This window comes from Erinaceus europaeus, chromosome 17, assembly GCF_950295315.1.
Source record: "Erinaceus europaeus chromosome 17, mEriEur2.1, whole genome shotgun sequence".
In the NCBI taxonomy this organism is placed as follows: domain Eukaryota; kingdom Metazoa; phylum Chordata; class Mammalia; order Eulipotyphla; family Erinaceidae; genus Erinaceus; species Erinaceus europaeus.
This window is the reverse complement of record NC_080178.1, coordinates 5,415,166-5,557,226: the sequence shown is the minus strand read 5'-3', so window position 1 is coordinate 5,557,226 and position 142,061 is coordinate 5,415,166. Positions and strand designations below refer to the sequence as shown.

Sequence of the window (142,061 nt, the reverse complement as noted above, 5' to 3'; positions counted from 1 at the left end):
ACCTCCTCTGTGTTTTGGTAAACACCATCCTATATTTTCATGTCAATTCTTCTCTACCTGGTCCTTGCCTCCTAGTTTTGCTTGTTCCACAGCTGACCAGAAGAAGAAAATTTCATCAGTTGGTGCTGACCAGAAGACCAGACGTGCTGTGTTTCTTCCCCTGGACATCACATCCACTGACTGCTTCCCTTAGACTTGCTGGTGGCATGCTAGGACACTCTATATATTTCTCCCATGAATTTTCTGACAAATTACAACAGGTTATAGACTCCACCATAAATAGTCTTGAGTCACTACAGAGCCCCTTATGAGACCCTTATTAGTCTTTTGTTAATGATTACCTTAAGACCCTTTATTTTTAATAAGATTACTGATTTTATAAAACAGCAGATTGACTCCTTGGCATCAAAACCTTTGCAAATACATTATCACAGACTTGATTTGGCTGACAGAGGCATGGCTGAACCTGAGGATGACAGACCCCCTTTTTGGATGGCATAAAACTCAGAATTATGCATCGAGACATCCAACCGTGGCAGGGCAAGGACACCAGTAAGGGGTGCAAGGCAAAGCACTGCAGGGGGAGGGCCCTATCGTCCGCCTCTGAGTCCCCTGTGAAGCAAACCTGATTTGCATGGAGGTTGGTGTAAGCAACAAAAATTGTTTCCCTAGAAACTGTGGCTCTACTGCAGGGGGAGGACCCTATTGTCCACCTCTGAGTCCCCCGTGAAGCAAACCTGATTTGCATGGAGGTTGGTGTCAGCAACAAAAAATCATTTCCCTGGAAACTGTGGCTCTGCCTCCCCTCCCCCAAAAGACACCGAGAGCCCTGTAAGATGCGGGAAGGTTGGTTTCTGCACCCACCCCGCGGGAGGAATCGGGTCAATACTTCCCCTCTCTGGTTATACCTGCTGTTCAGGTCCCTGCTCCTCACCTCAACTAACTGCCTCAAGTTAAATTATAACGAAGGGATGAGATGCCAGGAGCCATTTCTCTGCTTTGATAGATGATTAGATTTGAAACAATGGAAGCCCTCGAGACAAGTTTCATTTCCCCCTGGGCAGGCCATTTCCCCCTCAGGTAGACCATTTATTAGAAACAGTGACACAACACATAGTTGTGGTAGCAAACATGATTTCATCCATTATATGTTGCAAGGAACATTCCCCCTTTGAAGATTGCTCCCCCTCCTCCTCCTCCAGCACTTCCCCCTCCTTCCCCAAAGCCTTATAATGCCTGTGTTCACAATAAAATTTTACAGCTTGATCAGAAAAAAAAAAAAAAAAAGAAACTGTGGCTCTGCCTCCCCTCCCCAAAAAGACACCGAGAGCCTTATAAGATGCGGGAAGGTTGGTTTTGCACCCACCCCGCGGGAGGAATCAGGTCAATACTTCCTTCCTCTGGTTACGCCCACCAAACCTGCTGTTAGGGTCTCTGCTCCTCACCCCCATTGCCTGCCTCAATTTAAAATTATAACAAAGGGAGGATATTCCAGGAGCCATTTCTCTGCTTTATAGATGATAAGCTTTGAGACAACGGAACCCCTCAAGACAAGTGTTAATTCCCCCCTGGGCAGGCCATTTCCCTTAGGTAAACCATTTATCAGTAATCAAGTGAGTCAACACAAGTGAGTCAACACACAGCTTGGTTTCCACCATTTGTTGCAAGGAACATTCCACTTTGAAGTTTGCTCCCCCTCCCCCCTCCTCCAGCATCCCTCTCCTTCCCCAAAGCCTTATAATGCCTGTGTTCACAATAAAATTTTACAGCATGATCAGAAACTTGTCTTGCTGTCATTCTTCGTGTCTCATGTTCCTTAATTTCAGGTCTCATTGGGTTCCTAGCCCCTGTTCATCACCCTGCTGGTTGGGGCACTGTGTCATGCAAATAGATACACTTTTAAAAGCAAATGTTTTTCCTGACCTAAGAGATGTGTCAATGTATTTTTAAACATTTATAAAAGCATTAGAAAAGTCACATATATTTTCAAATTAAAAGCCCAAGTTGTTTATTAGGAATAGGCATTGAGTGGGTAAAAGGCAAAGATGGAGAAGTTGTTTTTTATTTTTAATTAACAGACAGCCCTATTATAGTTTAATATTATAAATCAATTTAAACTAGATAAGAATAAAGAAAGACAGCATAAAAAATGGTAAAATGCCACACGGCTTCATCTAAGAATGAATCAAATCTCTAAGCACATTCAAATATCATTGTACTTAATAATCATTCACATTTGATGTGATCTGGGGCCCATATTCAGGTTAGGAGCATATGTGACCTCTGCATCCCTGTAGATCTGAACTCACATGCTATGGACATAAGTAGGAACATTCCAAGCTGCCCAAATATAGACCCATCTTCCTCAGGTGTAGCATAGAGTATGTTGTCCATCCTCCCTTCAGTGGATGGAACATTCCCTACCATTGTTGATCCAAGTTGAGGGCAAAGTCCTATGAGAGCCCACAAAGGGGTCTATTGTGTTGTTCCTGATAGAAATTACCAGTAACAATGGAGAGAGGGATTTATTTGAGGTCTAGGAACATCAAGTCTCTTTGGAAAACTTATGACTCCCCAATTAGGGCCCCAGCTGATGGAGTGGCCTGATAGTGAATAGAGTAATCATTAAAGTATGCCAGTCTCTTGCCTTTATTCAGCTTTTGCAGTTCTTGCTTTGCTAATGTTAGCTTTGGAGTGAGTGAGAGAACTGTAATAGGAAGTAGGTGAGGAGGGTATCTAAGTCTAAGTAGACACTATTTCATTATGAACTTGATATTGACTCACTATAGACTATTGTGTACTTCTGCTTTCAGGTATGTATTTTGCCCTAATTTATGGATACATGTGAACATATGCTCTATCTCAAGGGGCCTGGTCTATATCTAGGTTTTGGGACTTTGTTAGGAAAGTGAATGGAATTAGAGAATATCATGAAAGGAAAGGTTTCACCCGAATGGAATAATGAGGGTGACGGGTTGACATTCCATGCCTGACATCTCTGGACACAGTCTGAAGTGAAGCCTGCTGAGCTGGTAGTCCTTGCGTTGATTAGGTCAGGAGTGGCAGATGCAGTATCATTTGGTATGAGTTTGGGAGAAGCATGCCGGAGAATGAGCCCCAACCTAGAGGTTCCAGGACTGGGGGAAATATAGGTTCTATAGAAGAAGTGGGAGGTTCCTGATGTCTTAGGATTTAAGAAGACAATAGATAGTTACTGCTATAATCACATTATTTGGCAATTGGGTTAACTTTGAAAAATCCCTTTGTTAGGATTTGCTGTATCATACACAACATCACCATAATTTATGTTCTTTGACATTATTTGTATATAGCTGTGCCACCAGTTGCTTCTGTTCTCCCTGGGGATTACAGTCAACAATATTTATACCCCTTTCCCATATTAGGGAGCTACTCTCTTCTCTGATCCAGCTTTCTGGTCCTTTCTCTAGCCATGACATCATCTCCTCAGACAATAACTTGGATATACCTGCATATCAGATTTCAAGCTCAGGAGAAAAAAAGAAGAAAAAAACTAATACAGCCACAGGCCCTTTGAATATAACTAAAATATGCCTACTAACTATCTACAAAATGGAGGACCCCTGCAACTCTTCATCTGCATTATCCCAGCCTTTAGGTCCAAGATTGGTCAACAATTTGTTTGGCTTTGTATGTTAACTCTCTTGTCAACCACCAGGTTCCAGACATTAGCATGATGCAGAACAGACTTCCCTGGACTGAAAATCCTCCAATATGTCCTGGAGCTCCTATTCCCCAGAGCCCTTCCCCACTAGGGAAAGAGAGAGACAGGCTGGAAGTATGGATCGACCTGACAACACCCATGTTTTCAGGGAAGCAATTACAGAAGCCAGAACTTCAACCTTCTGCATCCCACAATGACCTTAGGTCCATACTCACAAAGGGATAAAGAATAGGAAAGTTATCGGGGAGGGGATGGGATACAGAGTTCTGTTGGTGGGAACTGTGTGAAATTGTATCCCTCTTATCCTATGGTTTAGTCAATGTATCCTTTTTATAAATAAAAAAATTAAAAAGAAACAATTCACATGCACATCAACATGACAAATTGTTCTCTTTTTTTTTTTTTTTTGACAAATTGTTCTACAGCAGCTATATTAGTGAAAACCATAGAACAGAAAGCCGGTGACAAAATGAACATCAATTTAGAACTTCCAAACACTATTTTCATAAAGTGTAGTTTTATACAGTTCCATAGGAACATTGAAAAATATGTCACTAGATAATACTTCTAAGTATAAACTCCATTCCCTAGAGTATTTAATGGTAGCAGGTCCAAAATTGGCAGACTCCCAATGTACATCATAAGAGACTACATTAAAAAAAAAAAAAGCATAGGGCAGAGGAGACAGCATAGTGGTTCTGCAAAAGCCTTTTCATAAATAAAAAATTTTTTAAAAATAAAATAAAAGGCTTTCAAGCCTGAGACTTTGAGGTCTCATGTCCAAACCCAACACCAACATCAGCCAGAAATGAGCAGACTTCTGGTCTCTTTCTCTCTCAGTATCTTTCCCTTTGTATTTACTCTTTATCATTAAAATAAAATATATATAAAGGAAAAAGAGGAGAAGTCTAAAATATGCTGAGATATTAAATTGGATCTGTCAGACTCTTCGGTGGGGAGGCCTCTTTCCAGGCATAGACTTCAGGCTTACCACTCAGTTGCGCATCAGATGTGAGGGCCCAGAAGGAATGTTCTGGGGCAGTAGGAGTGAGCCAACTGGATCTTTCCCTGTGTAGCAAGAGACGCCACCAGAGATTACCAGGGGAATATTTCATTCACAAACCTGTTTATTGAACAGCCAAACAGGGTTTATAAGGGATCACAGGAGGAAGTGACAGGTGTATACCATATATGATAGGGAGGCAAAGGGTCTGGGGAAGGTCATGACTTTCCCAGTAATTGTTCAGCAAGAGGTTTAATCAGTTAAAGGAATGAGAAAGCAAGGTTATCAGTAACCAGCAGCCAGAGGGGGGTGCTGAGGGCAGAGAGAAGATAGATCAGATATGATCAAAGGAATGGAACGGGTGGGGAAGTAGAGAGGGGACTTTCAGGAAAAACAATGATTATGTAGATAATAAGTGAGTGGGCTATTGTGAGGCAGGGAGGCTGATAGGTGGGGCAGATCCTGGAGGCCGTGTCCTTCCTTGCTCGACCTCTTAGTAGACAGAGACTGATAGGATTGGTCGTGGGGGGGGGGGGGTCCCGCCAACTCTACCATATCCTCACAATTCCCTACATGGATCAAAATGTATAAAGCTATATGTATATGTTATACCATGAATCACTCTTATTAATTATGTTTGTTTGTTTGCCAATGTTTTTCTTAGTAGACCCACACCCAGTCCTATTGGTGGTGCCTCAGACGTCACCTGTGACAACTTTAATGCAAGTTCTAAGCACTACCAATGTGCTGTCTCCTCAACCTCTGGCGAGTTTTAGTGCAAAAGAGGAACATTGGTGGAGGGGAGTGACAACTTGGAGAAGGTTCAGATATGCTGACAGATATCTTGGGGTGGAGGGCCGAGTTGGAGGAGGGGGTGATGGGGGAACACACCTTCACGACAGCAACAATGTTTTCTCGATAAAATGCTACTGGTGTTGGAAAAGAAGACAGTGATCATTCATAAAAGGAGATTAAAAGCAGTACATGGTGGACATTTTCCATCACATCAAACTTGCAAAGGAAAAATATAAGTGAAAATATTTATTCGTATTTTGGAGAGGGATGAATATTGAGTCTGTAGAGAGGAACCAGTGTGTGCTTGTTTCTGTACCTGCCAAGGAGAGGAAACACTGGTACTTGACTTCTGAGGTGCTAGGAATGGCCTTTGTATTGATGTGCCTAGAAGCTACATGTCTTTTGCTTAAGAAATTGTTTTTAGAGCTGGGGAGACAGCATAATGGTTCTGCAAAAGGCTCTCATCCCTGAGGCTCCAAAGTCTCAGGTTCAATCCCTAGCCCCACCATCAGCCAGAGCTGAACAGTACTTCTCTCTCTCTCTCTCTCTCTCTCTCTCTATATATATATATATATATATATATATATATATATATATATATATATCTTTCTCTCTCTCCCTCTATCTCTCTCTAACTCTCCCTTATAAAATAATATTTTTAAGAGAAGTTATTTTCAGAATATTCCATTTTAAATCATTGTCAAATCATTAAGCATTAGATACTACTACTTGCAGGGTAAAATTTTCATCACAAGTGTAACAGAAAACCATTGTACAGTTCTAATCTGGGTTGAAATAATTAATGGCATATACACAAGTAGCATAAGCAAACAAAGAACTAAGATGACATCAAATTAAAAAATAAGAAGAATAAATAAATACTTTTTCGTTAAAAGTCACTGATGGTAATAAGGACTCAGGATGTGTATATGCTTCAAATATATTATGTGGACGGACTTATGTTAATTTGATCATGAGTACCCAAAGCTAACTGAATGTCAGCGATGGCTCTGAAAGCAAAGACGGACAGAAACCTCTAGCTGAGAGGCAGAAATAGTGTAGCCTGCTGGCAGCTATTTGATGGAGGACAGATATGGTCTGATCTAGGCTCCTTCCTCTAACCCAAGTTGAAGAACTTCAAAAGAAATAATAAGCAATGTTTTCTTCTTTATTTGTGTAAACTGTTGAGTTGCTATGAATGTCATGTGCTCATAAAAAGAAAACTATGTGAGTCTATATGCATAACAGACAGAAGTAAATGTAGCTTCTCCTTGATAGCCAGTATTATTTCTAATACTTTTTTGTACTAAGGTTTATCACACTGATACTCAAAATTGAGTGATGACTATATAGACCAGAAAATACACTCAACATCACCTTACTAAAGTTGGACGTTTTTATAATACTAATTCCTAGACCTTCATCTTATTTTATTTGTTTATTAATTTATTTTTTAATTTATTTTATTTATTTATTCCCTTTTGTTGCCCTTGTTGTAATTTATTTTTATTTACTGGATAGAGACAGGGAAGTGGAGAGGCAGAGAGCTACTGGAACAACACAAAGTCTAGCGTTGACGAGCTGGGGGGCTGGACTCAAACCTGGGTTGCCCTCCAAGTGAGGGATCTGTGCTTGAGGGCAAAATTGTCATGACTGAATCCCTGCCAGCACTATCTGATTTATTTCCAGCAGGCTTCCTACCTTCCACACTGCTTATTACAAGGATTATCTTATTTGAAATGCCTAATGCAGAGTAATTTTATTTATTTATTTATTTATTTATTATTATTATTAATTCTTTTTTACCCAAGCCTTCATCTTACTTGGAATGGAATAAAGCTTTAAAAGTGTCAAACTTTTGTCTTTTAAAAATTGCTGAAGTCATAAGCCCATTGGAACATACCTAAAATAGACTTCCTAGCTTCTTTCTGCATGAAGACCCCTCGTTTCACCTGCTCTATTCTTATGTTTTGTGTTTCCTGTTTATTAAACAATCTGTTTAATCTGCTTCAGATCTTACCATATTTGTGCCACCAAGTTACAGATGCTACCATGACACCATCTTGACAACCTTACCAATAGGTCCTGGAACCTCACCTCCACAGAGCCCTGCCCCAACTAGGGGAAGATAGAGACAGTCTTGGGACATGCATCGACCTACCAATGCCCATGTGTAATAGAGAAGCAATTACAGAAGCCAGACCTCCACCGTCTGCACCCCATAAAGAATTTTGGTCCCTACTCCCAAGGGATAAAGAAAAGGAAACTTCAGGAGTCGGGCGGTAGCGCAGCAGGTTAAACGCATATGGCAGCAGGTGCAAGGGTCAGCTTAAGGATCCCAGTTCAAGCCCCCGGCTCCCAACCTGCATGGGAGTCACTCCACAAGCGGTGAAGCAAGTCTGCAGGTGTCTATCTTTCTCTCCCCCTCTCTGTCTTCCCCTCCTCTCTAGACTTCTGTCTGTCCTATCCAACAACAACAATAATAACCACAACAAGGGCAACAAAAGGGGAAAATAATGGCCTCCAGGAGCAGTGGATTCATGGTGCAGGCACCGAGCCCCAGCAATAACCCTGGAGGCAAAATAAATAAATAAATAAACCAACAAACAAAATATTTTTAAAAAGAAAAAATCTGATTTAAAAAAATGCATCTTGAGAACAAAAGTAAAGCATCAGCAATTGTTACATGAGACCATTATTGGATGTAATCAGCACATTAATGCCTGTGTCTGGATTGCATTGACTGAGAAAGTAGCTTGGAGTTGATGACATTCCTGACTGTATCTTTGACATCTTTGTTCCTGAGACTGTAGATTAGAGGGTTCAACATGGGGATCATGACAGTGAAAAACACAGTGGCCACTTTGATGAAAAGCCATGAGCTCTTGGAGTTGGGCACACAGTAGAGAAGTAGGATGATCCCATGGAAGATGGTGATGGCAGTGAGGTGGGAGGCACAGGTGGAGAAGGCCTTCCGGAGACCACCGGTAGAGGGCATCTTGACAATTGTGACCACGATGAAGACATAGGAGGTGAGGATAATCAGGAGGCTAGTCGTTTCATTGAACGTAGAAATGACAAAACACACAATCTGACTAAAGGAAGGATCAGAACAGGATAAAGACAGAACAGCAGAATACTCACAGCTAAAGTGATTTATGATATTGGGACCACAGTACGTTAGCGTCAAAAGAGAGTAGGTGATTGTCAAGGAGCATAAGCCTCCCCACGTGTAGGTCCCAGCTACCAGGAGTGCACAGAGCTTACGGGACATAGCAACTGTGTAGAGCAGTGGGTTACAGACAGCTACAAAACGGTCATAGGCCATCACTGCCAACATAAACATCTCTGTGATCACAAAGGCACAGACGAAGTAAAATTGTACCATGCAAGCTTTGAAGGAGATAGATCTGTCTTCCATGACCAAGGTTTCTAGCAGCTTGGGTGTAAAGACGGTGGAATAGCAAATATCCAAAAAGGAGAGGTGTCTGAGAAAAAAGTACATAGGTGTTTGCAGTTTGGGGTTGATCCTCACAACCAGAATTATACCCAGGTTCCCCACCAAGGTGATTGTGTAGACCACCAAGAAGACAAGGAAGAGGGCTGCCTGGAGATGGGGGTAGTCTGAGAAGCCCAGAAGGATGAACCTGGTCACAGAGCTTTGGTTTCTGTCGGTCCGTACCATGACTCTTGATCAAAGCTTTAGATAAAAGAAAATCAGAGAAAACAGAGCAGCAGAGGCGAGACAGGAGGAACTCAGCTCTGTGGGAACTAGTGCAAGCTGTCATGTCACTGTCTTCCACTTGGCAGTTCAAAGACAACCTTCTCCAAATATATACAGATATAGACAGATGGTTGTAGAAATAATAGTTCACCCATATCTGCAACGTCAGAGAACTGCTGTAGCTTACAATGGAGGGAATGGGGATCCTGAACTTGGGCTGTGGAAACTGTGTGAAGTTGTACCCCTGTTATCTTGTAATTTTGTTAATCAATATTAAATTGCTAACAAAAAAATAAAAGATAAAATAGAAAACAAACTTCTGGTTTGTTGGTTTAACCCTCAGAACCTTGGTTTCCTCATCTGGAATACAAGAAATGTATTAACAGTTTATTATTTCATCATCATGATTCCTATGATGTCTATGATTCTTAGGTCATTGAATGTATCACAATAAAATGTAATTATATGAGAAGAAAGAATATAGTGAAATCGGGGAAAGAAATGGAGTCGATCATAGTGGTCAGATAATTACAACAAAAGAGGCCATGGGAAGACGAGGCACTTTGGGGGCGGGGCGGTAGCGCATCAGGTTAAGCGCACATGGTATGAAGCCTTAGGACCCGCGCAAGAATGCCAGTTTGAGCCCCGGATTCCCACCTGCAGGGGAGTCACTTCACAAGCGGTGAAGCAAGTCTGCAAGTCTATCTTTTCCTCCCCCTCTCTGTCTTCCTCTCACTCTCGATTTCTTTCTGTCATATCCAAAAAAAAAAAAAAAAAAAACAGGAGGAAAAAAAAAGGCTGCTAGGAGTAGTGGATGCATACTGCAGACACCAAACCCCAGCAATAAATCTATAGAGACAAAAAAAAAAGGTGCGGCACTTTTAATACAAAACATAAAGGGAATAGTAAGTTTCCTAGGAAAACTTATTAGCAGATACTTACAATTCTTTCCTTATAACAGAAATGTTCATCGGAGGTAGGAATATCCAGGTTCCAAGGATTCAAAAGAGCATCTGCTTAAGAGGATCTTTAAGCAGTCTGGCTAAAAAAAAATATCAAAATCATCAGTAAGTGTATTTTCTCATGACGTGTCTGTCACATGTCTTCGCTAAAACATTCAATGGTGTAAATAGTCTAATGAAGTGTTTTCAAATATTCCAGAAATGTAATCTGTGTCTACTACACTACAGATACGCAAGGACCGGCGTGAGGATTCCCGTTCAAGCCCCTGGCTCCCCACATGCAGGGGAGTCGCTTCACAGGCGGTGAAGCAGGTCTGCAGGTGTCTGTCTTTCTCTCCCGCTCTCTGTCTTCCCCTCCTCTCTCCATTTCTCTCTGTCCTATCCAACAACGAACGAACGACATCAACAACAACAATAATGACCACGACTAGGCTACAACAACAAGGGCAACAAAAGGGGGAAAAAATGGCCTCCAGGAGCAGTGGATTCATGGTGCAGGCAATGAGCGCCAGCAATAACCCTGGAGGCAAAAAAAAAAATCTTTTTTTCCATCACAAGCACTGCATCGTGTCCAAAAAACATTTTCAGAGAGAGTGAAAAAAAAAAAAGATAAACACCACAAAACCTAAGCTTCCCTTGGTACAGTGGAGGCCAGGCTGGAATGTGGACCACATACACAGCAACGCATGAACCCCACAGATGAGCTATCTTACTGACCCTGCAGGTTATATTTGAAAGGAGAAAGTCTTAAATACCACCAATTATAAAACACCATAAATTATATACAAATAAGAACTATCTCTTTTATTCCACAAGGGTTACCGCTGGGGCTCAGTGACTACAAGACTCCACTGTTCTAAGTGGTCTTTTATTTTCTTTGTCTTCCTGTTTTGCTAGAAGATGAAAGGGGAGGGGTAATAGACAGAGACAGACAGAGAAAAGGGGAGACACCTGCAGCACCGTTCCACTGCTAATGAGGCTTCTTCCCTGCAGGTGGATACCAGTGACTTGAACCCCAGTCACTGCACAGGGTAACCTGTGTTCTCTATTGAATGTGACACCCCACCCCCAATAACTATCTATTATGACAATAATATAAACCCTTTTTAGCTGATGGAGTAAAGTTAAATATGATGGTTACTGAAAAATGAAATAATTTGTATGATTGAAAAATAGAAAGATCTTTGCAAACAACAGATGTTCAAATATCAGAAATTTCCTTAAAGAACAAGGGAGATGGCTCATGTGAATGATCTCCTGAATTCAATGATCAATGACCCAAAATAAGATAAAATAAAATCCATACATACACAGACTATTGGTGGTGTGCCAGGTAGTACATACATGTTACCATGAGCAAGAACCCAGGTTCAAGACCCCAGTCCCCACTTGCAGAGAGGCAGCTTCTCAAATGGTGGAGCACTACTGCAGATGTCTCTCTCTCTCTCTCTTTTTCTCTCCCTAGTTCCCCCTTCTTTCTCCATTTCTGGAGTGCTTACACGTGTCAAGGATTTAAGTCAAGTCTAGCTGAGCAGGGGTAGTAAAATAACTGTCTGTTACCTTACCAAACACAGTCCATGATTTACCAATCGTCCCCACACACTGCATTTGAATTTTTCAAAACTTAAGATTTATTATAGATTCCCATGCCTTGTTTGACTTCTTGATCTATACCAGTTTTTCCATTTTAGTTTGACCACAGACCACACTGCTTCTCATCTTTATTCAGGCTGTTCTGTCTGCCTGAATAGCTTCCCTGTGTCTTCAAATTGCATTCATATTATTTATCATCAGTCCCACTTCAGTGTCACTACTGTTGAGAAACTTTGTTAAATTTCTGTCTTTGATGGTCTGGGAGGTGGCGCAGTGGATAAAGTGTTGGACTCTCAAGCATGAGGTCCTGAGTTCAGTCCCCAGCAGCACATATACCAGACTGATATTTGGTTCTCTCTCTCTCTCTCCTGCTATCCTTCCCATTAATAAAAAAATAAAATATTTTTTAAAATTCTGTCTTTGCAGCTATGCAGGTGTGGAAGTTCTGAAACCTTTCTCCTGCCCTTTGTCACAACTGCCTACCTAGAATCCTATAGGACTAACTCTTACACTTATAAACTCTAATGCTAATGTCAGGTATCAGATATATAGCGTCAGAATTAAGGTGAATTGTAAGACATCCAGTCAGTGCCCCAAAATTGAGTTTATGTGGAAAATACCCCCCTACAATGAAATTGCTTTCGGATTCTAAAATAAGTAAGTGAATAATAAAATCTGAATATTTACTTACATATAATCTTCAGTAAGTACTACTACAAAGTTAAATTTGTCAGGGGCCAGGCGGTGCTGCACCTGGTTAAGCTCTCACGTTACCCTGTGCACAAGGACCCAGGTTCAAGCCCCTGGTCCCCACCTGCAGGGGGAAAGCTTCTCGAGAGGTAAAGCAGGGTTGCAGGTGTCTCTCTGTCTCTCTCCCTCTCTCCTCCTTCCCCTCTCAGTTTCCCTCTGTCTCTATTCAATAATAAATAAAGATTTTTCTAAAGTTTTTTTTAAAAAGAGATGTAATAGAAACTTGTAGTTTATATGGTATAAAAAAAATTTAAATGACTTTTTCTCCAATATTTGAAATATATAAGACAGAAATAAAGGGAGATAAGAAAACTGGATTCTGGCATCAAGCTTTAACACACATATATGCCACAAATAGGCAAGGGATGTTTATCTTAGAGAATACTATTAGAGTACTACCCTGGAGACCAGAAACAGCAATTAGCTGAAGCCATGTCCCGTGTGATATTTTTGTTTGTGTGTGCTTCCAGGTACACACTGGGAAATAATTTCCTCATCAAATCTAATCCCTTATGAGGTTGGAGAGGTGGCTCAATGAGTAACCCCTAGGACTTGCAGGTGTGAACTCCCATCGCCTTATCTGCCTGAGTGGTACTTTGGATCTCTCTTATTAATAAATAAATAAATAATGTTCTCTAAGTCTTTCACTTGTTTAATTTTAATAAGAAAGAATGTTGAGAATGCTGCTCAGCTCTGGCTGACGGTGGTGCTGGGGGCTGAATCTGGAACCTCAAAGTTTCAGGCATGAAAATCTTTCGCAGAACCAGTGTGCTGTCTCCTTGGCCCAATAAATAAAATCTTAATGCACTAATCTTTTAAAATATTTACCAGGATAAATACATTGCCTATAAAAATATAGAAATGAGCACAAGAAAAATAAACTACTAGACACCATTCAGAGATAGTTCTCTATCTTTTGTTGTATTTCTGGGTTGTTCTCTCTCTCTCTCTCTCTTTGTCTTTGTCTGCCTTTCTCTCTGTGTGTCTGTCTTTCTCTCTCTCCCTTTTCCTCTCTCTCTCTGTTCCTCTCTCTCTATCTCTCTCTGTCTCTCTCTGTCTCTCTCTCTGTTCCTCTCTGGAAAGAGAGAAGCTAAAAGCAAGTCAGGTCCATTGGGCTGACAATTGGTGCACCCAGTTAAATGTCCACATAACCATGCACTAGGCCCAAGTTCAAGCCCCCAGTCCCCATCTGCAGGGGGCAAGCTTCACAATCCAGGAAGCTGTGGTGTAGGTATCTCTCTGTCATTCTCCCCTTATGAGCACAGTATGATGCCCATTAACACTTAGGGCTGTAGGAAAATATCTTAGAAGTACGAGACATTGTGGGGACCAGGTGGTGGCTCACCTAGTTGAGCACATATGTTACAGTGCGCAAGGACCCAGGTTCGAGCCCCCAGTCCCCACCTGCATGGGGGAAACTTCACAAGTGATGAAGCAGTGCTGCAGATGTCTCTTTCCCTCTCTATCACTCCCTTCTCCCTCAATTTCTGACTGTCTCTAGCTAACAAATAAAGATTAAATTTTTTAAAAAAAAACTTTTATAAAAAAAAGAAATATGACACATTGTGTACATATTGAAAAAAATACATATTCTAACTGCAAGAAAAAAACTGATAAGACATGAAGTAACTGGCGGTCAGGACCCTGATGTTCTAAGTCCATTTATGTGATTCTTATACTTAATTCGTCTAGGGCGCATATCAGGGAAGAGAAAAGAAGAGCTAGCTACTGATGCAGTAAATACCTCCTCTGTCAGTAAAATACCTCCTTTGTCCTTCTGTGCTCTGTGTTATGATATATGACATGTGAAAAATGAAGACTGAACAAATAAATAAGGGACTAAAATTACAGTGCAGGTAGAATTGGAGGATTTAGCTGAATTAGTACCCTAAAACTAAGCAGATGATAAAGATTCATATTTAGCAGTCCCAAATACTTTACTAAGAGATGATGCTGACAAAAAGAAAATAATGTCAACTTTCAGAGGTCAAGCAGTAGCACAGCGGGTTAAGAGCACATGGCATAAAGCACAAGGACCAGGAAAGGATCCCAGTTTGAGCCCCCAGCTCCCCACCTGCAGGAGGGCTGCTTCACACTGAGGCAGGTCTGCAGGTGTCTATCTTTCTCTCTCCCTCTTTCTTTCTCTCCTCTCTCAATTTCTCTCTGTCCTATCCAACAACAACAAATGGAGAAAAATGGCCTCCAGGAGCAGTGGATTTGTAGTGCAACCCTGGAGGCAAAAAAAAAAAAAAAAAAAAAGTGTCCACTTTCCTGGGTAATGATATATCAAGAGATCTGAGTTCACATTTCCATGGTCATAGCTAGGAACATTCTAGACTGCACTCATTGCAACCCGTCTTCCTTGGGTGGCAGAGAATTTTGACCCGGTTCCCCTTCAGAGAGTGGGGCAATATGTGCCATTGGTGTTCTACATGTGGGCAGGGTCCTGTAGAGGCCCACAAGAGACCTACATAGAGGGAGTTGGGTGGTAGCGCAGCGGGTTAAGCACACGTGGCACAAAGCACAAGGACCAGCATAAGGATCGCGGTTTGAGCCCCCGGATCCCCAACTACAAGGGAGTCGCTTCACAGGCAGTGAAGCAGATCTGCAGGTGTCTATCTTTCTCTCCCCATCTCTGCCTTCCCCTCCTCTCTCCATTTCTCTCTGTCCTATCCAACAATGATGACATCAATAACAACAACAATAATAACTACAACAATAAAACAACGAGGGCAACAAAAGGGAATAAATAAATAAAAGAGACCTACATTAAGGAATGCATTTGGCCTGATGTTATAATGGAAGTCCTTTCAAGAATTAAATCATTGAAAATACTTTTTTAAGTGTCAAATAAGCATCACACATCATTAGAAAAAATGAACTTTTATTTGATATTTTTACAAATTTCTCAGTGTGTTTCATGAACCAAAACCTAGAGTATGGAGTGCCAACATTCAGGTGGATCCAGGAATCTGTGTAATAAGTTCTACTTTTCATACTATAGTCTTTATATTATTAGCTAGCCATTACAATTCCCTGATTTGTTTAGAAGTACCTGTAGATAATAGTTAAGGAAAGAACTGTGTGAATAATGCTGGCCTTATCTCATCATAATGTCTCTAAGACATGTCTTTCATAAAATCTGATCATGACAGTAGAATCATAAACCTAGATTGTGTTTGCACCAACAGAGGAATGGGGGTTGAATTTTATAAAAAAAAAAAAAATATGGAAGGGGCAAGGATGTGGTGTACCCCATTGAGAACTCACGTTAGTAAGTGCAAGGACTGAGGTTCCAGCCGCTACTCCCCACCTGCAGGGGAGAAGCTTCTAAAGGGGTAAAGCAGTGGGGCAGTTGTCTCTCATTCTCTCTCCCTTTCTTTCTCCCTGCCCCCACAATTTCTCTCTGTAATAAAAATAAAAAGAAATGGCCAGTAGGAGCAGTGAATCCCTTGTGCAGGCACCAAACCCCAGCAATAACCCTGTTGTTGGCAAAATAATAATAAAATAAAAATGAAACAGGTATGGAGGATTTATGTACAGTATTGTTAAAATATAAATTAATTCAACAAAGTACTAAAAAACAATACATTTGGTGGTAAGTGCAATAGCTTCAATCAAATAATCAGCTAGGAAATGTGTTTATTTCTAGAGTTTGTCTTTTATTAACACAACAGATAGAGTGGGAGAAACAAATGACAAATAAAAAAAGAAATGGTTAAACTATAGGAACATACTTTTCAGGAGAGATATTGAGAAGCAAGAGTCCAAACTAGAGAGATAGTAAGTAAAAGCAAGGACTAAAATAGAGTGAAATGATCATTTCGGTGGTGGGTACGTTGTACTGACTACCTGGCAGAGATTTGAAACTGTACCCCCTGTGAAAGCAAGTCTTGTAAATCATCATTTTCTCAAGAAATTCATATTAGAAAAAATTAGTGTGAACCTCTAGTAGTCAAATGGATAAAACATTAGCCTCCTCAAGAAAAAGTGAACCCAAATTGATGGAGTTAAAAAATATATTTTCATAAGAAAGATTATGCTGGTCTATAGTAGAAAAATTAACCATACCCTAAAGAACTCTGAAAGACAATGAGGAGAAAATGTCAAAGGATTCAAGAAATGTTTAAGCAAAGTCTTCTCCAATTTTAGATAAATCATACATCACAGTAATAATCAGTGAGCAAATAGATAGCCCCAGTCTTCCCAAACACTAGCAGATTTAGAGGAAAGCTATGTAAACTGATAGCTCTTTGCAGAAGTGATTGTAAAATTTAATATTAATACCTAATTAAAAACCCACTAAAATTTGACAAGAGAACACATGCATAGTACCACAGAAACCTTTGCATTTCAACTTCTGATTCAAAAAAAAATGCATTGAATGATCAGAGACTTATTCCTATTTATTATTATGTATACTTTGATGTTATTTTTGTCAAACATTTGAGTAAAGAATCATTGCCGTGTCTGGTGCCAGTTAATCTCCAGAACTGATATGTCATTAAATAATTCTGAAAAGACTTGATTCATATTTTGCTTTATATCTTCTCACGGAACAATTTAGTATTGACTAACTTCCTGACTGTTGCTTTCACATCTTTGTTCCTGAGGCTGTAGATCAGAGGGTTCAACATGGGGATGACAACTGTGTAAAAAACAGAACCCACCTTGACCATGAGCCATGAATTTTTGGAGTCTGGGATACAGTAGAGGAAAAGGATGGTCCCATGGAAGATGGTGATGGCGGTCAGGTGGGAGGCACACGTGGAAAACGCTTTGCTGCGGCCCCCACTTGAGGACTTCTTCATGACCGTGATGAAAATGAACACATAGGAAGCAAGAATGATCGTCAGACTGCTGATTTCATTGAAGGTAGCACAAATGAAAATCAGCTGCTGACTGGTGTAGGGGTCATAATAGGACACAGAGACAATGGCAGCATGCTCACAGACAAAATTATTGATGACATTTGTTCCTCTAAAAGACAGTTCCAATAGAAAGCATGTAAGAAGGAAGGAACAAAACACTCCCCAAGAATACGATGCCCCCACCAACAAAGCACAAAGCTTAGGGGACATGGCGGTGGTGTAGAGCAGAGGGTTACGGACTGCCACAAACCTGTCGTAGGCCATCACTGACAACATGAACGTTTCTGTCACCACAAATACACAAGCAAAGAAAAACTGAGTGATGCATTCTGAGAAGGAGATGGTTTTGTCTTCCACAACCAAGTTTTCCAACAGTTTGGGAGTCACTACTGTAGAGTAACAGAAATCAACAAAGGACAAATGACTCAGGAAGAAATACATAGGTGTGTGCAGTTTGGGGTTGATCTTGATAATCAATATCATGCCCAGGTTCCCCAGCACGGTGACCATGTAGATGGTCAAAAATACCAGGAACAGGGACGCCTGGAGTTCTGGATATTCCGAGAAGCCCAAGAGAATGAAAGTGACTTCAGTACTCTGGTTTTCTTGGTTCCTGTATACAAAATTAAAAATATTCAAAACCCTTCTGAAGAAATATACAGACTAGAAAGGGGGCGGGTGAGGAAGTGTTCACACATTAGTGATTGTTCAACATTGGGGAGCAATTTGGTTCCAGCATTCATATTATCTTAAAAGCTAAAACTTAGTACTTATCATAGTAACATAGTAAATATGGAATCTGTACAAATGAAATGATGAATGAGGGCAGCTGAGAGAGGACAAACAAAAAATAGAACTGTCCACCTTATGTTCCAAAGGAACTGACTTGGGGTATATAGAAACATCTGGCTTTGTGAGAACAACCAGTCAGACATTTTAGGGGACTCAGATAGTGAGGTGCCATAGACAGTTTCCTCTCCTCCTCAAAGATAATCAGCATGGCATTTTCACTGTATATGCAATATGCTTTCAGCAATATTATTTGCATTATCGAGTCTACAAGTACAAAATACAGGACTCATCATATATAATTTTTCAAAATTTTCCTTCCACAGTAATAATGAGGAATGATACACATGATTACAAAGAATGCATTTAACATGCAATGCCTGTTTTAATCAAAAACTACATCATAAAGAAAAAGATTAAACATACTGTAATCGAGAAAATTTGGTCAGTACAAATAATGACACATACAGCAAAAGATTAGGAACCAAATATTTACATTGACTTGAATTAAATATGTGTTCTGTTAGCTAGACATAAAAACATCTGTGGGCTACAAAGATTATTAGTACATACAATTTTCTTTCTAACATGAAATACAGTAATTTTGAATCTACTCACCTAGATGCTAAATAAAATGATTTCTTCATTTAATAAATCTCTATGCTAAGATGAATGAGATCAGGAAAACTGCTGCTGAAAATGGAACAAAACTAAAATATAACAATAGGAAGCTGTATTGTATTTTAGTGCATATTATAGAAATCCTAATATATTCAAAATATACTCAAAGATGGCAGAGAGAAACAGAGATCAAGTAGCTGTGTTCTAACACAAATCTGTGTCATGCATATATCCCACCAAGACCTTAGGGATCTTTACCTTAGAGAGTGTTAATAAAATATTACCCTAGAGATAACAAAGTAATTAGATGAGGCAATAGGATGCTTTGTTTATGTAAATTTCTTCTAAAAATTGAAAAATAATTTCATCATCGAAGACAATCATTAATCTTTAATAAAATAAAAACCTTTTTCCACTGTCATTTGAGCTTGTCATCAAAATAGCAGTACACTGAAAGCAGAAGTACACTAGAGTTTGCAGTGAGTACCTCCCTAACACTTCCTCTCCACTGTTCCAACCTTTGGGTCCATGATTGCTCAACAATTTGTTTGGCTTCATATGTTAACTCTCTTTTCAGTCACCAGGTTCCAGATGCCATCAGGATGCTGGCCAGGCTTCCCTGGATTGAAGACCCCACCAATGTGTCCTGGAGCTCAGCTTCCCCAGAGCCCCACCCTACTAGGGAAAGAGAGAGGCAGACTGGGAGTATGGACCGACCAGTCAACGCCCATGTTCAGCGGGGAAGCAATTACAGAAGCCAAACCTTCTACCTTCTGCAACCCGCAATGACCCTGGGTCCATGCTCCCAGAGGGCTAGAGAATGGGAAAGCTATCAGGGGAGGGGGTGGGATATGGAGATTGGGTGGTGGGAATTGTGTGGAATTGTACCCCTCTTACCCTATGGTTTTGTTAATTAATCCTTTCTTAAATAATAAAAAAAAAAAAACAGCGGTACAATAGTTAAGTTTTTTGTTTTGTGTTTGTTTTATGAAAGAGAGATCTGATGGCAAGTGGAGTGTACTGACACCTGACTTGGGTGATGAACCCTCTTGACAAGAACAATCCAGTAAATCAAATTTACTTCAATAAAGTCAAAGAAGTTGGGAGGGAGGTAGAGAGATTTGATAGATGAGATAGATGGTAGATAGATAGATAGATAGATAGATAGATAGATAGATAGATAGACAGACAGACAGATAGATGATGGATGATGATAGAGATAGATGATAAATAGGTAGATAGATAGGTAATGGATGGATGAATAGATGAATGGATGGATGAATGGATGGATAGGTAGATGATAGAGACAGATGATAGATGGATAGGTAGATAATAGTGATAGATGATGATGATAGATAGATGGATAGTTGATGAATGGATGATGGATAGGTAAATGGCAGAGATAGATGATAGATAAATAGATAGATGGATAGGTAGATGATAGTGATAGATGATAGGTAGATAGATAGATAGATAGATAGATAGATAGATAGATAGATAGATAAATGATGAATGGATGATGGATAGGTAGATGATAGAGATAGATGATAGATAGATAGATAGATAGATAGATAGATAGATAGATGCATAGTTAGATGCATAGATAGATAGATAGGTAGATAGACAGATAGATACCCCAGACACTGAGCTCTCTGCCTGGGGACCAAACCCTGGGCCTTAAGCACACAAGTCCCTGACGTCTCACCTACAAGTGAAATCTCATATTCAACCTTCTCCTTCTGCTTATCTTCCTTAACATGTTTCCTTCAAGTTCCTTTCAAGATGTTTCTTCTTCTAGCGTTTGCCCTTCTTCCGTAGCCAGTCAATAGCGTCAGGTTGAGCCTGATGTAAAGTTTCCAGACCTCCTTTGAATCTGGAGAGGTGGCAGTCGTTGACTATGTGGGTCATAGTCTGTCTGGAGACGCAGGGGCAGTTCGGGTCGTCTCCAGCTCCCCAGCGATGGAACATAGTGGCGCACCGGCCATGGCCTGTTAGCGATTGAGGAGGGCCCAATCATAACGTGCTAGGTCAAAGCCGGGTTGACGCTTGCAGGGGTCTGTGATGAGGTGTTTGTTCTTTACCTCAGCTGACTGCCAACTCTGTTTCCAAGAGTCTGGAACAGAGAAGTTCAGTGTAGGCGTAGGGGACCAGATTGGGTGATGAGACGTCAAGCGTTGGACAGGGTGGGCGAAGATATCCGCATATATTGGCAGGTCCAGTCGAGCGTAGACGTGGGAAATGATCTTAGATGATGCTGCATCCTGATGAATATCTGGCGGGGCGATGTTGCTGAGAACTGGCAGCCATGGAACCGGGGTGGAATGGATGGTTCCAGAAATGATCCTCATGGAGGAATATAATTTGGAATCGGCCAAGTGGACATGGGGGCTACGGAACCATGCTGGGGCACAGTATTCTGCAGTGGAATAGCATAATGCCAGAGATGATGATCACAGTGTGGAAGCGCTCGCGCCCCATGAGGAGCTAGCCAGTCTTGCAATGATGTGATTCCTCGCGCCCACCTTTGCTGCAGTTTTTATGAGATGTTCGTGAAATGACAGGGTGCGATCGAGAGTAACGCCAAGATAGATTGGCTGGGCTTCATGCCGGATTCTCGTACTGCCAAGCTGCACATTAAGCTCATGCGAGGCCGAGGCATGGTGTAGATGGAAAACAGATGATACCGTTTTTGCAGTGCTAGGGATTAGTCGCCATTTTTTACAGTAATCAGATATCAGAGACATGTATTTCATGAGTGTTTCCTCGAGGATGTCGAACTTGGATGCCTGAGTTGCACAGCAGATGTCATCGGCGTAGATGAACTTCCTTGAAGAAGTTTCTGGGAGGTCATTGATGTAAATATTAAATAAAAATTCAAGATGTAATAAAGGAGATTTCATTATTTCTTGTCACTGAGTAGTTTATACCACAGAGAAAGAAATGGAAAATGCAGGGTGAATTTGGATTAGGCATGGTCTGTTGCAGAAAAACCAAGGACTCTTGGGGTGTTTGGGGGGATTGAGAAGGCATTGAGGAAATCCGTCGAGGAGGATTTAAATCTATGCTGGAAGTGCCGTGCAGACACCTATTATGGGGAGCTATGACTTACATGACAGCAACTGTGTTACACATCATCATCTCCCTAATAAAACAATTTAAGAATGCAAGATCCTGTCCAGCAAGGGAGGCTCAGCTGGGTGCCAGGATGTCACCCCTCCCACAGTGGAGTCAAAGAAGAGCACGAGAGCACTGGCCTTGCAGAGTGGACACATCCAGCTGGTCAGTGTGTGCACAGTTGGTGGATTTCACAGCCTTCTGCTGTCAATCTAGTGCCAGCAGTGGCCTGCCAGCTCAACACACTTGTCAGCCGCATAAACTCCCCCAGAGAATGGGGTTGTGACCACGGACTTTCTCACCTAGAGCTGCACAGGCAGCCCTGTATGCAGGTCAGAACAAGGTCCTGGGAGAACAGCTACTCCAGCCCCCGGGGGACATGCTGCCCCTCTGGGGACAGCGGCCTCACTACACTGCTCCTTCATCTCCTCCTCATCTGTCAGCGCACTCTGGAGCACTTCCCCGAGTGGCTTCCGGCCCTGCAGCTGCCTGTGTCTCCCCACAAAGAAGTAGATGATGGGGTTCACCACACTGTTGAGGACCAGGAGGGGGTAGAAGATTTTCCTTAGAATGCCGTAATATGGGGGCGGGGACGGCGAGAGTCTGTGGACCATGGTGGCCACCCCATAGGGCAGCGTGAGCAGCAGGAAGGCCAGCACGCTGAGCAGGATGGTCAGGTAGAGCCTGCTGGGCTGCCTCCTCCTGGAGCTGCACTGGACCCGGATGAGCAGAGTCAGGCTGGACACACAGAGCACCAGGAAGGTGAGGAACGATGTCACACAACAGAACAAAAACATTTTGTGACATCCAGTGTCCACAAAGAAGAAACACAAGCACCAGGCTATGACTGAGCAAGAGCCCAGCCCCCAGATGAGGGCACACAGGATGGAGGAGAGATGGGCAGGGCGGTGGCATCTGTACCAGAGGGGCCAGAGCACAGAGACGCAGCGCTCGGTGCTGACGGCCATCAGCAGGCTCAGACCCACCAGGAAGGAAGAGATTTCCACTGCTTCTGTGAGCTTATAAAGCACAGCCAGTCCTAGATTTAGAAGAGCAATTGTGAGCCAGACACTGTTGGCCAAGAGGAAGGTGAAGTCGGCCGCAGCCAAGTTGAAGATGTAGACAGAGAAGGAGTTCCTCTTCACGCGGAAGCCCAGCAGCCAGATGACAGCCCCGTTCCCCACCAAGCCAAGGAGGCAGATGAGCACTGTCACCAGGTGAACTGGGAAATCCGAATTGTTCATTTTATTGTCTTCCGAAAATGCAGTGTCCTCTGTGATGTTCTCTACTACCAGGAACTCCAGAGGCTGATCATAACTAAGAACCATCAATAGTTGAGATGTAAAATCATGCACCATTTTGTGCATTCCTGAAAACACAGTCTTATTATAAAGCTCAGAAGTGGCCTTCATGCCCATAGAGGAGCTTCCTCCTGAAGATTCTGACTCATTACTGACATCAAGAATGTCTAGGAAAAGGTTCTCACTGTATGGTACTTCCCTTGCATCTAAAGACAGAGGATTGTCCTCAGCATCTGGTGCAGAAAAGCCTGTGGTGTTCATCCTGGGCTAGGAGGCCCCTGCTGGCCCTGCTCAATGTAACCTGTGAAGGTGGAGATGGGGAGGGACCAGGGCCTCTGAGCTCAGGGGCCCATCTCTGTACACACTCAGGCTCAGACCTCCCCAGCCCGGGACAAGGACACAGGCTGGGACTCTGGGGAGCCCCTCCCAGGCAGGACCTGCTCTCACAGCCTCAAGGCTCCAGCAAGCAGACGAGCCCCATCCTGACCCCAAAGTCCAGTCTCTCCTGACACCTTGCAGAATCCTGGACACATGTGTGCCCAGAGCCTGGGACAGAGATGCCTGTGATGCTGATGTCTGAGCCTCCAGGGGTCCAGCTGGGTCCCTGCTGTCCTCTGGCCTCTATATCTTCCTCAGTTGGACTCTCTTCTCAGCAGGGCTGGTTGTTCTGGAGAACTCTGTAAATTACACACGCTGTACAAGTGAGGAAACAGAGTCATTACGTCAAAGTAGTATGTCAATGTGCACTAAATGTGTTTGTTTTCAGGAGTTATGAACACAGGAGAGAGCGCTGGTCTGGTGAGCATTGGTGAAGCTGGTTAAGCACATATAGTACTAAGTGCAAGGGTCCAGGTTCGAGCCCCTGGCTCCCCACCTACAGGGGGGACACTTCACAAATGGTGAAGCAGTTCTACCAGTATCTATCTTTCTGTCTCCCTCTCTATCTCTCCCTCCTCTCTCAATTTCTCTCTGTCCAATCCAATAAAATGGGAAAAAAATGTCTTTCAGGAGCAGGGGATTCATAGTGATAACACCAAGCCCCAGTGATAACCCTGGAGGCAAAAAAAAAAAGTGTGGGAGGAGAGGGAGGGGAAACCAGACATAACTGGCACCATGAGAACCATCTCCCAGGTTCAACTCAGGACTTCCTGCTGAAATCCAGTGACCTAGCCACTTGGCCACTTTCTGTGCTGCTATTTCCCGCTATTATTATATTCAGAATAGACAATGGTAGTGCTGACTCAAACTTAATATTTCCTAATCTTCCATTACTCATACAAGTGCAAATCACAACAATGGCAAGTGCATACTCACAACAATGGCTTCAAAGCTTGAAAAACATTTCTAAATCCATCATAAGGCTGCACATTGTCAGTCATTTTTTCCTTTTTTAAGTTCTTATTATCTTTATTTATCAGATAGAGACAACCAGAAATTGAGAGGGAAGGAGGAGACAGAAAAGGAGGGAGACAGAGAGACACCTGCAGCCCTGCTTCACCACTTGCAAAGCTTTCCTCCTGCAAGTGGGGGCCAGGAACTTGAACCCAGGCCCTTACACATGGTAACACGTGTGCTCAAACAGGTGCACCACCACCTGGCCCCAATTGTTTTTTCCTAATTGCTGCCAGGGTTAGTGCTGGGGCTTAGTGCCTACACAGCAAATCCTCCACTCCCAGGGGCTGCTTTTTCCTTTTTATTTTTCCCCTATCTTGTTGGATAGGACAGAGAGAAATTGACAGGGAAGGAAAAGAAAGAGAGGGAAGGAGAGACAAAGACAGAGAGAGAGAGAGAGAGACCTGTACTTCTGCTTTAACCCTCATGAGGAATCTCCCTTGCAGGCCCGGGAAATAGAGGGCTTACACCCGGGTCTCTATGCACAGCAATACATGTGCTTTCAAGGACCAGCATAAGGATCCCGGTTTGAACCCCCAGCTCCCCACCTGCAGGGGAGTCGCTTCACAGGCGGTGAAGCAGGTCTGCAGGTGTCTGTCTTTCTCTCCCCCTCTCTGTCTTCCCCTCCTCTCTCCATTTCTCTCTGTCCTGTCTAACAACAATGACATCAATAACAACAATAATAACTACAACAATAAAAAAACAAGGGCAACAAAAGGAAAATAAATAAATATTTTTTAAAAATTAAAAATAATAATACAGTGTTTTACTGGGGACCACACCACCCAGCCCCTGCTGTTACCATTTTACAAGCTACTCTGCCACCAGCATGAAGAATGGAACGTCTCGTGATCGAATATGCAGCAATCATTCCATTAGTCAGCATTTTTTGTTTCTTGTCTAGAAAATAAAGCCTTATTTTATTTTATGTTTTTATTTTACAAAAATACATGTGAACAGGGGTTTAAATCCACACCATTCCCACCACCAGAGTTCTGAATCTTTATTCTCCCCACTGCAAGCCACCGCAGTTCCCTTAAGGTTATAGACATGACCCAACCATCATCTCTACATCTATCTGTCCACATTTATACATAATTGCCCCTTTTTCTTCCTGACCCAATCCTCTCTTCCCCTCCAAGGCACTCATGACACCATTACTACCTCCATATGTCCCTCTCTTTTTCCTTCTCTCTCTCTGGGTGCTGATGGAGCTGGAGTTTAGAGCCCTCTTATCTTCTTCCTCCTATCACTTCTCTCCCAATGGGAGTTTGGATCAAAGTTGTTTTGGGGGGTGCAGAAGGTAGGAGTTCTGGTTCACAGAATCAAGCCTTTAAGGTCACCCTGAGATGAGATGCTCTGTCTTATGGGGGTGCGGCTGTGTCTGAACTCTGAGCATGTTCTGGTCTGTCCTCACACATCCTGTCCCCACCCTGGACTGAGTTCAGCTCTCGGGACTGTCCTATCTGAATTCAGAGTGTGTCCATGGGCATTTTCCCATGAAAAGGATCAGACCACCTGTGACACCACATCCTGTCCCCCAGTACTGTGGTCTCCTGTTGTCCCCAAGTCACCCTCCATACCCAGTTCTCCCTTCACAACACAGTCACTTTGTGACACTGTTTCTGTCTTCTCCTCTCTTTCTCTCTCTCTCTGTCACCTCTCTATGTACAATGAGCACACTCACAAATCGACCACGTGGTCACTTGTCTCTGGAGATAGACAGTTCTTCCTTCTCACAGAGACAGCATGTGGAACAAAGCAGAGCTGAGATGCATCTCACTAAGTCTCTGATTCAGTTCTTTGATTATAATTAATTTAAGAATGATCAACAAGACCGTAGGACAACAGGGGTACAATTCCACACAATTCCCACCATCAGAGTTCTGCATCCCATCCCCTCCATTGGAAGCTTTCCTATTCTCTATGTCTCTGGGAGCATGGACCCAGGAATATTAAGGGGTGCAGAGGTGGAAGGTCTGGCTTCTGTAATTGCTTCTCCACTGGACAGGGGTGTTGGCAGCTCAATCCATATTCCCAACCTGTTTCTATCTTTCCCTAGTGGGGCAGGGCTCTGGGAAGTGGGATTCCAGGGTAAAATGATGAGGTCATCTGCCCAATGGAAGTCAGGTTGGTGTCATGGTGTGACGATATTTCTATACTTTTCTAATGTTTAGGAGCTCCTCTCTGCCCAGATCCACCTTCCTAGTCCTATCTGCAACTCTGACACCATCTCCCTAGACAATACCTTTAGCCCACCTGCATGTTAGCTGTCAGGCTCAGACAAAAATGAGTCAAGTCGTGGGTCCCTTGGAATACACCTAAAAATAGACCTCGATTCGGTTCTAAGGTGACTCTCCTGGGTGACACAGGTGACAAGTCCCTGAGAGCAGGGACACAGAGAGTGTGACCACTGCCTTCCAGGCAGAGCTGAGCCCACTCCCTCTGTCCTGCTCGCTCAGTCCTTCTGCTAACTTAGAGGTTTTACTTTCTTTTCTACAAGGACTGTGACACTGTGTGTTAAATCAAGTCCCCGTGGCTTCACAATACTACATAAGTTTCAGGAACAGGCATGGCCCCTCAGTGCAGGTCTCTAACAATCACATTTCCCACCAACCTATTGTCTGACTGCTCCCCACTGCCCACTCCACCCCCCCAAGTCAACCTCACCCACGTCAACCTCACCACGTCCCCCAATGTCCTCCAGCAACGAGAGACTGTGCGTTCCAGGTTTCCTTGGTATCTGATAACAAGTGAGGCATGAGGGCAACCTCTCCTCTTCAAAATAAGCTTTTGGCTTCATTCATACTTAGTCTTTATTTATCTTAGGAGGATAAAGAATGAATGAAGAGGGGGCCAGACAGTGGCATACCTGGCTAAGTGCACACATTACAGAGCGCAAGAACCTAGGTTCAAGACCCTGGTCCCCACCTGCAGGGAGAAATCTTCAGGAATGGTGAATCAGGGCTGCAGCTATTTCTCTGTCTCCCTCCCTCCCTCTCTACCTCTCCCCCTCCCGTCTGAATTTCTCTGTTTCTATCCAATAAGAAATGAATAAATAAAACCATTTTTTAAATAACAAATGAAGAGAAAGTGTTGGTGGAAAGTGTACTCAGGACAGGGAGGGGATGGACGGCAGGCAGTGGCACACCTTGTTTAGTGCACATAGTACCAAAATGCAAGGACCCGTGTGAAGAACCTGGTTCAAGCCCCCGGCTCCCCACCTGCACAGGGGTCACTTCACAAGTGGTGAAGCAGGTTTGCAGGTATTAAGCTTTCTCTCCCTCTGCCTGCCTTCCCCTCCTCTCTCAACTTCTCTCTGTCTTATCCAAAAAAATTTAAAAAAAAAAAATGACCACAGAAGCAGTGGATTTATAGTGAAGGCACCAAACCCTGGCATTAACCCTGGAGGCAAAAGAAAGAAGAGGAGGAGGAGGATAAAAAAAGTGCTCAGAAGGTGGTCGGTCAGAGTCCTGGGCTCCTCGTCTGGCCCATGAGTCCTCTGTCCCCTTTTCCAGGGGACAAGCACATCAACCCAGCCTGCCACCTACACTCCAAAGAAAACAAAGCAGTGACACAACAATGGCCAGAAAGGATGTCCTCGCAGAGCAATCAGCACAAGGGCAAGGATGGAGAGGCTGAGAGCAGAGAAAGTGCCCTGGGTCCAGGGCAGACAAGACACAACACAGACCCTTCTTCTCACCTGCGTCTCCTCCAGAGGCTGGGCCAGCCTGAGCTTGGGGGTCTGCTGCAGCATCTATGTGCTCCTAGGGTCCTGGGATGTGTCCCCAATGTGGGCAGAGGGGACCCACCAGCTCCCTGTGACAGAGGCTGAGCTGAGCTGAGCTGAGCTGAGCTGAGGGGCAGGCTCTGTGCTGTGTCCCAGGGACCCTCCTGCCTTTCCCTCCTCCATCACGTGGGTCTGCTCAGAGACTCTCAGAGCCAGTAAGTGCTGGGCTGGTCATCCTTGATGCTTCCTAGAAGGTCCCTGTGGAGAAAACTCATCTCCGACGCCACTTTGAGTAAGGAAGTAGAGGAACTAAAGTATTAGCAACAATACGCATTTCATAAAATTGAAGAAACTTTATGCTCACCAAGAACTAAGTGCAAAATAAATAAAACTATCTAATAAACATCACTAAAAGAGCACATTAGCAGATGGACAGAGAGAATCAGAGGTAATATCCCACCCCCAGGGGCCCATAGCAGCAGGTGTGAGCACCATTTCTTGTCACTGTCACCACTAGAAGGCGCCATCAGCCCCTGGAAGGAGCCCGTCTCCTGCCCATCTGAGGAACAACAGGGCAGGTGTCCTGATGGTCAGTGAGGAGAGGAGAGGAAGTGGACTTGACTCTGAGCAGAGGGAGGGGCTCCTGTACCCAGTGCTCCCTCCAGCTGTGACAGAGAGGAGAGAAAGTGCCCCTGTCTGTCTGGTGGTCAGTGCTCAGTCCGCACTGCCCACCTCAGGACTCTGCCCTCAGCTGAGCGGGACACTGACAGAATGGAGGGTTTGAGGCTCAGAGGGTCCTGTTTCTGCCCTGAGCCAAGTGGGTCCACCTGTCCTGTGAAAACCTGAGATTTGAGGTCCAGGAAGGAGATGGTCACAGCAAATAAGAAACACATAGTTTGTCCTCCAGAGTCCACTGTGGTAGATCCTTATACTAAAACAAAAATTGAACCTTAGTCTCCCCACTTCTTGCTGTCTTCCCCTTGAGAGCTCAGCTTTAAGTAGCAGAAAGGAACCAATCAGGACCTCGACTTGAAGGGAAAGGCAAAAGGCAGAGACAACTGGTCTACCTGTCTCTCCTGACCAAATAGCCCTAACTCAGCTCTGAGAGGGACAACACGAGACACAGAGAGACCCCACCCCCCACCCCCAGTCCTGAGGATGCTCCCTCTTCCCACACCCTGTGGACTGTTACCTAGTGCAGAGGCTCAGAACTGCTCACAGCAGAGCTTGTCCCTCTCTGGGTCTCAGACTCTAAAGCACTTGGAGATTAAAGACTTTCTTCCACATTGGTTGCATTACATGACCTGGAATGTTTCTCCAAACTGATTTCCTCTCTCTGACTCAAACTCCTAGGCTCACCCCAGTAGATAGGAATGAGTAGTTAAGAGCCCTTCAAACCCAGAACATACACAACAGTCAGGTGGATGGATCCACTGTAGGGTGAGTCTTGACCAAAAGGCTTCCTTCCTTCCTTCCTTCCTTCCTTCCTTCCTTCCTTCCTTCCTTCCTTCGTCTCTTTCACTTCTTCTTTCTACAGGTGGGAACACAGGTGTCTACTATTTGCCTGAGAAACTCCTTTGTGACTGCAGCCCTTCCTTCCTGTAACTAACATTTCAGAAGTACAATTTTAATTAAAATATACCATTTAGTGGTGGTGCACTGGGTTAAATACACAAGGCACAAAACAGAAGGATCCCAGTTGGAGCCCCTGGCTCCCCACCTGCAGGGGAGTCACTTCACAGGTTGTGAAGCAGGTCTGCAGGTGTCTGTCTTTCTCTCCCCCTCTGTCTTCCCCTCCTCTCTCCATTTCTCTCTGTCGTATCCAACACCAACAACAATAATAGCAACAACCACAACAATGGAAGAAAAATGGCCCCCAGGAGCTGTGGATTCATTAGTTCAGGCATGAGCCCCAGCCATAGCCCTGGAAGAAAAAAAAAAAATTAGGCCTAAATTATATAAAACAACAACAACAGGGAACACACACACACACACACAAAACACTCCTGCCACTCCTCAGGCCAATGGCCTGTGTGTTGTCTTCACAGCCGTCTTCTCCCCTAAACAGCAGAACTCTGTGAGTTTGGAGAGTCTGAGATTAATCCAGGGTAAGGAGGGAGCTGAGTGCTCCTGGCCCTGGAGGGTTTGAGCTGTTCCTTCTCTCAAATGAACTCGGTATCAGACTCACAGGAGACTCTCTAGGGAGAGCTGAGTGGATGGACTTGGAAAACAGCTGCTCATCTGAGCAAGGATGCTGATTCTCAGCCAAAGGGAGATCACGTCCTCTGGAAAACTGAACTGAGGACAAAACCTTTTCAATTACCCAAGCCTCCAAAGGGGACAAGTCCCCAGTGATCCCTGGAAATACGGTGGCTTGGGTGTGAGACCACACATTTCAAAGCCATCAAAAGTAAGCACTGTGTTAACATTTTTCTCAGCAACAATAAAATTTCCTCTGAAGTATGTGAATATCCCGCAGAGAATGAGCACAGACCTGGGCGTGTGCAGGGTGGGGCCAGAGAGAGGAGGGAGTGAGGATGTTGGGACACTGGGAGACTCTCTTCCTGGATGCTGACAGGTCCTGGCTAGTCAGCACAGTACAGATGAGAATGGGAGACATCAGACACCCAGCACAGCCCAGGTTCCAGGGCACCATTTCCATGGAAGCGGGCATCCCTTCCCACTCACCTGAGGACCATTCAGTGTATCTGTGTGATGGGCGGTTTCTTCTCATGTCTAAGTCAGGAGGAGCCATTGCTTCTGGAATCATCCTATTGATTAGAACCTGTGATTGATTAGACAGTGATTGAGGGGCTAGGGGATCACTCACTGGGTACAGAACATGAGGCACCAAGCCCCTGGCCCCCACCTTGGGGGGGAGACTTCAAAAGCCATGAAGACATGCTTCAGGTGTCTCTGCCATTCTCTGTCTCTTCCTCCTTCTCTCTCTCCCTGTCTCAACCTCTCACATCTATCCAAAAATAATTAATTGTTTAAATAAATGAAAGGAACTCTATGACCACCCACAAAAGTAGAATCGTTATATAGATACTGAGATCTGCTGATAACAGTAGTGACAAAAAGGAAAGGAAAATAGAGAAGAGAAGAGAAGAGAAGAGAAGAGAAGAGAAGAGAAGAGAAGGGAGAAGAGGAGGGGGGAGGGGAAGGGAGGGGAGGGGAGGGGAGGGGAGGGGAGGGAAGGGAAGGGAAGGGAAGGGAAGGGAAGGGAAGGGAAGGGAAGGGAAGGGAAGGGAGAAGTGAATTTGGAGGTTGTCTGAAATTCACTGATGCACTCTTTTCTGAGGAGAGAGACAGCCTGGGGAATTTACCTCCAAATCAAACCCTCTGCTCTGGGGACGCAACACTGTGCTTACGCTACCTCTAGATTAACACTTCCGTTTTCCAGCTTGAACGTTCAGTTGCTTCATCCCACCAGGAGCTAAGTAAGTGTCTCCTGGCTTTTCTTGGTGATGGCTGTGACTGTTTGATTGAACTTTTTTTGTCACTTCTGTGTTCTGAGTCAGCTGGAGTCCTGGGGCTCTAGAGTGAGCGCTGTTTTTAATACAATAACCCAGCCGACATTTTCCAAAGATTTACTTCCTGAGATGGAGAGAAACCAGAGCACTGCCCAGGTCTGCTTCCAGCTGCTGCCTCTTTCCAGGCTAGAGGCTGGTTCTCTGGGGGATCAGGCTCCCCGGTCCTGAGCTCGGCAGGGGCTGCCCCGGGCAGGGCTGACATTCTCTGGACTGAACGCAGCATGGCTGTGTGAACAGACCTTTGCAACAGCCCCTGAATTTCATGGTGTGTGTTCCTTGGGTCAGGGGGCTCCATTCTAGGTTTTGAGTATAAGGGATCATTTCAGATATGGAACACCACCCCTATGTGAAAGGACATTGTTTTGGGAATGATTCCCAAGTGAAACTAATGGAATCTGCCTGTGAGGAGAGCCTAAGTGAATTCACTGCAGCCCCCAGTGTGTCCTCCTCCCCCAGACTTTACTTACAGCACTAGGTGCTCAGGGAAAAGGCAGATGGCCTGTGAATGCAGAATGCCGACACTTAAAATGCTTATAAAGTTAGAAGGGCCAGTGTAAGCTTCCGGGTTTGAGCCCCCACCTGCAGAGAGTTACTTCACAGGCGGTGAAGCAGGTCTGCAGGTGTCTATCTTTCTCTTCCCCTCTTTGTCTTCCCCTCCTCTCTCAGTTTCTCTCTGTCCTAGCCAACAACATCAGCAATAACAACAATTACAATAACAACAAAAAAATGGAAGAAAAAATGGCCACCAGGAGCAGTGGATTCCTAGTGCAGGCACCGAGCCCCAGCAAAAACCCTGGAGGCAAGAAATAAAATAAAATAAAGTTAGAAGGAAGATATGACAGTGCTTTGGAATTGAAACCCCGTCAGCAGGTGCCCTGTGCTCTGTGCAGACGAGCTGGCTGGCGGGGCTGGAACCTCCTCCCCCAAGCCTTGAGCGAGTGAACCCTGGGGTGCAGCCAGGCTGGGTGCAGGAGGGACCATACTCTTATTCTTCTTCTCTCTCATGTACATTAAAGGACTTAAATAGTATTTATTCCCACTGTCTCAGAAAATGGTGTCAGAGTAGAGAAAAGGGCTAGAAAGTTGGGTTAGAGCAGAGAGTAGCTCCCATTTTTGAAAGAAAATCTATGAATAAAATTGATTATTTACCCCCATACACCCTACCCAGGGCCCATATAGACATATTTACATTTAGAACAGGAGCCTGTAAAAAAAAATAGTATTAATTCCCTTGCTAATACACTGAGGCCTCACACAGGACCCAGTCCAAGTGGACACTGTGCCTGGTGAAGCAATGGCTCATGTTCGCCACCAGAGGGCGGTGTTCTCCTCTGCAGAGACACCTGCCAAGCAGGCGCTGGGTGGTGAGTGAGCTCACAGGGCTGGCAGAGTGAGTGTGTCTGTCTGTCTGACCACTGGGGGAGGACAGCCGTGGGGACAGAGATGCAGACAGAGCCCAGCCCTAAATGCAGCCTGGCTGGGAGCCTGCATGAGGGCAGCAGTGAGGACAGGGCCTGGCAGAGCCAGCTGAGGGCTGCAGCTGCTCTGAAGCAGGAGCTGGGTCCTGGGGACCAGGGGCCTCAGGCGGCTGCAAGTTTCAGAGGCTGAGGCCGAGGCTGAGCCAAGGCTGCCCTGTGGGCTTCATCTCACCCTTTCAGGCCCCAGTTGAGGAGAAAAATGTTGATCTCTATTTTCTGCCTTTTAATCTTCCTAATGCTAGATGCTCTTCAGAACGGACTCAAGAGTAAAGGGGTGTGTGTGTGTGTGTGTGTGTGTGTGTGTGTGTGTGTGTGTGTGTGTGTTTTACACCAGAACTCAGCTCAGCTCTTGCTTATGGTGGTGCTAGAGATTGAACCTGGGACCTCAGAGCCTCAGGCATGAAAGACTTTTTTCATAGCCACTGTGCTGTGTCCTCCACCCATGTAACCTGTTCTGTAACAGAGAGGTCTCTCAGACTTGCTGGCCTGAGCAGGAGCAGCTGATATCCCCAGACATCTGAGGGAAAGAAGTGTGGGTCACAAACAAGCCCTTTTTTTGCCTCCAGGGTTATGCTGGGGACTGGTGGCTGCACTATGACAACTTTTTCAGTTTTTTTTTTCTTGGGTTTTGGGGTGGGGTGAGGAGGGGGATAGGATGAGAGAAATTGAGAAGGGAGGAGAAGTAGAGAGGGGAAGAGAAAGATGGACACCTGCAGACCTGCTTCACTGTGTCTGAAGCATCTCCGCTGCAGGTGGGGAGCCAGGGACTCGAACCAAGATCCTTAGGCAGTCCTTGCACTTTGTACTATGTGCACTTAACCTGGTGCACCACCACCCAGCCTCCAAGAAGCCCTTTCTCTGCCTCACTCTGTGTCTCAACCATGGAAACTCCCACAATAAACAGCAGGACAAAGGCTCCACAGGAGCTGACCTCAGTCACCCACTGCTACCCCAGCCCCCATTATAGCCCCAGCCCTGCTGTGAGCACTGAGAGGACCCTGGGAAGATGAGAGTTCAGAGTGGAAATATGTTGTGACCTCTCAGGTTTCTCACCTGCTCCTGTTCATGTCCTCTTGCCAAAGGAAACTCAGGGTCCACACACAGGCACAGGGAGGGAGCCCTGGGCCAAAGGTGGGACACAGAGGACCTCAGAGTCTCCCACATCCTCACCCTCTGACCCACACATAGGGACAGTGTCAGGGAGCCCCGTGTACACACCTGAAGTCCTGCCCATCTCACCCCTCCTGCCCCCCCCACTCAGTCTCACCAAGTCCTACAGCTTGGGGACAGGGATGGAGAGAGGACCTCCATGGGGAGACAGGGCTGGTGTTAGGTGCAAACTGTGACACAGCAGAGACTTCACCTGCAGGAAAGGATGGGGCACTATTCGGTCAGGAGATGGATGATATTCACTTTCATTTCTATTAAGGTCTGGCATGCGCTGAGTAAGAGAGATGCACATGGTGCTGAGTGGGTGGCGCTCTAAGTTATAGGAGGTTTACCAGGAAGATGAGTTATGTTGCCTTCCGTCACCAGATTCTCGCTTCTTCCCTGTGGGAGGACTGTTAAGATCTTCTCTTAGCTAGTTTGAAGGACAAAGACATTGATGCTAATATCAAAGAGCTATGCATGGCATCCAAGAACTGACTCTGTCTAACTCTAAATTGTACGATAGATATCTATGTTAAGTGACTATTTTAGCGGTCTTCCCATCAAAAGCACTCTTAGAGACTTGTCTCTCTACTTGAGTAGGACTTTATATCCACTCGTGCTTCTCCAGACAGGAATACTTGATGCAGGGGACAGATGGAGAATCCCATCTCACACAATAGGGCTCCTAAATGTTCCTAAGGACAAGTTCTGGACATGTTTGAAGGAAAGAAAAATGTTTTATTTGTCTGTGAATCGCAATAGCTATGTGGAAAGAATCCAAATAATTTTGGTTCTGCCTGCTGAAAGAAGAAAGCCCTGGAGGCTCTCTAGGAAATGACAGTTAATGTAACAGTTTTACCTGGAAGGTTTTCAAAGTATAACTCAAAACACAAATCAAAGCTTAAAAGTGAGAAACTCTAATACATAAATAGCCTCAGCAGAATAACACACACAGGCAAAATCAGGTGACAAGTGACAGTGTTGAGATGCAGCGGCAGCTGTGACCCAGAGATGGTCCCTCATGGGATGAGGAGTGTTGGGCAGTACACGGACTCCCCCCTGCTTAATGCTGTGGTCTATTTACATAAAACTGTTTTACCTGGGAACCACCCTGCCTACAGGGCATTGGTTTAATCCCCACTGGTTCTCACTCTTTTTTGCTCCGCCCCCTCTCTTAGTCACACCCTGTTTTCCACCACTCTCTTTTCGCTCCACCCTTTCTACATCATATCCTGTTTTCACACCCTACTATTTCCTTCTTGGCGAATATAAATACAGCTGCTCTTCTGATTAAAGACACATTAGATTTCCTTCCGGCTCCGAGAGTCCCAGAGTCTCTCTCCTGCGACGCTAGCCCGGCACAAGTTCCTGATCCCTCTCCCACGCAGCAGCCTAGGTTGGCTCCAGTCAACTTCTCTCCAACCCAGCGAGCACTTGCTCAGGAAGAAGCACCCTCAGGCTATCCCGGCATCTGGCACACCAACATGGGACCTGAACCCCTCAGCTTCACACACAAGCAGCAGACTTACGAGAAGACGCCCCAGATAAGTATACGCACTTGGCTATCTGCAACCTCCTGTTAAGGCACTGTGACTCTTTCTTATTTCTCTTTTCTTTCTTATTATTTTCCTGAGACCTCTCCGCCATGGGCGATCTTTTCCAAATCCTGTACTCTTTTTTCTATATACAGTTTTTATATCTCTGGGACATTTTTCTTGGGGCCACACCTTGGATGCTTTTGACCATGGTCGCAGCTTTTAGGAGATATATAGGGCAACCTCCCAAAACGCTAAGGGACCTTGAGGCTGAGGTCCGAGAATTAAAGGAAATGGTCATAGCACTTACCCAGCACCAGAAATGCTTAAAAGAAAAAGCAAAGCCTGTCCCAATCCTGACCCACCCTAAGCCCTCTGCATCTTGCCCCAAGGCTCTCGTTTTGACAGACACATGTCCAGATTCTCCTGCAGCCTCCACAGCCACTTCTTCGGCCACTGCTTATCCAGTGGCTTCCACTTCTGTGACTCCTCCCCACCGCTGCTACACAGCTATCAGAGCAAGTCCACACATTCCTGGTCAATGTTGCCCCCAATAGACAAAAACCTCAGGCCCGGTATCTCTATTCCGTCACACATCTTAAAGATTTTCTCCAGGATATTAAGGAGGATGGAATTCATGCTCCATGGAACAGGTCCACTTTACAAGGCCTGCTCCAGAACCTTAATAACCCCCAAGATTGGAGGGACATAACTCACGCTATGCTCCCAGGCCCCCTTTTCCTGCAATGGGAGGCATTCTTTCATGATGAATGTTTAAAATCACGGGAAAATAGTCAAAATCAGCCAGAGGGGAATTTTGATGCATTGTTTGGAATGGGTCATTTGGAAACAGGAATTCAACAGGGAGAGGCCAAGTTTCCACCTGGTTATTTTGATCAGGTACACCTCTGCGCATTAAGAGGATGGAAGCGGCTAACACCATCCACGGGAATGGCCTCAGCCCCCATTCTCTCCCTTCAAAAAGAATCGGATGAATCCCTGGCTAAATTCATTGCCAGGGTCCAATCAAGTTTGGAAAGGAAGATTTATAATCCTGATGCCCAATTTCTCCTCCTACGATCCATTGTCTGGGATGGCATACTTCCGGATTTCCAACAGCATGTTTCAGTCTTAAGAACGAACACCTAGATAGCTGGATTTTAGTTACACAGGATCTTAGATCAAGCTCTTGTTGGGCACCTACAATGCAGGCCTATGCAGCTATCCTACATAAGCAAAAAAGGGCTTGCTTTCAGTGTGGTCGCCAAGGGCATTGGCGTAACCAATGTCCAGAAAATAACCCACGACCCCGCCTCCAGTCAGGGCAACCCTGTCTCCAGTCAGGGAGCCAGAGACCCCGAATGCCTTGTCCCAGATACCAGAAAGGGTTTCATTGGAGGAGAGATTGTTGGTCAAAATTCCATAGAAATTGCATGCCCCTGCCAAATGTAAACAGGGATTTAAACTAGGTGTGGGGTGTCCCTTAGCCCTGCCTTCAAGAGGGAATGAAGCAGGTCACCTGCTAGGTGCCATGCCCTTCTTCCATAAACATAAGCCCAGCTTGGGAACCAAGCCATCGCTCCACCCACCACACCAAGTAACAATGGCAGAGGGTGAGCTGAAGGAGGAGCACGTGGTGTGTGGGAACTCCCAGCATAGAAATAACCAGCTGGATCAAGTGAATGGCTTGGATTGAGAGCCTGAGATTTTGTGGTCCACCCCTGTGTTAGAAAGGGTCACCTGACTATGATGATAAGTATTGGTAATATTCCCTTTAAGTGTTTGATTGACACGGGGGCAGATAAGACAATCTTAAGATAAGCAGAGGTTCCCCAGAGTTGGGAACTCCTTCCAGTACCACGTTTACATGGTGTTGGAGGGTTGACTCAAGCATTCCTCACATGAGATTCACTTGTGTGGGAAGATCCAGAAGGGACTACTGGATATTTTTGTCCTTTAATAGCTGATATAAGTACCAATTTATGGGGCAGAGACTTGCTGGAATCTCTGGATGTAGTAATAACCTCAGACGCCTCTGCAGGGCACCACACTCACTCCTGTGAGACTACTAGACCTGACCAGCACTCCCAATACTAACTGCCACTGTTCATAACAGAACTCCCCACTTAGATTGGTTTTCTAATGAGCCTGTCTGGGTGGAACAATGCTTTTTTGCCTAGGGAGAAGCTAGAAATTTTAAAAGAGCTCGTCCAAGAGCAGTTGTCCTTGGGACACATTCGTCATTCCCAGAGTCCATGGAATACTCCTGTCTTTGTGATTAAAAAGCGCTCAGGAAAATGGTGCCTCCTCCAAGATCTTCATGCAGTTAATAAAACCATGCAGATTTGGGCTCCCCCCCAAAGGGGTTTGCCTCTTGATTCTGCAATTCCCACAGGAATTCCAATCATAGCTATTGATATACAGGATTATTTTTTTTCTCTATTACCTTACACCCACAAGATTGTAAACCTTTTGCCTTCTCTGTTCCTTCCATTAATAACGCCAGCCATGCCAATAGATATGAATGGGTGGTACTGCCCCAGGGTATGGCCAATAGTCCTACTATTTGTCAAGAGGCTTTTAAATCTGCCCTTTTCCCATATATTCATAAGGGCCTTAAGGTTTTTCATTATATGGATGACGTGTTAATATTGGGAGAATTAGATACAGATCTCTCTGCCCTACATGATTTTCTTATCCTTGCCTTAAAGAAAAGCAGCCTTAATGTAGCTCCTGAGAAGATACAGCTAATCCATCAAATACCTTTTTTAGGCTCAGAGATTTCCCTAACACAGATTCGTCCTTTAAAACCTTGTGTTACTTTTCCTTCTAATCTCACTCTTGCTTCTTTACAGAGTTTTCTTGGAAATTTAAATTGGCTTAGGCAGTATCTTTATCTCCCTACTAGATGCCTGAAACCACTACTTGATCTGTTAAAAGGAAATAAATAGCCCTCCTCAAAGCATATGTTAACCCCAGAAGCCTCCTTGGCACTGGAAAGAGTTAACCAGGCTCTCCAGGACATGCACCTCATATGGTTCTCCCCCTCCTCTCTGGTAAATCTTCTAATCTTTAACTCCACCCCCACGGTAGTGGAGGCACTGTGGCAGAAGCATGGCATTCTCAAATGGCTTCATACACCAGTAGGAGGAGCTCCAAGACTTCTTACTGAAATTGATGCCTTAGCATTTATGGTTCGCCAAGGAAGAAATAGATCGGTACAGGTCTTAGGAAGGGAACCAGATTCAATCATTCTTCCCTTTTCTCTCACTGATACAGAGTGGCTCATAAGCCACCATTCACATTTTGCCATAAGTTTAATGGGTTTTCCAGGACAATTAGATAATCATTTTCCCTCTAATAATTTGATAGCTTCTTTTCCTCTTTGGCCTCTACTAATACCTCAACTTTTCTCTTGGATCCCATCCCCTCTGCTCCTACAGTCTTCACTGATGGTGGGAACAAAGGGAGCTGCTGCCCTTATAAATTATCCAGACCATCAATACCCCAAACCTCTCTTTATTGAGCTTCCTGATAATTCCCCTCAGTACAAAGAACTTTATGCTGTTTTCCTTGCATTAAAAGTTGTGCCAGAATCCTTCAACCTTTTTTCTGACAGTGTGTATACTGTTAACTTACTTCGATGGCTTGCTCGATCTTATGTGAGAATTGATGACAACTCACTTTCTCCTCTCTTAATTCAAATTGCCTCTATGCTCTGTTCTCGAACCCAACCACTGTATTTTCAACACCTTCATTCCTACATCCCTCTTCCTGGTCCCCTGTACGAAGGGAATGCTGTACGAAGGGAATGACCAACTCGCCTCCACAGTAATTCTCCTAGCCTCTGTCTCTAATCCTGCTGACTTTCATGCCGTAACCCATATTAATCTTAAAGGACTTCGAGCTTGAGTTCCTGATATTCCTCTGGCACAGTTAAAACGTATTCTTGCTACATGTTCCTCCTGTGCAGGTCTAATCAAAACATCTGCTATTCAGACTCTTGGGATTAACCCCCAAGGCTTAAAATCCAATGCAAATTGATGTCACCCACATACCCAACTTCGACAAACAAAAATATGTGTTTGTCTCAATTGATACCTTCTCTAAGTTTATGTGGGCTACAGATCAGATGGGAGAAATCTCAAAAAAGCTTATAAACCATATGCTCTCTTGTTTTGCTATAATGGGCGTAGCTCTTCAACTGAATACTGACAATGGGTATATGTTTACCAGCAAACAATTTAAAGATTTTTGTTCCATCTGGAACATTACTCATACCACAGGCATTCCCTATAATCCACAGGGACAAGGCATTGTCAAGAGGGCCCATCAAACCCTTAAGGCATAATTAAATAAAGATAAAGGAGGAATGTACCCCCCCAATATCCAGCTAGCAAAAGCCTTAACTACATTAAATCTCTTTAATATTTACAAAAACTCGGACCAACCTCCTATTGTTCTTCACTGGCAAACACCATCCACCTTCCAGCTATTAAAGTCAAATGGAAAGACCCACTCGATAAAATTTGGAAAGGGCCTGACCCCCTATTGACCATGGGGAGGGGTTTCGCATACGTATTTCCACATAATTACTCCAAACCTGTCTGAGTTCCTGCCTGCCATGTCCAACAATACCCACATGATGGAGCTGATATCCCTGAGGAACAAGAAAAACTGCAAGAGGACTGACTGCAGGACGCACCCCAGGGTCCATAATACAACATGGCAGAATTTGAAAAATCTGATTCACAGAGCTCCCCCCCAATGTCTTATGCTATGACTGGCCAGTTGTGTTTTGTGAGTGAGTTGAAAAAAAAATTGAGTGAGAGGGAGCCGGGCAGTAGCGCAGCGGGTTAAGCGCAGGTGGCGCTAAGTGCAAGGACTGGCATGAGGATCCCGGTTCGAGCCCCCGGCTCCCCACCTGCAGGGGAGTCTCTTCACAGGCGGTGAAGCAGATCTGCAGGTGTCTGTCTTTCTCTCCTCCTCTCTGTCTTCCCCTCCTCTCTCCATTTCTCTCTGTCCTATCCAACAACGATGACATCAACTACAATAACAATTTAAAAAATACAACAAGGGCAACAAAGGGGAAGATAAATAAATAAAAATTACAACAAAAAAAAATTGAGTGAGTTGAGTGACCAAAATTTTTTGTACGACCCATTTTGCTCAGAATAGTCTGAAACATAATTGACTTTATATAAAAATTCTGGATGCAGCCATGGTTTCTGGAGATATCCAGAAACAGTCCAAAAATTGTTTTTTCCTCTTTTTGATTTCTTTTTAAGCCTTGGTATAAATACGAAACGTTTAGTCTTAAACTGTGTGAGTAAAGATGGTTCAACTAAACAGTACAGATCTAAATTCATGTTTGAAATGATATGTCTTCATAACAAAAGTTTTTCTCCTCCTGTGTGTTATAAACTACATGTTTTATGTGTGTGTTTCAAATTTGGTAAACATTAACTTAACGGTTAAAAGTGTAACTTTGAAGCTACATTCTTACCAGGAAAGATAAAATTAATTCGATAAAGTAACTGAGTATTTAAGGTAAAAGTCTAAATATTCAATGTGACAATTCATTATCTCCAAAGTTAAAATACAAATTCTCTATATAGGACATTTTTGGAGGGCCCCCAAAAATGTCCTGGAAACCAATCTTATGGAAATTAATCCACAACAAATCTGGCATCAATCTGACATTGTAAATGTTCCAAAAAAATTGTCACTAACATGTGTTAACTCTCTAAGTAACCTGAGTTTGTTTAAAGCCCTATGTAAAAAATAGTTAAAAATAAACATATATTTTACCAAAATTTGGTCTGAAAATTCTGCTGTACAGAGACAGCTACATAAGGTCACATAAAATGACCTTTAAACGAAATTAAAAAGATACCTAAACCAGTTATAATCATCGAGTTATCAATTATAGTAAACTTCTAATTTGTTACAAGTTTTTTCTTCACAAGTAATTGACTACCACTGTCAAGCCTTCACATGATGAAGCATCTGCTCATACAAAATCCCCAGAAATCCATCTTGGACCCCTGTCCTCTGACAGCACCCACAACTACAGCTACCCCCCCAAAACCCATTATGTGATATGACACGATCTGGAGAACCTGATTCACGGACTCCAAAGGACAAGACTTTCCTACCGCTTTTCTCTCACTCATCACTGTCTGCTCTTCCTGCTTCTGCTTCACCTATCATGTTTTGGTGGTTCCAGCTCACTCTCTACAGAGAAGAAAAGTTTCAGTGGCTGTCCTCCCTCATTGAGATAGACGTGTGGCATTTTTTCCCTGGTCGTTGACATTGGACTGACGCTTCTGTCGGACTTGCTGGTACACCTTTGGACACTCCCTTTACACTGCTGGACTTTCCGAGGACTGACTATAGCAGTCCATGGACCTTTCTGCCATCTGTCTTGGGACTTTGCAATGCCAGGTCACCCCTCTCACCCCTCAGCCTATCAGGCCCCCACTCCTCCACCCATCAGGCAGCCCCCCTCTCTGCTTACCAGGCCTCTCTTCAATGTCACTTTGTACCTTGATACTCTTACTTATCCCTCCCTGTCTTGTGCTAGTTCTTTTTGAAGACGCCTACACAATATCATTCAGGTTTCTTCCCAACAGGTTTCTGTTCACCCCTACACTGCTATTCCCCTGACAGAGATGGAGCCTTTTAAACATTGACCCATTTATATATGGCCATTAAGTAAGAGGGAGATATTGGAAATTGTGAGGATGTGGTTGAGTTTGGAAGTGCTTGAGCCTGAGGGGTGTGTCAATCCTGTTAGTCTCTATCTCTACCGAGAGGTTGAGCAAATAGGGACAATAGAACTCCAAAGGTGTGCCTACTCCTATCAGTCTCCCTGCTTCACAAAGTTCCCCGCATTCCTGATACTATGGCCATTAGATAAAAAGAAAGAGGGATATGTTGGGCAGTATGATGGCTCCCCCACCCCCCCGCTTAATGCTGTGGTCTATTTACATATAACTGTTTTACCTGGGAACCTCCCTGCCTACAGGGCATTGGTTTAATCCCCACTGGTTCACACTCTCTTTTTGCTCCGCCCCCTCTACTAGTCACACCCTGTTTTCCACCACTCTTTTTTCACTCCACCCTTTCTACATCATATCCTGTTTTCACACCCTACTATTTCCTTCTTGGCAAGTATAAATACAGCTGCTCTTCTGATTAAAGACACATTGGATTTCCTTCCGGCTCTGAGAATCCCAGAGTCTTTCTCCTGCGATGCTAACCCAGAACAAGTTCTGATCCCTCTCCTATGCAGCAGCCTAGGTTGGCTCCAGTCAAGTTCTCTCCAACCCAGCGAGCACTTGCTCAGGAAGAAGCACCCTCAGGCTATCCTGGCAGAGAAGCAGGTGAGATGGAGACACAGGATGCTCAGGAGCAGCTCCCATCCTTCCCTGCTCATCCCCATATTAGGTGGAGGCTCCTCAGCTCTTGTGTGTGTGTGAACAGCATAGGATAGGGACAACACACGGAGACTGAGGTCAGGAGACGCACCAATAATTTGACTTGAGGTTTGACACATCTGCTTAGATACCAACAATGTGTGTGAAAAATTAAGTAAACATTCAGAGATGCCAAGTACTTGATACATTACTACCCACACACAGAGAGATCTTATACTATTCAGTCACCAAGGAGAACAAGAGAAGAACCTTAGTCCCACAGAGTTTGTCAAACAATGTGAAATAATGGCACTCAAAAACACATATTTGGTCAGATCAATGACTGACAATTCACAGTTTGAAACAATAAGAATTTAAGGCAAAGAATAAATACGAGAAAGCAATACTTTTTTTTAGTTTTTTTTTATTTAAGAAAGGAGACATTAACAAAACCATAGGATAGGAGGGGTACAACTCTACACAATTCCCACCACCCAATCTCCATATCCCATCCCCTCCCCTGATAGCTTTCCCATTCTCTATCCCTCTGGGAGTATGGACGCAGGGTTATTGTGGATTGCAGAAGGTGGAAGGTCTGGCTTCTGTAATTGCTTCCCCGCTGAACATGGGCATTGACTGGTTGGTCCATACTCCCAGTCTGCCTCTCTCTTTCTCTTGTAGGGTGAGTCTCTGGGGAAGCAGGGCTCCAGGACACATTGGTGGGGTCATCAGTCCAGGGAAGTCTGGTCGGCATCATGATAGCATCTGGGACCTGGTGGCTGAAAAGAGAGTTAACATACAAGGCCAAAAAAATTGTTGAACAATCATGGACCTAAAGGCTGGGATAGTGCAGATGAAGTGTTGTGGGGGTACCCCTCTCTGCAGACTCTTGTGTACTTCTGCTTTCAGGTATATATTTTTCCCTGGTTTATGGACACGTGTGAACATATGCTCTATCTCAGGGGACCTGGTCTATATCTAGGTTTGGGGACTTTATTGGGAAGTGGAACACCTGGAATGGAATTAGAGAATACTATGAAAGGAAAGGTCTCACCCAAGTGATGAAGCTGAAGGGTTGTCATTCCACTCCTGAAGTCTCTGGACATAGTCTGAAGTGGACCATGCTAGGATGGCACTTGTTGCGTTGATTAGGTTGTGATCGGCGGATGCAATATTATTTGATATGAATTGAAAGAAGCATGCAGGAAAGTGGGACCCACCCTAAGGTTCCAGAACTGGGATAAATATGGCTCTATAGTGGAAATACTAGAAAGCAATTCTATAGAATGACAACTCTAGTCTTGAAGGGAGTATCTGACATTCAGATATAATAGATATACATTGTCACTGCTTCTGGTGCCCTTTTTTTTTTAAGTTTTTATTTGTAAAATGGAAACACTGACAAGACCATAGGATAAAGGTGTACAGTTCCACACAATTCCCACCACCATCCTTTGATAGCTTTCCTATTTTTTAACCCTCTGGGAGCATGGAACTAGGAATATTATGGAGTGCAGAAGGTGGAAAGTCTGGCTTCTATAACTGCATCCCTGCTGAACATGGGCCTCCCAGCCTGTCTCTCTCTTTCCCTAGTGGGGAAGGGATATGCAGAGGTGGGGTTCCAGGACACATTGGTGAGGTCTTCTGCCCTAGGAAATCTGGTTGGCGTCATGACAGCATCTGGAAACTGTTGGCTGTAAAAGACTTAAGAGAGGAATCAGAGCAAATTGACTAATTATGAACCTAAGGGCAAGAATATTGCAGATGGAGATTTGAGTTTTCTATTTTGGACAAAGCTAGTAGGTCTATTTTAGGTCTATTCCAAGGGATCCATAACCTACTAGTTTTTGCCTGTGCCTGACATCTAATATACAGGTAACCTAAGCTATTGTCTGGGGGGATGGTGTCATAGTTGGAAAAAGGACCAGAAAGCTGGATCAGGGAAGAGAGTAGCTCCCAAATATGGGAAAAGTATATAAATATTGTTAATTGTTAATCTTTCTCTCTTCCTTCCTCTCTCTCTCTCTCTCTCTCTCTCTCTCTCTCTTTCATATATATATTATTTGCTAGACCAGAGAAATTGAGCATGGAGAGGAAGATAGTAAGGAAGAGGATCCCACAGTGTAGCTGGATGGAGAGGGGTTTGTAGCACATGCCCTGGGGGGCTATGAAGGTCAGCATAGAAGGGGTCAGAGGCCTGGCCTGTGGGGTCAGCCATGGGGACAGGCCACAAGGGACCCTACAGGTGAGACCTGGTGACTCTCTCTCCAGAGTAGATGGCACAGAGATCCTGAATGAATCAGACTAGCACAGGAAGCTTCTAGATGGGAGACAGAGTGAGCTAGATGGAGCCCAGGGAAGCCCCCTCTGTCTCCTGGGCCATCCAGGGCTGTGCACACTACCGAGTCACTGGCCATTCTGATGCCCGCAGCCAGTGGGCAGCTGGGAGGACTTTGTCAGTGACCAGACCCTGGAGGCAGAGCCCTGTGAGCCTGGCAGGAACTGAGTCCCAGCACAGCTACCCACTGCAGGCTCAGGGGCACAGGCTGTCCTGACTGGGTACAGGGACCCCTCTGCCCTGCTCAGCTCCCTCCTCCTCATCCATCAGTGCCCTCTGGAGCACTTCCCAGAGTGGCTTCCGGCCCCCTGGCTGCCTGAGTCTCCCAACAAAGAAGTAGATGACGGGGTTCACCACGCTGTTCAGGACCAGGAGGAGTCTAGACATAACATCTATAATATCAGCATATGGTGATATTATATTTGACCTGAAGACAAAGAGAGACACACTATGAGGCAGCCCGAGCAGCAGGAAAGCCAGCACGCTGAGCAGGATGGTCAGGTAGAGCCTGCTGGGCTGCCTCTTCCTGGAGCTGCACTGGACCCGGATGAGCAGAGTCAGGCTGGACACACAGAGCACCAGGAAGGTGAGTAAGGTCACCACAGCCTTAAATCCCATGTCATCAATACAAACGATGTCAGAAAAGAAATTACACAAAATCTCGCATATCCACAAACAAGAGCCCAGCCCCCAGATGAGGGCACACAGGATGGAGGAGAGATGGGCCGGGCGGTGGCATCTATACCAGAGGGGGCAGAGCACAGAGACGCAGCGCTCGGTGCTGACAGCCATCAGCAGGCTCAGATCTACCATAATGGATGATAAATAGAATGAATATAGGACACCTTCAAACTCTAATACATCATAAGGTAAAAGATAATATACGGCCCATATACTGTTCCCTATGAGGAAGGTGAAGTCAGCCATGGCCAAGTTGAGGATGTAGACAGAGAAGGGGTTCCTCTTCACACGGAAGCTCAGCAGCCAGATGACAGCCCCATTCCCCACCAACCCAAGGAGGCAGATGAGCACCATCACCAGATGGAATATATCCCAGTCAATATATACATCAGAGTAACTTGAGCTATCAAAGTCTGTATTGTTATCTGATGTATTTCCTGCTGTTGAAGAAAAATACCAGTCCGAAGGGTCCAGTGCAGAGAAGCCCGTGGTATTCATCGTGGGCTACAAGCCCTCTCCTGGCCCTACTCAGTGTCCCCTGTGAAGGTGGAGATGGGGAGGGACCAGGGTCTCTGAGCTCAGGGGCCCCGTCTCTGCACACACTCAGGCTCAGACCTCCCCAACCTGGGACAAGGACACAGCCTGGGACTCTGGGGGAGCCCCTCCCAGGAAGGACCTGCTCTCACAGCTCGAGGCTCCAGCAAGCAGATGAGCCCCGTCCTGACCTCAAAGTCCAGTCTCTCCTGACACCCTGCAGAATCCTGGACACACGTGTCCCCAGAGCCCAGGACAGAGACCCTGTGATGTTGGTGTCTGAGCTTCTGGGGCTCCAGCTGGGTCCCTGCTGTCCTCTGGCCTCTAGAGCTTCCTCACCTGGACTCTCCTCTCAGCAGGAATGGCTGTTCTTGAACGTTCTATAAATTGAATTAAACAGAAATCTTCAGATATTAGCAGATTTCTATACCTCACTCCTAAGCAAATGACTGGCATTAACAGGAAAGGACAAGTGTGAGCAAAAATATGGAGACAATAGAGCTCTAGTAGTCTGTGGGACACATACAAACTATTACAAACACTTTGGAAAATAGCATAGGAGTTGGAAAGGAACTAAAAATGGAAACACATTCTGCTCCAGCAGAATCATTCTTAGGCATTTATCCAGCATGGGGGAAAATTGTGGAAAACAAAACTGGTTCAAAGACACATCTGCACCCCTCTATCATAGCTGCATTATTCTCAGTAGTCAAAGAGAGGGTGCCACTAAGATGCCCATCATCAGATGGCAGGATAAAGGGCACTGTGTGGGAGCTGGACCATGGTGCATCCGGTGAAGTGTGCATAATGTCATGTCAAGGACTCAGGTTCAAGACTCCACTCCCCACCTGTGGAAGGGAAGCTTTTCAAGCAGTGAAACTGTGTTGCAGTTGTCTCTTATCTCTCACCCTCTCTATCTCCCCTTTCCCTCTCAATTTCTATCATTCTCTATAAAAAAAAAAGTGTCTACCAGGAGTGGTAGCTCCAAATCCCAGTGATGCCCTTGTACCAATTAAATTATAGCAGCTATGAGATATGTGTTCCATGGAAGACAAACAGATGATAATGTGTCCTTTGTGACAATTTGGGTGGAATTGGAGGTGATTGTGATCAGTGAACTGAAGTAAGGAAGTGACAGGGAAACACAACAGATGGTTTCACTCATGTGTGGAATCTAGATAGTTGAAACACAGAAAGAAAAAATTAAGAAAGAAGTGAGCATAAAAATCAGATGAAGCAATGCAGATTACAATTAGAGTTTCCCAGATTATCAGCATCTACTGTGACAAAGGTCTGAGAATATCAGGAATGGAAGGAGATTCCCCTGAAGGAAGAGTCAGTGAAGGGAACTGTGCCTAAGAGCTCCCTTGAGGGAGGGACCAGAACCTTCCCCTTACTGTGGAGCCAGTCCAGGAATCTTCTGTCAGCTCTTGTGTCTGTCCTGTGCGGAGCTGTCGCATGAGGAGAAGACAGAAATGGCACAGCACGGCCAGCATCCAGGAAGCTGACACACTCACAGGTCCCCCAGACAGGGAAGGTGGGCCTGTACATGTCTATGATCTCCACCTCTATCTCTGTATCATCTGACATTACTAACCATCTACCTGTCAGGCGCCTGCTCACTGTCTCCGCCATCTTTCTCCACCATGGATCTGCCCATCTGTCTCTGCTTTGAGAGAGGTTGCTAGTGAGGGCGGGCCTCACACTGCTGCTGTTCAGTCCAACCTGCAGGGAGGGCAGCAGCACTGGGCCCAGGAACAGCTGATGTAGCCGAGTGTGAAGGACGGAGGGAGACAACCCCGTGTTTCCTGGGTATCCTTAAGCTCTTCACTCACTCGGGAGTCTGCTGACAGCCGGTGAACTGCTTTCCCCAGAGTGCACTGATGGCGTCTGTCTGTGTGTCTGTCTGCCGCCTAAAACTCATCATAGAAGAGAGAACTTTGTGCCTGTTGAATAGCTGTTTCCCTAAGGACAGTAGTGGGGAGCCTCCTCAAACAACTTCCCAAATGTCACCATGTTGTCTATCAGCATCAGCATCACCCCACACACAGGTCAGAAGCAAGTTAGACCTTCGTAAGCAATGGACGTCACACAGCCATGCTCAGGGCAGCCAAGACGTGGAGACCTCCATCCTGCCTTCTTAGGGGTTCTAGAGTAGAGCATGGGCACAGTGGGAAGACACAGAACAGACTAATGTGCATCACCTCATGCAAGGACTGAGAAAGTCAGCACACGCACACTCACACATGCACACGCACATGCACACGCACACGCACACACACACACAGGCACACACACTGTTCAGCCCAAAGGAAACATCACCATTTGCAACAGCAAGGATGGCCTGGTGGGCATGAAACTGAGTGAAACAGATCAGACACTGGACAACAATTCCTGGACAATGTGACTGTGTGGAATAAAGAGACAAACTCAGTCACCCCTGGGGCAGAATGGGGTAGGGAGATAATGGTCAGAGCATGAGGGTGTAAGGAGATAACGGTCAGTTTCACAGGGAAGAGATGGCAAAGGTCTGAGGTCTGAGGACCAAAGTGTGACTGCAGTGGCCACATTGAATGCTCTAATATTATTTTATTTTGTTTTATTTTATTTTATTGCCAGCAAGTCTATTGGGGTGCTTGGTTCCAGCATTATAAATCCACTGAGCCTGTTGGCCATTTCCCCCTTTACTTTCTTCCTAATTATTTTTTTCCTCCAGTGTTACCCCTGGGTTTCAGTGCCTGTACTACAAATCAACTATTCTGGGAGGGTTTTCTTCTCCCTTTTCTTGCCCTTGTTGTTTATCTTTTTGTTATTACTCTCGTATGCTTTACATTGGTTTGTTCTAGCCCTCCCCCGCCAAGAGAATTAGATCAGTCCAGTTAATTTCGCGGCCCGCTTGGCCCCGCCCCTAGGGACCCTGCCAGAGTTCGAGAGTGGGAGAGTTTCAGAGGGTTCCCCAATACGAGAGTTCCAGAGTGCCAGAGTAAGAGAGGGTTCCTGAGTTCCAGGGTGCCAGAGTGCGAGGGTTCCTGAGTTCCTGAGTTCAAGAGTAAGAGAGAGAGTGCTTGCGCCGCCGCAAAGAGACAGCAGAGTTCTGTTTGGTGATTAGTTTGTCTTAGTTTATGAATCGTGGTTCCTGAATAAAGAAATACAGCTGCCCTGCCCAGCCGTTGTCTCCGTGTCTCTGTTACCCGCCCGTGAAGCCAACCTGCTGGCAAGAGCCTTCTGAAATTTTAACAACAAATGGCGCCCACGTGGACCTGACCTGCGCATCTCTCAGATAAGTAAAGACAATTTGGCTACCTATGCACTATGGCCTTCTCTTCTGCTTGTGAAGAGATCTCCAAAAGCCTCTGCTCTTTCTTCACGAGACTGTTTCGCTGTTTCTGGAACATTTATCTCTGGACCACTCTGTGGTTTCCACTCACTCGGGTGAACTCAGAACAGCCAGCAGGAAGAGCCAGCGGGCGGGAGGTGAGGCGCGGAGCTGCCGTTTCCACCTGGTTAAACAGCCAGCCAGCCGGCTGCACCCAGACAACCCCGCAGCCCTGCAGCCCGCAGGAGCCCAACGCCAACATGCAAGAACCCGAGGCCAGCCCACAGGAGCCGGCTCCCCACCGCGTGGCGCAGGGCACTGGACGTGTGATCCCTCCACACTGCTCGGCCACTGCGAGCAGGGCAGCAGACATGGCAGGGCCATGGGGCAGGGCCACGGCGGCCTATCATGGCCGCCACCCCTGGGCACCTAGGCCCACGCCTTCTACAAAACTGGCCTGCCTGCCCTCTTTCTATAAATTCTGGAACCATCCCGGGCCTCCCGGACCCCCGGGCTCCCTGCCGAAACTGGGCACACGAGATCTCCAGCCGCCGGTCCGGTCTGAAGGCAGACAAGCTGGAGTACTCAGAGATTTGTGCAGAGATCGCAACCTGCAATTCCTAAAAGTGAAGCTGTGCGGGAAGCCACCTCTGGATGGTGAAAACCGCCCCCCCCAACAACTAAGACAGTACAGATTTAAATTCGTGTTTAAAATGACATATCTTCGTAACAAAGGTTTCTCTCCTCGTGTATTAATGACCATGTTTATGTGTGTGTTTAAAGTTTGGTAAACAGTAACTTTAAGGCTAAATTCTTACTAGACAAAGTTAAATGAAAAAGGTTTTCAACGTAATTCTCATAAAGATAAAATTAACTTACATTTAAAGTCTGAGGTAAAAATTAGTTAACAATCAATATATTTTAACTAAGTTGGTCTAAACAAAAGGTTAAATAGACTTGTTGATATGTAAAACTCTCCATTACCTTCTCTATTAGAAATGGTAGATCGCACAATGGCTATGCTAATTATTCTCATGCCTGAGGTTTCCTCTTCAGCCCACACCTAGGGTGTGTCTCCATCTTGAATGGGTGTAACAAAAGGTTAAAAAGACGTTGTTGATATGTAAAAGTCTCAAGTTCCTTCTCTTTTAGAAATATGCTAATAACAAGTTTTGTTTCATAGTAAGTAAGTTGCAGCCAGCTGCCTTTGGGACTCTAGGCCGTTCCCCGCCCCCATACAAATGTCTGTCGAGACAGGTACGCCCCCCAGAGGCAAGAAATGTTTTTTTAAGCTGATAAAGTTTAGCCCACAGAGGCAGATATGGCTCCCTCAGGCCTTCCCTTAGTAGCACACTGGTTCTTGATACTATAGTCATTTAGTTAAAAAGAAAAGGGGGAATTGTCGTATGCTTTACATTGGTTTGTTCTAGCCCTCCCCCGCCAAGAGAATTAGATCAGTCCAGTTAATTTTGCGGGCCGCTTGGCCCCGCCCCTAGAGAGTTCAAGAGTGGGAGAGTTTCAGAGGGTTCCCCAATACGAGAGTTCCAGAGTGCCAGAGTGCGAGGGTTCCTGAGTTCCTGAGTTCGAGAGTTTGCGCCGTTGCAAAGAGACAGCAGAGTTCTGTTTGGTGATTAGTTTGTCTTAGTTTATGAATCGTGGTTCCTGAATAAAGAAATACAGCTGCCCTGCCCAGCCGTTGTCTCCGTGTCTCTGTTACCCGCCCGTGAAGCCAACCTGCCGGCAAGAGCCTTCCAAAATTTTAACAACAGTGTTGGATAGGACAGAGAGAAATGGAGAGAGGAGGGGAAGACAGAGAGGGGGAGAGAAAGACAGACACCTGCAGACCTGCTTCACCGCCTGTGAAGCGACTCCCCTGCAGGTGGGGAGCCAGGGGTTTGAAACGGGGCCCTTTATACTGTCCTTGCATTTTGCACCATGAGCACTCTACCCACTACACTTCCATCTGGACCCCTCTTTCTAATTTTTATTAGATAGGACAGAGAGAAAATAAGGGAGGAAAGGGAGACGAAGACAGGAAGAAAAAGACAAGACACCTGCAGCACTGCTTCACAGCTTGCGAAGTAGACCCCGCCCACTGGAGGAGAGTGGGGATTCGAACCCAGGTCCTTATGCTTGGTTATATGCGCACTTAACTGGGTGCACTGTGGCCCAGCCCCCACTCCACTTCATTCTATCCTCCTAATTTGCTGAATGGTAGATTTTACACTTGCAGAAATTCTTAAGAACAGTGGGACACAGCAGCGCTGTGAGGTGCTGGTGCCCTGAACTGGATCACTGTCCTCAGCTCACAGAGCGCCTGCACAGGGACCCGGCATGAACACCGAGTGGGCTGAGGGCGATGGCATCAAGGTTTGGCAGAAAGACTCTCAGGCCTCAGGCTCCCGGGTCTCAGGTTCAGTTACCTGCACCGCAAGAAACCAGGGCAGAGCAGTGCCCTAGGAGAATAAAGACAAAACAAATGAACCCAACAGACACACATTTTAAGTGTCAAACATTCTTCCATAAAGTGAGGAGCAAAAAATAAATGTTTAAAAATCCTGCATGTAAATATCTGGCAGAATATTTGGTCACATACCAAGTTCAGTGACAAAAGCAGTAGCTACAAACCTAGCCTTCCCATAGCCTGGGAACACGGGGAATGAATCCACTACAAAGAGTGAAGTCAGATTTCTCCAGATCTACAGATTACAGAGTTCCTGGCTCTCAGGTGACAAGGGAGAGGAAGGGACAGGAAGGCACAGGCCCACCCAAGGGAGAGGGAGGGACAGGCAGGCACAAGCCCACCCTGTGAGAGTGCTGAGTGCAGGTCCCAGGCAGAGGGGGCTCCACAGCTCTCAGCTCAGGAGGCTGTGGTTCTGGGGTGGGGAGAGAGCCCCACCCTGGGGCTAAGCAGACTCTGAGATAAACAACGAAGGGAGGGCCTGGGCAGTGGCAAACTCCACTGAACACACAAGAAGCAGCACACAAGGACACTGATTTGAGGCCCAGCTCCCCACTTGCAGGGGGAACCCTCCCTAGTTGAGAAGCAGGTCTGCAGATGTCTCTCTTCCTCTCTCTAGCCCCAACTCCTTCTCCTCTCTCAGTTTCTCTCTGTCCCATCAAATAATACAACAGGGGAAGCCAAGTGGTTGCTGAGAACAGTGGATTCATGGTGCCAGCACTGAGCTCTAGACATAAACAGGACAAAAAAAAGAGAGAGAGAGAGAAACAGAAGATGAGGCTCCTGTGTAGTGTGCCCACAGAGACAGCGTGCAGAGCACTAGCAGCTAGAGTTCTGGGTGTGCGCATAGCAGGGTGGACAGGGAGCTTCTCTGTGCTCCAGGGAGAGAGAGGGTTAGGGGGGCAGCACAGGGAGGGACCTTTCCCCACCCACATGTCTGCATCCGTGTGAGCATGTCTGTGAGGCAGGAGAAGCTCAGAGCTCCAGCTCCTGTCCTGTCCCGGCTGCCCCCACACTCTGACAGCGAGGACAAGGGGATGGTCCTGGAGAAGGCGCTGCCCACAGCACAGTGAGGCTGGGTGCTCCCTGCACAAGGTGGGTGCTGCCCTGCCCGGAGTCTCTCCTCTCACAGGGAGCTCATGGGGACAGAGCAGAGCTAGGACCTGCCTCATGGTGCCCTGACTGAGGTCTCAGGTGACTCTCCTTGGGGACACGTCCCTCAGAGCAGGGACACAGTGTGTCTGCTCACTGTCACCCAGGGCTGAGCTGAGTCCACTCCCTGTCCCGGCTTCTTCTCTGTCCTGCTGTTCATTTGCTGGGCTGTTTTCAATGACTGGCTAACAAAGATTGGAGACATTATTCATCCTGATAGGTTTCTTTTCAGACAGAATCATAAAATGTCATAGAGAGAGAAAAGAGAGAGAAACCTCAGCACACTGACACTTCCTTCAGTGCATGAGGACCCAGATTAGAACCTGAGTGGGTCATTATGATATCTTTTATCTTTCTTTAATTACCTTTATTGATTGATTTATTTTCCCTCCAGGGTTCTTGCTGGGTCTTGGTGTCTGCATTATGAATACACTACTCCTGGAGGCTATTTTTCCCCTTTTGTTGCCCTTGTTTTTCATTGTTGTGGTTATCACTATTGTTGTTATTGCTGTCATTGTTGTTGGATACAACAGAAAGAAATCAAGAGAATAAATGAAGACCAAGAGGGGAAAGAAAGATAGACGCGTGCAGACCTGTTTTACTACATGTGAAGTGACCACCCTGCAGGTGGGGAGGTGGGGGTTTGAACCGGGAGCCTTACTCTTGTCCTTGCTCTTCATGCCCTGTGCATTTCACCTGCTGTGCTGCCACCAGACCCTTTATGATAATATCCATTGGGGAATCCAAACCATGAAAAAGAGGCTCATCCTCTCTGATACATCAACCCTGTTTTATCTCAGGAGGTAAGAAGCAAATGACAATCAAAATGAGCTGGAGCAACAGGCACTTGGAAATTGCTCAAAGACTCTCAGAGCATCTTAGAGTCGCCCTCTCCCTCTGTCCCCTGAACATTCTATCTCTTCTCCAGGGCACACTTTCACCAAACTCAGCCTAATGCATGGACCAAAACTAGTGACCATTGAAAGGATGCCCCCTCATACCCAGCATGCAGAGAGAGGCTGAGAGCAGAGAAGGAGCCATGGGTCTTAGGGCAGACAAGACACAACACAGACCCTTCTTCTCACCTGCGTCTCCTCCAGAGGCTGGGCCAGCCTGAGCATGGGGGGCTGCTGCACCGTCTCTGTGCTCCTGGGGTCCTGGGATGTATCCCCAGTGTGGTCAGAGGGGACCCACCAGCTCCCTGTGTCAGACGCTGAGCTGAGCTGAGCTAAGGGGCAGGCTCTGTGGTGAGTCCCAGGGAGCCTCCTGCCCTCCCGTCCTCCATCACGTGGGCCTGCTCAGAGACTCTCAGAACCCCTGAGTGCTGGGATGGTCATCTTTGATGACTACTAGAACCACCTAATGGAGACAACCCATCTTCTAACACTACTTTTAAGCAACTTCAGAACAGAGAAAGTAGAGTAAGCAGCAATAAGTATTGCACATAATGAAGAAACATTATGCTTACCCAGGAAGTATGTGTGTGAAAAACAAAACTGAAATTGGTGTGCAGGACTCCTCCAAAGACCACATCAGAAGAGGCACAAAGAGGAGGAAGGATACACTCTCACCCCCAGGGGCTGACAGAAGCAGGGGTGAGCTCCATTTCCAGTCAGTGTCTCCACTGGAAGGTGCCATTAGATCCCTGGATGCAGCCTGTCTCCAGCCCATCCCAGGAGGAGGCACAGCAGTGAGGAGAGAAAATGGACTTGACTCTCAGCAGAGAGCAAGGGGCTGTCCAGTGCTAGGATTTCAGGACAGGGACAGAGAGGGGACCTGCCTGTGAAGACAGGTCTGCTGCAATATACAATAGATGACACTACAGAGAGTTCACCTGCAGGGAAGGATGAGCCAGTTTTGTCAGGTAATGAGAGACATTTAATTATATTTGATTGAGATATTACTGACCTGCACTGAGCAGTAACGGTGCACACGGTGCTGATCTGATACGCTGCTGAGTTAGCAGAGCTTTACCGTGAAGATGAGCAACTCTTCATCCAATCATGAAACTTTGTTTCCTCTCTGTGGGAGAATATTGAAGATCTTCTTGTCTGTTACCAGGTTTGAACCACAAAACAACACTGATTGTCTAACCACAGAGCTTTGCAAGGGAACTCAGCAACAGATTCAGTGTTACTGCGAAATTTAAAGATATCATACTAAGATATGATTACTAAATGTCTTTCAAGCAACATCATTCATATAGACAGACACATGCTTCCACAGCCTAAGCTTCCCCAGTGCACCACCTCCTGGGCCCCCAATTCATCTGGACTCACCTCTTCAATTGGCTAAGACAGTGTTTCCTTCCATTCTTCTGCACCTCAGCCCATCTTTCTTTTAATATGGTAGGTGGAGCTGCCCACCTCACTCAGCTGTGCTCCTATCTGTTCCTCAGGCCAACACCTTTCCTTCTTATTTTGTTTTTCAAGTGTCTAGAAAATAACATTATTGATCTTGACATCTCCAGTTATTATCAACAAGGACAATGTCTGTATATTTGAAAACAAAAAGTTAGACTCGTCCATAAATTGCAATATCTATGTGGAGGGAAAACAAATTACCTCAAATTTTACAAAAAGAAACACTCAGAAACTACTCACTAAAAGATGTTACTGTAGCAGGTTTTCAAGATGCAACTCAAAACATCAGCCATAGATTGAAATTGAGACACTCTAGTATACCACACTACTTAGCAAAGTAGTAAGATAATAACACACAAGCACTGTCAGGTGACAGGCGGCCATGCTGAGATGCAGCGGCTGCTGTGACCCGGAGATGGTCCCTCACGGGGTGAGGAGCAGGTGAGATGGAGACACAGGCTGCCCAGGAGCAGCTCCCGTCCTGCCCTGCTAAGCCCCGCGTCAGGTGGGGGCTCCTCAGCACTCGTGGGTGTGAGCAAATCCCTTTATGCTCCCATGAATATGTACACACAGTTTAATAAGATTGCATAGATATGACACCATGCTGAGAAGTATTTGACACATTATTACAGCCATACAAAGAGACAATGGTATTTATTCCTCATGGAGAACAAAGCTGCTATTTTTAGTGGCACAGCATTTCTCAAAAATAAAAGCAACAGCATAAACTTATTTTTTCTCGTTGTCTACTGGTAATCAACAAAGTGCAAACAATTAGAATTTAAGGCAAGCAATCTTTAATAGAAGGCAATTGTGCAGAATGGCAACTCTAGTCTTGAAGGAGCATCTGAGTTTTTCTTGTAGTCTATTATCAGTAATCAGGAGGAGATATGTGGTCATGGGGATGTAGAATGTATCCGTGTTATAAAGAGTATCACTGGGTCAACCAGCTGTGTGCTGCACTGGAACACAGACACAGAGTCATGCAGAAAAGACTCAACCTCAAAATCTATCCCCTCTGTGGGGGAGCTCACACAAGACCAAACGGGGTCATTACAGACTGTGAGGAGATTGTCAGGAAGAAGTAACATCAGTTTCTCTAAGAGGAAGTGTGGTCACAATGAGTGTGAAGCTGAAAAGTTAAAGTGTGGATGCCATTTTCCTAACCAGGAAAACTAAGTTGAGAGGAATCTGTCCCTTAACCAACTGTAGGTGTATAGGAAAACCCAGTGAACAAGAGGAAGCAGAAGGACACTGAGGGGAGATGGGCCAGGGCACCATGTCACAGTCTGGCTGCCAGATGGCCAAGGTCTGGGCACCACTCCCCCTGCTGGGGGGGGGGCCTGCTGCAGATACATCTACTGCGCAGACTCACTGAGGGAGACACCATGTCTCCCTGCCCATTAGCAGGCAAGGCTGAGGGGGCCCTGACCCCTGACACAGGGACCCTGCTGGGTGTCCCCTGCTGGAGCAGCACAGGGTCTCAGAGCAGAGGGAGGGAGCCAGGCATGCAGAGAGGACACCAGAGGACAGTGGGGGGTATAGAGTGGGGACCCTGTGGAGATACCTTCAGACTTAGAGAATGGATGGACTGTGGTGAAGACAGGACCAGGGTGAGATGAACACACAGATGGGGAGGACCAGCGAGGGGACAACTGTGTCCATTCTCTCTCTCTGGCCCAGGCTGCCCTATGAGAGAGGCCTGGTGTCTGTCACGCTCACATCTGACACTCAGGGAACACAAGTGGACATTGCCTGTCCAGCTGGTGAGGATGTCCCAGGATGTCCCCCCTCCCAAAGTGGAGTCTGAGCAGAGCAGGACAGCACTTGCCTTGCAGAGTAGACATGCCCAGAGGGTTTGTGTGTGGAATGTGGATACACCGGAAGTCAGCTCAGCGACAGGTGGGGATGTGAGTATCAGCACCTGACCCCAAACACCTTAGAGATGAGAGTTCACCCAAGACAGGCGCTCACACTCTGCAAGTGGTGAAGGAGAGGGGGTTTGCAGCACATGGCCTGGGGGGCTGTGCATGTCAGCACAATGGGAGTCAGAGACCGTGACTGTGGGATCAGCCATGAGGACAAGCCACAGAGGTCCCTGCAGTTGGGGGATACCCTGTACCCAGGCCTGGTCGCCACTCTCTAGACAAGAGAAAGATGAGAAAGCCTGAATGAACAAATGTGAGAGGGAAACTCCCTGATGAAAGAGGCCAGCAGGGAATGGGGATGCATGTCACAGCCTCCTGCTGTCAATCTAGTGCCAGCAGTAGCCTGCCAGCTCAACACACTTGTCAGTCACATAAACTCCCCCAGAGAATGGGGTTGTGACCAAGGACTTTCTCACCTAGAGCTGCACAGGCAGCCCTGTGTGCAGGTCAGAACAAGATCCTGGGAGAACTGCTACTCCAGCCCCTGGGAGACACACAGCCCCTCTGGGGACAGTGGCCTCACTACACTGCTCCTTCATCTCCTCCTCATCTGTCAGCGCACTCTGGAGCACTTCCCCAAGTGGCTTCCGGCCCTGCAGCTGCCTGTGTCTCCCCACAAAGAAGTAGATGATGGGGTTCACCACACTGTTGAGGACCAGGAGGGGGTAGAAGATATTCCTTAGAATGCCGTAATATGGGGGCGGGGACGGCGAGAGTCTGTGGACCATGGTGGCCACCCCATAGGGCAGCGTGAGCAGCAGGAAGGCCAGCACGCTGAGCAGGATGGTCAGGTAGAGCCTGCTGGGCTGCCTCCTCCTGGAGCTGCACTGGACCCGGATGAGCAGAGTCAGGCTGGACACACAGAGCACCAGGAAGGTGAGGAACGATGTCACACAACAGAGCAAAAATACTACAGGACATTCAGTGTCCACAAAGAAGAAACACAAGCACCAGGCTATGACTGAGCAAGAGCCCAGCCCCCAGATGAGGGCACACAGGATGGAGGAGAGATGGGCCGGGCGGTGGCATCTGTACCAGAGGGGCCAGAGCACAGAGACGCAGCGCTCGGTGCTGACGGCCATCAGCAGGCTCAGACCCACCAGGAAGGAAGAGATTTCCACTGCTTCTGTGAGCTTATAAAGCACAGCCAGTCCTAGATTTAGAAGAGCAATTGTGAGCCAGACACTGTTGGCCAAGAGGAAGGTGAAGTCGGCCACGGCCAAGTTGAGGATGTAGACAGAGAAGGGGTTCCTCTTCACGCGGAAGCCCAGCAGCCAGATGACAGCCCCGTTCCCCACCAAGCCAAGGAGGCAGATGAGCACTGTCACCAGGTGAACTGGGAAATCAGAGTCGTTCACTTTAATATCTTTCAAAAATGTGGTGTTCTTTGTGATGTTTTCATGCAACAACTTTACATGCAGGGGTGTCTGTAGATCATAGTGAAGAAGCATTTGTGTTATAGGTATAAAATTATTCACTCTTTCTCCCACTGCTGAAAATACAGTCTTATTATAAAACTCAGAAGTGTCCTTCATGCCCAAAGAGCTGCTTCCTCCTGAAGATTCTGACTCATTGCTGACATCAAGAATGTCCAGATAAAGGTTCTCACTGTATGGTACTTCCCCTGCATCTAAAGACAGAGCATAGTCCTCAGTGTCCAGTGCAGAGAAGCCTGTGGTGTTCATCATGGGCTAGAAACCGCCTGCTGGCCCTGTTCAGTGTCTCCTGTGAAGGTGGGATGGGGACAGATCAGGGTCTCTGAGCTCAGGGGTCCTGTCTCTGCACACACGGAGGCTCAGACCTCCCCAGCCTGGGACAAGGACACAGCCTGAGATTCTGGGGGAACCCCTTCCAGGCAGGACCTGCTCTCACAGCCTCAAGGCTCCAGCAAGCAGATGAGCCCCGTCCTGACCCCAAAGTCCAGTCTCTCCTGACACCCTGCAGAATCCTGGAATCCTGAACACACGTGTGCCTAGAGCCTGGGACACAGACCCTGTGATGCTGATGTCTGAGCCTCCAGGGGTCCAGCTGGGACCCTGCTGTCCTCTGGCCTCTAGATCTTCCTCAGTTGGACTCTCCTCTCAGCAAAGCTGACTGTTCTGGAGAACTCTGTAAATTACACACGCTGTACAAGTGAGGAAACAGAATCATTACGTCAAAGTAATATTAAACCTTTAAGCCAAAGACATCACTAACGAATGTTACATGTTTTTGTTTTTTCAGCTGTTATTTATGTGAGTTACCAACATGAAGGAGAGATAGAAACAGAACATCACTTTAGCACCGGAAGAAGCCACCTCATTGGCAGATCTTGAACCTCAAGGCTTTTAAGTCCAACGCTCTAGCCACTGCGCCACCTTCTGGGCCACATGTGTACAGACAGCTGTTATTATTATGCCCAGAGGAAACAGTGGTAGTGCTGGCTCACAGTAGTTTCCAACAATCACACAAATACACAAAGTCACACAAATACACACCCCCCTCCCCAACACACTCACAACAACAGCTTGAAAAAATGTTTCTAAGTCCATCCAGAGAAGACTGCACAATGTCAAGTTTGACTACAATTGGTATGAAGAATGGAATTTTTTCATTATCCACAATCAATAACAATTCAGCAACTAGCCAGCCTTTTAGTTTCATGACCACAGAATCAGGCCTTTAAGGCCACCCTGAGCTGAGAGGCTCTGTCCCGTGAGACACTGCTGTGTCTGAGCTCTGGGCGACTGCTGGTCTGTCCTCACACGTCCTGTCCCCACCCTGGCCCGACTTCAGGACTGTCAGGATTGTCCTGTCTGAGGCCAGCATGTGTCCATGGGCATGAGCTCAGGGAAAGGATGAGACCACCTGTGACAGACAGCACACCTTGTCCCCAGGTTCCCTGTGCTCCTATTCTCACCATGTCATGCCAGGACACTGTCTCTCTGTCCTTCTTTCCCTCTTGCTGTCAGCTCTGAGTAGACACTAACTAGCAAATCCACCACATGGTCATTGGTCCTTCTCACAGGACTTCCTGTGGGACAGAGCAGAGCTGAGGGCTGTCTCACTGCACCTGTGACCCACTTCTCATGTGACTCTTCTGGTGACATGTCCATCAGAGCAGGACACAGAGTGTGGTCACTGCCGCCCAGGCAGACCTGGACCCACTCCCAGTCCAGCTGGCTCTGTCAATTCTGTGTGTCTACACCTGCTCATTTTAACACAGGAAATGGCTGTGTTTTGGTTTTCTTTCTCCACCTTCCCCTAGGCCTGTAGCACTGTGTGTTAAATCCAGTTACCGTGGGCTCACAGAACTGTGGAGTTTCAGGAACGCACGGTGGGCCCTCAGCACAGACCACCCCCAACCATCTTGCCACATTCCTGCTTTCCAAGCCATCCCTTCCCCACACCTCCCTGTGCCCTTCCTGACCAAGAGAGCTGTGCTTCCAGTGTTTCCTCTGGGAAGCTGTCAGCAGATGCCAAACCCTGGAGCATCCCCTTGACTTGAAGTACAACTTCTACTGAACTCTTAACGTCTCTTGTATCTTAGGAGGCAATGAGAACAAAAAGAAAGTGTAGGAACGTGCTCAGAAGGGGGTCAGTCAGGATCCCACCAGGATTCTCTGAAAAGTCCGGACTTCCCTTCTGTCCTCGGGACACTGTCTTATTTCTAACAGACAATCACACCAGCCAGTCAACCAGCCCCTTGGACCCAGGAGCAGACACAGTGACCGTGGAAAGGACGCCCCCTCAGACTCAGCCTGCAGAGGGAGGACAGAGAAGCTGAGAGCAGAGAAGGAGCCATGGTCCAGAGCAGAGGTAATAAAACACAGACCCTTCTCACCTGCATCTCCTCCAGAGGCTGGGCCAGCCTGAGCTTGGGGGGTGCTGCAGCGTCTCTGTGCTCTTGGGGTCCTGGGATGTGTCCCCAGTGTGAGCAGAGGGGATCAACCAGCTCCCTGTGTCAGAGGCTGAGCTGAGCTGAGGGCAGGCTCTGTGCTGGGTCCCAGGGACCCTCCTGCCCTTCCCTCCTCCATCACGTGGGCCTGCTCAGAGACTCTCAGAGCCCCTGAGTGCTGGACTTCCCTCCTTGATGCTTTCTAGAAGGTCCCTGTGGAGAGGACCCATCTCCTGATAGGACCTCTAAGTAAGTACAAGCTGAGAAAATAATTAGCAGCAATATGTATTTCATATAATTGAAGAGACATTATGCTTCCTTAAGAAGCATGCACAAAACAAACAGAATGGAAATTGGAGCATATCATTTCCCTAAAGAGCACAGGAGAAGGCGCTCAAAGAGAATCAGTGATAAAATCTCACCCCCAGGAGGCTGACAGAAGCAGGTGTGAGCGCCATTTCCTCTCACTGTCGCCCCTGGAAGGCGCCATCAGTCCCTGGAAGGAGCCCATCTCCTGCCCATCTGAGGAACAACAGGGCAGGTGTCCTGAGGGACAGTGAAGAGAAGAGAGGAAATGGGCTTGACTCTGAGCAGAGTTGGAGGGGCTCCTGTACCCAGTGCTCCCTGACCCCCTCCTGACCAGCTACGACAGAGAGGGAAGTGCTTCTGTCCTTGTGGTCAGTGTTCAGTGCCCACTGCCCACCTCAGGACTGAGCAGGACACTGGCAGGATGGAAGGTGTGAGGCTCAGACAGGTTCTGTCCCTCTCTGAGTCCTGTGTGTCCATCTGGGGCCACAACTTGTCCTGTGAGAACAAAAAAATATGTGACTCAGAAGGGAGAGGAACACCAAACCATGTTGTATGCTTTACATTGGGTTCTAATTCTCCCCCGCCAAGAGAATTGGATCATTCCTGTTAATTTCGCGGGCCTGCTTGGCCCCGCCCCAAGGAACCCCCGCGAGAGTTCCAGGGTTCCTGAGTTCGAGAGTGGCAGAGTTGGAGAGAGTGCTTGCGCCGCCGCCGCCGCCGCCGCAAAGAGACAGCAGAGTTCTGTTTGGTGATTAGTTCGGTTTAGTTTATGAATCGTTGTTCCTGAATAAAGAAATACAGCTTCCCTGCCCAGCCGTTGTCTCCGCGTCTCTGTTACCCGCCCGTGAAGCTAGCCCGGCCGGCTAGAGCCTCCGAAAATTTTAACAACAAAACCATGACTCCATTTTTTTTCCCCTAACAACTATTTCATTGATATGAGTCACTAAATCATAAGTGAAACGTTTGTCTTTCTGTCCTTTTTCCCATGAGATTTAAGTGTATCTTCTTTTCAGTACTCCATTTATTTATTAAATAGAGGCAGAAAGCAATTGAGATGTACGGGCAGATAGAACAGGAGAAGAGAAAGACCTGCAGCACTACTTCACCACTTGGGAAGTTTCCTTCTAGATGGAGACCAGGGTCATGAGCCCATGTGCCCAACCAGGAGAGCCACTGGCCAGCCCCTCAGGGATGTCTTACTGAACACTCACCTCTACTAGGGAACCAAGTTCCCAAAGTATGTCTTGAAGTCCAGAGAGAGTTTCAGAAAGCAGGGACTGCTGGTCTACCTGTCTCTCCTGACAGAGTGCCTCTAATTGTGTTCAGGGAGAGACAAGACACAAATAGAAACCTGTGGGTTGAGTTTTCATGCAGATGATAACATTATTTACAGCAGTTCATATAAAGTGAGGAACAGTAACAGGTAGAGAAGTAAAGCAATGCTGTAGATCTCTCTCTCTCTCTCTCTCTCTCTCTCTCTCTCATTCCCCTTGCATTGTTGCTCTGTCCTGTCAAATGATATAGAAAGAAGAAGAAAATTAATGGAAAAGGAGGTGGAAGAAATCAGTTTGGTGGTGAGGCAATGTTGTTCTGACAAGATGGTGGTGTCGAAGCCATCCCATAGTTCAGGCAAGTGACTCCAGGCAGTTGGAAGAAGACCAGCAGTGAAGCTGCCTTGCTAACAACCGTGAGAACATGTTGCTGATGGATTGCACAGAAAACTATGTGGGCAGAGGTGTAACCGAAGCCACTGACAACCATCCTGAGGTTCTGACTCTGTCCAGTCAGGAGCCATTGCTTTGAGAGGACACTCAGGGCTCAGACAGAATCCTGCACTTTGCTTTGAGATGGTGCTCTTGCCCTCTGCCCTCTGCCCTCTGATCTCCAATCTGATTCATCTGAAGTGCCTAAAAGTGCACTCACCAATCCCACTGGTGTTCAATATTTATTTTTAATTTACTATCAATTGTTTTAGCAGAGCCCTGCTCAACTGTGGTATATGGTGGTGCTGGGGACTTGGAGCCTCAGGCATGAAAATCGTTTGCAGATCCATTATGCTATATCCCCAGGCCCCTACCCCCACTGATATTCAAAGTTGCTTTCTCTACCTTCCTTCATTTCTTTATTTCTTTTTTTTTCTTTGTCTCCAGGGTTATCTCTGGGGTTCAGTGCCTGCACTACAAATCCACTGCTCCTAGTGGCCATCTTTTCCATTTTATTGGATAAAACAGAAAGAAATTGAGAGATATGGGGAGATAGAGAGAGAAAGAGACAGAGAGACACCTGCAGCTCTGCTTCACCGCTTGTGAAGCTTTCCCCCTGCAGGCAGGGAGCTGGGAACTTGAACCCAGATCCTTGCTCAGGTCCTTGCACTCCGTACTATGTGTGCTTAACCCATGTGTGACCACCCATCCCCACCTTCTTCCCTCCTTCCTTCCTTCCTTCCTTAGTTAGGAGCGCATGCATGCACTATTTCACCACCCCTGAGCCGACAATTTAGAGAGACAGAGACTAACAGAGAGTTAGTGCAGCACCAGAGTTTCCCCCAGGGCCGTGTCCCTCTCATATGGCACCAGGGCTTGAACCCAGGCCAGGCACAGGGCAAGGCATGCACCTTACCAGGTGAGCTATATTCCAGCACATTTCAGAAACATTTAGGCCACCAAGGCTCTGTGCCTGCATGACGCCATGACTCCCAGCAGACTTTGTTTCCTTTAAACTTCAGTTAGAAAGACAGAGAGGGGGAGAGAGAGAGGGAGAGAAAAGGAGAGAGAGATCAAGAGAGAGAGAGAGAGATGGGCAGGCCACTCTACCACTCCTAGAGCTTCCCCATGGTGCCAGGGGCTCCAACCTGCATGACAAAGTGTGCACTCTGCCAGGTGAACTATCTCTCAGGAGATCTTCCTTTTAAGAAGCTTGTATGTGAGCCAGGGAGACAGCATCATGGTGATGCAAAGAGATTCTCATGCCTGAGACTCCAAAGTCCCAGGTTCAATCCCCTATACCACCATAAGCCAGAGCTCAGCAACGCTCTGGTAAATAATTAATGAATTAATTAATTTAAAAATATATCTCAGCAACAAACTAGATTCTATTTTTTTTTCCACCTGGGGCTCGGTCCCTGCATGACTCCACTGTTTCCAACAGTCATTTTTTATACAGAGGAAGAGACAGAAAGAGATAAAGAGCAGGAACGAAATGGGAAGTGGGGCAGAGAAGCAGAGATAGCTGCAGCACTGCTACACTGCTTATGAAGCTTCCCCCCTGAAGATGGGGACTGGGAGCTTGAACCTGAGTCCTAGTACATGGCAATGTGTGTGCTCTACTGGGCAAACCATCATCTGCCCCCAGTAAATCTTTTTTTTTTTTTTACCAGTGCACTGCTCAGCTCTGGTTTCTGGTAGTGCAGGCAATTAAACCTGGAATCTTTGGTGCCTTGGCCATGAGAGTCTTTTCACAGAACTCTTATGCTATTCCCCAGCCCCAAACTAGATTTCTAAAACACAAAAAGAAACACAAAAATATCCTCATGGGTTAAAAGAAAAATAAGAATTTCTTCTCTGATGGTGCTTATGAAAAAAACACTGAGAGCATTTTCCAATGTCACCTGAGTCCCCCTGTCCCTGAGAAGGGGACAGGTGTGAAGCTGTTTTTTTTTTCACTCTCTTTTTAATAATATTTTATTCATTTGTTTAATTTTTATTATATACAGACAGAAATCAAGAGGGAAGGGAGAGAGAGGGGGAGAAACACCTGCAGCCCTGCTTCACTACCTGTAAAGCTTCCCCCTGCAGGTGGGGACCAGGGTCTTGAACCTGGGTCCTTATCATTGTAACATGGGCACTCAACCAGGTGTGCCACCACCTGGCCCCAGCAACATTTTCTCTTAAGTCATCATTCTAGCATATTTCTCTCTGATTTATTTTTAACATCAATTCTTTTTGTAATTTTTTTATTTGTTATTAATAGTTTGTTACAAAATGGCAAGATTACAGTATAGATTGAAATCCTTTACAAAGCCCCAGACACTACGTCATCTTCCTGTGGGAATCTCTGTGGTCAAAAATCATCAATGCTCAAGAAAAGAAAGTCTATGAGATGACCATCATCAAATTTGAAAAGTTGTAGCTCCACAGTTTAGAGTCTACATATCCCAGGGTAATGCCCTTCTCTCTCTCTCTCTCTCTCTCTCTCTCTCTCTCCTCTCCTCTCCTCTCCTCTCCTCTCTTCTCTCTCTCTCCCAAATCATTACTAAATAAGCATTAAAATCAAAAACTCAAGGAAATAGGCTACATATCATAGAACAATACTCTTCTTCCTCTCTCTTTCTCTCTATTTTTTTAAATTTATTTATAAAATGGCAATATTGACAAAACCATAGGATAAGAGGGGTACAATTCCACACAATTCCTGCCAGCAGAACTCCATATCCCGTTCCCTCCCTTGATAACTTTCCTGTTCTTCTCTCTTTTTTTTTAAGTTTAATTGTGACACATTTATTTCACTTCCACACATTTCTATACTTTCAGCCCTTTTTCAGAAATGGATTTCAAGTTGTTCACACATTTTTTTTAATTTTATATTTTTTATTTATTTATAAAATGGAAATAAGAGGAGTATAATTCCACATAATCCCCACCACCAGAGTTCCATATCCCATGCCCTCCCTTGAAAGCTTCCCTATTCTTTATCCCTCTGGGAGCATGGACCCAGGATCATTATGGAGTGCAGAAGGGGGAAGGTCTGGCTTCTATAATTGCGTAAAGCTGTCTCACTTTGGCCACACGTGTGTCCTGATCATTATCCTAGGTTAGCCTTCTCATTGGGGATGATTTTGCCCTGGGGGAGAACTCAACAACATCTCCAGACATTCAGAGTCTACACCTGGGGAGGAGGAAGCACCCAGACATCCGGTGGGCAGAGGTCACAGCTGCTAGCAGAGGCTTTGCAAGGACAGGGCAAGGGCAACAATGAAGAATTAGCTCCGCTGCTTGTTGACTGAGAAAACAATGACTAAGCTAAAACCAAAGATGGACCTTTATTCAGGGCCTTAGACTGGCAAAACAGGAAGCACAGATCCACACAGCAGCCTCTCAGATTCTGTCCCTCTGGGGTCTTAGTGTAAGAGGGCTTGGGGACAAAGAATGATGGGGCAGGATGACACCGCAAAAACTAGGGATGATTAGAAATCGCGTGTCTGATAGTTCACAGGTTTTGTAGTCAGAATAGCTCTGGTTCCCATGAGGAAAGGTGAACATGTCTTCACACAGTTCTCAGAGAGGACTAGGCCTAAAGAAACTCAGTCGTTCTCTTCAGAAAGATGGAGTCTGGACACAAGATGGCGTCCGCTCAGTCTGCTCAGACATCCCTCTTTGAACTGTCTGTGACCCACAATGTCCGGTGCTGACACTGAGAAACTCTTGTCCTGGGCCAAGAAATGGAAGGGAAACTCCTGGGAAATAGTATAGGCTGTTTGGGGGGGGGGGGGTGTCACAGAATTGTTATTCTTTTTTTTTTAATATTTATTTTATTTATTTATTCCCTTTTGTTGCCCTTGTTTTATTGTTGTAGTTATTACTGTTGTTGTCATTGTTGGATAGGACAGAGAGAAATGGAGAGAGGACGGGAAGACAGAGAGGAGGAGAGAAAGATAGACACCTGCAGACCTGCTTCACCACCTGTGAAGCGACTCCCCTGCAGGTGGGGAGCCGGAGTTCGAACAGGGATCCTTATGCCGGTCCTTGTGTTTTGAGCCACCTGCGCTTAACCCGCTGCGCTACAGCCCGACTCCCAGAATTGTTATTCTTTATTTTGTAGTTGCCTTGTTTGTTTGTTTTTGTCTCTTTAGTGTAAATAGGCAGGAGTATGGGATTAAAGCCATAAGGTGTAAAGGGTCATGTGTCTAATTTCAGTTTTCAAGGAGACTTGAATCACTCACAGACAGAAGTTGGAAAACAAGATCAGAAGGGAAAACACTAAGCACAACTTGGACTGGAGTTGGTGTCTTGCACCAAAGTAAAAGACTCTGGGGAGGGTTCAGGTCCTGGCACATGATGGCAGAGGAGAACCTAGTGGGGGTTGTATTATTATGTCGAAATGTTATTCATGTACAAACATTGTATTTTACTGTCAACTGTAATCCATTAATTCCCCCATCAAATAAAAAGAAGAAGAAGAAGAAGAAGAAAGAGAATAGGGGGAGGGGAAGGGGGGAGGAGAAGATGAAGGAGGGGAGGGGTGGGGGAGGGTAGGAGAAGGGGATGGGAGGAGGGGGAGGAGGAGGAGAAGAAGAAGGAGAAAAGAGAAAAGTAAGCTTGAGGGGCTGGGCAGTGGTGCACCCGGTTAAGCGCACATAGTACAAAGCTCAAGGATCCTGGCTCCAGCGCCTGCCTCCCCACCTGCAGGGGTGGGATGCTTCACTAGTAACGAAGCAAGACATCAGGTGTTGATCTTTCACTCCCTCTGAATCTTCCCTTCCCATCTCAATTTCTCTGTCCTATCAAAAAAAAACAAAATTGAAAAAAATGGACGCAGGAACAGTGGATTCATGGTGCAGGCACCGAGCCACACTGATAACCCTCGAGGGAAAAAAAGAAAAGGGAAAGGAAAAAGAGAGGAGAGAGGAGAGGAGAGGAGAGGAGAGGAGAGGAGAGGAGAGGAGAGGAGAGGAGAGGAGAGGAGAGGAGAGGAGAGGAGAGGAGAGGAGAGGAGAGGAGAGGAGAGGAGAGGAAGAAAGAAAAAAGAAAAGAACGCTGAGCGCTGAGACTGCTGTTTACACTCATAGAAGCCATAGGCTCCTAGCAAAACCCAAGGAACCATTTGGTATCAAGGAAACTGTAAGGTGTTCCATTGCCATAAAGATTCTGGTGATCAGACTTTGACTGCCCTGCCGTTGGGAGGACTTTAACCTCACATCAGAGATCCCATTTTCAGGAAACAGTCTGGGAAGAGAAGATCTGGGATCCTTCTCTCTCCTCTCACCCCCCAAATCAGGCTCTATTTTGTTGTCACTGTTACTTGTCTGTTTTATGTTTTAATTAATATATTTCTTTATTCGGGGGGGAGTGAAATGGGGATTAGCAAAATAACTCATCTGGGGGGGTCCACTTCGCCACTCGCACCAACCCAGGTTCGAGCCCTCAGCACACCACACGGGAGTACAATTTGATGTTGTAGACTCTTTCCCTCCCTCCCTCTGCCTCTATCTTTTTTATTATTATTATTATTATTGTCTTTATTTATTTATTGGATAGAGACATCCAGAAATGGAGAAGGAAGGGGGTGACAGAGAGAAAGAGGAAGAGAGAGAGAGAAAGACACCTACAATACTGCTTCACGACTCACAAAGCTTTCCCCCTGCAGGTGAGGACCAGGGGCTCAAACCCAAGTCCTTTGTGTATTGTAACGTGTGCTCGACCAGGTGCCCCACCACCCAGCCCTCTCTCTGCCTCTCTTTCTGTCTGAACAAGTTAGCCCAGGCCTTCAAGGATAAAGCCCTCCAGGTGAGTCAGGACGTGGCTAGCAGAGAGTCCTTGGCCACTCACAAGGTCAGCACTGTGCCTGTGAGTGTCGGGATAGCTATGGCTGGTTCAAGTTCCAGGTGTCAGCTGCGGCTCAAGGCCCGTGTTTTGCACCTGGCACCTTCTGCACCGGGCACCCCTGCCTCATGTAAGTGCTGAGCTGGCGAACCTGGTGTAACAACGGTTGCTCGTGTCTAAGCTGTGTCGGCTGATGGTCTAAAAGGCCCAGCTGAGGACAATAAGGGGCCCGGCCGCCCTGCTACCTGTGGCTCTCTCTCCCTCACTCCGTGTGCTTTCTTCTGTGTGCCAAGGGTCTCATCCCCTTGATCCATTATGCTACTTAACCGCCACACACACATACTCTTTAACCTCCTTCCTTACTTCACTAGTAACTAAGATCCATACATTTTATCCTGAAGGACATATTTAACTGTTTTTTCTCGTTTGTTTATTGATCTTTTCCTTTTTTACTAGTGACTTAATACTGACTAACAAAATTATGAGATAACAAGGGTACAATTCCACACCATTCCTACCACCTGAGTTCTGTGACCCTGTCCCCTCCATGGGAACCTGCAATAGTTCTCCCAAGGTCACAACTATGGGCTGTTTTGTCTATAACTATCTATATTTATATATGTTCCCCATTTTTTCTGCGGTTTTGCCTTCTCTTTCTTCCTAAGTCACACCTACACCTGTTGCTACTTCTGAATGTCCTTCATTTTTTTCTCTTCTCTCTCCGGGTCCTGATAGAATTGGAGTTCAGAGCCCTCTGGTCATCTTCCCCTAATATTTATCCCCCTCTGGGGTTTTTGGTCCATTCAATTCTCTTTTTTTTTAATTTTTTTATTAGTGGTTTAATCATGATTAACAAGATTGCAAGATAATAGGGGTACAATTCTATACAGTTCTCACCAACGGAGTTCCGTATCCCATCCTGTCCATTGGAAGCTTTCCTATTCTTTATCCCTATGAGAGTATGGACCAAAATTCTTTATTTTTAATTTATTTATTCCCTTTTGTTACCTTTGTTGTTTTATTGTTGTAGTTATTTTTATTGTTGTTATTGATGTCATTGTTGTTGGACAGGACAGAGAGAAATGGAGAGAGGAGGGGAAGACAGAGATGGGGAGAGAAAGACAGACACCTGCAGCCCTGCTTCACTGCCTGTGAAGCAACTCCCCTGCAGGTGGGGAGCCGGGGGGCTTAAACCAGGATCCTTAAGCCCGTCCTTGTGCTTTGTGCCACGTGCGCTTAACCTGCTGCACTACAACCCGACTCCCCAAAATTATTTATGGGGAGCAGAAAGTGGAAGACCTGGCTTTTGTAATTGCTTCTCCACTGGACATGGTCCATTTAATTCTTAAGTGTACATTAATGTTCAGTTTCCTACCGTTTTGTTAAGGATTTCTGCATGTACATCAGAGACATAGGTATATAACTACGTGTATCGCACGCACGCAGCCACCACGTTTCTTTCTCTTGTTTTAGAATCAGGGTAACATGGGACTTATAAAATATGTTTAGATGTTTTTCTTAAACTCTTTGGAAGAATTTGTGAACTATTAATTCTTCTATAAAAGTTTTTGTGAAAGTTACTTAACTTGTGTTTAGGGGGAGGGTTTTGAATACTGTTTCAATTTCTTTGTGACCAGGAACTGTTAAGTTCAGATTTTTATTTCTTCTTTATTTGATCATGGAATGTGGTATGCTTTAAGATTTCTCTCTGTTGGTCCGAGGGAATAGTGGTGTCCCCCACTGTTACTACATTGCTGTCAATGCCTTTCTTTAGATAGGTTAATATATTGTTTTATTAATTATTGTTTTTTTAATTTCTTTATTGGGGGATTAATGGTTTACAGTTGACAGTAAAATACAGTAGTTTGTACATGCGTAACATTTCCCAGTTTTCCACATAACAATACAACCCCCACTAGGTCCTCCTCTGCCATCCTGTTCCAGGACCTGACCCTCCCCCCTACCCCAGAGTCCTTTACTTTGGTGCAATACCCCAACTCTTTTCTTTTTTTTTTTTTTTCCTCTTCCAGGGTTATTGCTGGGCTCGGTGCCTGCACCATGAATCCACTGCTCCTGGAGGCCATTTTCTTTTTTTTTTCCCCCTTTTGTTGCCCTTGTTGTAGCTTCGTTGTGGTTATTATTGTTGCCCTTGTTGACACAATTCGTTGTTGGATAGGACAGAGAGAAATGGAGAGAGGAGGGGAAGACAGAGAAGGGGAGAGAAAGACAGACACCTGCAGACCTGCTTCACCGCCTGTGAAGCGACTCCCCTGCAGGTGGGGAGCCGGGGGCTCGAACCGGGATCCTTACGCCGGTCCCCGCGCTTTGCGCCACATGCGCTTAACCCACTGCGCCACCGCCCGACCCCACACCAACTCTTTTCTATATCTCGATGCTTCTTTGCTCAATGCACATGTTAATGAGTGTTAATCAAGTTCTCTTGATTGCTTGATCACTATATGATGAATATCTTGTTTCTGGCTTATCTTCGACTTCACCTCTCTCCACTCCAGATCTGGGCAGGGAAGAGACATTAGTTCCTCTAATGGCTGGGGAAGAATGCTTTCCTCCTTTCTCAGGAGACAGTCTCTTATTATGAATCTCTTCTGTGGAGTCCCTGGAAGGAGAGGAGAGAGGAGGTGATGGTCTTGGGGCACAGAGGGTCTTTAACTCTTCCAGCACTGACTGTGGGATATTATCAGAAAAGAAATGAGGTTTTAGGAAATATTATTTCCCCATAGTAATAAATAATTTTTGTTTCCTTTTTTCATTTTCTTTTTTAATACTCTTTTTAATATGTGTGTGTGTGTGTGTGTGTGTGTGTGTGTGTGTGTGTGTGTGTGTGTGTGTGTATGAGAGAGAGAGGGAGAGAGACCCCAGAGCACTGCTTAGTCTGGCTTATGGTGGTACTGGGGATTGAATCTGAGACCTTGGAACCTCAGGCACGAAAGTCTCTTTGCATAACCATTATGCTATCTCCCCAGCCTATTTTTCATTTACTGTTCTCCTTCCTCTTCTCATGATAACTTTAGTATTACTTTATTGAGGTAGTGTTGACTTCTAGGAACTATTTGTTTCCTGTCTAAAATATGCACCCAGTCCCCACTCCACCTCCACTTATTTTCACTCCCACTCCTATGTTCCATGGACTCCAACCTCAATGACTTCCCAGGTGTCCCCCAAATCTTAGAAGAACACCAGCCTGGCCTTTTTTTTTTCTTGCTAGTTTTTCTCCTAGTTGATCATGTGGGAAGCTCAATACTGTCTTGTCATCATCAAGTGTCTTCACCTTCATGAAGTCATTCTCTAGTTTATTGATTCCTTCCTTCCCCAAAATTGTTCTCTATAAAATATACCTGCTACAATATGAACAACAGAAAAGACAGCAATTTTTCTCTGCTCTGTTAGATACTGCACAGTCAAAAAAGGTTCCAGGGCAAAGAGAAGACACTGAGGGCTCAACTAGCATTGCTTTATCATGGTCTCATTGTTTTTCTTCATCGATCCTTCCACAAAAATACACTCTATGGGGGTTGGGTGGGGGTGCCCCTGGCTAAACACATGTTACAATGTGCAAGGACCCAGGTTCAAGTCTCTGGTCTCCACCTGCAGAAGGAAAGCTTTGCAAGTGGTGAAGCAGGGCTATAGATGTCTTTCTGTCTCTCTCCCTCTCTGCCTCCCCTTTAGTCTCTACTTTCATCTTTATCCAATAAAATAAATAAAAATAATTTTAAATTTTAAAAATAAATTTCTAAAAAGAATACAACCTCTAGTTATTCATATAGGACTTGATAAGAGAGATATTAATACATAGAGGGATTTGCACAATGTATATGAGAGAAAAATAGAAAAGGCAATATTTAAAATATCTACATAATAGAGATTCTTTTTAAAGAGATGAAAATATCATATGATTGACCAGTATGATTCCTAGGCATTTATTTATTCCATGAGATGGGATAGATTTAAGATGAGGTGATAGGAAGACACTACTACAGAAGAAAATATACACCAATTTGTTCATACTATAATCATTTTTTTATTTATAAAAAGGAAACTCTGACAAAACCATAGAATAAGAAGGGTACAACTCCACACAATTCCCACCACCAGAACTGCTTATCCCATCCCCCTCCCATGATAGCTTCCTATTCTTCATCCCCCTGGGAGTATGGACCCAGGGTCATTGTGGGATGCAGAAGGTGGAAGGTCTGGCTTCTGTAACTGCTTCTCCACTGAACATGAGTGTTGATAGGTTGATCCATAATCCCAGCCTGCCTCTCTCTTTCCCTAGTGGGGTGGGGCTCTGGGGAAGCAGGGCTCCAGGACACATTGGTGGGGTCATCATCTGGAACCTGGTGGCTGAAAAGAGAGTTAACATATAAAGCCAAACAATTTGTTGACTAATCATGAACCTAAAGGCTGGAATAGTGCAGATGAAGATTTGGGGGGGGGGGGGCGGGGAGGTCCTCTGTTTTGTAGATAGTTAGTAGGCATATTTTAGTTATATTACAGAGGGCCTGTGGCTAGTCTAATTATTCTTAATGACCCAAACATGGAATCAGCTTAAATAATGATCAGTGGGTAGCTTGATTTAAAAAAAAAAAAAAAACTGTAGTACAGGGTTGGGGAGATGTCATCATAATGGTTATGCAAAGGACTTTCACACCTGAGGCTCTTGAGGTCCCTGGTTCAATCCCCACTGCAACCACAAGCCAAAGCTGAGAAGTGTTCTGGTCTCTTCTTCTCTCTTTATCTCGCTCACATTTAATTAACTAACTAATTAATTAATTAAAAAGACGTTGTAATACATATACACAGTGTAATGCTTCTCAGTTTTCTGCAAAACACTCTCAACCCCAGCATAGGTATTCCTTTACTTCCATTCACCAGGACCTGAAAGCCCCCCGAAAAGTCCTTCACTTTGGTGCAATACACCAAACCAGGTCCAAGTTCTGCTTTGTGTTTCCCCTTCTGTTCTTATTTCTCAGCTTCTGCCCATGAGTGAGATCATCCTGTATTCACCCTTCTCTGTCTAGCTTATCTCACTTCACAGGATTCCTTCAAGCTTCATCCAAGTAGCTGAGTGGTATTCCATTGTGTATATAGACTATGACTTTATCAGCTGCTTCCAGGTCTTATGTATTACAAATTGTGCTAAGAACATAGATATACACAGGTCTTTTTGGATGGGTGTGTCTGGTTCTGGGAATTGCAGGGTCATAGGGTAGTTCCCTTTCTAGCCTTCTGAAAGTTCTCCAGACTGCTCTCCACAGAGCTTAAACATCTAACTCTTCCCTGGATCTCAAATCTCCAGGTTCTCAAAAAAAAAACAGATTGTGGCTTCAAGTGGACCCACTGGGCTCAGGGAGGGGACAAGACCCCTCTGAGCCTCACACCCTCCATCCTGTCAGCATCCTGCTGGCAGAGTCCTGAGGTGGGCAGTGCACACCGAGCACTGAGCAAGAACAGGAGTGCTTTCCTCTCTATCATACCTTGTCAGGAGGGATGGGGGCCAGGAAGCACTGGACACAGGAGCCCCTCCCTCTGTGCTCAGAGTCAAGTCCATTTCCTCTCTTCTGCCCACTGACCATCAGGACACCTGCTCTGTTCCTCAGATGGGCAGGAGACGGGATCCTTCCAGGGGCTGATGGCAACTTCCGATGGAGAGATTGGCTGAGATTGTTACTTACACATGCTTTTGTGAGTTCCCTGAGGATGTTAGGGTTTTGTGTTTGTTTTTTTTTTCAGTCACTTTGTGCATCTGCTAATGTGTGTTAATTAGTGAAGACTGTGGCTCAATTTCAGTATTTGTTTCTCAGGTACCTACTACTTTAGGTATAAATGTAATTTTGATTATACAAAATGTATTGTGCCTGCTAACTACTTGCTCTACTCTGTTATTTTTTTCTCACAAATATGACCATGGGAAGGCACTCTCTACAGAAGCTTCTAGAAAGCATCAAGGAGGGAAGTCCAGCACTCAGGGGCTCTGAGAGTCTCTGAACAGACCCATGTGATGGATGAGGGAAGGGCAGGAAGGTCCCTGCCTCTCAGCTCAGCTCAGCTCAGCCTCTGACACAGGGAGCTGGTGGTTCCCCTCTGCCCACACTGGGGACACATCACGGGACCCCACGAGCACAGAGACGCTGTAGCAGACCCCCAAGCTCAGGCTGGCCCAGCCTCTGGAGGAGATGCAGGTGAGAAGAAGGGTCTGTGTTGTGTCTTGTCTGCCCTGGACCATGGCTCCTTATCTGCTCTCAGCCTCTCTGTCCTCCCTCTGCAGGCTGGGTCTGAGAGGGCATCCTTTCCATGGTCACTCTGTGTCTATTCCTGGGTCCAGGAGGCTGGCTGGGCTGGGTTCACATAGTATTCAGAGGACAGAAGAGGAACCCCAAGATGCTTTAAGGCTCTTGTTGGTACCCCAGAGCCCAGCCTTCTAAGTGCTTTGCTTCAACTATGTCTTTCTTCATTTGCTTCTTTAAATTTCTGAGAGAAGATAGACTGAAATATCAATTCACTGTAGGAAGGTTGTCTAAGGGGTGTCTTCCCTGGGGTGATTTCCCCATTAGACAATTCAAAATCATAATCCTGCATTTCACTAAAGTAAAAGACTCTGGGGTGGGGTAGGGTGGGGGGTTTTAGGTCCTGGAACATGATGGCAGAGGAGGACCTAAGTGGGGGGTTGAATTGTTATGTGGAAAACTGGGAAATGTTATGCATATACAAACTATCGTGTTTTACTGTCGACTGTAAACCATTAATCCCCAATAAAGAAAAATATAAGTCATAATCCTGGAGTGGTGAAATAGCTCACTTGGGTAGTGTGCTGCTTTGCTATGTGCCCAACTCAGATCAGAGCTCTGCCCATCACACTAAAGGGAGCTTAGTGCTGTGGGTTTCTCTCCCTCTCCCTCTCCCTCTCCCTCTCCCTCTTCCTCTATCCCTGTCTCTCCATCTCTCTCCCTGTCCCTCTCCCTGTCTCTCGCTCTCTCTCTCTCTCTCTCTCTTCCTCTTTCTCTCTCTCTCTTTCTCTTTCTCTCTCTCTCTCTCTAAATTAAGTTCCTTAACTTAAAATATGATAATCTGGGAGTCAGGCGGTAGCACTGTGGGTTAAGCACACTTGGTGCAAACACAAAGACCAGCGTAAGGATCACAGTTCTATCCCCTGGCTCCTCACCTGCAGGGGAGTCACTTCACAGGCGGTGAAGCAGGTCTGCAGGTGTCTGTCTTTTTCTCCCCCTCTCTGTCTTCCCCTCCTCTCTCCATTTCTCTCTGTCCTATCCAACAATGACGACAACAATAATAACTACAACAATAAAGAAAAACAAGGGCAACAAAAGGGAATAAATAAATATTTAAATTTATAATCCTCAGAGGGTTGGGGGGATGGCTGGTGGCACATCCAGTTAAGCTCACATAGTACTAAATGCAAGGACTTGAGCAAAGACCCAGGTTCAAGCCCCCAGCTCCCCATCTGCAGGGGGTTAGACTTCTCAAGTGGCTAAGCAGTTCTGCAGGCGTCCATCTTTCTCTCCCCCTCTTCTTTCAATTTCTCTCTGTCCTACCCAATAAAATGAAAAAAAAAAAAAAAAAAATGGCTGCCAGGAGCAGTGGATTTGTAGTGCCTGCACCAAGCCCCAGTGATAACCTTGGAGGCAAGACTGAAGGAAAAGACAGCAATATCTGAAAGTTAGGTGTTTAAACACTCTTCTGAAGTTAAACAGAAGGATAGAGGGAGTTGGGACAGGGAGTGGGCTCAGGTCTACCTAGACAGCGGTGGTCAGACTCACTGTGTCCTGTTCTGAGGGACATGTCACCGAGGGGAGTCACCTGAGAATTAGGTCAAAGAACATCCCCGGCACTCTTGACACGGGTTTCTTTGTTCTGGTCTTTCACTGAGTAATATGCATGTACCTATGACTATAAATATCTGAACTTCCAAATTTCGGTGTTCAGTCGGTGGCGGACATTAAGGTGGCCTCACATCTTGCTTTCTGTGTAAATAGCAGCATTAAATGTGGGTGTGAGGGAGTCGGGCGGTAGCGCAGCGAGTTAAGCGCAGGTGGCGCTAAGCACAAGGACCAGCGGAAGGATCCCGGTTCGAGCCTCCGGCTCCCCACCTGCAGGGGAGTCACTTCACAGGCAGTGAAGCAGGTCTGCAGGTGTCTGTCCTTCTCTCCTTCTCTCTGTCTTCCCCTCCTCTCTCCATTTCTCTCTGTCCTATCCAACAACAATGACATCAATAATAACTACAACAATAAAAAAACAACAAGGGCAACAAAAGGAATAAATAAATAAAAATTTTTTTAAAATGTGGGTGTGTGATTGTCCCTTTGAGGGACAAGGGAAGAAATTGAAAGGGGAGGGGAGAACCTTCACTTAACTCTAAGTGTGTACGAAGTGCTACAACTCTTAGAGTATTCGGTAGTTCTGTGACCCTTTTTTTTTTTTTTTGCCTCCAGGGTTATCGCTGGGGCTTGGTGACTGCACTATGAATCCACTGCTCTTGGAGGCTATTTTTTTCCCCTTTTGTTGCCCTTGTTGTTTATCTTTGTTGTTATTATTGTGGTTGTTGTGATTGCTGTCATTGTTGTTGGATAGGACAGAGAGAAATCAAGAAAGGAAGGGAAGACAGAGAGGAGGAGAGAAATATAGGCACCTGCAGATCTGCTTCACCACTTACGAAGCGACCCCTCACCACCACCACCCACCCTCCCACCACCCACCCCCCCATGGGGGGAACTAGGGACTTGAACCGGGATCCTTATGCTAGTCCTTGCGCTTTGCACCATGTGGCTCTGTGACTCTTTGAGGAACTACTGTGTGGTTTTTCCATTGTGTCTATACAAATTCACATGCCAAGGAGCATGTATAGTGAATAATTTGTTAGTCTGACTTATCATTTCCTTGGTGTACAGCTCCATTAAGCTCAGTAGGCTGTTTTCAGTTTGCTTCCAGAAAATTCCATATACCAGGAACAACACAGAGGACTAATGTACAAAGCTTATTATCTCAAATCTCTTTTTTGTTTAGCTTCTGTGTCCTGGTACACCTCTACCTCTCTACCTCTCTCTCACACTCTTTCTCTCTCTCTCTCTCTCTCTCCACCCCTTCTATCTTTCTCTCTTTCTTTTCTCCCGTAACTTAAGGAGGAAATCTTGAAGCACCTTTAAAAAATACGTGCTTTGGGAGCTACCGTCTTATTCAAATCTTTGTGATCAGTGAGAATTTAGCAGACACACCCTTGAGAAATAACCATCAGAAGACAACGATAAGATGTGACCAGTGACAGCCCAGACCCAGGACCTCAGAGAATGTGAACAGTAGTGTTCACCTGGAGCCAGGAATGTGGTTTCATGCAAATCTTCTGCCAGAAACCAGGAAGACCAAGACCTCCCTGTCCTCCCATAAGAGAAGTGCTGACATGAGACTGTCACAGTGGTTGTTCTGGCTGTTTCACCCTAGCGTCCAATTCTGTCAGATAACAGAGCCGGTCATTGATTTTTATGTGTCTGTCACACAGAAATCACACAGTAAGTGGAACAGAGAAGCATCTTTCACCATTTGAAAGTGGCTTGTTCATGAAGGGATTTTAATTCAGCCACCAGAAAGGAAAAGAGAGAGAGAGAGAAAGCTGGCCCCCACACAATATGTTTTTTCATTAGTGATTTAATAATGATCGACAAGATTATGTGATAAGAGAGGTACAATTTCTACCACCAGAGTTCCGTATCCCATCCCTTCCATTAGAAGCTTTCCTATTCTTTATCCCTGTGGGAGCATGGGCCCAGGATCATTATGGGGTGCAGACGGTGGGAGGTCTGGCTTCTGTAACTGCTTCTCCGCTGGACATAGGAATTTACAGATCAATCTATAACCCCAGCCTATTTCCATCTTTCCCTAGTGGGGTAGGGATCTGGGGAGATGGGGTTTCAGGACACATTAGTGAGGACATCTGCCCAGGGAAGTCAGGTTGGTGTCATGGTAGCATCTGCAATTTGGTGGCTGAAAAGCATTAAGATATAAAGCAGAACAAACTGTGGACTAATCAGGAACCTAAATGTAAGAGTATAGCAGATGAGATTTGGGGTCTTCGTGTTGGAAGAAGCTAGGAAGTCTATTTTAGGTATATTCCAAGGGGACCATGACTTTACTAATTTTTTCCTGGGCCAAACAGCTAATGTGTAGATGGCTGGACTACCAGGCTACCCCACTATCTGGGGCTCCAGTCAGGAAATCCTTGGATTCCCACACAGTTATGATGGACCTAGGCCTCTAACAGATCTCTCTCTCCACCATCACTGGTCATCTCCATCAGGAACAACATAATAAACGCTCTTGTGGGCCTCTACAGCACATGTTTATTTTTTAATTTATTTATTATTAGAGATAGCAAGAAATTGAAAGGAGAGGGGAGATAGAGAGGGAGAGAGACAGAGAGTCACCTGCAGACCTGTTTCACCACTCATAAAGCTTTCCCCCTGCAGGTGGGGACCGGGGTCCTTGAGCACTGTAGTGCGACAGGCTTATCTTCTTCTTTTGGGGGATGTAGGAAAAGCCCCCTTGTGGCCATCCCACCATTTTGTGTACTTAGAGTGTTGTCAGCCTCTCTGTCCTGCACTGTCCCTGAATATCTGTCTCCAGCTGCTCCTCTGCTGGTGATCTAGGGCTTAGAAGGCAGGAGAGTGACCCAGAAGCAAACACATAAAAGACTTTGGTTCTTGGGGCTGGAGAGAGAGTTTTAGAAAACATTGTGTCAAGCAGGCAGCCTAGGTGAGTGTCACGTGAGATTGTCACAGTACCAGAGGAGGTTGTGGCACTGTGCTGTCTCTCCTTTTTTTTTAAAGATAGTTATTTTTTTGTTTATATTTATAAACTGGAAACACTGACAAGACCACAGGATAAGAGGGGTACAATTCCCACCACCAGAACTCTGTATCCCATCCCCACCCCTGATAGCTTTCCTATTCTTTCTCAATGTGGATCAACAATGGCAAAGAATGTTCCATCCTCCAACGAGGGAGGGGTTAGATAACATTATCTACCACCTGAAGAAGATGGCTCCCAGCGGCATTTTTTTTCCTCCTCTTTCCATTTCTCTCTGTCTCTATCCAATAATAAATAAGTAAAACAAAATTTAAAAAAAAAAACATGCAGTTGTCTGCATGAAGTTTGATTTTAGAATCATGAAACCAGGTCATATGCTAGTTATTAGAAACTTTACATTGTCACACACATGAGCTCAATGAGGAAAAATTGGGCCCTGAGCAGATGACCTCACCAGTATGTCCCAAAATCTCACCTCTCCAGAACCCAACCCCACCAGGGGAAGATAGAAACAGGCTAGGGGTATAGATCCACCTGCCAACATTCATGTTCAGCAGCGAAGCAATTACAGAAGCCAGACCTTCCACCTTCTGTGCCCCATAAAGATCATTGGTCCAGACTCCCAGAGAGATAGAAAATAAAAAAGCTTCCAATGGGGGGGATAGGGTCTAGAACTCTAGTGGTGGGAATCGTATGGAATTGTACCCCTCTTATCCCAAAGTTTTGTCAATCGTTATTAAATCCCTAGTAAAAAAATATTTTTTTTTTAAAAGTGGGCCCAGGAGGTAGGGCAGTGGGTAAATCTCTGGAGGGCTTGCAATGGAGCAAAATTATATCAATTTAAGGTTCTGAGTCAAGCTAAGATTTTCATGGTCTTTGCTATGTCACACATGTACGTAGCATGTTTTCATGTAATCAGAAGTTTCATCCATACGTGTGTGTGGTGAATGGACTATAGTGAAAAGTTTCACTGGATAAGAGCCGAGGCCACCGCTGTGTATTTTCGTGAATGTTAATAACTGGAAACAAACATTCAGACATTGATAAGTTCAGTTTTGAAAGATGACTAGTATTTGTATTTACTTAATATCCGATTTTCTTACTTTATTTCCTATTAAATCAGAAATCCACAAGATACTGAACAAGAGCCATCCCTGGAGTCCAGGTGAAGATCTAGAGGCCAGAGGACAGCAGGGACCCAGCTGGACCCCTGGAAGCTCAGACATCAGCATCACAGGCGTCTCTGTCCCAGGCTCTTGGGACACACATGTCCAGGATTCTGCAGGGTGTCAGGAGAGACTGGACTTTGGGGTCAGGACGGGGTTCATCTGCTTGCTGGAGCCTCGAGGCTGTGAGAGCAGGTCCTGCCTGAGAAGGGCTCCCCCAGAGTCCCAGGCTGTGTCCTTGTCCCAGGCTGGGGAGGTCTGAGCCTGAGTGTGTGCAGAGACGGTGCCCCTGAGCCCAGAGATCCTGGTCCCTTCCCATCTCCACCTTCACAGGGGACATGGGAGCAAGCCAGCAGAGGCCTTCAGGCTCCAGCTATCTTACGTTTCTCTCCCGGTCACACTTACTTTTAAATTGTTCCTCAAAAGCAGGGGGAAACACAGATTTGAACACCATGTTCAGTAATAACACTGAACTGCTATCTGCTCGTTTCCAGTCTGTCATTGATGTGCTGACCTTAGTCACCAGTCTCCTTGGTTTGGGGGGGAACGGGGCTGTCATCTGGCTGCTGGGTTTCTGCATCAAGAGGAACCCCTTCACCGTCTACATCCTCAACTTGGCCTGTGCCGACTTCACCCACATCTTAGCCAATGGTGTCTGGCTCACACTTTATCTTACATATCATCGTATGAGACCCCTCAAGGAGTTCATAAGAGCAATTTCCCTCCCTTCTTACCTGGTGGGCCTTTTTCTGCTGATGGCCGTCAGCACCGAGCGCTGCGTCGCTGTGCTCTGCCCACTCTGGTATAGATGCCACCGCCCTGCCCATCTCTCCTCCATCCTGTGTGCCCTCATCTGGGGGCTGGCATGTTCTCTGGGGACACTGGGTCTCTTGTGTGACTGCTTGATAGGTGTCTCCTGTAAAAACTTGCACCTGGCCTTTCACTGCATGGCCTTCTTCACCTTCCTGGTGCTCTGTGTGTCCAGCCTGACTCTGCTCATCCAGGTCCAGTGCAGCTCCAGGAGGAGGCAGCCCAGCAGGCTCTACCTGACCATCCTGCTCAGCGTGCTGGCCTTTCTGTTCCTTGATCTGCCTCTTGATGCCAGTTTATTGACCAATAGAGCTCTCCATCATTACAATATGATCATTCCCTACTGCATGTTTTCAACTTCCTCTCTACTGTGAGTAATGTGCTGAACCCCATCATCTACTTCTTTGTGGGGAGACACAGGCAGCCACGGGGCAGGAAGCCACTCCGGGAAGTGCTCCAGAGTGCGTTGATGGATGAGGAGGAAGAGGAAGAACACAGGAGAGGGAACCCTGACTCCTGAGTGAAGAGGATCTCCCCCTGAGCTAGGTCTATGTCCCCTGGTCCTTCAGACAGGCCCACAGCACAGATGCTACAGTTATAAAGACATGTTAGCTACCCTGCCTACTGCCTGAATTTAATATGAGAAAATATACTGCAGGAGAAGACTTTACAACTTTATCTGTCGCATGTAAAGCAGGCTACTGTGTGATCCATTCATCTTACTCTCTGTATCTCCCACCTAGAAACTTCTTCTCCTAGTCTTGCCCATATAGAATTTCTGCACACCTCTCCTCTGGAAAGGGGAGCACCAGGCCCACATGCACAGGTGTCCCCCACCTACAGGGACCTATCTCTTTCTCTGGCCTGTTCCCCTGGTTGGCCCCACAGACCTGGTCTCTGACCCCACTGCACTGACCTGGCAGCCCTTCAGGGCATATGCTACAAACCCCTCTCCTTCACCCACCAGCTGAGTGTAGGCTTCTGTCTTGGGTGAACCCTCATCTCTAAGGTGTCTGGAACTCAGGTGCTGAGACCCATGTCCCCACCTGTCTCTGAGATGACTGCCTGTGTGTCCACATGTCCACACACTGACCTGCTGGATGTGTCCACTCTGCAAAGCCTGTGCTTTTCTGATGAGCTCAGACTGTGGTACAGGATGGGGAACATGCTGGGTTCCCAGCAGAGTCTTCCTCATTGGTGGACATCATTTCCTGGGTCACCTGCATGTCAGATGTGACAAACACCACTTCCATGTCAGGAGGGCAGCCTGGATCAGAGAGAACCATAGCCCAACCTTGAAAGCCTAAGTTACCCATCACAGACACTTTGCCTTTGCTTTCATTTCTTTGAGGTATCCTGTGAGGCTGAAGACACAGTAGATATGTCCTCCATGATCATCGAATAACATGTAATTTCTTGGTAAGGAAAATGTAGCAACTAAACAGGTTTTTACCATTAAGATTCCTAGGCATACTTATTCAATTATGTGGACTTGTTTTTCAAGTCAAACAGGTAGATAAATCTTTATATTAAACTATATGTCCATCCCCTTAATCCTATATAATAAGTAGTAAATAATAATAATTATTATTATTTATTTGTATTAGTGATTTAATATTGATTTAATATTGATTTTAATATTGAATTTAATATTGATTTAATATTGACAAAATTATAAGATAGTAGGGGTGTAATTTCATAATGTTCCCACCACCAGAGTTCTGTGCCCCTCCACTGGAAACTACAGTAGTTCTCCCAAGGTCACAGATATGGGTTGACTATATAAATGTATCTATATCTATCTATAATTTTACCCCATTTTTTCTATGGTTCTTCCTTTATATTTCATTTCTTTTTCTTAATTCTTTTTTTAATATCTATTTATTAGATTGTGTTGCCCTTGTTGTTTCTTTGTATTGTAGTTACTACTGTCATCATTGTTGGATAGGACAAAGAGTAATGGAGAGAGGACGTGAAGACAGAGAGGGGGAGAGAAAGATGGACACCTGAAGACCTGCTTCACCGCCTGTGAAGCGACACCCCTGCAGGCAAGGAGCCAGGGGCTCGAACCAGGATCCTTATGCCGGTCCTTGTGCATTGTGCCACCTGTGCTTAATCCGCTGCACTACCAACCAACTCCCTGCTTCATTTCTAAGTCACACCTATACCTACTACTTTTGAATGTCCTTCCTTTTTTTCTCTTTTCTCTCAGGTGAAACCATGCCTGGATTCCTCTGGTGTTTTCCAAATTTGCTTCCCTTTCCGTGATGGTACAAAAACAAGATTCCTTGTGGTAAACACTTCGAGTCCTGGAGGGATGGGGGTAGAGAGTTCTTTGGTCTTCTCCCCCTACCCTTTATCCTTCTGGAAGTATGGACACAGGTTTTTTTGGAGGTGCAGAACCACTTCCACAATCTTACTACTATTTTTTTTTAATATTTCTTATTATTTATTTTCCCTTTTGTTGCCCTTGTTGTTTTGTTGTTGTAGTTATTTTTGTTGTTATTGATGTCATTGTTGTTGGATAGGACAGAGAGAAATGGAGAGAGGAGGGGAAGACAGAGAGGGGGAGAGAAAGACAGACACCTGCAGACCTGCTTCACTGCCTGTGAAGCAACTCCCCTGCAGGTGGGGAGCCGGGGTCTCAAACTGTGATCCTTATGCTGGTCCTTGCGCTTTGCACCACATGCGCTTCACCCGCTGTGCTACTGCCCGACCCCCACTACTATTTTTTTATGCTCACACCCACGAGGGCTGAGGAGCCCCCACCTGACATAGGGCTGAGCGGGGCAGGACGGGAGCTGCTCCTGGGCAGCCTGTGTCTCCATCTCACCTGCTCCTCACCCCGTGAGGGACCATCTCTGGGTCACAGCTGCCGCTGCATCTCAACATGGCCGCCTGTCACCTGTTGTATTTTTATTATTCCTGTGAAGACATTCCTGTTTATTTGAATTTCCAACCTGTTGTTTTGTGACTTGTGAGTTTTAATGATGAACTACTGTATATTTCCTTTTTTTTAAAAAAGTGTCACATTTTCACTTTTCTTTTTTTATTTTTTTAATATTTATTTATTTATTCCCTTTTGTTGCCCTTGTTGTTTTATTGTTGTAGTTATTGTTGTTGTTATTGACGTCATCACTGTTGGACAGGACAGAGAGAAATGGAGAGAGGAGGGGAAGACAGAGAGGAAAGAGAAAGATAGACACCTGCAGACCTGCTTCACCACTTGTGAAGCAACCCCCCCCCACCCCCCCGCAAGAAGGGAGCCGGGGGCTTGAACCGGGATCTTTATCCTTGCGCTTTGTACCATATGCGCTTAACCCGCTGGGTCGTTGAACCACAAGTACTCAGACACCATTCTGAGCAATTTTAACCCCTTGCCTATGAACAGAATAAGGCCACCTTCAAAATGGGACTATTCTTAAGGTTGAGTGGTACACAAAGACATGGGTTTCGGGGCTCTGCTCCCTATCTGCAGATCGGGGAAGCTTCATGAGTGGTGAACAGATCTGCATGAGTCTATCTTTCTCCCTCCCCTCCCAATTTCTCTCTGTCCTATCCAATAATATAGCGGTAGGGCAGGGGGAGGAAAAGAAAGGAAAGGAGAGGAGGGGAGGGGAGGGGAGGGGAGGGGAGGGGAGGGGAGGGGAGAGGAGAGGAGAGGAGAGGAGAGGAGAGGAGAGGAGAGGAGAGGAGAGGAGAGGAGAGGAGAGGAGAGAGGAAAGGAGAGAAGAGGAAAGAAAAGGAAAAAATGGTCACTGGGATCAGAGAATTCATAGTGCCAGCACTAAGCCCCAGTTATAACTGGTAGAAGAAGAGGAGGAGGAGGAGGGAAAAGAAGAAAGGAAAAGGATATTCTCACAACAAGGACTTCACTTTTCTGTATAGTTGGTACATTCCAATAGCTTGATGACTCTTGGGCCCTGGGAAGAAGAGGTGAGAGGAGCTGAAGGGCCTCACAACAAAGAAGGAAAGTGACCAAAATGAAACATATAAAAGAGGCTGTAAAGTCCAGCCCAGGGCCATGGGTCACGCTGAGCTACCCCAGCCCTGGATGACCTGCTTCAGGCTCTCTCGACATGTACTGTTTACTTGCTAATGAGCTATCTACCTGCTACCCACCTGCTTGCATAAGACATTCCTTACTTAATTGAACTCTGGGTCTAATAAAAGCTCATTTACATAAGCTGATGAGAAGGACTCGTTCAATTACTTGCCCGTTCACCTCCAGCCCATTCATCTGGTGCCAACCCCAAGACCATCTCTCCCACAAGAAGCACTTCTTGGTCTCATCTCTTAGCAAGTTAGCATCAGTGAGTGTCATCTCTGCTGTGTGTCAGAGCTTCTGAGGTTATGTGTTCTTTAACAACAAGCTTGTATCCTGACTGACAAGTCCCCATTTTCCCTAATCCTCAGTTTTTGGAAACCAGAACTCCATTCTCTCTCTCTCTCTCTCTCTCTCTCTCTCTCTCCCTCCCCCTCCCCCTCCCCCTCTCCCTTTCCCTCTCTCCCTCTCTCTGTCTGTCTTTCTCATGTCATCAACAAGACTTTACCACTTTGGGTAAAAATTTTCAGATGAGAGAGACAGAGCTGGAGTAGCAAAAGGAGAGTAAGAAAGATGCCACCATGCCGAAGCTCCCTGCCCTCAGCACAGTACAGGCTGGTTAAGCAGGCCCCCTAACAAGCGAGCTGCCTGCCTATTAAAGTGCTACACTCTGTTGTTAAAATTTCATAGGCTCTAGCTGGGCGGGCTAGTTTCACGGGTGGGTAACAGAGAGGCGGAGACAACGGCTGGGCAGGGAAGCTGTATTTCTTTTTTTTTTTTTAATTATTTATTTATTTATTCCCTTTTGTTGCCCTTATTGTTTTATTGTTGTGGTTTTTATTATTGTCGTTGTTGGATAGGACAGAGAGAATTGGAGAAAGGAGGGGAAGACAGAGAGGGGTAGAGAAAGATAGACACCTGCAGACCTGCTTCACCACCTGTGAAGCGACTCCCCTTGCAGGTGGGGAGCCAGGGCTCAAACCGGGATCCTTACTCGGGTCCTTGCGCTTTACACCACCTGTGTTTAACCACTGCGCTACAGCCTGACTCCCGGAAGCTGTATTTCTTTATTCACGAACAACGATTCATAAACTAAGACAAACTAATCACCAAACAGAACTCTGCTGTCTCTTTGCGGCGGCGCAAGCACTCTCTCTTACTCTGCAACTCAGGAACTCTATCCAACTCCGGAACTCTGGAACTCTGGCAGGGTTCCTGGGGCGGGGCCAAGCGGGCCCCGTGAAACTAACTGGACTGATCCAATTCTCTTGGCGGGGGAGAACTAGAACCCAATGTAAAGCATACAACAACACTCTTTAAGTCCATTTACAGAATTCACACACAGATGGCATCCTATGACATTTTTGTTTCTAAAGGCCAGGTAGTTCAATCATCAGAGTTAAAGCATCAGAGTTCTCTCCAGGAACCATGGAGGCCAGGAGAGATCAGAGTAGCATATTCAAGGTTTCAAAAGACAGCAGTTGCCACACATAACTTTACCCTGAAAGATCATCATCCAAATATAAAAGAGCAATCAAAACAGTCTGGGTGTATGCCCTCAGAAACAGAGGGGTGGGTGGCCAAGCCACAGAGCCAGGCAACCTGGCCCCAGGGTCCTGCCTGCAGGTAACATGGGGGGAGTAAGTCAGACACTCCCATGGGCTCACAGGCTCTCTCCCAAGGGTGCAGCTGTCAGCCTTCGAGGAGTATCCTTTATGCATCCTGACTGGTATCCCCTCCCTCACCCCAAGACTGCAAGATTTTGTCTGATACCATCTTGCTAAATTTTTGTACTTAGATCCTTACAGACCTGTTCTCCCGGGCCAGTGATGTTATGCAACTGATATCAGCTATAAGTTCCAACCTCTTCCTTTCTGGGATCACCTGCCAACGCCTCTTGGCCATAAATCACATCTCAACACCCACAGAGGAGCCTTCTGGCTCCGGTTCCTGTCTCTGAGCCAGTACCACCCCAGCAGAAACACAACCGCCAGGGCCTGGAGACCGAGGGCGTGGGGGCTGCTGGCCTCCAGGAGCTCCGGCCCCACCGTCAGCCTTAGGTCCTTCCAGAGGGACATTTGAGTCAGCTTACTGAGATGCCACTGCAGCTGCTGCTCAGATTCCCATCACAGCGGCACAGAACCTCCAGGCCAGCTTGGATGGCAGACGAGCTTCGGACATGTGCAGGCCTTCCAGGAAGAGCAGGGCATTGCCCCCAGCCCCACAAGGCCTTGCGCACCTCTGGGCTGAGCTGCTACTAAGTTCTCTGCCACAGCGGTGATAAAAGGCTTTTGCTTGGCAAGCCCTCTCTCATGACACAGGAGATTCCAGTGTTGTTTGTTTGGTTGGCTGGTTTTATTAATGATACCAGAGTTTATTTACTGAGGGGAGAGAGGAGAGTCAGAGAAGCAGAGCATCACGGTGCAGAGAAAGGATGGAGCTCTGGTCTTAATTCTACTTCAGAATCCAGTGCTTTATCTACTGAGCTACCTCCCAGACTCCAAGAGTTTCAGGAGCTTTGTGTCTAAGAAGAGAAAGAATGGGAGTCGGGCTGTAGCGCAGCGGGTTAAGCGCAGGTGGCGCAAAGCACAAGCACCGGCATAAGGATCCCGGTTGGAGCCCCGACTCCCCACCTGCAGGGGAGTCGCTTCACAGGCGGTTGAGCAGGTCTGCAGTTGTCTACCTTTCTCTCCCCCTCTCTGTCTTCCCCTCCTCTCTCCATTTCTCTCTGTCCTATCCAACAACAACAACAGCAATGATAACTACAACAATAAAACAACAAGGGCAACAAAAGGGAATAAATAAATAAAATTAAACACTGGGGAGGTGACTGTACTTTAAGAAGAAGAAGAAGAAGAAGAAGGAGAAGGAGAAGGAGAAGGAGAAGGAGAAGGAGAAGGAGAAGGAGAAGGAGAAGAAGAAGAAGAAGAAGAAGAAGAAGAAGAAGAAGAAGAAGAAGAAGAGTTAGGGGCTTGAACTTGGGTCTTTGCTCATTTTAACATGTGTACTCAACCAGCCAGCCCATAAATGTTTTTATTTACTAAGAGCTGGGAGATGGTTCACAGGATAGGGCATGTCCACGGGGCTCAGGTTCAAACCAGCTGGTTGGAGTCAGCCCAAGAGCAGAGAAAGTGCCCACATACAATGCTCCAGAGAAAACACAGAGGAATAGATAGAGATTGATGGAAAGAGAGCTTGGCATAATACTAACATCTCAAAGAAGAAAGACCCTAAGTAGTCAGTCATTAGGAAAAGGATATTGAAACAAAATTTTATTTATGTATGTATTTATTTATTTAGTGTAGGGGTAGGGGGTCCAGGATGTGTGTGTGGAGGGGGAAGAAAATGGGTTTTTATTCATCAATACCATGCAAAATGCCCCGAGCAAGGATCCAGGTTCAAGCCCCCGCTCCCCCCCTGCAGTGGGGACACTTCACCAGTGGTGAAGCAGGTCTGCAGGTGTCTATTTTTCTCTGTCTCCCCCCTCTCCCTTCTCAATTTCTCTCTGTCCTATCAAATAAAAAATGAAAAATGAAAAAAAAAATGGCCACCAGTGTCGCTTGCTGCGGTGGCGGAGGCGGGACGCAGAAAAAGGAGGTTTGGAGCAGAAAGGGAACACAATCCTTTATTCACAGGGACCTCAGGATCGGGGTGGGAACCCAGCAGTTGGGGCCATGTGGAGCTAGCCAAAATGGCAGCCTCCTGCTATGTGCTGCACCCTTCCGTCACCAAGGTGAAAAGCGGGCAAGAGAACAAGGGGCGGAAGAAGAAGGGCTTTTATGGGAATAGCTCTCTCGTGAGAATGAGAAGGGGGAGGAGTAACCATAGCACTCCAACTATTGACAATGCCCTGAGGGCACAACATGGCGGAACAGGCGCTCGAGAATGTCCCAACTCTCGCGTGGGAACTAGCAATAGCCTGAGGGGACAACATGGCAGATGTGACTGCGTCTGCACAATTTCCCAGCACACCAAGAGTAGTAGTGGATTCGTAGTGCAGGAAGCCCCAGCGATAACTGTGGAGGCAAAAAAAAAAAAAAAAAAAAAGTTAACAGCAACAAGCACACATTAAAATAAGAATGGCAAAGCTTTTTACAAATGCTTTACACAACAAAGTGTAAACATAATAGTCTTTCACGCTTACAAGGGAATACCACTGGACTAAAAGAAGTCATCAGTTTCTCTTAAAACTAGATTACAGTGGTACTTAGAAACAACATGTAAGACACCAAGTCCCTGTGCGGTGTATTCTAGACAAGTAAGGATTTATTCCAGATGCATCTCCAGCTGCTAAGAAGACATCTGCTCAATTTAACACCTGTTGTCAGTGAATGTGAAAGCTCCAAAGAGAAAAAAAAAAAATGGCAAAGGAGGGATACAAACTGGAAACCAAATGCAGCCCTTGAGGAGATTGCCAAGTCAGGATAAAGACAACAATGCCCATTGTCAGAATCATTTGCTCTGGAAAAGACCTAGAATTTGCTTCTGTAGAGCAGTGCTGTCAACAAAAGCTATTAGGGCCTGGAAGGGAGAAGTGCTGGTGTGAGAAGAAGCAGACTTAGCTGTATGTTATCTGTTTTCTCCTTGAGGATTTTTTTTTTTTCTTATAACTCAGAAAACTGGAGCCAGGATTTGGCACACCTGGTTAAGCAGACACAGTACAAGGCACAAGGACCCAGGTTCAAGCCCCCGGTCCCTACATGCAGGGAGAAAAGCTTCACAAGTGTTGCACCAGAGCTGCAGGTGGCTCTCTGTCTCCTTCCCTGTCTCTATCACCCCCTCTCCTCTCAGTTTCTCTCTGTCTCTATCCAATAATAAATAAATAAAAAGAGGTTTTGTTTTTAATAAGTTTAAAAAAAAACTCAGAAAATTAACAGAACAGAATCTGCCAGGCACAATATGTGCAAATATAGTAAGATAGTAGATTAGAAAAGCAACAGCTACAAACGCAAGCCTTTCCAAACTAAAAACACCAGCCATTTGGAAATACATTGTGAAATCACTCCGCTTCTCTGTTGGCAATACACAAACAGGAAAAACAAAACCCCAGGACTGGGCTACTCAAGGGAGTGAGTTTCCCCCAGGACATTTGGCAATGTCTGAAGGCATTCATTGTCACCAAGAGGCTCATTCAGGGTGGGGGAGCTAGCTGAGTAAAGCACTGGATAAAGCACTAGATTTACAGGCACTAGACTCCAGGTTTGACCCTCTACACTGCACAGGCCAGAGCTGAGCAGAGCTATGGTCTCTGTCTCTGTCTCTCTCTCCCTCATATTTTTTAAATTTTATTTTATTAGTGATTTAATAATGATAGACAAGATTGTGGGATAGAAGGGGTACAATTCCACACAATTCCCACCACCAGAGTTCCATATCCCCTCCCCTCCATTGGAAGATTCCTTATTTTTTTTAATATGTATTTATTTATTTCCTTTTGTTGCCCTTGTTGTCTTATTGTTGTAGTTATTATTGTTGTCGTCATTGTTGGATAGGACAGAGAGAAATGGAGGAGGGGAAGACAGAAAAGGGAAGAGAAAGACAGACACCTGCAGACCTGCTTCACTGCATGTGAAGCGATTCCCCTGCAAATGGGGAGCTGGGGGCTCGAACCAGGATCCTTACGCTGGTCCTTGCACTTTGCGCCAACTACACTTAAACCATTGCACTACCGTCCAACTCCCAAAGATTTCCTGTTCACTATCCCTCTGGGAGCATGAACCAAAGATCTTTTTGGGGTGCTGAAGGTGGATGGTCTGGCTTCTATAATTGGTTTTCTGCTGGACATGGTATTGGCAGTTCAGCCCATACTCCCAGCCTGTTTCTATCTTTCTTTAGTGGGGCAGGGCTCTGGAGAGGTGGGGTTCCAAGACATTGGCGAGGTCATCTGACTAGGGAGGTCAGGTTGGCGTCTTGGTAGCATCTGCAACTTGGTAGCTGAAAAGCATTAAGATATAAAGCAGAGCAAATTGTTGAATAATCAGGAACCTAAAGGTGAGAGTATAGCAGATGAGATTTGGGGTCTTCGTGTTGGTTGGAAGAAGCTAAAAAGTCTATTTTAGGTATATTCCAAGGGGCCCGTGACTACTGATTTTTGCCTGGGCCCGACAGCTAACATGCAGGTAGGCTATCCCTCAGAGGGAGGCCTGGGATGCCCCTACACAGCTATTCCCCAAGAGAACCCAACCATCTCAAAGAAGGAGGAAATAGCCAAGGTACCAAAGCCTTCAAGGTCAAAGTGGTGTTTCATTTTAAAATGAACTTAGGGGAAGGGAGGGTGAGCCGTACCTTGGGTGGGTGGCTGGTTAAACATACACGTTACCATGCACAAGGACCCAGGTTCAAGCCCCTGGTCCCCACCTGCAAGAGGAGAGCTTCACAGTGGTGAGGCAGTGCTGCAGCTGTCTCTCTTTCTAGCCCTATCATCCCTTTCCCTCTCAATGTCTCTTTGACTCTATCCAATAAAATAAAAAACAAATTTTTAAAAAATAATTTGGACATACCTAAAATAAACTTCCTAGCTTCTTACCACCCTAAAATCCCTATTCTCACCTGTCTATTCCTACTTTCTGGCTCCTATATGAAATATTTTTGCCCTGTGTCATAACTTACAGTCTTTCAGACACTAAATTGCAGATGTTACTATAATGCCATCCTGAACTCCATGGGCAGACGACCTCACCAACGTGGCCCAGAACCTCACCTCTCCAGAGCCCTACCTCACTAGGGAAAGACAGAAACAAGCTGGGGGTATGGATCAACCTTCCAACGCCCATGTCCAACAGAGAAACAATTACAGAAGCCAGAACTGCTACCTTCTGCCCCCAAAAAGAATTTTGGTCCATACTCCCAGAGGGAGTTTTAATGTTAGGGGAAGAAGACTAGGGGACTCTGAAACACAATTCCATCAGAACACAGAGAGAGAAGAGGGAAAAAGGAAGGACATTCAGAAGTAATAATAGGTATAGCTGTGACTTAAAATGGAAGAGAAGGCAGGGACATAGAACAAAATGGGGGGGGAGGTAGATATAGATAGATAGATAGATAGATAGGTAGGTAGGTAGGTGGTAGATAGATAGATAGATAGATAGATAGGTAGGTAGGTAGATAGGTAGGTAGATAGATAGGTAGGTAGGTAGATAGATAGATAGATAGATAGATAGATAGATAGATAGGTTGGTAGGTAGGTAGATAGATAGATAGGTAGGTAGATAGGTAGGTAGGTAGGTAGGTAGATAGATAGATAGGTAGATAGATGGGTAGATAGGTAGATAGATAGATAGATAGATAGATAGATAGATAGATAGATAGATAGATAGATAGATAGATAGATATAGAAATAGTAGTCAGCCCATATCTGTGACCTTGGGAGAATCACAGCAGTTTTGGTAGTGAGGATGGTGTGGAATTATACCCCTATTATTTTGTAATTTTGTGAATCATTAATAAAAGTAAAATAAATTGAGCTGAAGTGAAAGAAGTTTAATAAAAATGTGAATCCCTGTCAAAAAAAATGGCCTGAGGCTATGACTGAGGAGTGAGCACTTTCTGTGCCTTGCCATGTGTGAGGGGCCCTGAGTTTGAGCCCTGGCACAGTAGGAGAGCACCATGGACAGCAGTGAAGAAGGCAGGACACAGATGAGGGCTGACACTGCCATCCTCAAAGAGCCCTCTGGCCAAAGAGAATCAGAATGTGCAACCCAGCCAGGGCCAGCTTGTGCAACCTGGAGTGACTGGGCTCCACAGTCATAGGTGGGATCGCCACTACAAAAGGTGATGCAGGAGGCCAGGCAGTGGTACACTTGGTTGAACACACACGTTACAAAGCCCCAAGGACCTGGGTCCAAGCCCCAGTTCCCCACCTGCAATGAGGAAGCTTCAAAAATACTAAAGCAGGCCTGCAAGTGTCTTATCTTTCTCCCCTATCTCCCACTGCTCTCTCAATTTCTCTCTGTCCTAGTAAATAACAAACAGAAAGGGGGAGGAAAAAAGAAAGATAAAAATGGCCCCTGGGAGCAGTAGATTCAGAGTGTAGGCATTGAGCGCCAGTGATAACCCTGATGGCGATTAAAAAAAAAAAAATGGGAGTGGTGAAAATAAATAAATAATCTATTGGCAATCAAAAGAAATAAAATTTAAAAATAAAGTAAAAGTGATACAGTGCACTGAAATTAATAAGAATCACTGAATTCTTGATCTTTTCTGTTTTAAGTTTTGTAGTTTCATTATTTTTTATTAAGATTTACTCATTTATACACTGGATTGCCGGAGAAGTCCTGTGATGTACATTTCTATGGTTTTCTATGCAAAAATGTGTCAAGATTTTTCCAACAAAGCACTGTTACAAGAAAGGGAGAGAATGAGATTGGAGGGGTGGAGAGGCAGGCGGTTGTGCACCCGGTTAAGCATACATATCACCATACGCAAGGATCCAGGTTCGAGCACCCACTCCCCATCCGCAGGGAGGATGCTTCATGAGCTTCAGGTGAAGCAGGTCTGTGGGTGTCTCTCTTTCTCTCTCCCTCTATAGTACCCCTTCTCAATTTCCCTCTGTGCTGTCAAAAAATAAAAAAATAAAGTAGAAAGGGGAAAAAAATGGCCTCCAGGAGCCATGGATTTGTAGTGCTGGTGCTGAGCCCCAGTGATAACCTAGGAGGCAAGAGGAAAGAGGGAGAGAAAGAGAGACAGAGAGAGACAGAGAGAGACAAAGAGACAGAGGCCATAGCACTGCTCAGCTCTGGCATAAGGTGTTGCTACAGACTGATCTTGCAAGTGAGTGCTCTAGCAATGCCCTATCTCCCTTGCCTCATACTTCCTATCAAAAGACGTGTTCTTTATTATTATTATTACTATTAGCAGTAGTAGTAGTGATTTAATACTGATTTACAACAGAGGTATAATTCCACACCGTTCCCACCACCAGAGTTCTGTGTCCGTATTTCCTCCACTGGAAACTGCAGTAGTTCTCCCAAGGTCATAGATAGGAGTTGACTATTATTTCTATGACAATCTGTCTATCTCTCCATCTATCTACCTATTTTGACCTTTATTTTCTATGGTCCTGCCTTCTTTTCCTTTCTAAGTCACACACCTACCACTTCTGAGTGTTTTTTTTTTTTTCTCTTTTTCTTTTTTTTCTTTTCTCTCCCCAGGTCCTAATGGAATTGGGAATTGGAGTTCAGATCCCTCTGGTCATCTTCCCCTAACATTTATCCCTCTGGAAATATGGACCAAAATTCTTTATAGGTGCAGAAGGTAGAAGGTCTGACCAAAAGAAGTGTTCTTGGGTGAGGGAGATAGCATGATGGTCAAGCAAAGATACTTTCATGCCTGAGGCACCAGAAGCCAGGTCCAGTCCTCAGCACCACCATAAGCCAGAGCTGAGCAGTGTTGGGGTAAAAAATATAAATAAATAAAAATACTTTTTCCTATCAAGTGTTGTTGCATAGATTGTTTTCCCCCCTCTTTTAAAATATATTTATTATTATTATTATTATTATTATTGGATAGAGACAGAGAGAAATTGGGGGGAGCAGGCAGAGAGCCGCCTGCTGCTCTACTTCACCACTTGGGGAGCTTTTCCCTAGCCTGTTTTTTAAACTTTAATTTGGCCAAAACCACGAGGCACAAGAAAAAGATACAAATGAAATACAGCTGAGGAGAAAGCATTGAGCTCTCAAGAATGAAGTCCCCCCAGTTTGATCCCTGGCGCTGTGTGACTCTCTGGTTCTCTCTCTCCTCTCTCCTCACTCTTACTGATAATGCGTGCATCTTTAAGGAAGAATTACAGCTAAGGCTAGAGAATGAGATCCTTCAGGTAAGGAAGAACACTAGCTGCCTGGCAATGCTCTAGGCCAAGCCATGCCGGCGTGGGCTGGGCAGAGTCCCAAGAAAGACCTATCCACAACTTCATTCTCAGAACCTGGTAGGGGACCTTGTGTGGGGCTGGGGTCCTCACAGGCATAACTCAAGTAAAAGCACTCCGTGTGAGGTAGCCTGGAGTCACCTGGCTGAGCTCAAGATAAAGGCCAGAGTCCTGTAATGAAACAGAAGAGGGGACCCTGCTCCTGACGATAGGACCAGGCATGAGAGAGACATGGCCACAAGATGAGGAAGTGGCGTGGGAAGAGGCCAGGAGGACCCTCCCCCCTGAAGGCTTCAGAGGAAGCAGGGGCCCAATCTGAAACCTCTAGTTTTCTGAGGCCAGAGAAGCCATGCCTGCTGTTTCAAGTCACCCAGCTTGTGGCACTTTGTAACAGCAGCCCATGCTCACTGATGGCATGAAATGTGACTGGGGAGGGGCACCGGCCCCTGTTTTGATCCCCCGCATAACACAAAATGACAAAGCTGCCTGATGATCCAGGGTCCCTTCAAAAAGAAAAAAAAAAACTGATCTAAGCATATGCATGCTTTTAAGTTTTAAACATGTGAGTGTCACGTGGGTCGGAGTCAGAGGCACTAAAGAGAGCAGCCCCTGGGGTCCTGGTGGTCCCCTAGCTGGGCATGTCTTCAAGCCCCTCCTTCCTCACCTGATGCCCCACCCTTACCTCTGTTCTCACCATATTTCCGGCTCTTGCCCAAGCTTGTATCTTGCTTTCTGTTTGGCAATTTAATATCTACTGTGGGGGGGGGGCGGTTTCATAGTCTGTAATATGGGAAGGAGGAGGAGGTGTAATTAAAATAAAATTTTTTTAAAAAGCACTCAGTAGACTCCCCTCCCTCCCCAGGGCCTGCTCCCATCTGCAGGTTGTGATACTCCCCAGTGGGAGTGACTCTACTGACTCCCAGACAACCGGGGACCCACCAGCAGACCACAGCCCCAGAACAGCCTATGTGGCAAGCCCCCCCCCCTTCCTCCAGTGTCTACCCAGCACCAGGGGTCCAGGCACCAAAGACCACTGTGTAGGTCACTGCACAGCCACCTGCCAGTCGCCGGCCACCCTCCCCTTAAACACCACAGAGGATCGGCAGCTCCCTCCATAAAGACCACCTGCGGTCCCCCAACTTTGGGTGGCAAGTCCCCGCCCCCGTCCTCCCATGACCGCCTCATCCAGCCTTCCTTCACCCGGTGCACACCTGTGTTCAGACACTGTCCCCGCCTCCCTGTGCACGGGGATCCCTGGGCATGGTCACTTCCGTGATCTCACTGTCCCCAGCCCAGGGTTGTGAGTGTCCCCAGCAGATTATGGGCCCTCGCCCGATCCCCACCCCGGGGACTCCAGACTCACTCTTCAGTGAGATCTGTAAACAGTGCTTTCAAGATTGCCCTGGAAATCCAGGGCCCACTGATTAAGCGCGTAGGTGGCCACCGTCACATTCCAGACCATCCTGGCCCCTGTTGCAGGAGGAGGCCACAAGACAGCCGGCACCTGGGAACTAGAGCAGCTGGAGGCCCTGGCCCCGCCCCCAGGGCCGGCTCTGAGCGCGGATTGGACCACGGCTCTAAACTACAGACCACGCCTATCCCTGGGGCCACGCCCCGTTCTCCCCGCCCACAGAGGGCTGGGTGGCGCCTGCACAGTAAGGAAACCGGCCCAGTTGCGCTCTGTGCCCGGGGCCAAGCCCCACTCTTGGGGGTCTGGCCCGCGCCTGCGCTCAAGAGAGACGGGGGAGGACCCCAAGGCTTAGCTGCCCAGAGCCCCGCCCACGCCCCGTCCGGGTTCGAACCTAGGGACTGACTAATCAAGGGAGAGGAAAGGAAACCACTGGCAGAAACCACACTGTCAAGCTTGTCAGGGTGTTCAAAGGGACCTTGCACAACCTTTGACATGGAGACAGAAGTCACCTAGGTAGTATATTACCCTGCCCCCAGAATGTGCAATCTAAGGAAAACAGAGAAAGGTAAACAGACCTGCTGTGAAGGCTAAGCTTTACTCTTTAAAGCTGTCATGTCATGAAAAACCAGACAAGATAGGTGAGCTAGATAGGAGCGCTGGGTGGTGTTCACAGTGAAGGTCGGAATCCAGCTGTGTCATCAAAATGCAAACCTGGTCCTGATCCTAATCAGATCCGGGTTTCTTAAAGGGCCACAAAGGACAACTAGGGGAACAGAGCAAGGCTAATACATTCACTCAAAGCACCGAATGAATGTTAAATGTGTGGTCATTTTATTTTGGTAACTGGAGAGTTATTTTTTAGGAGATGGGTATTGGAGTCCTGGAGAGGAAGGTGTCACCCTCCGCTAATCATAAATCACGAAGAGGAAAGGGAAAGAGAAAAGTACAGAGAGAAGTTGGCTGTAGTAAGTTACTGACAGTTACTGAATTTAAATGTTCACTTTATATAAACTGGCCTGTATGCTGAACACTTTTACAAAATTTTTCAAAAGCGTGATATAAATAAATAAATAGCAAAGAAGAAAAGGAATGGAAAAAAGAAGAGAAAACTTAAGTTTCTGTAAAGGGACACAAATGCTCCAGAGCCCTGGACGAGCAAGGCCTTTGTTTCGGGTGTTGGGGTGTTGGACACCTTCAGCTGCCCGCCGCTCCCTCCACGGGTGGACAGTGGCCCCGCCCCAGCGTCCCACCCCTGGTCCAGGACTGATGGAGGTGGGCTTGCATGGAGCGGCCACCACTGCCCAGCCGGGCATCTCAGGGACTCTGCCCCGCACCCCCCAGGGGAGGGCCCTGAACTGTCAATCTCACACGCTGCGACCGCTGACTGGGGGATGTGATGGCCCGGCGTCTGCTTAGGGGGCGGAGCTAGACTCCTCAGCCAATAGCAGAACGCATCAGAACGGGGCTCACTTCCTATTGGTCATCCGCCGCCTTACGTAACCGAGAAGCCGGGGTCCTTGGACGGCGCGGGGCTGCGGATTCGAGCTGCGCGCTCCGGTGAGCGTGGGAGCCCGCGAGTGCGCGCAGGTAGCGTGCGGGTGAGCCTGGGCGGCCGGGCAGGCGTGCAGGTGAGCCCGAGAGGGGCCGTGGGCGCTCGCAAGTGAGCGAGGAGGGCAGGGAAGACGCTCAGGTGAGCTTGGGGGTGGGGGGATGCGCTGTTGTTGGGGACTGTGCGGACAGGTGGGAGGGAAAGAGTCTCAGATGGGCCGGGGCCGCGAGTGCAGCTGAGGAGGGGCCTCTGCGCAAAGATGGGAGCGTGCTTGCCGGTGGGTGCGGGGTGTACCGGCCTGGGGGAGTGGGTGTGCTGGCAGGCGGGGAGAAGAGGTGTATGGGCAGGTGGAGAGAGAAAGTCTCCCTGATACGTGATGAGGGGCTTCAGGTCAGGTGCGCAGGGTTCATGAGGCTGCCTCCCCCACCCCCAGGAGTCAGCATCCCAGGCTGGTAGGACTCCCTGCCAGCGGCTGCAGCTCCCAGAGAGAGAGAGAGAGAGAGAGAGAGAGAGAGGAGAGGAGAGGTACCACATGTTCCTAAGTGATGTTCTGATTCTTTTTTCTTTTCCTCCTCAACTTTCTCATATTCAAATTAATAATTTCTCTCTCTCTCTCTTTAATTCTCTCTTCTTGGTCTTTGCTGAGTTTTTGTCTTGGGAAATCTGCTGGTGTCTGGGGACAGTGTCCTGCAGGCGGGTGGCCCAGACCTCAGGCCTGCCCCTGCCCCAGCGTTGCCTCAAGGAATCAGCCTGGCTTTGTGACCCCCAAGTTTCTCAGCTCCTTCTCACATCCATCCCTGCCTCCTATGCATGTCTGGAGAGAGTCAATAGGAATGGTCAAATTTCTACTGGAAAGGGATTGGTCAAATTGCACTCAGAGAGCAGGACATTTTCTCTTCCTACCAGGAGCAGAAAAGTCCCTGCCCCACTGTCTGGCTGAGATGTGGCCCCTTCTTCCTTTCCTACGGGAGAAGAGAACACCCACCCTCAGACCAGGGTGCTCGGTTCCAGGTGCTTCTAAGGGCAGGCCCCCAACCCCTCCCTCAGCTCTGGGCACTAAGTCAGAGAGACAAGTGCAGACTCCCAGGAAAACACCCAAACCATCTTTCCCACCCCCAGTGTTCTTGCTCTGGTCTCCCCTGACCACTAGCCTGGGAGTCTTCCTCTTTCTCTCTCTCTCTCTCTCTCTCTCGTCCTAACGTGAATGCTCTCAGTTTTCTCGACTAAAATTTAAAATTCCTGAAACCATGCTCTCTGGAGACCTCACGCTTAAGAGTCCTGTGCTTTATCCACCACACCACCTCCCAAGCCACCGAGAGTGAATTCCCTTGAAAAGGCATCTCCCAACTGTCTGTCCTCTTCCTGTCACCTGCAGGACCTCCTCCGGGGGTTGAGTCGGCTCCAGCAGGCCTGTCAGGCCATCGCATCGGCACTTGGAGATTAGGAGGAACAGGTCTAAGACAGGACTCCCTTCTGCCTTGAGCACCCCTGCCAGGAGTCAGAGGTGAGTGTGTGTGAGATGCAGGACCACTGATCCCCAGCACCAGCCCCGTCTGCCTGTGGGGTCTCAGGAGAAAAGGGACAGTTGTCCAGAACACCTTCCTTCCACATTCCCAGCCGGCCCCCAAGGGGGAGGTTTCCACAGAAGAGGCAGGAGGTTTCTGGGTGATGCCAGGGCAGCCCCGCAGACCCCTGAGAGGTGTGTGTGTGTGTGTGTGTGTGTGTGTGTTCCTCTCTATCCCTCTTTCCTCTCAGTTTCTCCCTGTCCTATCCGAAAGAGAGAGAGATGGGAATAAAGAAGGAAGGTCCCCTACTCCATGTCTGCAAAGAGGACACTTCACAAGTGGTGAAGCAAGTCTGCAGGTATCTCTCTACCTCCCCCACCCCTCTCAATACCTCTCTGTCCTGTCAAATAAAATAGAACGAAAAAAAATAAAGGTGGGAGGGAAAGGCCAGCAGGAGCAGTGGCTTCGTGGTGCTGGTACCAAGCGCCAGCAGTAACCCTGGTGACAAGGAAGGAAAGAAAGAAGGAGGGAGGGAGTCGGGCGGTGGCGCAGCGGCTTAAGCACATGCGGCGCAGAGCGCAGACCGGCGCAAGGATCCCGGTTCGAGCCCCCGGCTCCCCACCTGCAGGGGAGTCGCTTCCCAGGCGGTGAAGCAGGTCTGCAGGTGTCTGTCTTTCTCCCCCCCTCTGTCTTCCCCTCCTCTCTCCATTTCTCTCTGTCCTATCTGGCAATGATGACATCAGTAACAACAACAATGATAAAAACAGCAAGGACAAATAAAATAAAACAAAACAATAAAAAAAAGGAAAATAAATAAATAAAATATTTTTTATATTTATTTTATTTATTCCCTTTTATTGCCCTTGTTGTTTTATTGTTGTAGTTATTATTGTTGTCGTCGTTGTTGGATAGGACAGAGAGAAATGGAGAGAGGGAGGGGAAGACAGAGAGGGGGAGAGAAAGACAGACACCTGCAGACCTGCTTCACCGCCTGGGAAGCGACTCCCCTGCAGGTGGGGAGCCGGGGTTCGAACCGGGATCCTTATGCCGGTCCTTATGCTTTGCGCCACCTGCGCTTAGCCTGCTGCACTACAGCCCGACTCCCAAATAAAATATTTTTTAAAAAGAAGGAAGGAGTAAAAGAAACACAGAACACAGTCCAAAAGGACTGAGCAGGCCAGCAGGGCTCCTGTGGGATGTGTGGAAAGTGAGGGAACCTTGCACCCCAGCCGGTCACTCCTGGAGGGCAGTGGGCAGGACGGGGCTTTGGTGGGGCCTCCCCACCCCACCTCCCCCAGGTCTGGTTACACGGTGGGCTGCCAGGTGGCATGGCTGTGGCCTCTGCGGGGTCACCTCTGACTCTTGAGCCCTGTGGTGTTGGTGCTGTCAGCAGGGGAGGGCTGTCTCAGCTCGGCTGTCCTCTGGGCCTATCCCTCTTCCTTCAGAGTGGGGAGAGGCTGCTGACACCAACCTGGGGACGGGGTTCTTGAGGCTGGGGGACACTGGAGAATTCCTCCTGTGGACCCCACCCCTTCATGCTCAGGCCTGTGACTTTTGGGTACCCTATGAACCCCCTCCCCAGCACTGAAGCCTGTGACCCCCATGTAACAGGCCCTGTGACCCCCAACATCAGGGTCTGTGACCAGCCCCAGCACCTGGGCCTGTGATCCCCAGTACTTGGACCTCTGATGCCCCCCTCTCCCCCAGCACCCAGGCCTGTGGCCTCAGTCCCTGTCCCACAGCAGTGTCCCATCCACCTGGTGGCTGAGTGTCCCCACCTCCCAGGCAGACTGGCCCATGTCTGAGCCCCGTCTCCCCTCTTCAGGCCACGATGGCTTCCAGATCCCAGCCCAGCACTCCCAAGGCCAAGAGCCTGGATGGCATCGCCAACGGCAAGACCTCCTCAGAAGGGCAGTGGGGCCGCGCCTGGTAAGGATCCCCCCACCCCCCAGCTAGTGGACTGTGTGGGTCTTGGGGAGAGACATGCAGACTCAGTGAGTTCCCAGACCTAGTGACACAGTTATGCTCTGAGAGGAAGGGCAGGTGAGCACTTCCTTTTTCTTCTAAATAGCTTGGCCCTGGGGCATGCATGACCACTCCATTCTTTTTATCATTGATATGAGAGGCAGAGAGGAGGGGAGAGGGGCAGCTCCCCCCATGCTGTGGTGCTCTCATGCGGTCCTGAGACTGGAACTCAGAACCTCATGCATGAGAAATCACAGGCCTTGCCAGATGAGCTATCTCCCAGCTAGTTTTCCATTTTTTAAAGTAAGGACTGAGAGCAAATCCCCGAAGCTGATTTGGGGGCAGCCAGCACCCTGGCCTCCGAGCCCACTGCTGCCTTGTCTCCTTGACAGGGGAGCTGGGAGCAGGGGGCCCTGGATAGGGGGGGTAGGGAGTGGGGAGGGCATTCCTGCACTCTCAAACCAGACCCACAGTCCACAGCCCCCTGACTGCTGATGGTAGAACACATCTTGGGGGCTTCTCTTGGGGCTGCCGGCAGTGTGGACTGTCCCGAGCATAAGACACAGAGAGAGGCCTGGCAGGTGGTGCAGACCATGCCTTGTGTGGAGTGAGAGTTGGCAGGCGGTGTAGACCATGCCATGTGTGTGGAGTGAGGTTTGGCAGGTGGTGTAGACCATGCCGTGTGTGGAGTGAGGGCTGGCAGGCGGTATAGACCATGCCGTGTGTGGAGTGAGGGCTGGCAGGCGGTGTAGACCATGCCGTGTGTGGAGTGAGGTTTGGCAGGCAGTGTAGACCATGCCATGTGTGGAGTGAGGTTTGGCAGTCAGTGTAGACCATGCCGTGTGTGGAGTGAGGGCTGGCAGGCGGTGTAGACCAAGCTGTGTGTGGAGTGAGAGCTGGCAGGCAGTGTAGACCATGCCATGTGTGGAGTGAGGGCTGGCAGATGGTATAGACCATGCCATGTGTGTGGAGTGAGGTTTGGCAGGTGGTGTAGACCATGCTGTGTGTGGAGTGAGGGCTGGCAGGCGGTGTAGACCATGCCGTGTGTGGAGTGAGGGCTGGCGGGCGGTGCAGACCATGCCGTGTGTGGATTGAGGGCTGGCAGGCAGTGTAGACCGTGCCGTGTGTGGAGTGAGGGCTGGCAGGTGGTATAGACCATGCCATGTGTGTGGAGTGAGGGCTAGCAGGCAGTGTAGACCATGCCGTCTGTGGAGTGAGGGCTGGCAGGCGGTGCAGACCATGCTGTGTGTGGAGTGAGGGCTGGCAGGCAGTGTAGACCATGCCGTGTGTGGAGTGAGGGCTGGCGGGCGGTGCAGACCATGCCGTGTGTGGAGTGAGGGCTGGCAGGCAGTGTAGACCGTGCCGTGTGTGGAGTGAGGGCTGGCAGGCGGTGTAGACCGTGCCGTGTGTGGAGTGAAGGCTGGCAGGCAGTGTAGACCGTGCCGTGTGTGGAGTGAGGGCTGGCAGGCGGTGTAGACCGTGCCGTGTGTGGAGTGAGGGCTGGCAGGCGGTGTAGACCATGCCGTGTGTGGAGTGAGGGCTGGTGGGCGGTGCAGACCGTGCCGTGTGTGCGGAGGCATGTGGACGCCTCCGTGTGGGGTAAGGCCACAGGCCAGTGTGGCCGCCGCTGGCTGACCGTGTCCGCAGGGAGGTGGACTGGTTCTCGCTGGCCAGCGTGGTCCTGCTGCTGCTCTTCGCCCCCTTCATCGTGTACTACTTCATCATGGCCTGCGACCAGTTCGACTGCTCCCTCTCGGCGCCCGCCCTGGACCTGGCCTCCGGCCGCACCCGCCTGGCCGACATCTGGGCCCGGACGCCGGGGCTCACGTGGGAGGCCGCCCGGCTCTACGCCCTGTGGGTCTCCTTCCAGGTCAGCCCCCCACGGCCCTCTGTGTCTGCAGGGGATCCCACAGCCAGAGGGGGGACCCCCGCTGCCCCCGAGCTCCCAAGCCTGAAGGGGTTCACTAACAGGGAGGATACCCCAGCTGTGTTTCTTGTTGGACCCAAGACTTCTGGTGTTCCAGGTCTCATCTTTGGGAACCCCATGTCCCCTCATTCCGGTGTGTCTTTGGGGGGACTATGGCAGGGGCCCGTCTCCTTTTGCCACCTGGCTGACTGCCGACCCGCCACCATCCCCAGGGAGCCCCACCCCATCAGTTGGGTTGACAACCAGCCACGGGAGGCGGCGGTGTCCTGAGGGACCTCAGCCTCAGTGGACTCCTGCCCTGCCGGACTTGTCATTAAACAGAGAGAGGAAAGCCTCTCAGTGTGAGGCTTGTCCCTGCCTTGGGGGACAGCTGCCCTCACGCCAGGCTGTCCCTTGGCCCCAGAACTGCCCCTTGGCCACGGAAGCCTGTGTAGACTTGAGAAGGGGACTAGGAGACCTGCCAGTGGGGTCCCGCCCACCCCCTGCCCCACCCCCTTCCCTGGGGTGACTGCAGAACAGGAAGCAGGCGGTGGGGGTGGCCGGCCAGCCTGCAGGGGCCCCTTTTGGGGTGTCTGGAATTAGGGGGCAGGGGCTCCTATGGGTGCGAGGATGAGGAGCTCACCCCCGTTTCTGTGACAGGTGCTGCTATATATAGCGCTCCCCGACATCTGCCACAAGTTCCTGCCCAGCTACGTGGGGGGTGTGCAGGAGGGGGCTGTGACCCCTGCAGGTAACCCCCAGCTCCCCTACCCCTCGTGGGGCCTGCCCCTGGCTGCCTCCTTCGACAAAGTCCAATCACTGGAGGAAACTGTAGCATGGAAATTCCTTCCAGGGATGGAGCCTGTTGCCGAGAGAGAGGGAGAGGGAGAATGGGGAGGGGAGAGAGAGAGAACCATCAATTCCAGGCTGGAGGCTGTGGTGCACCTGGTCGAGCACACATCTTACCTGTCATGGGGTGAGGGGGGTGCTTCACGGGTGATGAACTGTGCTGCAGGTCTTCATTTATTGGCTAGAGACAGCCAGAAATTGAGAAAGAAGGGGGGAGATAGAGAGGGAGAGACAGAGAGGCACCGACAGCCCTGCTTCACCACTTACAAAACTTTCCCCCTGCAGGTGGGGACGGGGGGCTTGAGCCCAGGTCCTGGCTCGTTGTAACATGTGCGCCCAGCCAGGTGCACCAGCGCCGGGCCTCAGGTGTTTCTCTCTACCACCTCCTTCTGAGTTTCTCTCTGTCTCTGTCCAAAAGTAATAAATCAATAAATAAATAATAAATAGTTTTAAACGGGGGGTGGGGTGGATGACGGTACACCCAGTCGAGCTCACACTTGCCGTTGCCGTGCACGAGGACCTGGGTTCGAGCCCCCTGCAGGGAGGATGCTTCACAAGTGGTGAAGTGGGTCTGTAGGTGTCTCTCGCCAGCCCTGTGACTCCACTGCTGCCGGCAGCTGTTATTTTTCCCTTTATTTGTTTTTTCCTGTTTTCTTTGATCGGAAAGAGAGAAATTGAGAGGAGAGGGAGACATAAAGAGAGAGAGACCCGCAGACCTCCTTCACCACTTGTGAAGCTTCCCCTCCTGCAGGTGGGGAGTGGGGGCTCCAACCCACTTCTTTTCACATGGTCATATGTTTGCTTAACCGGGTGCAACACCCACCTTCTCCTCTCTCCCTCCCTACCTTCCCCTCTCCCCCCCCCTCAATTTCTCTCTGTCCTATCTAATAAAATGGAAAGTTAAAAAAAGAAAAGAAATGGGAGTCGGGCGGTGCCGCAGTGGGTTAAGTGCACATGGTACGAAGCTCAGGGACCGGAGTAAGGATCCCAGTTCAAGCCCCGGCTCCCCACCTGCAGTGGTGAAGCAGGTCTGCAGGTGTCTGTCTTTCTCTCCCCCTCTGTCTTCCCCTCCTCTCTCCATGTCTCTCTGTCCTATCCAACAATGACAACATCAATAACAATAAAACAGCAGGGCAACAAAAGGGAATAAATAAATAAATTTTTAAAAATAATAAGTTTTAAAAATAAAGAACAGAAATGCCAGCAGTGGATTTGGTGTGCTGGCACTGAAACCCAGTGATAAGCCTGGTGGCAATTACAAAATAATGATAAATAGGGCTCGGGCGATAGCGCAGCAGGTTAAACGCACATGGCCCAAAGCGTAAGGATCCCGGTTTGAGGCCCCAGCTCCCCATCTGCAGGGGAGTCAATTCACAGGCGGTGAAGCAGGTCTGCAAGTGTCTGTCTTCTCTCCCCCTCTCTGTCTTCCCCTCCTCTCTCCATTTCTCTCTGTCCTATCCAACAATGAACAACATCAACAACAGCAATAATAACCACAACAAGGGCAATAAAGGGGGGAAAATGGCCTCCAGGAGCAGTGAATTCATGGTGCAGGAACTGAGCCCCAGCAATAACTCTGGAGGCAAAAAATAATATATTTTTTAAAAATTTTTTCAAGAGTTCTCTGGGAGTAGTCGAAGGTACAGACACAAAGCCCTGTCTGCCAAGGGAAAACTATTTCACCGAGCCCCCACCCTTTGCAGGGCTCAGCGGGTAGGGAGGGGCAAACGGTCCGGGGTGGGGTGGGGGGTGGGGGGCATTGCCGTAACACCTCCGATGCCGCGTCTCTGTGCAGGGGTCGTGAACAAGTACGAGATCAACGGGCTGCAGGCCTGGCTCATCACGCACCTGCTGTGGTTCGCCAACTGCCACCTGCTAGGCTGGTTCCGCCCCACCATCATCTTCGACAACTGGATCCCTCTGCTGTGGTGCGCCAACATCCTGGGCTACGCCGTGTCCACCTTCGCCATGGTCAAGGGCTACCTCTTCCCCTCCAACACCAGAGACTGGTAGGCCTCTCTGTCTCCTGGGACCCTGCGACGGGAGACAGGGACACCCCGGGGCTTTGAGGGCATCCTTAGCAGAGTAGGGTGGGAGGGTCCCTACTGACTCTACCAGCTCCCTCACTGTGGCCGCTGCCTCTGGGGCGGGAACAGTAGCTTCTGGGCAGGAGCCAGCAGAGCCCACCGCCTCCCTCTGATGCCAGCACAGCCCAGATGATCTAGTCACAGGGCTGTGTCACTTCCGTGCCTTTAATCCAGCAGCTTCCAGAAGAGAGTCCTATGGCTGTGCCTGCTCTGCTGAGGACTTTGGGTTAGACCTTTGTTTTTGTGATTATTTTATTTTATTTATCTGTTTGTTTGTTTGGATAGGGACAGCCAGATATAGAGAGGGAAGGGGAAGATAAGAGAGGAAGAGAGACAGAAAGACACCTGCAGACCTGCTTCAGCACTCGTGAAACTTTCCTCCTGTAGGTGGGGACCAGGGGCTTGAACCCGGGTCCTTGCACACTGTAACATGTGCACTCGAGCAGATGCGTCACCACCCGGCCCCCGGCCCCCCACCTGTCCATCTGTCTATGCATCTCTTTATCTGCCCCCAGCCCCCCACCTGTCCGTCTGTCTATGCATCTCTTTATCTGCCCACTTCTCAATCCCAACTGCCCACCACCTGTCTGTACTCTCCATTTATCCATCCACCCACCTGTATTTCCATCCACCCATCTATCCTCCGTCCATTCCTCCTTCCCTCACTCTGTCCCACAGGTACATGTCTCACCAAGCTGTTCATCCCTTCCTACCCCTCCTTCCGTCACCTACCCATCTGCCCACCTCTTCATCATTCATCCCATACCCCTCATCCTTCATCCGTCCATCATCCGTCCACAAGTAGACAGTAGGGTTTTATAGATGTGACAGAGACCCTTACTTGGGGGAGTGTTTGTGTTGTACCCCTGAGACCCAGAGACTATGTCGAGTGTCCCTCCTTTAATGGCTGCCCCCGGTCCCTTGCACAGGACCTCAGACGCTGAAACTCGGAGTGTGTGTGTGACTGTCCCAGAGCAGGGCTGGTCTTCCGTCACTCGCTGCTCTAATCTCTCCTCACCGCTTTGGCCTCTTGTCTGTCTTTCCTGCCCATGGAGACAGACTTGAGCCCACTGAGCGCAGGAGTCCCCATGCACAGCCCGCTCTATGTGACCGTCTCCCGTTATCCCCACAGCCGGCTCTGGCCACGCCACAGAGGGCTGTGGTGCTGGGTCTCCAGGGTGGCGAGTGGTTAGGGGACGTGTCCGGTCAGGCTAGATGGGGGCTGGCCAAGCTCTTGGCCTCACTCCGGGGAGTTTTGCGCAGAGAAACCCACCACCTGCACAGGAAGGTGAGCGCAGGCCCCACCTCCCTGAGGACTGGGGTGAGCGGGGTGCTCTCTGCAGAAAAGTTGGTGCTGAGGATCTAAGAGATTGTGCAGAGGTAGTTTCCCAGGCTTGCCTGCCTAGGGTGCTAGGTTCAATCCCCAGCACCACCAGAAGCCCTGTCTGAGCTGTGTTCTGATCTCTCCCTCCTCCCATTAAAATAAATAAATAATATCATTTATTTATTGGATAGAGACAGAGAGGAACTGACGTGGATTGGGGGGAGATAGAGAAATAGAAACACCTGCAGACCTGCCGCACTGCCTGTGACGCTTCCCTCCTGCAAGTGAAGAGCAGGGGCTTGAACCTAGACCCTCAACAGAGGCAACGTGCACTCTGCCACGTGCACTGGGGCCAGGTCCCGGATGAATAATATATATTTTTTAATATTTATTTTCTTTTTGTTGCCCTTGTTGTTTTTATTGTTGTTGTAGTTATTATTGTTGTTGGATAGGACAGAGAGAAATGGAGAGAGGAGGGGAAGACAGAGAGGGGGAGAGAAAGACAGACACCTGCAGACCTGCTTCACCACCTGTGAAGCGACTCCCCTGCAGGTGGGGAGCCAGGGGCTCGAACCCGGATCCTTACGCCGGTCCTTGCCCTTTGCGCCACGTGCGCTTAACCCACTGCGCTACCGCCCGACTCCCGATGAATTATATTTTAAAGCACAGAAAATGGCCAGGGGCAAGAGGTCCATCTGCTGGAGCACAGGGCTTCACATGCCAGAGGTCCCCTGGCACCACCACGTGTCTGAAATCAGAGGTGCTCTGGCTTTTGTGAAAATAAATCAAACTTTAAAAAGTTGAGAATAAGGGGCCGGTGGTATGCCCAGTGGAGCACACATGTCACCGTGTGCAAGAATCCAGGTTCGAGCCCCCTCTGCCCGCCTGCAGGGAGGACACTTCATGAGTGTTGAAGCAGTGCTGCAGCTCTCTCTTTTACCCCCTCCCCTCTCAATTTCAAGGGGGGAAAAAATGGCCACCGGGAATGGTGGAGTCATAGTGCTGGCACAGACCCCCAGCAATAACCCTGGTGGCAAAATATATATAATGAAATAAGCGTTGAGAATATAGTGGTGAGCTATGGCTGAATGAATATAGGTGAGAGTGAACGAGGCCATGGGGAGCTGGCAGAGCCTCTGGTGGGGAGTGAGGGAGTCCCGCCATCCCCCAGGTCACTTCGTCTTACAGCCCCCCCAGGGCCCCTGAATCCACAGGAGCACAGCCCCCACCCCCTGAGAGAAAACCTCTCTAACAGCACCCGCCCTCTCTGTCTCTGTGTCCGCCACGAAGCAAGTTCACGGGCAACTTTTTCTACAACTACATGATGGGCGTGGAGTTCAACCCGCGCATCGGCAAGTGGTTTGACTTCAAGCTCTTCTTCAACGGCCGCCCCGGCATCGTGGCCTGGACACTCATCAACCTGTCGTTCGCGGCCAAGCAGCAGGAGCTGTACGGCCACATCACCAACTCCATGATCCTCGTCAACTTGCTGCAGGTAGCTGGACCAGCCGGGGGCCGGAGGTGGTTGGAGACAGGCTACAGGAACCCCACAGCTTCTGAAAGAGGAGCTGGGATTCCCCCCCCCACCCTGGGGCCTGGGGGCATCTGACGGGGTGGGAGGAGGGGCCTGTCAGGCCTCTAGGACTCAAGCACAGGTGTCATGGGCTTCTTGGGCTTAGAGACAGGACACGCAGAGGTGTGACGCGTGGCGCGGTGTTTGATTAATGCAGGCGTCCTTGGTGTAGCGGTTTCGTACACATAAAAACCGCCCTGGGGAACGGGCAGTGGTGTACCTGGTTGAACCCACCCATCACTGTGTGTAAGGACCAGGTTTGAGTCCCTGTTCCCCACCTGCTGCGGGGGGAGGGGACACTTCATAAGCGGTGAAACAGGTCTGCAGGGGTCTCTGTCTCTCTGTCTTCTTCCCTCTCAATTTCTCTTTCCTGTCAAATAAAATAGAAAGAGAAAGGGGGAAAGAAAAAGAAAAAATGGCTACCAGAAGCTGGGCATTTGTAGTGCCGGCACGGAGCCCCAGCAATCATCCTGGTGGCAGTTAAAAAGGGGGGGGCATAGTTCCAGGTTAAGTGCACATAGTACGAAGCGCAAGGATCCCGGTTTGAGCCCCCGGCTCCCCACCTGCAGGGGGGGTCGCTTCACAGGCGGTGAAGCAGGTCTGCAGGTGTCTGTCTTTCTCTCCCCTTCTCTGTCTTCCCCTCCTCTCTCCATTTCTCTCTGTCCAATGCAACAACAATAACAGCAATGGCAATTAAACAACAATTAACAACAAGGGCAACAGAAATGGAGAAAACCGGCCTCCAGGAGCAGTGGATTTGTAGTGCAGGCACTGCGAAGGACTGGTATAAGGATACGAGATCAAGCCCCTGGATCCCCACCTGAGGGGAGTCGCTTCACAGGCGGTGAAGCAGGTCTGCGGGTGTCTGTCTGTCTTCCCTCCTCTCTCAGTTTCTCTCTGTCCTGTCTAATAAAGTGTGTGTGTGGGGGGGGAATGGCTGCCAGGAGCAGAGGATTGGTAGATCCCAGTGTTTTCTTCCACATAACCTCCTCCCCACCCCCTGTGGATTCCAGGTGGCCCTGGAGAAGGGGAAGGGGAACTCAGATTTGATTTTGTTTAGATGTATGTATTTATGTTGGATAAAAACAGAAAAATTGAGAGAGGGCGAGAGATAGAGAGACACTTGCAACATTGCTCCACTGCTTGTCAAGCTTCCCCCCTGCAGGTGGGGACCAGAGGTTTGAACCCCGGTCCTTGTGCACTGTAACCAGGTGTGTCACCACCCAGCCCCTCAGCGATTCCTTTCACATTCGACCCGTATGTATGAAGGGAACTTGGTCTCCTCAGCCCAACCCAGAGGGACCTAGTGATCGCCTGGCCTTGCTGAGTTCTCACCAGCGGGCCGGGTCACATGGAGCCAAGTCCCAGGCTCTGTCCCTGCACGACCTGAGCTCTGTGGTCTTTGGTGTCACCTCCTGGGGCAGTGCTGGCCACCACCGCCAACTCTGAGGACAGGTTTCCCCTCCCCAGGACACAGAACTGCCCCACTCACCCTTCTGTCCCTCCTGCCCCAGAGGACCTTGGTGGCCCCCAGGAGCACGCCCACCTCAGCACCCCTCCCCCATGTCCTGTGGCTGGCTTACCACCCTCTTTTGCAGGCCATCTACGTGGTAGACTTCTTCTGGAACGAGACCTGGTACCTGAAAACCATCGATATCTGTCACGACCACTTTGGCTGGTACCTGGGCTGGGGGGACTGCGTGTGGCTGCCCTACCTCTACACGCTGCAGGTGAGGACAGGCACCGGGGACAGGGTGCTGCGGCAGGGGGCGGGGGGGGCACTGCCACCTCCAGGAAGAGGGCCAGGCTCTGTCTGTCAGCCTCCTGTGGGCCTCCTCAGCAAGCACTCCGGATGGGGCAGCTTTAATCCTTCCACCGGGTGCCCAGGTGAGAAAGGAGGTTCGAGAAAGATCTGAGTCCGGGGTCCCAGGGCCCCCAGTCACTGGGCTGTACGCTGGGACAGCCCAGAACAGCTGATGCAGGAGAGCCCGGGGTTCCCCTGGGTCTGCGGGGCCCACAGAGCTGAGCAGGCTGGCCGGGGTTGGCGCCCCAGGCCCCATCCCAGTATGGGCAGCCCTATAGCACCCGGGCAAGCTCTTCCTCTGTGCACAGCTCACTACCGCCTGGTCTGTGACCTCGATGTTAGGTGTGTGCTCACAGCACTGAAATGTTTATGAGATGGGGGGATGGAGGGGGAGCAGGTGGTGGTGCACCTGGTTGAGTGCATATGTTACAGTACACAAGGACCCAAGTTCAAGCCCCCGGTCCCCACCTGTGGGGTCCTTCACCTGTGCGGTGAAGCAGTGCTGCAGGTATCTCTCTGTCTCTCTATCTATCTCTGCCTTCCCTCTCGATTCCTGGCTGTCTCTATCCAATAAATAAAGATAATTTTAAAAAATTAAAAAAGGAAAAAAGCTTTTAAAGAATAGAGGAAGAGAGAGAGAGAGATCTAACCCCAGACCTCCTGCTTGCAAGTCCTTTCTTTTTTTTTTCTTTTTTTGTTAGCAATTTGCTAATTGATTTACAAAAAACTACATCATGTCAGCAGGAGTATGATTCCACACTGTTCCCACCCCCAGAGTTCTGAATCCCAAGTTCCTCCACCGCAAACCACCGGGGTTCTCCCAAGGTCTCAGACGTGGGTTAACCATCATCTCCAATTATCTGTCCACATTTGTACATATTTGTCCCCCTTTTCCTCTCAGGTCCAATCCTCTCTTCCCCTCCAAACCACACATAACCTGACTACTTCATCCAAATATCTCTGTTTCGTCCCCTCTCTCTGGAACCTGGTGGAGCTGGAGTTCAAAGCCCTCTTACCCTCCCCCCCATCACTTCTCCCCCACCGGGAGCACAGCTCAAAGTTGTTTTGGGGGTGCAGAAGGTTGGAGTTCTGGCTTCTGTAATTGCTTCTCCACTGAAATTGAGTGTTGGCAGGTCAATCCATAGCCTCAGCCTGTTTCTGTCTTTCCCGAGTTGGGTAGTGCCTTGCAAGTTCTTTGTCTCCCACCGTACACCTCCTGGCCCATATAGTGTTCACCACAGTCACACATTGTGTGTGCGTGTGTGTGTGTGCACAGCAAGCAGGAACCAGGAGTCAGCCACTTGACTCAGAGTCAAGGTGATGGGCAGAGTGTGCCAAGAATTCACCCTTTGCAACCTGGGAGGTGCTGTAGTGGTTAAGTTGAGCGCCTACATCACATGCTCAAGGACCCGGGTTCAAGACCCTCACTGCTCACCTGTAGGGAGGATACTTCAGGAGTGGTGAAGCAGATCTGCAGGTGTCTTTCTCCCTCTCTATCTCCCCTCCTCTCACAGTTTCTCTCTGTCCCTGGCCCTGCTCTGAGCCCCTGACCTCTACCCACCCTGTGATTCCCCGTGCTCTGCCCGCAGGGCCTCTATCTGATGTGGCCTCCTTGCCCTAAGCGCTCCCACTTCTTCTTCTAGAGTTTGCCAGCGCTCCCACTTCACCCTGCCCACAGGGTCTCTACCTGGTGCCCCCCACTGCCCCCCTCCCCTGCCCTCCCTGAGCCCCCTCTGCCCACAGGGTCTCTACCTGGTGCCCCCCACTGCCCCCCATCCCCTGCCCTCCCTGAGCCCCCTCTGCCCTCAGGGCCTGTACCTGGTGTACCACCCAGTGCAGCTGTCCCCACTCCACGCGGCGGCCGTGCTGCTGCTGGGCCTGCTGGGCTACTACGTGTTCCGCGTGGCCAACCACCAGAAGGACCTGTTCCGCCGCACGGACGGCCGCTGCCTCATCTGGGGCCGCCGGCCGCGGGCCATCGAGTGCTCCTACACATCGGCCGACGGGCAGCGCCACCGCAGCAAGCTGCTGGTGTCGGGCTTCTGGGGCCTGGCGCGCCACCTCAACTACACGGGCGACCTGCTGGGCAGCCTGGCCTACTGCCTGGCCTGCGGCGGCGCCCACCTGCTGCCTTACTTCTACGTGCTCTACATGACCGTGCTGCTCACCCACCGCTGCCTGCGCGACGAGCACCGCTGTGCCGCCAAGTACGGCCGCGACTGGGCGCGCTACACGGCCGCCGTGCCCTCCCGCCTGCTGCCCGGCCTCTTCTGACGGGGCCCTGGAACCCTGGACCACCTGCTGCCTGGCCTCTTCTGAGGGGGCCCCAAGACTGTCAAACCACCCCCAGGTCCCCTTGACAACCAGGCCTACCGGCCTGCTGCCCAGTCTCCTCTGAGGGGACCCCAGACTCCCCAGCCCCCCATCCCCCTGAACGCCTGCTGCTTGGCTTTTTTTGAGGGGACCCCAAGACCCTCAACCCCTCCCACAGGCCCCCCAATAGCCAGTCCTGCCAGCCTGCTGCCCGGTCTCCTCTGAGGGGACCCCAGACTCCCCAGCCCCACCTGTTGCCTGGCCTTTTCTGAGGGGACCCCAAAACCCTGGACACCGCCCCCCAGGTCCCCTGACAGCTGATTCTGTTGCCCAGCCTCTTTGAAGGGGACCCTGAGCCCCCTCCCCAAAACCTCCACAGGCCCCCCTGACAGCTGGGCCTGCCTGCCTGCTGCCTAGCCACTTCTGAGGTACCCTGGACTCCCCCAGACCTCCCAAGGGCCCCCCCAGCCACCATGCCTGCCTGCCTACTGCCCAGCCTCTTCTGAGAGGATCCTGGGACCCATGGACTGCCCAGACTCCCGGACCCCCATCACCAGCTGCAGGGTCGCCCCCTCTGGTGTCAGATGGAGCAAGAGCCCCGTCACCCAGGGCAGCCACGGGCCTGCTTCTTCCTGCAGATGCTGCCCTCCAGCCCACACAGCCAGGTGTCCCACCCGGCATCCGCTTCCTCCTAGACAAGTGGGACCCCATGGGGTGCTCCTGCCGCCCCTTCCCACTGCCTGCCCTCCGTCCGGGCCACTACACCCCTGTTCGCCGGTGAGGGCGCATCTCCCCGGTTCAGGGCTCCTGCTGCCGGCTGAGTGTCAGCCAGCCAAGTGCCTCCGAGATCCCGAAACCGGCCCACCTGGTGCTCTCCTACTCCCCCACCCCACCCCCGGGCTTCTAGAAAGTTCTGGCGTGATGGCCCCATTGTGACCCCGACTCTTTGTAGTAAACTTGCTGTTCTCAAACCCCCCCCCCCCTCGTGGTGTCTTTTTGTTTGCTGGTTTTTAAATATTTATATTTATTTTGGGTGGAGACAGACACTGAGAGGAAAGGGAAAATGTAGCGGGAGACTTGCAGCCCTGCTTCCGTGCTCATGAAGCTTCCCTCCCTACAGGTGGAGGCTAGGGGGGCTTGAAGCTGGGTCCTTATGCATGCTTAAAGCCAACTGTGCAAAAAAAAAAAAACGGGTTCAAGCCCCTGGCCCCCAATTGCAAAGGAGAAGTTTCACACGCAGTGGAACAGTGCTGCAGGCAGGTGTCTCACTTTCCCTCCTTCTCTGTCTCCTCGTCCTTCTCCATTTCTTTGTCTTTTTTTTTTATTATTATTTAAGAAAGGAGACATTAACAAAACCATAGAATGAGAGGGGTACAGTTCCGCACAATTCCCCTAACCCGATCTCCACATCCCACCCCTCCCCTGATAGCCTTCCCGTTCTCTATCTCTCTGGGAGTATGGATCCAGGGTCCTTCTCCATTTCTATCTCTATCCAAAATAAGTGAATTTCAAGGGGCTGGGCGGTAGCATGGCGGGTTAAGCGCACATGGCTCAAAGCACAAGGACCATCATAAGGATCCAAGTTCGAGCCCCTGGCTCCCCACCTGCAAGGAGGTCGCTTCACAGGCGGTGAAGCAGGTCTGCAGGTGTCTAGCTTTCTGTCCCCCTCTCTGTCTTCCCCTCCTCTCTCCATTTCTCTCTGTCCTATCCAACAACGACAGCTATAACGACCACAAAATGGGAAAAATAGCCTCCAGGAGCAGTGGACTCATAGTGCTGGCACTGAACCCCAGCGATAACCCTGGAGGAAAAATAAATATAAATGAAGTTCACTATATAGAGAAAGTATATATACAGAGAGAGAGAGACTATACGTCCTACTAGGTTTGCCACCACCTGGTCCCTAGCCCCATGTAGTTCTGTCCATCATTCCTGAGAGGCAGGTTTCCTGCAGAGACGGAGGCAGGGGTGTGTGTGTGTGTCTGGTGCCTTGCAGCCAGGGTGTCCCCACACCCAGGTGGCACTCTGTCAGGTCTGTGGTACTGAATGTGCAAAGTTCAGCACACGGGCAAAGCCAAGCTAGGCTAGTGCCAGGCCACTCCCACTCGTAAAGTCTCAGAGCAGGAAGCAAGGGCCCCTCGGGTGGGGGTGGGGAAAGGGCACCTCTTCCTCTGGCCAGGACTGGCTGAGCGGCTGGGGGCAAAGCAGTCCCTCCCAGGCTATCTGAAGCCTGGTTGGGCTGGGGTCCCTGACTTGTGGACTGACTGTCACCCAAAGTTCTAGGTACTGTAACCCAGCCATGTTGTGTTTACATGACACTGTGGTGTAGACAGACCAGCTGCTCAGGAATTCCCAGACCAGGAGCTGCCCTGCGTGAAGCCAGGCACCCTCCCCCTGGAACTAGGGCAAGTCCCCCATGGGATATGGGGCTGCCGGCTCAGACCACTCCCCCACCCCACCACCCTGCTATCACAGTGTGCCCTGGGGTGGTGACCAGATCTCTGGCAGGGGCACCCTGTGCAAACCAGGGTCTCCTTCCTGCCTCTGCAAGCTGAGCTCTGCCCGCCTATCACCTCCTGTGCTGGAACTTGGCAGGACCCCCCTCAATCCCCCCCCCCATGCAGAGGAAAGCGCAAACTCTTCACTAAGTTCAGTGCACTGGGCGCTGGCATCCAGGCCCTGGCCCGCCCCCAGGGCCGTGGTCTACAGATACATTCAGAGACCACAAACCATGAGATCAGAGCAACAGGGCACGAGACATCTCCCCCGGCTGAGCAGTGTGGCCTTTCCCAGGCTGCAGGCTCCACAGGAGGAAGCACCCAGATCCCACCCGCACCCCGGGCTCAGCTGCCTCCCCCTCTGTGTCCACCCCACCCGTTCCCAGGGCTGTGGCCTGGCTGATCCTGTTAAAATCCAGGTCCTCAGGGCTGGGGAGAGGGCTCACACTTTACCATGCAAAAGGGCCGCCTCGTGGGAACACCAGGCACAGTGGAGCAGCACTGTGGTGTCTCTCCTCTGCCATTCTTGCTGATTCTTACACTGTTCCTTTCTTTGATATTTTATTTATGTATTAGATATAGACAGAGAGAAATTGAGAAGGGAGGTGGGGAGAGAGAGAAGACACCTGCAGCACCGCTTTACCACTCATAAAGCTTCCCTTCCTGCAAGTGGGGGCTGGGAGTTTGAACCTGACTCCTTGCACATGATTCTTCTTCTAGCGTTTGCCCTTCTTCCGTAGCCAGTCCACAGCGTCAGGTTGAGCCTGATGTCAAGTTTCGAGACCTCCTTTGAATCTGGAGAGGTGGCAGTCGTTGACTATGTGGGTCATAGTCTGTCTGGAGCCGCAGGGGCAGTTCGGGTCGTCTCTGGCTCCCCAGCGATGGAACATAGCGGCGCACCGGCCATGGCCTGTTCCATAGCGATTGAGGAGGGCCCAATCATAACGTGCTAGGTCAAAGCCAGGTTGACGCTTGCAGGGGTCTGTGATGCGGTGTTTGTTCTTGACCTCAGCTGACTGCCAACTCACTTTCCAAGAGTCGGGAACAGAGAAGTTCAGTGTAGGCGTAGGGGACCAGATTGGGTGAAGAGACGTCAAGCGTTGGACAGGGTGGGGCGAAGATATCCACGTATATTGGCAGGTCCGGTCGAGCGGAGACGTGGGAAATGAACTTAGATGATGCCGCATCCCGACGAATATCTGGCGGGGCGATGTGGCTAAGAACTGGCAGCCATGGAACCGGGGTGGAACGGATGGTTCCAGAAATGATCCTCATGGAGGAATATAATTTGGAATCGACCAAGTGGACATGGGGGCTACGGAACCATACTGGGGCACAGTATTCTGCAGTGGAATAGCATAATGCCAGAGAGGATGATCGTAGTGTGGAAGCGCTCGCGCCCCATGAGGAGCTGGCCAGTCTTGCAATGATGTGATTCCTCACGCCCACCTTTGCTGCAGTTTTTATGAGATGTTCGTGAAATGACAGAGTGCGATCGAGAGTAACGCCAAGATAGACTGGCTGGGCTTCATGCCGGATTCTCGTATCGCCAAGCTGCACATTAAGCTCACGCGAGGCCGAGGTATGGTGTAGATGGAAAACAGATGATACCGTTTTTGCAGTGCTAGGGATTAGTTGCCATTTTTTACAGTAATCAGATATCAGAGACATGTCTTTCGTGAGAGTTTCCTCGAGGATGTCGAACTTGGATGCCTGAGTTGCACAGCAGATGTCATCGGCGTAGATGAACTTCCTTGAAGAGGTTTCTGGGAGGTCATTGATGTAAATATTAAATAGCGTAGGAGCCAGAACAGAGCTAACTAATTAGAACAGAGTTAACTAATTAGAACAAAGGGGAGACTGAGGGGCTCTTCAAACCCTCCAAGCTGGGCTGAAGCCCACACATAGGTTGAGGTCACCCACCAACAGCACTCAGGGTGCATGGGTCACTCCAAATTAGATACTGACAGTAGTATTTTTTTAAATATTTATTTATTCCTTTTTGTTGCCCTTGTTTTATTGTTGTAGTTATTATTGTTGTTGTTGTCATTGTTGGATAGGACAGAGAGATATGGAGAGAGGAGGGGAAGACAGAGAGGGGGAGAAAAAGACAGACACCTGAAGACCTGCCTCACCACCTGTGAAGTGATTCCCCTGCAGGTGGGGAGCCCGGGGGCTTGAACGGGGATCTTCACAATGGTCCTTGCACTTTGCGCCACGTGCGCTTAACCCGCTGCGCCACCACCTGACTCCCTGACCGTAGCATTGTCTCTCTGACACTGAGGACTCAGACAAGTGGTCCTGGGGCTGTCAGAGCCTACAGGGATGACCATGGCTGTGTGGCACCATCTACAGGCTCGACCAGGGCTAGAGGCTGTCTTCCCAGGGATGGTGGAGGCGGGGGATAGCAGGGTACATCCACAAATACGCAACTGTGGTACTGCCCAGGGCCTCACCCATGCAAGGCAGGCACCCCAGCACAGAGTCACTTCCCTGCCTTCAACATGTGGAGTTTCGTTGTTGTTGTTTGTTTGCTCACTTGATTGGTTGGTTTTTGTGATTACTAGTGGATTACAAGACTATAAGATTATGGTGTCTTGTTCCATATCACACCCACTATCAACGTTCTGTAGCCTCACCCGCTGTCCTCCCAAAGATGACCACCACAGTCCTCACAAAGTCTTAGAAACAGTTTGCTTGCTTCTGTCTTCTTCCTTCTTCTTTCCTCCCTCCCTTCCTTCCTTTCTTAAGTTCATGTGTATCCGATCTCTGGATTCCACCTGTGAGTGAGACCGTCTGATAGCTGTCATTCATCTCTTATTTTGTTAAGCATAATCACCTCCAGTCCCATCCATTCTTTCTCAAAGGACACAAGACCATCTTCTTTGGTTGCAGAGTCATTTCTTCCTTTCTTCCTTCCTTCCTTCCTTCCTTCCTACCTTCCTTGCTTCCTTTCTTTATTACTTTCTTTCTTACCAGAGCACTTCTCAGCTCTGTCTTAGGGTGGTGCAGGGGATTGAAGGAGAGTCTCTTTGCATAAGCATTATGCTATCTACCCCCCACCCTATCCTGTAATTTCTTTAGCCAGTCGTGTGTTGATGGCCACTTAGGTTGCTCCCATTCTTTGGCTGCTGTGAATAATGTAGCTGTGAACACAGGGCTGTATATGGCCCTTCCAATCAGTGTTTGTGTGTTCTTCGGATAAATGCTGAAGAGTGGTTTCGCTGGGTCATAGAGTAACTCCATTTTATTTGCTCAGGGACTCTCCAAACAATCTTCCAACGGAGTGGCACCAGTTGCATTCCCACCAGCAGTGTAGCTGAGGCCCTGTTTCGCCACAGTCTTGACTGACTCTTCCTTCAGTCAACATACAGGTTGGGAGTTGTGTCCCAGTTAAATCATATGTCCAGGGGGAAGACACTAGAGGATGGGGAAACTAAGGATCCATCCTCTCTTGATTTTAATGATTAACAACAGTGTAAATGAACTGTCGTTTCACCTGTTCACCATGATCCTGGACCTCCAATCTCAGTTTCCCACAGGGTAGGTTGTGGCTTCAGATGAAATCACTAAGCTCAAGGAGGGGACAGGATGCCTCTGAGGCTCATACCCTCCATCTTGTCATGTCCTGCTCAGCTGAGGACAAAGTCTTAAGGTGGGCAGTGGGAACTGAGCACCGGCCACAAGGGAAGGACCACTTTCTCTCCTCTCTGTCTCCAGGTGTCTGTCTTTCTCTCTCATTCTCTAGCTCCCTCTCCTTTCTGAATTTCTCTCTGTCTTATTAAAGAAAATAGAAAGAAAAAAAAGATACAGAGAGAGATTCCAGAGCATTGTTCTGGTGCTGCTGGGGATTGAAACTGGGTCTTCAGAGCCACAGGCAAATAGTTGCTTGCATAATCATTACTCTGTCTCCCCAGAACAGTATTAATGTTTTTAAGATTATTGAAAAACTTATTTATTTTATGAAGTACTTATCTATTTTTTATGAGGGAGAGAGATACAAGAGTATCACTCAGCTTTGGCAAATGGTGGTGCTGGTGATCACATCTGGAATGTGTAAGGCTACTGCATGCACTTCTGCTGTTCTAATGCCGAGCTGTATAGTCAACCTCTGGTCACTAGGAGAAAAAGAGAAAGCGGACAGGAGGAGGGGAACCCTCCCTCTCTGCTCTGAGTCAAGCCCATTTTCTCTCCTCTCCTCACTGACCCTCAGGACACCTGCCCTGTTGTTCCTCGGATGGGCAGGAGATGTCTTTCCAGGTGCTCATGGCGCCTTCCAGGGGCAACAGTGAGAGGAAATGGCGCTCACACCTGCTTCTGTCAGCCTCCTGGGGGTGAGATTTTATCACTGATTCTCTTTGAGCACCTTTTCCTGTGCTCTTTAGGGAAATGATATGCTCCAATTTCCATTCTGTTTGTTTTGTACGTGCTTCTTAAGGAAGCATAATGTCTCTTCAATTATATGAAATACATATTGCTGCTAATTATTTTCTCAGCTTGTACTTACTTAGAGGTCCTATCAGGAGATGGGTCCTCTCCACAGGGACCTTCTAGAAAGCATCAAGGAGGGAAGTCCAGCACTCAGGGGCTCTGAGAGTCTCTGAGCAGACCCACGTGATGGAGGAGGGAAGGGCAGGAAGGTCCCTGGGACCCAGCACAGAGCCTGCCCTCAGCTCAGCTCAGCCTCTGACACAGGGAGCTAGTGGATCCCCTCTGCTCACACTGGGGACACATCCCAGGACCCCACGAGCACAGAGATGCTGCAGCAGCCCCCCCAAGCTCAGGCCCAGCCTCTGGAGGTGAGAAGAAAGGTCTGTGTTGTGTCTTGTCTGTCCTGGACCATGGCTCCTTCTCTGCTCTCAGCCTCTCTATCCTCCCTCTGCAGGCTGGGTGTGAGGGGGCATCCTTTCCATGGTCACTCTGTGTCTGCTCCTGAGTCTAGGGGGCTGGTTGGCTGGCTGGTGCGATTGTCTGCTAGAAGTGAGACAGTGTCCCGAGGACAGAGGGGAAGTCTGGGACTCTCTGAGAATCCTGGTGGGATCCTGACTGACCACCTTCTAAGCACTTTCCTACACTTTCTTTTTGTTCTGATTACCTCCTAAGATAAAAGAGACATTAAGGGAGTCGGGCTGTAGCACAGCGGGTTAAGCACAGGTGGCGCTAAGCTCAAGGACCCATCAGGATCCCGGTTCGAGCCCCCGGCTCCCCACCTGCAGGCAGGTCCCTTCACAGGCGGTGAAGCAGGTCTGTAGGTGTCTGTCTTTCTCTCGCCGTCTCTGTCTTCCCCTCTCTCCATTTCTCCTCTCTCCATTTCTCTCTGTCCTATCCAACAACAACAACATCAATAATAACTACAACAATAAAACAACAAGGGCAACAAAAGGGAATAAATAAATAAAATAAAAAATAAAAAAAAAGAGAGAGACATTAAGAGTTCAGTAGACCATAGCTATCAGGCAGGAGCAAGGAATTAAAGGGATACAGATTGGAACAGAAGAAGTCAAAGTCTCCCTATTTGCAGATGACATGGCAGTATACATAGAAAAACCTAAGGAATCCAGCAAGAAGCTTTTGGAAATCATCAGGCAATACAGTAAGGTGTCAGGCTACAAAATTAACATTCAAAAGTCAGTGTCATTCCTCTATGCAAACGCTAAGTTAGAAGAAGTTGAAATCCAGAAATCAATTCCTTTTACTATAGCAACAAAAACAATAAAATATCTAAGAATAAACCTAACCAAAGAAGTGAAAGACTTGTATACTGAAAATTATGAGTCACTCCTCAAGGAAATTGAAAAAGACACAAAGAAGTGGAAAGATATTCCATGTTCATGGGTTTGAAGAATTAACAACATCAAAATGAATATACTACCCAGAGCCATATATAAATTTAGTGCTATCCCCATCAAGATCCCAACCAAAAATTTTAGGAGAATAGAATAAATGCTACAAATGTTTATCTGGAACCAGAAAATACCTAGTATTGCCAAAACAATCCTGAGAAGAAAGAACAGAAGTGGAGGCTTCACACTCCCAGATCTCAAATTGTATTATAGGGCCATTGTCATCAAAACTGTTTGGTACTGGAACATGAATAGACACACTGACCAGTGGAATAGAGTTGAGAGCCCAGAAGTGAGCCCCTACACCTATGGACATCTAATCTTTGACAAAGGTGCTCAGACTATTAAATGGGGACAGGGGAGTCTCTTCAACAAATGGTGTTGGAAACAATGGGTTGAAACATGCAGAAGAATGAAACTGAACCACTATATTTCACCAAATACAAAAGTAAATTCCAAGTGGATCACGGACTTGGATGTTAGGCCAGAAACTATCAGATACTTAGAGGAAAACATTGGCAGAACTCTTTCCGCATAAATTTTAAAGACATCTTCAATGAAACTAACCCAATTACAAAGAAGACTATGGCAAGCATAAACCTATGGGACTACATCAAATTAAAAAGCGTCTGCACAGCAAAAGAAACCACTACCCAAACCAAGAGACCCCTCACAGAATGGGAGAAGATCTTTACATGCCATACATCAGACAAGAGAATATATAACCAGAATATATAAAGAGCTTGCCAAACTCAACCACAAGAAAACAAATGACCTCATCCAAAAAATGGGGAGAGGACATGGACAGAATATTCACCACAGGAGAGATCCAAAAAGCCTAGAAACACATGAAAAAATGCTCCAAGTCTCTGACTGTCAGAGAAATGCAAATAAAGACAACAATGATATACCACTTCACTCCTGTGAGAATGTCCTACATCAGAAAAGGTAACAGCAGCAAATGCTGGAGAAGTTCTGGGGTCAAAGGAACCCTCCTACACTGCTGGTGGGAATGTCAATTGGTCCAAACTCTGTGGAAAACAGTCTGGTGAACTCTTAGAAGGCTAGAAATGGACCTGCCCTATGATCCTGCAATTCCTCTCCTGGGGATAGATCCTAAGAAACCCAACACGCCCATCCAAAAAGATCTGTGTACACATATGTGCTTGGCAGCACAATTTGTAATAGCCAAAACCTGTAAGCAACCTAGGTGTCTAACAACAGATGAGTGGCTGAACAAGTTGTGGTCTATAGACACAATGGAATACTACTCAGCTATAAAAAATGGTGACTTCACCATTTTCAGCCGATCTTGGATGGACCTTGAAAAAAGTCATGTTAACTGAAATAAGTCAGAAACAGAAGGATGAATATGGGATGATCTCACTCTCAGGCAGAAGCTGAAAAACAAGATCAGAAGAGAAAACACAAGTAAAACCTGAACTGGAATTGGCGTATTGCACCAAAGTAAAAGACTCTGGCGGGGGGGGGGGGGGGAGCAGAATACAGGTCCAAGAAGGATGACAGAGGACCTAGTGGGGGTTGTACTATTATATGGAAAACTGAGAAATGTTATGCATGTACAAACTTTGTATTTACTGTCGAATGGAAAATATTAATTCCCCAATAAAGAAATTTTTGAAAAAAAAAGAGTTCAGTAGAAGTTGTACTTCAAGTCAAGGGGATGCGCCAGGGTTTGGCATCTGCTGACAGCTTCCCAGAGGAAACACTGGAAGCACAGCTCTCTTGGTCAGGAAGGGCACAGGGAGGTGTGGGAAAGGGATGGCTTGGAAAGCAGGGATGTGGCAAGATGGTTGGGGGTGGTCTGTGCTGAGGGCCCACCGTGCGTTCCTGAAACTCCACAGTTCTGTGAGCCCACGGTAACTGGATTTAACACACAGTGCTACAGGCCTAGGGGAAGGTGGAGAAAGAAAACCAAAACACAGCCATTTCCCGTGTTTAAATGAGCAGGTGTAGACACACAGAATTGACAGAGCCAGCTGGACTGGGAGTGGGTCCAGGTCTGCCTGGGCGGCAGTGACCACACTCTGTGTCCTGCTCTGATGGACATGTCACAGGAAAGTCACATGAGAAGTGGGCCACAGATGCAGTGAGACAGCCCTCAGCTCTGCTCTGTCCCACAGGAAGTCCTGTGAGAAGGACCAATGACCATGTGGTGGATTTGCTAGTTAGTGTCCACTCAGAGCTGACAACGAGAGGGAAAGGACAGAGAGACAGTGTCCCGGCATGACATGGTGAGAATAGGAGCACAGGGAACCTGGGGACAAGGTGTGCTGTCTGTCACAGGTGGTCTCATCCTTTCCCTGAGCTCATGCCCATGGACACACGCTGGCCTCAGACAGGACAGTCCTGACAGTCCTGAAGTCGGGCCAGGGTGGGGACAGGACGTGTGAGGACAGACCAGCAGTCGCCCAGAGCTCAGACACAGCAGTGTCTCACGGGACAGAGCCTCTCAGCTCAGGGTGGCCTTAAAGGCCTGATTCTGTGGTCATGAAACTAAAAGGCTGGCTAGTTGCTGAATTGTTATTGATTGTTGATAATAAAAAAAAAAGTTCCATTCTTCATACCAATTGTAGTCAAACTTGACATTGTGCAGTCTTCTCTGGATGGACTTAGAAACATTTTTTCCAGCTGTTGTTGTGAGTGTGTCGGGGAGGGGGGAGTGTGTATTTGTGTGACTTTGTGTATTTGTGTGATTGTTGGAAAGTACTACTCACTGTGAGCCAGCACTACCACTGTTTCCTCTGGGCATAATAATAACAGCTGTCTGTACACATGCAGCCCAGAAGGTGGCACAGTGGCTAGAGCGTTGGACTTAAAAGCCTTGAGGTTCAAGATCTGCCAATGAGGTGGCTTCTTCTGGTGCTGAAGTGATGTTCTGTTTCTATCTCTCTCTCCTTCATGTTGGTAACTCACATAAATAACAGCTGAAAAAACAAAAACATGTAACATTCGTTAGTGATGTCTTTGACTTAAAGGTTTAATATTACTTTGACGTAATGATTCTATTTCCTCACTTGTACAGCATCTGTAATTTACGGAGTTCTCCAGAACAGTCAGCCCTGCTGAGAGGAGAGTCCAACTGAGGAAGATCTAGAGGCCAAAGGACAGCAGGGACCCAGCTGGACCCCTGGAGGCTCAGACATCAGCATCACAGGGTCTCTGTCCTGGGCTCTGGGCACACGTGTATCCCGGATTCTGCAGGGTGTCAGGAGAGACTGGACTTTGGGGTCAGGACAGGGCTCATCTGCTTGCTGAAGCCTTGAGGCTGTGAGAGCAGGTCCTGCCTGGGAGGGGCTCCCCAGAGGCCCAGCCTGTGTCCTTGTCCCAGGCTGGGGAGGTCTGAGCCTGAGTGTGTGCAGAGACGGTGCCCCTGAGCTCAGTCTCCACCTTCACAGGGGACACTGAGCAGGGCCAGCAGTAGCCTCCTAGCCCAGGATGAACACCACAGGTTTCTCTGCACTGAACGCCGGGCACTGGGCTGTGTCTCCAACAGCAGGAAATGGATTAGGGAACAGCACATACATTGAAAGCTCAAGTTACTATGATTTATATATTGACTGGGATAAAGTTCACCTGGTGACAGTGCTCATCTGCCTCCTTGGCTTGGTGGGGAACGGGGCTGTCATCTGGCTGCTGGGCTTCCGCTTAAAGAGGAACCCCTTCTCTGTCTACATCCTCAACTTGGCCGTGGCCGATGTCACCTTCCTCTTAGTCAATGGTATATGGGCCGTATGTTATCTTTTACCCAATTACATAGAAGACCTTGGAGGTGTCATATATTCAGCCATTGACTCTTCCTCCCTGGTTAGTCTGAGCCTACTGATGGCCGTCAGCACAGAGTGCTGTGTCTCTGTGCTCTGCCCCCTCTGGTACAGATGCCACCGACCAGCCCATCTCTCCTGCACTCTGTGTGCCCTCATCTGGGGTGTGGGCTCCTGTTCAGTAATAAGTGTGTGCTTGTGTTTCTTCATTGTGGATGTTGGATGTCCCATAGTTTTTTGGTTCTATTGTGTCACACCCTTCCTCACCTCTCTGGTGCTCTGTGTGTCGAGCCTGACTCTGTTCATCCGGGTCCAGTGCAGCTCCAGGAGGAGGCAGCCCAGCAGGTTCTCCCTGACCATCCTGCTCAGCGTGCTGGCCTTCCTGCTGCTCAGGCTGCCTCATAATGTGTTGTACTTTGTTCTCTGGTTATCACCAGATGGAACATATATTGATATTCTATTTGCCATCGCCAGACTCCTCCTGGTCCTGAATAGCGCGGTGAACCCCGTCATCTACTTCTTTGTGGGGAGACTCAGGCAGCCAGGGGGCCGGAAGCCACTCCGGGAAGTGCTCCAGAGGGCAGTGACAGATGAGGAGGAGGAAGCTGAGCAGGACAGAGGGGTCCCTGTGCCTAGTCAGGACAGCCTGTGCCCCTGAGCCTGCAGTGGGCAGCTGTGCTGGGACTCAGTTCCTACCCAGCTGACAGGGCTGTGGGTCCAGGGTCTGGTCACTGACAAAGTCCTCCCAGCTGCCCATTGGCTGTGGGCGTCAGAATGGCCAGTGATCAGGTAGTGTGCACAGCCCTGGATGGCCCGGCAGACACAGCAGGCTGCCCCGGGGTCCATCTAGCTCACTTCTCTCTGTCTCCCATCTAGAAGTTTCCTGTGCTAGTCTGATTCATTCAGGATCTCTGTGCCCTCTACTCTGGAGAGAGAGTCACAAGGTCCCACCTGTAGGGTCCCCTCTGGTCTGTTCTCATGGCTGACCCCACAGGCCAGGCCTCTGACCTCCTCCCATGCTGACCTGAATAGCCCCCCAGGGCATGTGCTGCAAACCCCTCTCCTTCACCACCTGCAGAGTGTGGGCTCCTGTCCTGTGTGAACCCTGACCTCTAAGGTGTCTGGCTGGGGCTCAGGTGCCGAGAACCACATGCCCACCTGTCTCTCAGCTGACTGCTGTGTGTCCACATGTCCACACACAGGCCTGCTGGACATGTCCACCCTGCAAGGTCAGTGTTTTCCTGCTCTGCCCCACCCCTAGTGTGGGAGGGGGGATGTCCTAGGACCCAGCAGAGGCTCCCCTGCAGGGCAGGCAGTGTCACCAAGTCCCCTGAGTGTCAGATGTGAGTGTGACAAACACCAGGCCTGTCTCACAGGGCAGCCTGGGCCAGAGAGAATGCACACAGGTGTCCCCTCCCTGGTCCTCCCCATCCTCGGGCTCATCTCAGCCTGCTCCTGTCCTCACCACAGTCCATGCATTCTTAAGTCTGGAGGTGTCTCCACAGCACCCCCTCTCTCCAGCCCCTGGTGTCCCTCTGGTGTCCTCTCTGCATGCCTGGCTCCCTCCCTCTGCTCTGAGACCCTGTGCTGCTCCAGCAGGGGACACCCAGCAGGGTCCTGGTCAGGGCCCCCTCAGCCTTGCCTGCTAATGGGCAGGGAGACACGTCGTCTCCCTCAGTGAGTCTACGCAGTAGATGGAGCTGTGTCTGCGGCAGCCCCTCCCCAGCAGGCAGAGTGGTGCACAGACCTTGGCCATCTGGCAGCCAGACTGTGACATGGTCCCCTGGCCCCTCTCCCCTCACTGCCCTTCTGCTCCTTCTTGCTCACCAGGTCTTCCTTTGCACCTGCTGCTGGTTTAAGGGACAAATTCTTCTCAACTTCACTTTCCTGGCTGAGGAAAATGGCATCCACACTTTAACTTTTCAGCTTCACACTCATTGTGACCATACTTCCTCTTAGAGAAACTGATGTTACTTCTTCCTGACAGTCTCGTAACAGTCTATAATGACCCCCATTTGGTCTTGTGTGAGCTCCCCCACAGAGGGGACAGCTTTTGAGGTTGATTCTTATCTGCATGACTCTATGTCTGCGTTCCAGTGCATCACACAGCTGGTTGACCCAGTGATAGTCTTTATAACACGGATACATTCTGCATCCCCCACGACCACATATCTCCTCCTGATTACTGATATTAGACTATAAGAAAAACTCAGATGCTCCTTCAAGACTAGAGTTGCCATTCTGTACAATTGCCTTCATGCAGAGATTCCTTGCCTTAAATTCTAATTGTTTGCACTTTGTCTATTGCCAGTAGACAACCAGAACAAAAGGTCACTGTTTATGCTGTTGTTTTTATTTTTTAAGAATTGCTGTGCCACTAAAAATAGCAGCTTTGTTCTCCATGAGGAATAAATACCATTGTCTCTCTGTATGGCTGTAATAATGTGTCAAATACTTCTCAGCATGGTGTCATATCTATGCAATCTAATTAAACTGTGTCTACATATTCATGGGATCATAAAGGGATCTGAGAAAGTCTTATACTGAAACACCTGTGCGTCTCCTGACCTCAGCCTCCATGTGCTGTCCCTGCCCCATGCTGCTCACACCCACAAGGGCTTAGGAGCCCCCACCTGATGCGGGGTTGAGCAGGGCAGGACAGGAGCTGCTCCTGGGCAGCCTGTGTCTCCATCTTACCTGCTCCTCACCCCGTGAGGGACCATCTCCGGGTCACAGCTGCCGCTGCATCTCAGCATGGCCGCCTGTCACCTGACAGTGCTTGTGTGTTATTATCTGATTGCTCTGCTGAACAGTACGATGTGTTAGAGTTTCTCATCAATCTATGGCTGATGTTTTGAGTTGCATTGTGAAAACCTGCTATAGTAACCTCTTTTGCTAAGTAGCTTCCAATGGTTTCTTTTTGTAGAGTTTGAGGTAATTTGTTTCCCCTCCATGTAGATATTACAATTTAAGGACAAGTCTAACCTTTTGTTTTCAAACAGACAGACATTGTCCTTGTTGATAATAACTGGAGATGTCAAGATCAATAAGGATATTTCCTTGAAAAACAAAATAAGAAGGAAAAGTATTGTCCTAAGGAACAGACAGGATCACAGTTGAGTGAGGTGGGCAGCTCCACCTCTCATATTAAAAGAAAGAAGGGCTGAGGTGCAGAAGAATGGAAGGAAATACTGTTTAATCCAACTGAAGAGTTGAGTCCAGATGAATTGGGGGCCCAGGAGGTGGTGCACTGGGGAAGCTTAGGCTGTGGAAGCATGTGTCTGTATGAATGATGTTGCTTGAAAAGCATTTAGTAATCATATTTTACTATTACAATTTTTAATTTTTATTTATCAAAAGGAAACACTGACAAAAACCATAGGATTAGAGGGGTACAACTCCACACAATTCCCACCAACAGAACTACGCATCCCAACCTCTCCCATGATAGCTATCCTATTCTTTTTTAAATATTTTTATTTATTTATTTATTAGGTGTAGGGAGAGAGAAACTGAGAGAAAGGGGGAGATAGAGAAGGAGAGAGACAGTGAGACACCTGCAGCACTTCTTCACCACTTGTGAAGGTTTCTCCCTGCAGGTGGGGACCAGGGGCTAGAACCTGGGTCCTTGTGCCCTGTAATGTGTGCGTTTAACCAGGTGCACCACCACCTGGCCCCAGCTTTCCTATTCTTTATCCCTCTTGTAGTATGGACCCACGGTCATTATGAGGTGCAGAAGGTGGAAGTTCTGGCTTTGTAATTGCTTCCCCGCTGAACATGATTCATACTCCCAGCCTGTCTCTCTCTTTCCCTAGTGGGGCAGAGATCTGAGGAAGTGGGGCTCCAGGACACATTGGTGGGGTTGTTGGCCCAGAGAAGTCTGGTTGACATCATCTTAACATCTGGATCCCGGTGGCTGAAAAAAAGGAGTTAACATTTAAAGCCAAACAAATTGTTGAGTAATCATGAACCTAAAGGCCGGAATAGTTCAGATTAAGATTTGGGGGGGGGGGGGTCTCCATTTAGTAGGTAGTTAGTAGACCTATTTTGCTTATATTCCAAAGAGCCCATGACTATACTAGGTTTTTTTTTTTCCTGAGCCTGACATCTGATATGCAGGTGGGCCCAAGTTATTGTCTGATGATGTCATGGTTGGAAAAAGGACCAGAAAGCTGGATCAGGAAAGAGAGTAGCTCCCAAATATGGGAACAGTATATAAATTTTATTGTCTGTGAACCCAATTGATTTGACGTGTTCTGGAATCCATATTCAGCTTAGGAGCCTATGTGACCTCTGCATCCCTGTAGATCTGAGCTCACATTCTGTGGTCATGAGTAGGAACATTCCAAGCTGCCCCAATATCAGGACCCATCTTCTTCAGGTGGAACATAGAATATGTTACCCAGCCTCCCTTCAGAGGATGGAACATTTCCTGCCGTTGTTGATCCAAGTTGAGGGCAAAGTCCTATGGGGGCCCACAAAGGGGTCTATTGTGTTGTTCCTGATAGAGATGACTGGTAACAATGGAGAGAGGGATTTATTCAAGGTCTAGGCCCATCGTGTCTGTCTCGAAATCTCAGGACTCCCCAACTAGGGCCCCAGCTGATGGGGTGGCCTGATAGTGACTAAAGAGTCATCATTAAATGTGTCAGTCTCCTGCCTCATTCAGCTTTGTAACACTGTAACAGTTTCACAGTTAGCAATCATATCTTAGTATTACATTTTTTTAATTCACAGTATCACCATACAGTATCCTTTGTACAGCTCTGTGGTTAGACAAACCATGCTATTCTGTGGTTCAAAACTGGTAACAGAAGAGAAGATCTTCAATATTCTCCCACAGAGAGGAAACAATATTATCATAATCGGGTGGAGTGTTACTCATCTACATGGTAAAGCTCTGCTAACTCAAAAGTGTATCAGACCAGCACCGTGTGCACCTTTACTACACAACACATGTCAGTAATATCTCAATCAAATAAAATTAAGTGTCTCTCATTACCTGACAAAACTGGCTCATCCTTTCCTGCAGGTGAACTCTCTGTAGTGTCATCTAGTGTACATGACAGCAGCCCTGTCTTCCCAGGCAGGTTCTCTCTCTGTCCCTGTCCTCAAACCCTGGCACTGGGCACAGGGGCCCCTCACCCTCTGCTGAGAGTCAAGTCCATTTTCTCTCCTCACTAACCCCTGATGTGCTTCTTCCTGGGATGGGCTGGAGACAGGCTGCGTCCAGGGGACTAATGGCGCCTTCCAGTGGAGACACTGACTGGAGATGGAGCTCACCCCTGCTTCTGTCAACCCCTGGGGGCGAGAGTATATCCTTCGTCCTCTTTGTGCCTCTTCTGATGTGGTCTTTGGAGAAGTCCTGCACACCAATTTCAATTTTGTTTTTCACACACATACTTCTTAGATGAGCATAATGTTTCCTCAATTATGTGAAATACTTATTGCTGCTAACTCTACTTTCTCTGCTCTGCAGTTGCTTAAAAGTAGTGTTAGAAGATGGGTCCTCTCCACTGGGAGGTTCTAGAAATCATCGAAGACAACCATCCCAGCACTCAGGGGCTCTGAGAGTCTCTGAGCAGACCCACGTGATGGAGGAAGAAGGGCAGGAGGGTCCCTGGGACTTGCCACAGAGCCTGCCCCTCAGCTCAGCTCAGCTCGGCTCAGCTCAGACTTTGACACAGGGAGCCGGTGGGTCCCCTCTGACCACACTGTCGACACATCCCAGGACCCCATGAGCACAGAGACACTGCAGCAGCCCCCCATGCTCAGGTTGGCCCAGCCTCTGGAGGAGACGCAGGTGAGAATTAGGGTCTGCCCTAAGACCCATGGCTCTTTCTCTGCTCTCAATCTCTCTCTGCATGCTGGGTCTGAGGGGGGTATCCTTTCAATGGTCACTAGTGCTTCTGATCCAGGGTCCATGTGTGCCCTGGAGAAGAGACACAGTGTTCAAAGAATGGGGGGTTGGGGACTCTTAAGATGCTCTGAGAGTCTTTGAGGGATCTCAAAGTCTCCTGCTTCCCATGCCTCTTGCTCTAGCCCATTTTAATTGTCATTTGCTTCTTATCTCCTGAGATAAAACAGGGTTGATGTATCAGAAAAGATGAGCCTCTTTTTCATGGTTTGGCTTCCCCAAAGAATATTGTCGTGCGGGAGTGCAGCAGTTTAAGCACACATGACAAGGGAGTCGGGCGGCAGTGGGTTAAGGGCACAAGGCGCAAAGCCCAAGGATCGGCTTAAGTATCCCGATTTGAGCCCCCGGCTCCCCACCTGCAGGGGAGTTGCTTCACAGGCAGTGAAGCAGGTCTGCAGGTGTCTATCTTTCTCTGCCCCTCTCTGTCTTCCCCTCCTCTCTCCATTTCTCTCTGTCCTATCCACAACAACGACATCAAAAATAGTGATAATAATAACCATAACAATGGTAGAACAGCTAGGGTAACACAAGGGGGAAAAAATGACCTCTAGGAGCATGGATTCCTGGTGCAGGCACCAAGCCCCCCAGCAATAACCCTGGAGGCAAAAAAAAAAAAAAAAAACATGGCAAGAAGTGCAAGGACCAGAGTAAGGCTCCTGGTTGAAGCCTCCAGCTCCCCACTTGTGGGGGGGGGGGGTCACTTCACAAGCACTGAAGCAGGTCTGCAGGTGTCTATCTATCCCTATCTCTGTCTTCACCTCTTCTCTCAATTTCTGTCTGTCCTATCCAACAACAACAGCAATAACAAAAATAATGATAACCACAATAATAAACAAGGGCAACAGAAGGGAAAAAGATAGCCTCCAGGAGCAGTGGATTTATAATGCAGGCACCAAGACCCAGCAATAACCCTGGAGGCAAAAGAAAGAAAGAAAGAAAGAAAGAAAGAAAGAAAGAAAGAAAGAAAGAAAGAAAGAAAGAAAGAGAAAGGAAATAAGAGAAAAAATATGTCATCATAATAGCTCACTCAGATAGGTTCTAATTTGGGTCCTCATGCACTGAAGGAAGTTTCACTGTGTTGTGGTTTCTCTCTCTTTTGTGTGTGCTCTCTCTCTCTCACTTTCTCTCTCTGCCTTTTTCTGATTCTGTCTGAAAAGAAACCTATCAGGACTAACAATGTCTCCAATCTTTGTGAGTCAGTCATTCAAACAGCCCAAAAAATGAACAGCAGGACAGAGAACAAGCCAGGACAGGGAGTGGACTCAGCTCAGCCTGGGCGGCAGTGAGCAGACACACTGTGTCCCTGCTCTGAGGGACGTGTCCCCCAGGGGAGTCACCTGAGACCTCAGTCAGGGCACCATGAGGCAGGTCCCAGCTCTGCTCTGTCCCCATGAGCTCCCTGTGAGAGGAGAGACTCCGGGCAGGGCAGCACCCGCCTTGTGCAGGGAGCACCCAGCCTCACTGTGCTGTGGGCAGCGCCTCCTCCAGGACCGTCCCCTTGTCCTCGCTGTCAGAGTGTGGGGGCAGCCGGGACAGGACAGGCGCTGGAGCTCTGAGCCTCCCCTGCCTCACAGACATGCTCACATGGATGCAGACATGGGGGTGGAGGAAGGTCCCACCCTGTGCTGCCGCCCTACCCCTCTCTCTCCCTGGAGCACAGAGAAGCTCCCTGTCCACCCTGCCATGCACACACCCAGAACTCTAGCTGCTAGTGCTCTGCACGCTGTCTCCGTGGGCACACCACACAGGAGCCTCATCTTCTGTTTTTGCTTTCTTTCTCTCTCTCTCTCTTTCTTTTCTTAAATTTTTTATATTTATTTATTTTCCCTTTTGTTGCCCTTGTTTTTTATTGTTGTTGTAGTTATTATTGTCATTGATGATGATGATGATGTAGTTGTTGGATAGGACAGAGAGAAATGGAGAGAGGAGGGGAAAACAGAGAGGAAGAGAGAAAGACAGACACCTGCAGACCTGCTTCACTGCCTGTGAAGCGACTCCCCTGCAGCTGGGGAGCTGGGACTCGAACTTATAAAGGGATCCTTATGCCGGTCCTTGTGCTTTGCGCCATGTGTGCTTAATGCCTGTGCTACCTCCAACTCCCTCTTTCTTTCTTTTTTTCTTTCTTTCTTCTTTCTTTCTTTCTTTTTCTTTCTTTCTGTCACCAGTTTATGTCTGGAGCTCAGTGCCTACACCTAAATCCACTGCTCCCAGCAATTATTTTGGCTCCCTCACCCACTTTGTGTTATTTGATGGGACAGAGTGAAACTGAAAGAGAGAAGGAGACAGGGGGAGAGAGAGAGAGAGAGAGAGAGAGAAAAAGACATCTGCAGACCAGCTTCTCCACTAGTGAAGGTCACGCCCCCCTCAATTGGAGAACTGGGTCTTGAACAAGCAGCCATGTGTACTGCTTCTTGTGTGTTCAATGGAGTTTGCCACTGCCCAGCCCCTCCCTTCATTGTTTATTTCTGAAGTCTGCTCATCCCCGGGTGGGAGTGTCCAGCCTCCTGAGCTGAGAGCTGTGGAGCCCCCTCTGCCCGGAACTTACACTCAGCAGTCTCACAGGATAGGCTTGTGGCTGCCTGCGCTCCCTCTCCACCATCACCTGAGGGCTCAGGAATCATTAATCTATAGAACTGAAAAAGCCTGACTTGCACAGTTTTTTGTTTCTTTGTTTTTTAATTTTTATTTTTAAGAAGGAAACACTGACAAAACCATAGGATAAGAGGGGTACAGTTCCACAGAACTCCCACCACCAGAACCCTTTTATCCCATCCCCTCCCCTGGTAGTTTTCCTATGATTTTCCCTCTGGGATTATAGACCAAGGGACATTATGGGATGCAGAAGGTGGAAGGTCTGGCCTGGCCTCTGTGATTGCTTCCCCACTGAACATGGGCATCTACAGTTTTTAAAGTGTTCATTCCTGGGCTCACAGTGCCATGTGATGGCTAGGTTAATGGCTTCTGCTTTTGTCACTGACCTTGTATGTGATCAAACATCATTCCAGATACTGAGGTACAGGAGATAATAGACATATACAGGCCCACCTTCCCCATGTGGGGGACCTGTGAATGTGTCAGCTTCCTGGATGCTGGTCATGCTGTGCCATTTCCCTCTTCTCCTCATGCGACAGCTCCACACAGGACAGACACAAGAGCTGACAGAAGATTCCTGGACTGGCTCCACAGTTAGAGGAAGGTTCTGGTCCCTCCCTTAAGCAAGCTCTTAGGCACAGTTCCCTTCATTGACTCTTCCTTTGGGGGAATCTCCTTCCATTCCTGATACTCTCAGACCTTTCTCACAGTAGATGCTGATAATCTGGGAAACACTCACTGTAACCCACACTGCTTCCTGTGCTTTTTATGTTCGCTTCTTTTTTCTTTCTTTTTTTGCTTTATGTATTTCAACTTTCTAGATTTCACACAAGAGTGAAACCATCTGGTGTGTCTGCCTCTCACCTCCTTACTTTAGTTCACTGAGCACGATCACCTCCAATTCCACCCGAATTGTCACAAAGGATACATTATCATCTTTTTTTGAATTCCATGGAACACATATCTTACAGCTGTTATTATTTCATTGGTACAGGGCCATCACTGGGGTTTGGGGCCACCACTCCTGGAGACCATTTTTTATAGAGAATGATAGAAATTGAGAGGGAAAGGGGAGAGCAAGAGGGAGAGAAAAGAGAAACAACTGCAACACTATTTCGTTGCTCAAAAAGCTTCCCCTCTGAAGGTGGGGAGTGGAGTCTTGAACCTGGGTCCTTGACGTGACAACATGCACACTCCATGGGCTGCACCATGGCCCAACTCCCACACTGTGCCCTTTATCCTGTCATCTGATGACAGGCATCTTAGTGGCACCGAGTCTTTTTTATTTTTTTAATATTGATTTATTTATTTCCTTTTGTTGCCCTTGTTTTATTGTTATAGTTATTATTGTTGTTGTTACTGATGTCATTGTTGTTGGATAGGACAGAGAGAAATGGAGAGAGGAGGAGAAGACAGAGAAGGAGAAAGACAGACACCTGCAGACCTGCTTCACCGCCTGTGAAGCAACTCCCCTGCAGGTGGGGAGCCGGGGGCTTGAACCGGGATCCTTAGGCCCGTCCTTGCTCTTTGTATCACTTGTGCTTAATCCGCTGCACTACCAGCCGACTCCCGGCACCCACTCTTTGACTTTTTGTTGCCCTTGTTGTTTTCTATTGTTGTTGTAGTTATTATTGTTGTAGATGTCATTGTTGTTAGATAGGACAGAGAGAAATGGAGAGAAGAGGGGAAGACAGAGAGGGGGAGAGAAAGACAGACACCTGCAGACCTGCTTCACCACCTGTGAAGCGACTCCCCTGCAGGTGGGGAGCCGGGGGCTCAAACCAGGATCCTTTAGCTGGTCCTTGCGTATGGTATTTCCATTATTATTAGCTTTATGGCTGTCCTGTTGTTTTCCAAAATGTCTGCCATAGTTTGCATCTGCCCCACAGTATAACAGAGCTCTTTTTAAAAAATATATTTATAAAATAAAAAAATTAACAATACCATAGGATAAGAGGGTACACCCAGTTCCCATCACCAGAGTTCCACACACATCCCTCCTCTCCATTGGAAGCATCCCTATTCTTTTTTTTTTTTTTTTTTGGTCTGGCTTTAGTAATTGCTTCTCCACTGGACATGGATATTGGCAGGGCTCTGGGGATGTGGGGCTCCAGAACACATTGGTGAGGTCATCTGCCCAGGGAAGTCAGATTAGCATCATGGTAGCACCTGTAACTTGGTAGCTGAAAAAGTATTAAGATATAAAGCAGAACAAATTGTTTAATAAACAGGAACCAGTTCGAAAGGCAAGAATATAGCAGATGAGATTTGGAGGTCTCTGTTCTGGAAAAAAGCTAGTAGGTCTATTTTAGGCAAATTCTGAAGGGCCCCTGACTTGACTAATTTTGGCCTGAGCCCAACAGCTAACATGTAGGAGATGTCTGGGTGTTGTCTGGGGACATGGTATCACAGTTGTTAGCAGGACTAGAAATCTGGATCTGGGCAGAGAGTAGCTCCCCAATATGGGCAAAGTGTATAAATATTGTTGACTGTAAATCCCACTGATGTGATCTGGGGCCCATATAAAGCACAGGAGCCTGTGTAACCTCTGCATCCCTGTAGGTCTGAGCTGGCATTCAGTGGTCACAGCTAAGAACACGCCAGGCTGCACTCATTTCCAGACCCATCTTCTTCGAATGGTAGAGTATTTTGACCCAACCTCCCTTCAGAGAATGCGGCAGCCCTGCCATTGTTGATCCACATGGAGGACAAGGACCTGTAGAGGCCCACAGAGGGATCCATTACGTCGTTCCTGATGGAGATGACCAGTGACAGTGGAGGAAGGGTCTATGGAAAGTCTAGGCCCATCAGGAATGGAGCTCTTTAATTTCCATATTATTGTCAATACTTGTCATTTCCCATTAGTGTAGGTTATGTGCACAAGTGTGAGGTATATAAATGTAGTAATTTCTGAAGTATTCTTTTAAATCAAGTATTTTATTAAATCCAGAATTCAATTTACAGAAAGTTCAAGAAAAAGCCATCCCTGCTGAGAGGAGAGTCCAGGTGACAAAGATCTAGAGGCCAGAGGACAGCAGGGACCCAGCTGGACACCCGGAGGCTCAGACACCAGCATCACAGGCGTCTCTTTCCCGGGCTCTGGGGAAACCCATGTCCAGGATTCTGCAGGGTGTCAGGAGAGACTGGACTTTGGGGTCAGGACGGGGATCATCTGCTTGCTGGAGACTCAAAGGCTGTGAGAGCAGGTCCTGCCTGGAAGGGGCTCCCCCAGAGACCTAGTCTGTGTCCTTGTCCAGGCTGGGGAGGTCTGAGCCTGAGTGTGTGCAGAGACGGGACCCCTGAGCTCAGAGACACTGGTCCCTCCCCATCTCCACCTTCACAGGGGACACTGAGCAGGGCCAGCAGGGGCCTCCTAGCCCAGGATGAACACCACGGGCTACTCTACACTGAACGCCGGGCACTGGGCTGTGTCTCCAACAGCAGGAAATGGATTAGGGAATAGCACATACATTGAAAGCTCAAGTTACTATGATTTATATATTGACTGGGATAAAGTTCACCTGGTGACAGTGCTCATCTGCCTCCTTGGCTTGGTGGGGAACGGGGCTGTCATCTGGCTGCTGGGCTTCCGCTTAAAGAGGAACCCCTTCTCTGTCTACATCCTCAACTTGGCCGTGGCCGACTTCATCTTCCTCTTAGCCAACAGTATATGGGCCATATATTATCTTTTACCTTATTATGTAAGAAGGCTTAGCGAAGTCACATTTACAGTCTTTTTACCATCCTTCCTGGTGGGTCTGAGCCTGCTGATGGCCGTCAGCACCGAGCGCTGCGTCTCTGTGCTCTGCCCCCTCTGGTACAGATGCCACCGCCCTGCCCATCTCTCCTCCATCCTGTGTGCTCTCATCTGGGGGATGGGCTCTTGTTTCGGGATAGGGGCGATACTTTGTGCATTCCGTTCTTACATCTTCTGTATCAATGTTTACCCAGTTATGAATGTGACATCGTTCCTCACCTTCCTGGTGCTCTGTGTGTCCAGCCTGACTCTGCTCATCCGGGTCCAGTGCAGCTCCAGGAGGAGGCAGCCCAGCAGGCTCTACCTGACCATCCTGCTCAGCGTCCTGGCCTTCCTGCTGCTTGGGCTGCCTTATAGTGTGTTTCTCTTTGTCATCTGGTTATCACCAGGCCTACCATATTATACTGATATTCTATCTGCCATCACCAGACCCCTCCTGGTCCTGAACAGTGCGGTGAACCCCTTCATCTATTTCTTCGTGGGGAGACTCAGGCAGCCAGGGGGCCGGAAGTCACTCCGGGAAGTGCTCCAGAGGGCAGTGACAGATGAGGAGGAGGAAGCTGAGCAGGACAGAGGGGTCCCTGTGCCCAGCCAGGACAGCCTGTGCCCCTGAGCCTGGAGTGGGCACTTTTGCTGGGACTCAGTTCCTGCCAGACTCACAGGGCTGTGGCTCCAAGGTCTGGTCACTGACAAAGTCCTCCCAGCTGCCCATTGGCTGTGGGCGTCAGAATGGCCAGTGATCAGGTAATGTGCACAGCCCTGGATGGCCCAGCAGACAGAGCAGGCTGCCCTGGGCTCCAGCTAGCTCACTCTCTCTGTCTCCCATCTAGAAGCTTCCTGTGCTAGTCTGATTCATTCAGGATCTCTGTGCCCTCTACTCTGGAGAGAGAGTCACAAGGTCCCACCTGTAGGGTCCCCTCTGGTCTGTCCTCATGGCTGACCCCACAGGCCAGGCCTCTGACCTCCTCCCATGCTGACCTGAATAGCCCCCCAGGGCATGTGCTGCAAACCCCTCTCCTTCACCACCTGCAGAGTGTGGGCTCCTGTCCTGTGTGAACCCTCATCTCTAAGGTGTCTGGCTGGGGCTCAGGTGCTGAGAAGCACATGCCCACCTGTCTCTCAGCTGACTGCTGTGTGTCCACATGTCCACACACAGGCCTGCTGGACATGTCCACCCTGCAAGGTCAGTGCTTTCCTGCTCTGCCCCAACCCTAGTGTGGGAGGGGAGACATCCCGGGACCCAGCAGAGGCTCCCCTGCAGTGCAGGCAGTGTCACCAAGCCCCCTGAGTGTCAGATGTGAGTGTGACAAACACCAGGCCTGTCTCACAGGGCAGCCTGGGCCAGAGAGAATGCACAAAGGTGTCCCCTCCCTGGTCCTCCCCATCCTCGGGCTCATCTCAGCCTGCTCCTGTCCTCACCACAGTCCATGCATTCTTAAGTCTGGAGGTGTCTCCACAGCATTCCCTCTCTCCAGCCCCTGGTGTCCCTCTGGTGTCCTCTCTGCATGCCTGGCTCCCTCCCTCTGCTCTGAGACCCTGTGCTGCTCCAGCAGGGGACACCCAGCAGGGTCCTGGTCAGGGCCCCCTCAGCCTTGCCTGCTAATGGGCAGGGAGACACGTCGTCTCCCTCAGTGAGTCTACGCAGTAGATGGAGCTGTGTCTGCGGCAGCCCCTCCCCAGCAGGCAGAGTGGTGCCCAGACCTTGGCCATCTGGCAGCCGGACTGTGACATGGTCCCGTGGCCCCTCTCCCCTCACTGCCCTTCTGCTCCTTCTTGCTCACCGGGTCTTCCTTTGCACCTACTGCTGGTTTAAGGGACAAATTATTCTCAACTTCACTTTCCTGGCTGAGGAAAATGGCATCCACACTTTAACTTTTCAGCTTCACACTCATTGTGACCATACTTCCTCTTAGAGAAACTGATGTTACTTCTTCCTGACAGTCTCGTAACAGTCTATAATGACCCCCATTTGGTCTTGTGTGAGCTCCCCCACAGAGGGGACAGATTTTGAGGTTGATTCTTATCTGCATGACTCTGTGTCTGCGTTCCAGTGCATCACACAGCTGGTTGACCCAGTGATAGTCTTTATAACACAGATACATTCTGCATCCCCCACGACCACATATCTCCTCCTGATTACTGATATTAGACTATAAGAAAAACTCAGATGCTCCTTCAAGACTAGAGTTGCCATTCTGTACAATTGCCTTCATGTAGAGATTCCTTGCATTAAAAATTCTAATTGTTTGCACTTTGTCGATTGCCAGTAGACAACCAGAACAAAAGGTCACTGTTTATGCTGTTGTTTTTATTTTTTAAGAATTGCTGTGCCACTAAAAATAGCAGCTTTGTTCTCCATGAGGAATAAATACCATTGTCTCTCTGTATGGCTGTAATAATGTGTCAAATACTTCTCAGCATGGTGTCATATCTATGCAATCTTATTAAACTGTGTGTACATATTCATGGGATCATAAAGGGATCTGAGAAAGTCTTATACTGAAACACCTGTGCGTCTCCTGACCTCAGCCTCCATGTGCTGTCCCTGCCCCATGCTGCTCACACCCACAAGGGCTGAGGAGCCCCCACCTGATGCGGGGTTGAGCGGGGCAGGACAGGAGCTGCTCCTGGGCAGCCTGTGTCTCCATCTCACCTGCTCCTCACCCCATGAGGGACCATCTCCGGGTCACAGCTGCCGCTGCA

General features: G+C 47.9%; 6 protein-coding genes and 1 long non-coding RNA gene across 13 annotated transcripts; 3 read left to right on the top strand and 4 right to left on the bottom strand.

Moving 5' to 3' along the window:
* Nucleotides 1-8,217: 8,217 nt before the first annotated feature.
* On the bottom strand, nt 8,218-9,186 carry LOC103109604 (olfactory receptor 1165-like). Its single transcript, XM_007518712.1, has one exon. It carries the CDS (start codon nt 9,184-9,186, stop codon nt 8,218-8,220), a length of 969 nt encoding a protein of 322 aa, XP_007518774.1.
* A 36,817-nt stretch (nt 9,187-46,003) lies between these two features.
* Nucleotides 46,004-49,264, bottom strand: LOC103109607 (mas-related G-protein coupled receptor member A6-like). The gene is made up of 2 exons (XM_007518716.2): nt 48,859-49,264; nt 46,004-47,403 (listed from the first exon to the last, which is right to left on the bottom strand). The coding sequence occupies exon 2, from the start codon at nt 46,985-46,987 to the stop codon at nt 46,004-46,006; it is 984 nt and encodes a 327-aa protein (XP_007518778.1). The 5' UTR covers nt 46,988-47,403; nt 48,859-49,264.
* Nucleotides 49,265-56,924: 7,660 nt separating this feature from the next.
* On the bottom strand, nt 56,925-62,116 carry LOC103109608 (mas-related G-protein coupled receptor member X4-like). The gene is made up of 2 exons (XM_060177425.1): nt 62,067-62,116; nt 56,925-60,368 (listed from the first exon to the last, which is right to left on the bottom strand). The coding sequence occupies exon 2, from the start codon at nt 59,929-59,931 to the stop codon at nt 58,660-58,662; it is 1,272 nt and encodes a 423-aa protein (XP_060033408.1). The 5' UTR covers nt 59,932-60,368; nt 62,067-62,116; the 3' UTR covers nt 56,925-58,659.
* A 29-nt stretch (nt 62,117-62,145) lies between these two features.
* LOC132534018 (uncharacterized) lies at nt 62,146-63,851 on the bottom strand. The gene is made up of 3 exons (XR_009545739.1): nt 63,641-63,851; nt 62,543-62,924; nt 62,146-62,365 (listed from the first exon to the last, which is right to left on the bottom strand). It is a non-coding gene; the product is annotated as an uncharacterized LOC132534018 (long non-coding RNA).
* Nucleotides 63,852-76,126: 12,275 nt separating this feature from the next.
* On the top strand, nt 76,127-128,147 carry LOC103109610 (mas-related G-protein coupled receptor member A2-like). Of its 2 annotated transcripts, XR_009545738.1 has the most exons (3): nt 76,127-76,167; nt 126,354-128,005; nt 128,050-128,147. XR_009545738.1 is itself a non-coding variant. In XM_060177424.1 (2 exons), exon 2 carries the CDS (start codon nt 126,767-126,769, stop codon nt 127,748-127,750), a length of 984 nt encoding a protein of 327 aa, XP_060033407.1. In that variant the 5' UTR covers nt 76,127-76,167; nt 126,354-126,766; the 3' UTR covers nt 127,751-128,147. The 2 variants fall into 2 exon arrangements, 1 of the variants encoding a protein (XP_060033407.1); XM_060177424.1 differs by having other exon boundaries at nt 126,354-128,147.
* Nucleotides 99,540-115,286, top strand: DHCR7 (7-dehydrocholesterol reductase). 6 transcript variants are annotated; one of them, XM_060176193.1, is made up of 10 exons: nt 99,660-99,781; nt 100,547-100,651; nt 101,016-101,144; nt 102,971-103,074; nt 104,758-104,980; nt 105,677-105,767; nt 107,661-107,874; nt 110,567-110,771; nt 112,448-112,579; nt 114,463-115,286. In XM_060176193.1, the coding sequence occupies exons 4-10, from the start codon at nt 102,977-102,979 to the stop codon at nt 114,925-114,927; spliced, it is 1,428 nt and encodes a 475-aa protein (XP_060032176.1). In that variant the 5' UTR covers nt 99,660-99,781; nt 100,547-100,651; nt 101,016-101,144; nt 102,971-102,976; the 3' UTR covers nt 114,928-115,286. The 6 variants fall into 6 exon arrangements, with proteins under 6 accessions (XP_060032179.1, XP_016041705.1, XP_060032178.1 ...); XM_060176196.1 differs by lacking the exons at nt 99,660-99,781; nt 100,547-100,651 and adding an exon at nt 99,540-99,648; XM_016186219.2 differs by lacking the exon at nt 100,547-100,651 and having other exon boundaries at nt 99,619-99,689.
* A 10,837-nt stretch (nt 128,148-138,984) lies between the features above and the next one.
* On the top strand, nt 138,985-139,971 carry LOC103109611 (mas-related G-protein coupled receptor member A-like). Its single transcript, XM_007518720.1, has one exon. The coding sequence runs from the start codon at nt 138,985-138,987 to the stop codon at nt 139,969-139,971; it is 987 nt and encodes a 328-aa protein (XP_007518782.1).
* The last annotated feature ends 2,090 nt before the right edge of the window (nt 139,972-142,061 follow it).

Excerpts from the sequence above, each read along its gene's own strand:
- LOC103109611 (XM_007518720.1), top strand. The coding sequence starts at position 138,985 with ATGAACACCACGGGCTACTCTACACTGAACGCCGGGCACTGGGCTGTG.
- LOC103109607 (XM_007518716.2), bottom strand. The coding sequence starts at position 46,987 with ATGAATACCACGGGCTTCTCTGCACTGGACCCTTCGGACTGGTATTTT.
- DHCR7 (XM_060176196.1), top strand. The coding sequence starts at position 102,977 with ATGGCTTCCAGATCCCAGCCCAGCACTCCCAAGGCCAAGAGCCTGGAT. Across the intron at positions 107,875-110,566 it reads CCCTCCAACACCAGAGACTG|CAAGTTCACGGGCAACTTTT; the intron begins GTAGGCCTCTCT and ends TCCGCCACGAAG. Across the intron at positions 110,772-112,447 it reads TCCTCGTCAACTTGCTGCAG|GCCATCTACGTGGTAGACTT; the intron begins GTAGCTGGACCA and ends CCTCTTTTGCAG.
- LOC103109608 (XM_060177425.1), bottom strand. The coding sequence starts at position 59,931 with ATGATGAACACCACAGGCTTCTCTGCACTGGACACTGAGGACTATGCT.
- LOC103109610 (XM_060177424.1), top strand. The coding sequence starts at position 126,767 with ATGAACACCACAGGTTTCTCTGCACTGAACGCCGGGCACTGGGCTGTG.
- LOC103109604 (XM_007518712.1), bottom strand. The coding sequence starts at position 9,186 with ATGGTACGGACCGACAGAAACCAAAGCTCTGTGACCAGGTTCATCCTT.